The following is a 144,179-nucleotide window of genomic DNA, read 5'->3' on the forward strand; positions in this document are numbered from 1 at the left end:
CTTGTTTAAGATAGTACAATTTATTCTCCCATTCATACAAATCTCACATTCACGCAAACCTCTCAGTTTAAATCAGCAATCTTCCTAGCCAGAAGCTTGTTCATCCCTGCCTTGCAAACCTTGCGTGTTGTCTCGTCAGTGCAGGTTGTGTCCACATAGTGCCCAAAGAAGCCTGAAAGAGATAATGAATTTGCAGATGAAAATGACAGTATCCATAAGAGATAATTTGTATGAGCACCAAAACGCTATCGCAAGGTGGTCCAAGACAGAGGGACACAAACTGTTTGGGCCTCCGACTACTAAAAACAATTTAGCAGCATCCGGTAACCCTCTTTCGAACCATTTTTGGGCTAGTTTTGGAAGCTCTCTCAGGCCCCGCAATTTCCACTTCATGCACCTGAGTAATGAGTGCTGGCAAAACAACCCGAGAAGCAGCTCGCATTCGGATCACTCGACGAAAGAAACTACCGCTCGATTGGCTGACAAGCGCCGTTCGTCGTTCGGCAACGGTTCGAGTTCTGTGATATATCGCAGAAAAACTGATTATCACATTTTAATACGAAAATCGGTGGCGCAGGATTATAATGTTTAGGTTCTTGGGATGCACGACGCATGACCAAGAGTGGACTATCTCAGAAACCTCTTTAGTGCCCCCTTAAGGGAAACTAACCGTTTAGACTATTTGCAAATAATTTTAACTTAAAAAATAATTACTATTCAATTAAGATTACAAATTGAGAGCAATATTGAATCTATTATTAGAAATTTTAATTTTTGAGCATCCCTACTCAATATCAACTAATTATATTTTAGGCTGAAATAGGTAGAATTGGGCCTCCGACCACTTTACTCGTATTTCAAAGCAAATGTTTGTATGAATTATTTTCAGTTTCTTGACCATGTTACACTATTTACAGCTTGACAAAGATTTACAGGGGAAACTGCTACGGCAGGTAGTTAAGAAACCCGATACATAAAATGTTCGGGAACAGCATGCACATTTCGAAAAAAATACCTCCGGACCCTCATCCCTAAGAGAATAAACACAAACATATGTTTTTGCCATTCTTTTTGCTACCAAATCTACAGCAACCTCACAGGGCCGCTGAGAAAAAAAGCACGTCGTAACCGCGAACGGAACAGGCACTCTAGATGCTACAAATGCACCACACACTAAGATAAGAGGTATATATATAGACTAAATTTCATGCTTTGATACTTACCACACATCTTCATGATATTGGCTCGAAAATAGCCAGGTTGATTGGCGTCCTTCCACCACACGTTGTACCAACGGTTGGCGTTGAAGTCCGTAGGTCCAACTGTGCTCAAATTCTTTATATCGTTACACGGAATAACGACGTTCGCGTCGCCGTCCTAAAACCGGACGCACACATGCATGTTTCCGCACAAGTACACAAGATACGATTTTTCCGACACACGTGTTACTTTGTATTTGGGAGGGATTCGGGGGATTATTAAGTACCCCTTTTTTTTTGGAAAGTAACCTAAAAGTGCCATATTTTTTTATTTAAAAGTTTTATTCCTCTAGTAATATAGATAAAATTTCAAAAGTTTATTAAACAGAAATTAGCGGCGGCAAAAAAAAAAAAAAGCGCCAACTAAAACGAGTGCTGCTATCTATGATCAGCGCCGCAAACTACTCGGACGAGCCTAGCTCATCCGTGGAATTGAGGACTACCGAAAAAACCACTGAACGAGCTGGGCTCGTCCATGGCATTTTTAGCCAAAAAGCGGCCGACGAACTCAGCTCGTCCTAGGCGCTTAAAGGGCAACTCCGCTTCTTTTCCAGTAGTGCAAAACTATACAGTTCTCTTTGTTGTCATCTACCAAACCCCCATGGCAAATATTACGACGAAATTCCGCCTAGAAGTTCATTAAAATCGCTGTCAAAGTTTGACAAGCACGAATCCGCTGGTTTTGGTTGAGACGTGCGGGCCAGACAACACTGCCCGGCTGCATTTCCGCTTCCTCCAAATTCCTTCTCCCGGCACGTCCGCGACGTCATCAAACATGTACAGCTTCTTTTTTTCTTTTTTTCAATTTTTTTTTTTTTTTTTTTTTTTCGGGGAGAGCACGGGTGGCGCCAGCGCCGTGAAAGACGTGAGTGACGCGCTCGGCCGGCCGATCGCCTCGTTGAGCGCGGCCTGTGTTACATCGCATACTTTTGAACACCAAGTAAAAGGAGGAGAGGGAAGCTGCTTTTGTAAGACTTTTGAGTGACAGGTTAATCTTCTATAATCTTCTGGGAGGAGAATAGCGACGCCTGTGCTAATCCAGGAGGCACAAAGAAGGATCCTGATAAGAGGGGAGCTTCTTCTTCCCCTTGTATATCACGTGGGTGTACATGCTTAGTGATGCCGAATATACAATGTTGTCCGGCTTTGCCACCGTTTCGGTTTCGGTTTGTGATCATGGCTAGAGTAAAATTACACGAAAAATATTTTATTTTTCGCGAAACAAAGGATTGGGGATTGTTTTTGAGTGCTTCAAAAAGCAAAATCGGCCACTATCTCAAATTTTTTGAAATTAAGCGGAGTTGCCCTTTAAAGGGTTAAGGACTGCTGTCAATTCGAAGTTTTGAAGAACGTGCAGGATGCTGCCGCTGCGGCGCCACCAGTGCGACAACTACCACCACGTGAAAATTCATGTGTTGGTACGAAATAATCTTAAAATACAATTTTGTATTATAATGGTTATGAACAAATTTTGCTAATGTTTCAAATGCCGCCCTGCAGCCACCAATTAACTCGCAGCCGCAAGAACGAATGCCAGCAGTGCAAAGGTGACAGGGATAATAGTCAATGAAATCCATTCTGGTAGCAACTTCTATCCATAGCCATAGCCATAGATCTTCCAACGAGAAAAATGGCGGACGCAGTGTTGCCAGGTCTACTGATTTATCAGTAGATCTACTGATTTTGTTCCGGGTCTACTGATTCACTGAAAAAGAAGAAAATCTACTGACTTTTTTTTAGTAAACATATTAAAAATTTATTATTAGGCCCCTTCAGTTCACAGGGTCGCCCATGAAAGGAAACTCATATTCTCCCAGAATTAAAAACGAAGCACTGGCTAGACCAGTGGTTCTCAACCACTGATGTTCTGCAGACCCCTTGTGGACCAGTGAAGATGATGGAGGACCCTTTTTCGTGGTGAGTAGAGGGGGAATGTAAAAGTTAAATATAATCATGACATTATAAATGGGTTTAGCTAAGGGCTAGTGTGAAGTAGACTTCTCTTATTGACATACAGACGAGAAAACTAGCCCGTAAATGGAAAAATTCCTTTTTGATCGGAAGAAAAGACAACTTTTATTGCCGGGCTTGACTGCTGAGGCAGGGCTTCGCGGACCCCCAGAATGCCTTCGCGGACTCCTTAGGGTCCGCGGACCCCCATTTGAGAACCACTGGGCTAGACCACAGAGCGTACATCATAATAACTCTATGGGCTAGACGGCCCAGAAACCAAACCTATTCGAGCGTATATTCATACACACAGAGCAGGTTCGACCAACGTTGGGTTTGACGGTGATCATCCGCTCGCCGCCGTAACGTCTCCCTCCCGAGTGAGCAAATCAGCCTGCGGCAGAGAGCAATTGGCGTGAGCGCATGCGCGTGAACTCTCGGCTGCTCCCAGCTGAGCGGGGAGGGCCGCCATTTTCATTCATTCGCCCGGAGGAATGCATGGGATCGACATCCAAATTTCGGTTAACTTTTATTTGGCAGGCCTTGGCAAGAAAATAATATAATGTTATTCCTCAGTGGCTTAAAAAGCTAACTAATTAAGTTTCTCCACGTTCGAACGCAAGCTTTGAGTCAGGCGAAAAAGAAATAAGCCCGTAGCAGACGACGTGTAGCCTTGACAGTGCTCCACGCCGACAGCGTTGCGTCCAAAACCTTCCTCAACCCAGTAAGGATAGATGGCAGCTTGCGGAAGACATAAAATGAGCATGCACACGCGCACTTGCTGGAACGTCTTGTTTCGGTTTCGTTTCAATAATAACGACAGGTGGATGTCCCACTGTCTCCCTCATCTGTTGATCCCAAAAGTGGCTTAGCCTCGATTTCAACGAATAATCCTCGAAATCGCAACACTAGTCAATGCTGGTAAATAAATAAATAAATAAATAAATAAATAAATATATATGTATATATATATATATATATATATATATATATATATATATATATATATTCACGGTGCCCTTTTTCTTTGTTTTTCATAAAGAATTACTCGAGAACTGGTCTTGTTTTTTCATATTTTATTTGTGTTTATTACCATGTTATTTGTTGCTTTATAGTATTTCTTCGAAAAATGGTTTAATGAAAATGGCAAAACACAGATTTCGTAGAATCTACTGATTTTTGTGCAAATCTACTGACTTTTTGGAGATCGATCTGCTAACTTTTTTTTTTCTCCGTCTGGCAACACTGGGCGGACGATTCGGGCAATTCCGTGGCGGTTTGCTCCTCGGATGTTTCAGGTCTTCCTCGTTCACGCCAAAAGGCCCGCGTATGCAAACAAAAAAAGTACCTGGAACCTGGCGCCGAATACCGAGAACAACAGAGCTACAGCGCAGGAAAAGAGCAAGCGCTGCCGTGCCGCAGGCAAGCGCAGCGGCAGTATACCGATATCGCAAGAATGCGACGGCGAATCCGGCGTTCACGGAGCCGACAGCCACAGAGCCTACACATCTTTTTCCTTGTAATTTTTTCTCCTCGCTTTGCTGTTATTGGGCACAACTAAGTTCCAATTTCGAACTTGCCTGTTATTTCTGAAACTCGTGGTTCTCAAAATTAATCAAATCTAACAAACTTGCCCCATGACACATATTCAAAACTTTTATAGTACCATAAATGCTCCAGGTAGTGACGTTTTTAACCCATCTTGTATAGCGTTCAAGTGTTTTCTTAATTATCACTAGAATTTTTGTATCCCATTTTGCTATATGTATATTAAACTTCATTACGAAGGCAAAAGCTGTTCATGAGCACAAAAATAAATGGATGAATGAATGAATGGTCCATCTTCGTCTTTTTGAGTTGTAGATCCAATGAGGGCAATTTGTTGTGAACATTCACTCCTATGTTTGACAAAAAAATTACAAAGCAGAAACCTCTGTTTGCCAGCTAAGTATCGGTGGGGACGAGCTCACAATTAAGGGTTTCCACATCTAATAAATCTCAGTTATTTGTTCATATTTATTTGGTAGTGTCGAGTTTCAATTGTTCTAATATGCCCATTTAATATTGTAATAGAATGGCTGTGCTACAACTAGTCTAATGAGCATTCCATTTGTTTATTAGGATGTGTAAATTTGTCTAATTATTATTCTGTAAGACTAACAGAATGCTTGTATTAGTCTATGAAACTTTGTATTATTCTAATAGAAGGCATACATTAACCTAATAAATATTTCTATAGATAAATACAGTTTTGTATTAGTCTGACACACATCTCTACTCATGTGATAAAGACGTCTATTAATCTCATAGGGATTCCCATTGGTCTCATACAAGTTGCTATTAGCCTCACAGGAATTCCTATTAGTCTCATAGGAGTTGTTATTAGTCTCATAGGCATTCCTATTAGTCTCATAGAAATGTCTATTAGTCTCATAGGCATTGCTATAAGTCTTATAGGAGTTCCTATTAGTCTCATAGAGATGTCTATTAGTCTCATAGATATTCCTATTAGAATTTTTGCTAGGGAGATTTATAAATCCCCTCAATCCGGTATGGCTAGGCTTCTTTATAGGTTTAACTTTATGTAATACCTTGGTTACATGCCATCCCAATGTATGTATTGAACTATTCAGTTTAAATTAGCTTTGAACCCGATATCCATTATATGCACATGTTTAACGAAGAGTTATCGGTTTTTGTGCGAACGGTGCTCACATCGATCGTAATGAATCGCTAGCACTATTCATTGTGATTGGTTCAAGTTCATAGAGCAGCTAAGCTCCACTCAGCTGCTCTGTGAACAGTAAGCAGCGTGATACAAACCATACAAAGTCGCCAAAAACATATTTTTATGTCAAACACAGACATCTGAAAAATTAGCGCCGTATAATTGTTCAACAAATAAATAAATATCTGTAGTGGCCAGGTCCCCTGTAGGTATAACACTTTAAATAGCCTTTCAACACTCCAACAACTGCAGTTTTTTCCACAGGCTAACTTTCAGAGAGATTTTATAAAACATTTTCACATGAAAGCTGAAAATTATCTGCTCCAAAAGTGGAAACCTCTGCTCCAAAACCGCTGTTTCCCTGCTATAAGAGCTGCTCCAATTCACCACTTGTCAGTTCCACCACTGCTGATGTCATGTCATACCGACTAAATTTAACTCGAAAATTGACATGTAACCGGCCACGCTCTTTCAATTATGTCTACAGTCAATCGCTTCATTAGACAACAACATATTTGGTTCTGTCCTAACCTTTTTTAAACTGCAGGTACCTAACAGTCTACTCAGTTGTTCGCTGTATTATGCTGATATTACAATAATGTTACCAAACAACCAAGAGCAATCAATAAAGTTGGATTAACCACAAAATTGAGTCAAATAACTCCATGAAGTTCAGCGAAGTTGCTCAAACAAATTTCAACCCATCTCTTCACTCAGCGAATGACTCATTTCATGCGAGTGGCTATCTGCATTCTTTTCTTGCTATTGGCTTTTTACATTAGACACAATTAGTTTTTTAAACTAATCTAGTACTTATGAAGCATTTACCAAGACGAATAACATATATTGTTCGGTGCAGTACTGCCTCTGTCAGTTTTGCCCCATGAAGCCTTAATTATTAGTCAAGTGCTTGAAGAAATGCATCTGGTTTAGGGATCTGTGCAGTTTAGGGGTTAAAAGCGCTAAAAACGACGGACGAGTAGGAGAGACACACACCACAGAGCGCTCTGTGGTGTGTGTCTCTCCTACTCGTCCGTCGTTTTTAGCGCTTTTAACCCCTAAACATGTTCAACCAACTAGCCCACATCCAAACCCTTCTGACATCTGTGCAGTCATAACGAAAACTTTCCACTGCATGTTTAAGCACCGGCACTTAACAACCAGAGTAGTACCCACCTTTTGAAATGCAGACAGGAGGTCCCTCCTCTCGTCTCGACCAACCTGCTTACTGTTCACAGCCAACGCCACTTTGCCTGGGCGACATGGAAGTGGCACAGGAGCTGGACGGCCTCGGGCCAGGTCGTTCGCAGGGCCGCCTTCTCGGCGGAAGCGTTGTCTGTCATGAACGCCTCAGGAGCCTGCAGGTACCACATTAAAGGTGACAATGACTATTAACATGTGCACCAATGTAAAGTCGGCATGCTGCAATTTTCGGCTTCTCTAAGGCCGTGTGCAAAATTTACTTGATCTTGCTCCGAGTAAAGGTAAGGGCATTCTAAAACCTTCCGATGTCTAGTGTTCTTCAATTTTTGTTGTCACGTAACAAGACTTGCCGGAGTAACTCAGATCCATTTGGGCAAGATTGAGAACACAGCCCAAATTGCACCACTACGAGATATCTTTCTGCCACTAGAGTTGTGAGGCCCAATAACTACTAGCGAAATGACCTCTCAGACATTTCCGGCAGTTCTGAAGAAAGAATATTGAAACGGTTTTATGTGGATCGGGCTCTCACCTCTAAGTAGTCAAGTCAGCACATGCAAACATTTATTGTGCACGACATTCAGCACTCTACAAATGAAACATATATGAATTTGCTCATATTTGAAACGAAGAACTAAATTAGAATATTAAGCAATCTGCTGACTAAAACAAGTGCAAATATGAATTGGTTGAATAGAAGATGACTCGAATTGGTAATGATCTTGCAACTTAGTGTGGAAACTGTATTGCATTCGCCACTTTCTGTCTAGTTACGAGCATTGTCAGTCTCGATGTTACCTGCGTACAGCTTACTCACATGTGCTCCTCCGAAGCAGACCGGATAGGCGTCCTTCAGGAGCTGGAAGGCTCGGTTGTCTGGCAGCTGTGCAGTAGCACTGCAAGGGGGATGGCACCAGCCTTCGTGCCAGCTAGGAGTATGGTGGTGGTACTCTGAGTGCCGTCAGTCGACGAGGTGGAGTCGAGGAAGACGATCTCGCTAGCCGCAGCCAGCTGCTGGGTGCGGAGCATGATCTTGGTGACGACCAAGACAGCCCAGCAAGACCCGTCTTCTGACTGTGTGGTCCGGACGTCGACACCTGCAAAAGGTTACCAGCAGCCTTCCTAACATTGTTGATGACCTGAACTAGAAGCTGATATCCTCGGGTGGATACATGACACTCAAGTATCTCGGGGAAGCAGAGAACACCGGTCACCTCCGGATCACTATACTTGTAGGGAAGAAGAGCCACGGGCAACTGGGGGTCTCGACATCCTGAGGTGCGGGAGTTTCACGTGCCTCCAGACCATTATCGTTTATTCCTCTTGTGTGCCAGCACCTCTAAAAATTTGTGACCACTATAACCCCTTCTTCTTACCACCACAGAATCCGTTCTCTGGCAATTTAGGTACTACACAACCCATGTTTGTTCACTATTGTGCATGACAACACAGTTGAAATAAAGGTACACTTTTCAAAGTGTTTGGTTTATGGCTTTTCGTATACTAAGCTTATGATTCTTGGTTGAAATACAGGAAACTTGTCGAGCTCATCCGTTTCTTTTTGATATCTCAGTCAAAACATTTGGCGGAGACACTTAACACTGCTTACGTGTGAGAATGTGAAAGCATGACACACGCACTAGACACAGCTTTAGTCAGCTGGAACCATGGAGCCGTTGTGGCGTTGGGTAAGCGTGCTCGTCTCGCACCCCGGAGGCCCGGGTTCCATTCCACCAGACCAGATGTACAAAATTTTATTTTCAAAGCAATTCATTTACTTTGTTTAAAGGAACCTCTCTGAGAAATTATTTCGCAGCCAGGGGGAATTTAGGTGCCGTTTTTCACTGCTATAGACAGAATTCACGTGCTGTTTCGCTCAGCTATTGGGAATTTAGGTGCTGCTTATCACCGCTACAGACAACGATAATGCCGGCCACGCATTCAGATGACGCAGTTCGCTCTATAGTACTGTTAATGCTTTCGCATTAATACGGCTAGGTTGTGTTCATGTGCAGTCTTTTGAGAGAGAAGCATTATACAATCAAATATGTTGACAAAGAATGTATTATAAACCAAAAAAAAAAAAAAAATAGCGGACTCTGCCAAAGCAGATTGCAGATATAGTCGGTGCTCAATAGAAGCTCCTAAAGCACACATGAAGGCTCCCTAGAAGCTCCGCTCCTGTAGGTGTTTTTGCCTTCTGCCGGGCTTTAGCTGTGTGTACACCAAAGTGTTACCAAGGGCAGAAAGCTCGCCTTGGAGGTTGTGGGCTCCCCTCGCAGCAAAACGGATAGGGACCGGTCAGGTTGCCAGGACATGAATCGTTGTCGGCTGTCCCTCGCCAGGGGTGAAGTATGAACAGCCACACTTACAGCGCTCCGTCAGGCATAAAAGGCATGTGAATGTTTGCATGGGGTGCTGTTTGTGAGCAGTGTACGACGGGGCCAGGCAAACAAATTAGGATGCTTTGTTGAGCCAGCTCACTGTCATACTCCTCGACAGGCAGCAGCAAGGAAACATAAGTTGGAGCATGCACTGCATTTTGAACCTTTTACCGAGTTGGCTATAATAAGGGATTTATGCAACATTTAAGTTAGTGACTCGAAAAGATCCCCATTTATTCAGCGACAATCAAATGGAGGTGGTGAGTGACATATCGTGCTGTAGATACGTCGCCGCCTTTTCACCCAGTTTCTTGATGGGGTCCATAGGTTCACCATAGTGATCGACCCGCCAAGTTGAGTACCAATGGTACACTGTACGTGCATTGGGGTTCTTAGCACCACTGGCCAAGTGCTCCACAGTTGCAGTAGTAGCCGCCAGCTTTTCTTGGTGCAGGCACATTGCCTCTGCCGGGTTTGAGCCCGTTCTGAAACCAAATCATCTTCAGGCTGAGTGGGATCTGGGACAGGTGCATTTCAATTTCCCTGGGCAGCCTGAGTTTTGAGACGAGGGTTAACGTCTTGCATATAAAACAGACTATCTGCCCTAATGGGCAGATGAAAGGAGATTTGGCAAGACCAACTCGGGGATGAGGGAGAAATTAGCCTACCTTGAAGTACCCGTGAAAGAGTGCTCGGGTGTACGCCGTGCTCTTCAGTAGCCGCAGTCCGTCGGCACAGTCAGGGTTGTGGTTGTGATCCTCCCTAAGCTTGATCACCGCTGCCAGCGGGACTGGCTTCTTTAGGAAGGCATCATTCTTCTTGGTGTTATTGTTAATTTGTTTTATTTTTATGTCCACAAAAGCTGGGCAGTTGGTGGCATGGCGACCAGCTGTCTTGCCAACACTGCTGTGCTGGCAGTGCCACTTTTGGTGGAACACCGTCCTGTTGAGAAATTATATTAAGTGTATTAAATTAATCCACAGCTTTATCAATAAAGTGCTTAGTTTTGCCACATTAATTATGGGAAGAGTTAATTGCCTGAATTTTCATAGCTACGAGAATGGGCCTGAGTGTAAAATAAATAAATAAATCAATACCTGCACAGAGTGAAATTGCCTCTTCCCTTTCTTAGGGTGCGAAATGATTTCATTTCAATTCTCTATATTTTTTTTTAAATCGTGATGTTTTCAACAGTGTACACTGTACCATATTTTGTTCATATTCTGTACCGACCTTGTCTGCTATTGCAAGTAGAATAAAATAAATAATAAGCATTTTTTGGACGTGAGCGTTTTTTATTATTATTATTATTGTTTATAAGCACTACGGAGGACTTGTGGGGTTTGATGTGAAAAGTGGAAGCAAAGCAATTATTTTCTTGTAATAACCTGCAAATGGCCTAAAACAAATTTGTTTCCAAATCGTGCATTTAAAATGTGAAAAGTCAGCGTCAGTATCAAATGTTTTCAATGATTTCCTATGTATTTCAATATTGAAGCGCAGTAAATATTCCGCAACACTTATCTTTCGAGGCAAGTATGATAAACGACCTAAATTCAGTGTCGCGAGGGATGTGCCCGCGAAATATTCCTGCACCCACAATGGCAAATGGCGTGAGTAATTGAGCATGTCAGCTAGATTGGATGGCTCTTTTCTAGACTGATGGGAGACAGGTCAATCATTCGATAATCAGATGTAAATACCGTTGCGGGTCGGTAATTCTCCAGTCGAAGATCCACGAAGTATTGGTCGCATTACCGTAGCTGGTGATCCATTCGAAAGCGTCCCCATCGCTTGTTAAATTCGCGCGAAGAATAGTGACGTTGTTCTCACTGCTTTCGAACTCGCACTGGAAAAGGTCGGCCATTCTTCACAAAAAGGACATTAACAAAAGAACGGCACATCAACCTGTCAACCTGAATGACCGTTAGAGCATTGCTCCAGTTACAGCCACTGTGGTTACAGCCTCCTGAGTCGTGCCTTGCTCCTGCACCCTCGAAATCCCAAATGGAATTAAATGTGTAAATGCAAATACATACCTTTTTTATGGTTATCTTGCTTGCTTTTATTATTCGAATCATGCCTTTGTGTTTTATTAACTTTTTCTAGGAGCCTAGACTCAGTTGTCTGCTGCTGCCGTCTGCTACTTCTCTAGAGGGGGTATAGTCACTGCCGAGAAGAGCCTTAGCCCACCCTCACGTGACTGCAAGGGCGGCTGTTCCCGATGGCGGCCAGCACTCCCCGTAAAATCAAGGCGCAGATGGCGCAAATTACCATTATCAACAGCATGAAAAGAGCTTTAAAAGTAAAAGAAAGCGATTTGAAACAAAAAAAGGGCACGTAGTAGTCGTCGACAAAATTTACTTATCTGTACTTAAAAAATTCGCAGGGTCAGGAAGCCTGACGCACTGTGGCCCTAGCCTGAGCCAATGTCAGCCTGAGCCGTGGCCTGAGCCGCCTGACGCGGACGCATTCATTCCTCTATGGTTCGTTCGGTTCGTTGTTGTTTGATGTGCGAGCTGTAGTTCTAGGGTTTGTAGTGCCGTTGGAGTGACAACCGACGATGACCTACCTCAGACACGTTCAGCGTGCACAAGGTGTCTTTTGTAGAAATTACTCGGTGGTCGTCTAGTGAGCACAAGTGATTGAAAGCCTTCCAGAGGTGCCTTCGCGTGTCGGCTGTAGTGTACTGTACGTGCTCCAGGTTGTTCAGTGTTGACTCAAGTGTGCCTGCTATGTCAGACCGTCCCATACGGCCTCACCTTCGCCTAGGGTCTTCCCAATGCGCAATGGTATTTGCATCCGACTTCACTTCGTGTTTTCTTGATATCTTCCATTACTTTGCAGCATTCATTCCCAATCTTTCACTTTAGAAATAAGTCATATTCGTTTTGCTGGGATACTGAATCGCAGTGTGCGTTTCAACAATGTTTTGCGGACACAAAATTTCGTGATTGGGGATGGTATGTATTTGTTACCAGAAAATGATGAATTCGTGTAATCATATTTTTGCGACACTTTTCAAATCTACAATATCTAGCCATTCACCATTCGCCCTCTATTGATCGACAATGAACTCGCAGGTGCCATGTATAGGCTATGGGTAGCATTGGCCCTTGCACATCTTCCCTCCCGTAATAGGCATAAAATTGGCAGAACATTCTTTTTTTTTAAAGCCTTTAGAATTCCACAAAACGAGGAGTGTACGGTGCAACTCGCGCGGGAGTAAGCGAATATTTTTCATAGTTGCCTAGAGACGCCAGTATCAATATCTAGCTTTCAATATTTTAATGCAAGAACAAAATTATTATATATCTTGATTCTTCGCATGACGCTCGAGGGTGCATCGTTCGTGTCCACTTCACCTGTGTTATCATGCACAATAATGAAGAAATAAGAGTTGTGTAGCACCTAAATTGCCAGAGAACAGATTCTGTGGATGTAACACGAAGGGGTTATAGTGGTCAGGTTTTTTTAGACATGCTGGCACACAGGAGGAATCAATGACAATGGTTTGGAGGCACGTGGAACTCCCTTACCTTGGGATGCAGAGAACTGCAGTTGTCCGTGACTCTTTCCTGCAAGTAGTGATCCGGACGTGACCGGTGTTCTGTGCTTCCCCGAGGTACATGAGTGTCATGTATCCACCCGAGGACATCAGCTTCTAGTTTAGGTCATCAACAATGTTAGGAAGGCTGCTGGTAACCTTTTGCAGGTGTCGACGTCAGGACAACACAGTCGGAAGGCAGGTCTTACTGGGCAGTCTTGGTCGTCACCAGGATCATGCTCCGCACCCAGCAGCTGGATGCGAGCAGCGAGATCGTCTTCCTGGACTCCACCTCGTCGACTGACGGCACTCGGAGCACTACCACCGTGCTCCTAGTTGACAACAAGGCTGGTGCCAGCCCCCTTGCAGTACTACTGCTCAACTGCCAGATGACGGAGAGCTTGAGGAGCCTTCCAGCTCCTGAAGCTGGAAGGCTCCTCAAGTCTGCTTTGGAGGTGCACATTTGAGTAAGCTGTATGCAAGCAGCATCAAGACAGACTATGCTCGGTAACTAGACAGAAAGTGGCGAATGCAATACAGTTCCCACACTAAGTTGCAAGATCATTGCAATTCGTGTTATCTTCTGTTCAACCAATGCATATTTGTACTTGTTTCAGTCAGCAGATTGCCCAATATTCTCATTTGCTTCTTATTTTCGAATATGAGCATATCCATTTGTTTTCTCTATGGAGTGCTGAATGTTCTGCACACTTTCACTCGGTTAAAAATATTAGTTGGGAATTCGCTACAGCAGTAAAGTTCCACAGTAAATATTTGCATGTGCTGACTTGACAACTTAGAAGTGAGAGCCTGTCTTACATAGGACCATTTAAATATTTCTTAACTGCCTGGAAGTTATGAGAGGTCATGTTGCTGTTTGATGCAATTTGGAGAAGCCGAAAATTGCAGCATGCCCATGTTACATTGCTGTACATGCCTTTAGTGATTGTCACTCTTAATGTGGTACTTGCAGGCCCCTCAGGCGTTTATGACAGACAACGCTTCCGCCGCGAATGCAGGCCTGCGAACTACCTGACCTAAGGCCGTCCAGCCGTGTGCCACTTCCCTGTGGCTCAGGCACAGTGGCGCTGTGCGTTTGCTGCCACAAACCAGGTTGGTGGGGACACAATGCCGCCACGTGTCCAGTCATGGTGGGCAGAGAGTTTCTGCCATTTTGCTTTTATTTTTTATTCTCGTGTGCAATGCTCCTACGTGCCAAGTCACGGTGGACAGAGACTTTGTGCCGTTGTGCTTTAGTTTTTTTATCCTTGTGTGCAATGCCGTTACATGTCAAGTCACGGCGGGCAGACTTCCTGCCGTTTTGCTTTTTTATCCTTGTGTGCAACGCTGCTACGTGTGAAGTCAGAATGGACAGACTTTCTGCCGTTGGGCTTTTATTTTTCACCTTGCCTACAGTGTGGTCGCCCTGGTGCAAGGGTTGCTTTCAAAGAAGGCTCCTCTCGAATGCACAAAGTTATAGACCAGCCCACCAGCTGAGGCAGATGCCTGCCTCTACTGCGGAGTACATCATTCCATTGGAGGACAACATGTACGACATCTGCCGTAACATTGGGACGTGTACCTGCCCAGCTGGACAGCAGGACGCCTTCTGTAGTCGGCTGGCACTGGTCCACTACCACTACAGAGAAGCATTTTCCAATGCTCCTGTGCTTGCACCAAAGAATAGTAGCCTGTACTGCTTACGTTAAGAGGAAAATGCCCAGCCGTGTCATGCCATGAAGACTTCCTGTGGTCATCGCAGCAGCCGTCTACCAGTGCTGAAATTGTCCAAGGAGCCGCACCACCATCGGAGCCAAACAACAGCCCTTTGGTGTCGGGAGCTTCTAACTTTTCGTTATAATTTAGGGAGAAAAATAATTCTCCTCATTAAGAAAGACGAAGCCATTTGAAGGAAAAAGGTAGTCACCTATTGACACAGAAAGTACACAGAAAGACACCTGGAGAAAAGGGGCAGAAATAAGACATGCATTAGGAAACGAATATAGATGTTTGGTTGCCAATTAGGACAAGAAAGGGTGAAAATGAACTCATCAGTTTTGTTTCACTAAGGGAAGCGAAAGTTCAGAGTCTTGCCATGTCTCGAGGTGCAGTGAAATGCAGGCACCGGTTGAAAGCTCGCAGCTGGGAGATTCGCCGCTTTTGGTTTTATACCGACAAAGATGCAGCAGTTCAGTTTCTTGAGTTGGTGCGTCCCACAACGTTTACATGCCGCTCTCATGTGGAGCCGGAGTTGGAAGAGTGTAGAAGAGTCCGATTGACGTATTAGTGTGCCCTGGTCTGTTGGCCCGACTTGAGGCCCCATCGCCTTCCACGATCCAACGGTGCTCTACTTGCCCACTGTTCTACCCTCCTTTTTTCTTGCCGCTTCTCGTGCCCCTGCGCACGCATGGAGACACACAGGAAGACAGGCAAGAACAGGGCTATCTGGACCCCTGAACGACGAACAGCTCAAGATGTTGTGTTCCGGCCCCGAGTTAAGGCGACTGAACCTTTAAAAAGAGTTTCTGCTCACGACAGACGCCACCAACACTTGCGTAGCCGCTGTGCTTCTCCAAGACCACGACAGGCTTCACCCAGTATGTTACACTAGCCGACAACTTCTACTGCACAAGGTGGATACTGTGCAATCAAACGTGAGTGTTTCTTTTGTGGAATATTCTTGGTGGTCCAAACACACCACACACCAGTCATTGCAGTACCTTGAAAGGGCCAAGCACCTAAAGGGGCAATGCAACAATTTTAACATTGGAAGGATTTGCTGCTTATAATTTTTGCATTGTTGATCTTGCCAAAAATAGAGAAAACCCATCCCCTTCTTTTGAAGTAATGCGATTTCACTATGTAGTATTAAAGTATGCATTCGATTTAATGCAATAATGCAATTTTAATATATAGAAAGTGTGGTGTGACACTACGTGACACCAAATTGGGTGCATTGTAATGAGTTGGCGAAATTATACAAATTTAATACCGCCATCTGCCCAAAGTGAACAGAACCATTCCTTCTGTCTTGCTTCTATGGTCACCACGGTAATCGGGTTAGATGTGCGGAGAAGTGTCGCAGAGGAGCAACTGCCTGCACCTTCATCTTGCAGCTCGCACACTTAGTGCACCTAGCTTTGTGTCACTGTGCACGTGACCCGGAATGCGGCGTAGAGTTAAGGACGTTGAGAGCAGTGTTGTACATGGAACAAAAACTCGTTCCTTCCGACTTTCGGACTGCATTTCCATTAGAAGTTCCATCTGTAAGAGAGGAACCCATTACAGTTTGAAAAATGAAATATATCGTTACACAGCAAATACAGTACTTTTGTATTTTTGCTAATTGTCATATTTAGTTAGGGTGACCATAATCTTCAAAGTAGAAAACGGGACATCCCAGCAGAAAAGGGGGGGGGGGGGGGGGGGCATACTGAAGGTTGAGATTGGAAGAAAAAATTTAATGAAATTCTACATGCATGCTATATCTACATGATTCTACATCTGTGCTATATCCAGTAACTAAAAAAAAATATTTCTGCACAAGCGTCTTCGCGAGAGAAAATACGTCTTTGCGGGCAAGAACAGTTCTAAATCTTACTCTCTGAGTAAATATTTTAAAGTACCTACGTTTTCTTTTCTTTTTTTCTAAAATATGGGTGTAACGAATAGGCATAGTTTCGGTTTGCTTCTGCTCGCTTGGTGCCAATTTCGAAGCTATATACTCCTGCGAAAACGGGACATGATTCTAGATTACCATAAAAAGGCGGGACGGCAGAAGTGGACCTCAAAAACAGGACATCTGGTCGCCCTATGTTTAGTTGGATCCAAATTTTTATCTATCCCAACAAATGGCAACATAAGAATTTATGAGGCATTCAAACTTGCCGCGTTTGGTGCGTGTCTCTACTGGTGCGTGAGAGCAAGAGATGCAACAAAGAAAAAGCAGCTTAGAACATTGTGGTGTGCAGACCGCCAATGGATCATTGAAGGCCACAGCCACTTTCACACCAAAGCTTCAACCTGCCCCTTCTGCACTCTTCCAAAGCTGGCTTCCTCATCTAAGCTGGCATGCGACCATTATGGGATCCACCACCTCGACAGACTTGACTCTTGCGTCTTCATGCATAAAGAACTATGAGCACACTCTCCCAGCCGCAAGCTTTCGGCATGCGTCTGCGCTTAACCATGCCTCGACACCTGGCAAGGTGCTGAACATTTGCTCCCTTCACTGAAACGAAGCCAGTACAGCTGTATTACTTTCTTTCTGTTGCTTTCTTTAGGTGCATTTTATTGCTATACCTCTTTTTAAACCTCCTTCTCTATGTACTCTTTCTGTCAATAATGTGACTTGTTTTTTTTCCTTCAAATGGCTTTGGCTTTCTTAGAGATAATTACTTCTTCCTCTGGACCATAACAGAACATTAGAACCTCATAACATCTGCCAAAATCGACAATGTCAGGTTTGTGTCAAAGTAACTACCGTAAAATAATAGGCAAGCGCCCACTCAAACTTTGCAGATAATCACAAAAGAATGGGGGGTACTTCAGTGAAGCAGGCAGGCCTCAAAGTTGCAAAAGTAATTTCAAACAATCTCATTTATAAACATACAAAAGAAGCTTCTTGTATATATTGTTTTGAAAGTTTGCACATACGGTGCATACTTTACTTGCTTTTGAAAGCCACCTGCGGGCTCGGCTGTTACTTGGAAGGGTGTATAAAGGCCTGTCCGAACAGGACTTGTGAGGCGACACGACTCCGACATAAGTCGTACGGCGGTCCGCTTCCGTCCGTTCTTTTTTGCCAGGGGTAAAGTTTCCTCAGGCAAATTTCGCTGAGCATGCTCGTCACGTGGGTCCGGACAGCCACTCGCAATCACTGTTGGCTCTTAGTCAATCGCTCAAGGACTCCGCTGCTCTTCAGGCCCCAATAAAGAGAAAAGGAAGGGCCGTGGTGAAATGTTATCCAAATGGATCCGACCTAATTCGGCGGGTCGTGTCACATAATAACACAGATGGCGATGCTGGTCGCACATATGTTTTCAAACAATAGGTATGAAACCCTTACCCGGAGAAAGAGTAAATTATGGAACACGTCCGCGGATACAAGGGTCCGTCAGAACAGATGGACAGCATTGGCAGATGGCATGTGAAAGTGAAGTCTGACGAGCACAGAGGTCACCCAAAAACTGAGCAAAAACGTGATCTTGTGTCGGTGGTGTTCAAACAGACGTCGAGCTGTCGGACGCTTCTACTTTTATGATCTTTGCCCGGGTCATGTTGCCTCACGATTCCTGTGTGGACAGGCCTTAAAGGAGGACCAGCAGAAATATTCTTCCGCCTGGCGGAAAGTCCTCCTCGCCCTCTTTCTTTCTTGTATTGTAGCACGGCGAGGCGAGGGGAAAGGTCCCCTTTTGCGCCGGCTTCTTCTGAGAGGATAAGCCGAGAAAATCCCCTTTCTGAGCGACGGGTGATGGGTGCGGCAGCAGCGACCTCGTGAGTTATGGCGAATTCCACTCGCAGATCTCGAGCGCTCCAAAAGTGCTCCATTTGGAGCGCGCATATTCCGCTCGCATATCTGGCTCGAGCTGGTCATCTTCATCTCGTAGATCTCTGGCAGCGCCCGCTCCACGGAGCGCCCCAAACCCCGCCGAACTTGCTCTGCGGGATTTCACAGATCTCTCCGGAAGTTGGCAGAGCGGCCCACGTGATTTCCGTCTAAATCGGCAGTGCGCATGCGGGCCGCGCGGCGAGGTTGGAGAGGTCGGCGGGCCGGTCGGGCCGTCGAGGTAGATCTGTGCGGGTGGGTCGGTTGCTTACGCGGGATTGTGACGGCTCGAACGCTTCTACCTCGCGTAGATCAGGGACACAAAGCCGGGACTGCGGAGCGTGGTAAACCGTAAGCGCTGACATCTGTGATCGTGAGAGGAAGAACGACAGAAAAGCCGGAGGCAGACGCAAGGTTAGGCCTGTTTTCTGCAGCCATGATTGTTTACCTCTCTACACTGCATTCCGCCGGCGTTTTCCCGTGAAATAAAGCAAGAAGTGATTAGGCAACAACCGTGCAAGTGATGGTTACTTACCTCTGTGTTTATTAAAGTCGTACCAGAAATCTGAACTCCACCGATGGCAATCGCTGTCCGTGTCCCGCCACTTCAAGGCGGCCGAAAGGTATGTGACGGTGCCGAACGCGGACGTATTCGTGATTTGTGACATGGGCGCCGTGGTGCGTATAATTTCGCCCGGCCTGTGTCGCGTGTTATTTCTGCAACTAAGCAGTGACAGTCGTCACTGGTCGTCGGAAAGATCAGTCGGCTGAGGCGTTGGTGGGCTTGTCAAGTTCGAGCAGCGGCCATTTTGAACGGCGGTGGGGAGGGGTGTGGGGGAGGTCGCTCCAAAAATGCAAGTTTATCTTCCCCTCGCCGATTCGGAGCGGGTCCCACGGAGCGGAATTTTGCCTCCCTCGCGGATTTTGGGAAGTGCTCCGGATCTACGAGTGGTATTCACCATTGAGGTAGCTTCAGCTCCTATCGCGTAATCTGCCCCTTTTTTTTTGGCGCTCACGAAGCCCTAGGGTGTAGGTCTTACGGAGCTGCAAGGCTGCGCCCGCGCAGTCACCGAATTTCCGCTGTCGAAGGTCTTTGGTTTAGCCCGCGGCAAAGTAAACGCATACTTGAGAGCTGCGATGCATCCCCGCACCCATTGAAGGAACGTTTCATATATATTTTCGGTTGATCAAGGAGCTCAAAACACATGCGCGAGAAGTGGTAACTTGAATATGTAAGGATGACTCACATCTTCACAAAACATTCTATCTTCAAGAAAAAACGGCTTATCACGCTCAAACCCGCCTCAAATTGGGATCGATGGAAAAGAAAACGATGTACCAGCCGCGGGCATCTTCTAGAAGGTCTCTGTTTTCTAGCAGCGAGCACAAATTATTGAAGAACTTTAGCAGACTCTGTTTTCAGGCCATGCTATATTTAGCGGGAGCTCGCGCTGCCACTTCGATGCATTCTCTGAAGCGCGCGCCTGAAGTGGCAGCGGGCCTTTGAAAACGATTTACTAAAATGCCCTGTTGTGTGCCTAACTCGCAGAACACGATGGCCAGCAAAATGTTCGAAATTCATATTTACACATTCCCAACAACCACCTGAGGTGAGAGGGCATCAAGGGTGGATGTCAATTTTAGAAAGTTTTAGTGGCTCGCTTTTAGCCACTTAGATAACCGTATACGGTCCGTACCCCACAATGAATTGTAAGCTTGACTCGCTGTTTACATTCTTCATCGAGTGCGGCTATGGAGCGAAAAGACAATATTAAAACCCTTTTTGGCAAGTCTAGCGTGTCGTGTTATGGTTCAACGTTGCTTGTATCGGTACCATAGCACGGGCCGCCACTTCGAAGTATTTGCGGTGTCTCAAAGAAACTAAAGCAAAAGTAGACAATTTTTTTAACGTGACACAGAATTTTATTTAACATTGCAAAAAACGTTTAGGTACCCTACGCCACGCAGTTAGCACAAACTATCACCGGTGTTTCCCACTTTTTTTTTTTTTTTTTTGTTAGAAGTGAACGATGTTTAGGAAACTGTTGATGCGAGTATCCAACCTAAGCGGTAGATTTAGTGCGAGTAGATACATTGCTGGGGAAAATAGCAAAAAGCGCCGATGTCGTGTTTGCGCTAACAGTGTCGCGTAATGTACGCATACCGCTGCACAATCAACGCTAACATAGTAAATCAGTAAATTTAGTGACCCCCCAAAAAGTGCTGTTATTTTGTTTTATTTTTATGTTTGAAAAGTTGTTATTTTTAAACAAGCAATTCGGTAAAGAGAGCTTCCGTTGGGCACCAACTTACGAGACATCAATTTGTTCTTATACACTAAATTCTGCATGGCCTTTGCGTAAAAATGTCAATATTGTGTTTGTGCTAGTCGTGTCACGCACAGTAAGAAAACCAGTTCATTCCTGGAACATTTAAACAAGGCCTTTATTACGCTTTCTTACGCCAAATAGACGTTTTGCGAGTACGCTCTATTACTGGTGGTTCATAAAATAATCTACGTTGTTTATTTAGAGGAAGGAAGTGGTGGTGAGGGGAGGGGGAATTGAATACAAAAGACGACTCAGGAAACCTTGAACTTTGTAAATGTTTCGCTCAACCTATAATCCTGAGCTAATTAAATCACGTTTGCTTTGTCTGTTTTAGAACTTAACAGTCGCGCTAAAGACCAAGGTGAGCGAAAAGTCAGATGCCCCTGTTTATTTGAGCAAGAAGCTTATTTATGCGAGATAGAACTGAAAAAGCGTACGAGTGTAACTGTAGCAATCTCCGACCAAGCCTGAACCTCACTTTTTCGCCATTTCATCGAAAGCCGTTTCACCGAATAAACGGACATTTCATCGAACGCCGTTTCATCGAACGCCGTTTCATCGAACGCCGTTTTATCGAATCGCCAAGGGCCGTTTCATCGAATTTCTCTGTTATGGCTCTGTACCGAGGTTTGGGGCATAACAGTGCTTTATAGATGTTTCACCTTGCATTTGTTAAGACTAAGGTAGTCACTTGTGAAATTGTATTGAAGGTGGTGTCAAAGTACTAAAAATAAAAGCAATTGCCATAAAAAGAAATAAAACCAATTGGGTATGCGACTTACTGAAAAGCTTTAGTCATGTACATACATGACTGAAACCACGACGCTGCAAATAAAGGACAGACACTTAAAACACTTTTAAGCGTCTGTTCTTTCTGTTTTTGCCTCATTTTTAATTGCTTCATGTGACATGGAGAGGGGTCATTGTTTCATGGAGGATTTCAACTCGAAGCAGGGTATGTTCACATGGAACTTATCTCGCCACTGCACCCAGTGATATAAAAAAAGAAACAAAAGAAAAAAAAGAGAGAATGAAATGAAGTTGTGTATAAAAATTAAAGTAAATTCCAAAGTATTACAAACTGTAACATTGTTCGATGAAAAGGTGTTCGATGAAACTGCTTCTATGAAACGGCGTTCGAGGAAACGGCGTTCGATGAAACGGTGTTCGATGAAACGGCTTCGATGAAACGGCATTCGATGAAATGTCCGGACGCACTTGTAGCGGTACGCGTGCATTACGTGGCACTTTTAGCCCGAACGCGACATCGGCGCTTTTTACTATTTCTGCCCAGCAACATGTATTGTCTAGCACTGAGCTCTGCCACTTAGGTTGGATAGTTGCATTGACAGTTTTCTAAATATCATTTATTTCTAAACAACAAATTCAGAAAGACCGGCAATAGTTTGTCCGTGCTAACTAAAATGTGTTTGCACAGACAAATTACAAACGCGTATAATGTTAAAAAAAGGCTACAGTTGATTTTTTATTTTTTATTTTTAATGCCTCAGAAATACTTTAAAGTGGCAGCACGTGCTATAGCGCCGATTTAAGCAACGTTGAACTATAACACGAGACGCTTCGATAGCCGCACTTGATCAAGAATGCTCACAGAAAGGTTATAGCTTACAAATTGTTGTAGGGTGCGGTTATCCAAGAGCTAAAGACGATCCACCAGAACTTTTTAGTATCGACACACACCATTGCTGCCTTCTCACCTCATGTGGTTGCTGGGATGCGTAAATATAAATGTCACCTACATTCGTTGGCCATCATATAGTGTGAGTTACGCACACAATATTTGTGCTCGCTGCTAGAAAACAGAGGCCTTCAGAAGATGCCCGCGCCTGGTACATCGTTATCTTCTCTATCGATCCCAATTTGAGGCAGGTTTGAGCGTGATAAGCCGTTTTTTTTAAGATGGAACGTTTTGTGAAGATGCGAGTCATCCTTACATATTCAAGCCACCACTTCTCGCGCATGTGTTTTGAGCTCCTTGATCAACCGAAAATATCTATGAAACGTTCCTTCAATGGGTGCGGGGATGCATCGCAGCTCTCAAGTATGCGTTTACTTTGCCACGGGCTAAACTAAAGACCTTCGACAGCGGAAATTCGGTGACTGCGCGGGCGCAGCCTTGCAGCTCCGCAAAACCTACACCCGAGGGGCTAGGCTTGGTGAGCGCCAAAAAATGGGGCAGATTACGCGATAGGAGCTGAGGCTACCTCTAAGTCACGAGGTCGCTGCTGCCGCACCGATCGCCCGTCGCTCAGAATGGGGATTTTCTCGGCTTATCCTCTCAGAAGAAGCCGGCGCAAAAGGAGACCTTTCCCCTCGCCTCGCCGTGCTACAATACAAGAAAGAAAGAGGGCGAGGAGGACTTTCCGCCAGGCGGAAGAATATTTCTGCTGGTCCTCCTTTAAGATGAAATTGTAAGATGAAATTGAAGATAAACTGCCACAGTTTGTAGATGCATGTAAACCCACTTGGAACAATTTGATCTCTTTGCAAAGCCTCTCGATAAAAATAACCTGCAAGAACAAGTTCTGCTTGTAGCAACTGAACGGAGCTAGAATGTGTAACAATAAAACGCTGGCAAGAAATTGCACCCCCTTTTCTTTGTTTTGATGACGCAACTTGTGCATGGCATTGCGACAACCTTGTGTTGATTTCGTCGTGAGGGAGTGTGTGTGCTCGTGCGGCCACAATTATTTGTGGAGAAAAGTGAGCATACGACATGTGACCCCACAGGGCGGTAAGGTTTGACCTAGTGAGTGGTGGGAGAAACACCGTGCATGATCAACAGGGACAGTTAGTGGCCCGACAGGGCAACCGGTGGACCAAGGAAAAAAAAAGATGGAACAATCTATGGGGAAGCTACGCAAGCTGAAAGACGGCCATGCATGAGATGGAGTGCTACGCAATGTCCGGATAGTGACAAGAGACCTCTTGCAAAATCGGAAGTAATCCTAGCGGTGTAGTGCCGTGCAAAGCGGCTTGGGTACCTTTGGCTGCCGTTGCAGTTTTGATGAGCCAGGCTCAATGGCAACATGTTGTCACAGCCAAATACAGTTTTGAACATGGCCTAAATTAATGGTGTTGCCTATCAATATGGATAGAATGCTGGGCACGCTTTTCAGGGCTCCCAATGTACCAGAGTTTTTGCACAGGTAAACAAACAAAGGAAGAATTGTACTGGGCTGACCATCCTATTCCATCCTCTCAATGTTCTAGGCTTGTTAAATGATCAGTGAGGCCTCAGAAACCCATAGGCTGTGGCAGGCCCTTACGCCGCTGGAGGTTTGCGTTTTAAGGGGACTCTCGGGTGCAACGTAAGCGAGTTGAGATGCATTTTCTTGTCAATGGGGCAATGAAAGTCGAAACGGAGCCACTCCTCTTCATGGCAAAAAAAAGTATTTGGAACTGCCCAAGGGTGGAAAGTTGGTGATTCATAGTATTTAAAATGTGCAACGAGACACTGAAAAGGAAGATAGAGACATAGCACTGTGTCTTTTATCTTTGTTGTCCGTGTGTCGTTGCATACTTTTTAAATCCAGTAAAACCCTTTATTCTCGTGGCCCAATTTTTGCGAATCTATCGAAGAGGACTAATTGCAGCCACTAAATTTCGCGAATTCCAGACGCCTGCATTGAAACTAATTGCGTAAATATTTCAATTCGCGAAATTTAAGAGCTTGTGAACATGAAGGATTTTACAGTACTATGGAGGTGTCCAATTTGCCACAAACTAGCTTTCTTTTTTTTTTTTGCTTCATCTCTGTGGTTCTGGATAGTTGTCTGTCTTGTTTACTTTTCTGCATGTGCCTCGTCGTATGTGTCACTGTTTGTTTGGCAATAAATTTCATGTGCATTTTGAAGAAGTGGGCACTCTAGCTTTAATCAATTTGCCTGCACCGGTGTAGGGCGGTATGCTTCAGGTCGTATCTGGACAAGGATAACCCCACAAACCGTTGCCTCGACGTTGAAAGCTTTTATTTATTATTTTCTCTCTAACCTCAAATTTTAACATGTAACTCGGACCAATAGAAGACGTATTCGAAGAAATTCATTACTGAGCGTCTGAGCTGGCCCAAGCCAACATCGGTGCAGCCCCACTACTCCTTGCACCACAACATGGAATTGTCAAGGGGCAATGTGGGATTTTTTAGAAAGGTCTATTGGCCAAGTCATAAAATGCTGATGTCAGTGAATCGCTTTCCCACATGTAAATTAAGGGGCATGCCATAGAAACTTTTTCAAAACAACACTGGGTACCCAACATAGTCAACGTGCATGTTGAATTAACATCAATATTTGACGCTGCCTCTCGGCGCATGCCTCGCCAACTATTGAGTGCAGAGCTGTTACATGCTTACTGCATCAGATAGATCTAGTGAAAACCCTCAGCCCTGTTCAAAAATATTCAGCACTATTTATGTCCACAAATAGGAAACCAAGTACTGCGTAGCTAGCTGTCATTGTTTTCATCCAACATTTTCAATGGCATCTGAATCATTGTGTCATGTATCAGAGTTTCGCTGCTCAGTATTGGATGTTAGATGCTATATATACCAGGCGCGTAGCCAGGATTTTGTTTCGGGGGGGGGGGGGGGGGGGGCCGTTTATGACAAAATGCTGTATGAGGGGGAGGGGGGGGAGAGGAGGTCCTAGCAAAGTTAAGGATTTCGGGGGGGGGGGGGGGCAGGCTCCATGGGCCTCCCCCCTGGCTACGTGCCCGATATATACTCTTGTAGCAGGCGTGCAGCAGAATTAACACTGATGTACCGAGTGAAGGTGTGCGGGTACTGATATTTCAGCCCGAATGGAATCGTGCCAGATAGTGAGGACAAATTCAAATGATAAATTGGATATAGAACACCAAAATTTTTATTTGAAATGCACAAAAACGAAACAACTGCCAAGGAAAATAAAACACCTGCACGGGCGTATTTTGCAAAAAAGCGGCCAATGCAAACAAAAAGCGCTGACGACAAGTTGGCAACGACAAACTTGAGAAAGCTAAAGAATGTGTTCACTTATCCATGCTGCAGATATGGATACCCAGCATCTGCAGCGTGCTGGACGGATGGGCACATACGGCTGAACCTTTTGAATCTTGGCCACCTGTAGTCGCCTACATGTTCAGAATAGCAGGACAAACCCCTCCCACAAAACTATACACTCTAAGAAAAAAAGGGAGCGCGACTTAGTCCCTCGGGGGACCAAATGCGCTGCCACCACCATTAGTCCCCTAGGGGAGCAACTGTAACGGGAGCAACTCTTGCGCCCCGTCAGTTAGTCCCACGCACCAGCACCGTTGGGACTAACTGTTGCACCGTTTCAGTTGCACCTTGAGGACTAGCTGTTAGGCCCTTACACTTGGTCCTTTGGGACCAACTGTTACACCGTTTCAATTGAACCATGAAGGCGAACTGTTAGGCCCTTGCGCTTGGACCCCTGGGTCTAAACGTTGTGCCCTTGGATTTAGGCCCCTGGGACTAAAGTTTTATCCTTTACATTTGGTCCCGAGCCACAAATCTCTGAAACGAAATTGTGCAGTTCAGGTTAAACGCAGCTTTATTGCCTCGTAGATACACATCGCATTCAAGGTTGACTGAAGTCGAAGTTCCTGGGCGGTAGACTTCACGATAAGGCAAAATTCCGAAGAGTGCACTTGCGTCGACGATGGCTTGGACACTGGGACGTCTGTCCAAACCGGTCGTGGTCCCAGCACCGTTTATTGGGGCACCGGCAGCTTCTTGCCTGTTTGCGAGGAATTTGGATTATTAGTAACAGGGCAGCGTGAAATACCCAATCGCTTGACAAAAGTATGAGATATAACATACGCATAATAAAATAACAAATAGGCTCCATAAGTCCTACAATGGTTCAAATCCACCATGCGATCTGTTGACAGCAGACCAGCGCAATATTAGATTTTTAGTAGACCGTTCGCTGCGAATTACAGACCCAGCGCGCGCGTGCGTGCTCAAACTATGCTTCAAAGTGACGGCACGATCTCCCGCCATCAACGCGAAAGTCTAGTGTACAATCGAATAAATGTCTCCATTAATGCCGGTTCTCACACGCAGCGAAGCGCTGATGTAGCGCTGCTCACGTGTCATGAGCTACTTCTCGTCTGCCATGAGAGAGTTTTGACGGTGCGATACAAAGCTGGTGACAGATCCCGTCAGCACGCGCTTAGCGCAAGGTCAGCGCTAGTGCCACTAAATAAGCTACGCTTCAGAGTAACGACACTTGGCCATATTGTGTCGTAAAATCATGGTTGCCATTCATCTGAAGCTTTATCTGAAATCACAGGAAACGCCTTTCCGCCCTCCACAAATGTTTAAATAGTTCGTGACAGAGCAAAGCAATATTGCGTGACCTTTCCACAACCGAATATAATGCTGAGGAAGTCGCACTTTTGAATCATGACGATCGGCAGTTGCGTCTGCTCTGCATACGAGCCAAAATGGCGGCGCCCACAACAATGCCGGGGAACGGAGTGCCGATACTCTAAGCGCAGCTCATTTAGTGGCTCTAGTCAGTGCTATGCTTGTAGCGCTCCGCTGCATGTGTGGACAGGCGTTTATGGTCAAGCGATCCTGCCAGGGTCTGCGAAACACACACACACACACACACACACAAAAAAAAAAAGCCATAGGTAGAACTGGCGCTTCGCTCAATACGATTGAATTTGAGGTCTCTGTGCTGCATAACAAAATCAGCAACCATGGTGCCAAAAAGAATAGAGCATGGCGCGCGCTTTGCAAGCTATATATAGAGAACGCGCTCAAAATAAAACACTTTCTGAAGCCACAGTTAATGAATACACCATAAACAGAAGCACTTCGACATACCTTAATCGAGTTCCCTTGACTTGTGACTTCAGAACAGATCAAGTGCTGTGCTTCAGCACCGCGAATCAAAACCGGATCCCGCCATGATCGGAGACGACACAAGGCGACCAGCCTCCGACGAAGGCTGTATTTCGACTTTCAACTTACTAAAAACAGGTTCTTTTCAAACAAAGACCCTTCCCGTTTTCCCGACGGACCCCATCTGCCCAACCAATGCCCAACCCCCCGCGAGAGCAAGGAGCAAAGAATGCGGGGTAGGCGATTGGGGGGAGGGGGCAGTGCGCGCAGAAGATCTCTTTTCCCCCTTTTCCCCCTTTTCCCCCACGACACACGGACACCGAAGAGCTCCAAGGACGGGAGAAGGTCGCCACTTTCAGCACGCCGTTCGAGTGACGTACAAGCGAACACGTTTTTTTTTGTTTTTTTCTTTTCTCTGACCAGCAGAAATATTCTTCCACCTGGCGGAAAGTCCTCCTCGCCCTCTTTCTTTCTTGTATTGTAGCACGGCGAGGCGAGGGAAAAGGTCCCTTTTGCGCGGGCTTCTTCTGAGAGGATAAGCCGAGAAAATCCCCATTCTGAGCGACGAGCGATGGGTGCGGCAGCAGCGACCTCGTGAGGTAGCTTCAGCTCCTATCGAGTAATCTGCCCCATTTTTTTGGCACTCACCAAGCATAACCCCTCGGGTGTAGGTTTTACGGAGCTGCAAGGCTGCGCCCGCGCAGTCACCGAATTTCAGCTGTCGAAGGTTTTTGGTTTAGCCCGTGGCAAAGTAAACGCATACTTGAGAGCTGTGATGCATTCCCGCACCCATTGAAGGAACGTTTCATAGATATTTTCGGTTGATCAAGGAGCTCAAAACACATGTGCGAGAAGTGGTGACTTGAATATGTAAGGATGGACTTACATCTTCACAAAACATTCTATCTTAAAAAAAACGGCTTATCACGCTCAAACCTGCCTCAAATTGGTATCGATGGAAAAGAAAACGATGAACCAGTAGCGGGCATCTCGTAGAAGGTCTCTGTTTTCTAGCAGCGAGCACAAATTATTGGAGAACTTTAGCAGACTATGTTTTCAGGCCACGCTATATTTAGCGGGAGCTCGCGCTGCCACTTCGATACATTCTCTGAAGCGCGCGCCTGAAGTGGCAGCGGGCCTTTGAAAACGATTTACTAAAATACCCTGTTGTGTGCCTAACTCGCAGAACATGATGGCCAGCAGAATGTATGAAATTCATATTTACACATTCCCAACAACCACCTGAGGTGAGAGGGCATCAAGGGTGGATGTCAATTTTAGAAAGTTTTAGTGGGTCGCTTTTAACCACTTAGATAACCGTACGGCCCGTACCCCACAACGAAATGTAAGCTAGACTCGCTCTTTACATTCTTTATCGAGTGCGGCTATGGAGCGGAAAAGACAATATTAAAACCCTTTTTGGCGAGTCTAGCGTGTCGTGTTTTGATTGAATGTTGCTTGTATCGGTTTCATAGCACCGGCCGCCAGGCTTCGAAGTATTTGTGGTGTCTCAAAGAAACTAAAGCAAAAGCAGAACATTTTTTTCAACGTGACACAGAATTGTATTTAACATTGTAAAAACCTTTTAGGTACCCTACGCCACGCAGTTAGCACAAACAAACTATCGCCGGTGTTTCCCACTTTTTTTTCTTAGAAGTGAATGATGTTTAGGAAACTGTTAATGCGAGTATCCAACCTAAGCGGTAGATTTTAGTGCGAGTCGATACATTGCTGGGGAAAATAGCAAAAAGCGCCGATGTCGTGTTTGCGCTAACAGTGTCGCGTAATGTGCGCATACCGCTGCACAATCAACGCTAACGAAGTGAATCAGTAAATTTAGTGGCCCCCCAAAAAGTGGTGTTATTTTGTTTTATTTTTATGGTTGAAAGGTTGTTATTTTTATCCAAGCAATTCGGTAAAGAGTGCTTCCGTTGGGCACCAACTTACGAGGCATCAATTTGTTCTTATACACTAAAACACTAAATTCTGCATGGCCCTTGCGTAAAAATGTCAATATTGTGTTCGTGCTAGCTGTGTCACGCACAGTAAGAAGACCAGTTCATTGCTCGAAAATTTATGACGTTCCGGGCGCGGTTCGTTCTTCGTTGTTCATCTGGAATGTTATCGGAAACAGCGACGACAATGGCATGAAGGAGTCTGGATACTGCCCCTGAATGTGCTCTTTAAGTGGAACGTGCCGTGCATCAAGTGTGTCGTTGCGGATTTTGAGTTCGACATTGGACTACCCAGAAAGGTTTGTCACGGGGAGACGCAGAGACGAGTCTCGACTTGTTCTCAGTAACTCAGTTTTAGCGATTGAAGTGACCATTTATTCTGACTGCGGGACTCCGGTGTTAAAAGCGCTGCTTCTACAATCTGTTAAGTTTCATTTAATAGAAGAAAAAAAGCGTTAGTATTTGGAGGTGTTGCGTTTGGATAAATGCACATTTCTTTTTACGCGAAGGCAAATTACGTAAATGGGACTTGTGGAATGTCAACAGGTCATTTTGGACGATATAGTTGGGTGAAGTCGAGTCAACACATTCGTTCACTCGCATTCACACAACGCGTGAAGCTCTACCATGTAATGTCTTAACGTTCGTGGCACATTAAACAAATTCTCCAGTTTCCTCGCTATGTGCTCGTCGCTCGCCACCATGCCCTGAAAGCTCCCCTGCTGTTTCATAGTATAATCACCGCCCATGAACCTCGCAGCCTCTTCAACTCTGGCTCCTCGCGCAGTTCCTCGCACAACCAACGGACCATATTCTTGGTCAGAGGGTACTGCCTCCTAAAAGTCTCCTCCGGTAGTTCAAAGGTATAGCGGTGTTGCCGGAAGAGCCCTGGTCATGGTGCCCTCTTAAACACTTTACATGCTGACCAAACACAGCACCATACATTGTGGTTTACAAAGATTAAAATTATATGATAAATACTTACTACCTTTGATCCATGTAATAATTTAGGCAAATTAGTTTTTTCTTCAAATGAGAGTTTACGCTTTATCATGCAGGATGGGGACTAATGATTAAAAGCTAAACACGACATGAAAACAAACAGATCGAACGCTTTGTGCTCGTCGCTTTGTGCCCCGTGGCGTAAAAGCGAAGTGCGTGCAACACCTGCTGTTTCATAGTATAATCACCGTCCATGAACCTCGCAGCCTCTTCAACTCTGGCTCCTCGCGCAGTTCCTCGCACAACCAACGGACCATATTCTTGGTCAGACGGTACTGCCTCCTAAAAGTCTCCTCCGGTAGTTCAAAGGTATCGCGGTGTTGCCGGTAGAGCCCTTCCGGATAAAAAGAAAAAGTTCAACAATTGGGAAACTGTCGCTCTGTTTCCGAGACGCCGAGTTTCCCATTGCGCGACCTCGCAGAGATCATCAACGGACTTGTTCCGTCTTCAGACGAAACATCAAGGAAACGATACGTCAATGTTTTGTCACTTCCGGTGGGGGCCGTGCGCCGTCTCCACCCACTTTTTCGTAGGGAACTTTCGTCATTTGAGCCCCTAACCAACCAGACGCGATGTCGTCACTTCCGTTTCTTTTAAGAGAAACGAAACATTTGTCGAACATAGCCCCCCTGGTCACTGCCTCAAGGGTATGTTCATGAGATCATCACTTAACCATTAAAATTCTTCTTTCCCTCGTGAATATATGCGGAGCGCAAGTTTGTCTGCATCCTTTACAGGGGTTGTTGTGACGTCAGAACGCCGAGCTCTGACTGAAGGATAGTGGGTAGACCTCAAAGCACGCTGCCTGGAGGTGTTTGAGGTGCAACAGAAGCAGACGAACTTGGACACTGCTATTTGAGCCCAGGTGTGCAGCTTTGCACTGCTCACAGTTAAGGCTTGTTCACACAGTTCACACAGTGCTGTTGTTATTGCGACCCCCACGACCAGCCAATGGAAAGGCGCTTTGCAGCTTTTCCATTGCAGATTGTCATTTACGGATATTGTGGTTCATATTCAACCTATTTCTGAACACGACGCACATTTAAAATTTCGTTGAAGTATCGCTTTAAATGAGCCGTGCAACGATTTTCGTGCTTTGGCTGACTAATATGGCTGTCGGTCTTTTAAACGTCTAGACTCTAGAGCAAAGAACAGAAAACTGATTTAAAACAAAACCCCGTGACTGGGGAGAAGAAGGAGGAGAACTCAACACACAGTCTCAAAACTGATTTCGCCACTGTATTTTAGCTTCCGTTAAAAAATTCCGGTTTGATCTTTTTTTTGCCATGTCCACTCTTACACCGTTTGCCGAGTCACTTGTTCAGTGACGTCAAATGGGGGACGCCAGAGCGTGCCGGAGATGCTCGTTTGTTGTTGCTGATAACGTGCTGAGAGCCAGCCTTAACCATGCTTCAACAACACATTCTTGTGTGTATTTTTATACAGCCGGAAGTCATACCCTATTAACACGACCGTAAAGGTACCTTTAGCTAAGGGACCTTTACTCTCAGCAGCCAATCGATTCACGATCCTCCGCGCGTGGCGTGTGCTCGCGACCCAAGAGCACGGGCTGATTTGCCAATTGCAAAGGGACCTATGTTAAAGGTACCTTTATGCTGGCCATGTGAATGGGGTATTATGCCCTATTCACACGACCAGCATAAAGGTAGCTTTAACCACGGCCGTACTGGAAGCGCGCGCTGTCTTTTTCTTCTTACGGCCTTTGCAATCGCCCGGGAGTCAATGGGATTTTTTCTCCCTATGTAGTTCACTTGCTTGCCGCCAGGGGCGCAACCACCTCACCCCACTTCACCGCACTCGGAGAGTCCCTTCGAGCTGCTTTGCGCTGGTGTTTGAGCTTCGTGGGTTGTTGGTTTGGCAACGGTTCCTCAGAATACTTCTGATTAATCATGCAAAGACGGTCACGGACAGAAGCGAAAAATCAGCTGGATATGTGCACAAGCCCTCGAGGAAGCACTTTGGGCTGCAATATGCACTGTGCGGAAATTGTACAGACTAGTACACCCTCGTCTAGAGCAGTTGACCGACTTCATGTGCGGCCTATGAAGTGATGATGAAGACCACGGCAATAGATAGATTGGGCCTGCTTACGTTTCACGAGAGTGTACGAATTATTTTTAATTTAAAGTTCCTCCACGTAGAAGGGGTCCGTCTCCTCTGTTCTTGAGCTGCAGTAGAAGTCCTGGAGGTAAAGACGAGTATAATTTTTCCTCAATTTCATTCGCTGTCTCTACTTACTACTTTTTACTCCCGAATATCTCGGAGATGCGCGTGAAATATTCACCGTTTTGGGATCATCAGAAGCGCGTTAGACAGTGGCTGAGGGTCTAAACGTAAGCATCAGGTGTCAAAGGCTATAAAAATCTTGGCGGCAAGTTGCGACAGCGTTGAGATACACTGTCAGACGCGCTTTGTGCGAACGGCAAAGGGTAGCCCAGGGGTGAGGTGACAGCGCCCCCCTTGAATTGCGGCGGGAGGTAGCGATTGCCGCAATTGGAAAGGCCGTTAGAAGAGAAAGAGCGCGCGCTTCCAGTCCGGCCGTGCTTTAACATAGGTGCCTTTCCAATTGGCGAATCAACCCGCACCCTTGAGTCGCGAGCACATGCCACGCGCGTAGGATCACGAACTAATTCGCCGCCGACCAGAAAGGTCCCTTAGCTAAAGGTACCTTTATGACGGCGTGTGAATGGGGTATTAGTCTGCCTCAGTGGGCATCTGCTTGGTGTCTTGGCTATAGATAATAAATTTTTCCCCAGATCGAAATGGGGTGCCTTCATTCGTGCCCTGCTTAGGGTGATGACATCTAGCCATTTTGCTCCAAAACCTTTTTTTTTGTGGTTTAAAAGAGCGTTTTTTTTTTTTTGCATGCGCTTTTAGCGTTGAGTGTGGTACGGCGGTCTTTGTTTTCGACAATTTCTTTGTATTTTTCCCGTGAGCGCGTGCTGTCGGCATTGGGTACTACAAGGGACGTCATCACCCTAAACAGAAGAACATTGAAGCACTCTAGAGCGAAGCGGGCAGGGGTGGGGATTCAGCCCAGGATACCAGGATTCTGCAGCGCGAGCTTTCGCTCCACGTGCTCCGAGCTGGGGCCCTAATCCGGCCACTTTACGAAAAAGTTGGCGTGAAATTTGCTGGCCATGATTGTCCGACGCCGTACTTGTCCTTGGCGCCTACCAATCATAGGTGCCGGATTTCTCGCCGACTTCTTCGCCAAATGTCCAGATTTTGGCTGGGGCCAGACTACGTGTGCGCTAGTCCACTCGGCCAAATATCTTTCACACCACACTGTTTCACACCAAGCCAGTTGCATGACTTTATCTTTCTTCAAATCCCCCCAGTGACGTCACGATGAGTACGTTGTTGCCGAAAGCAAACATTGCGACAAATGCGCTAAAAAAACTAGGCACGAATGCTTATCTATGCTCATGTCTAATCATGGCCGCAAGATGCTGTAGTGATCTCAGTTGTCCTTCGATGTCGTCACGTTCTAAAAAAAAAGGGAAAGGCACATTGAAGTACCTAATAAAAGCATATTTAATCACGCTTGTCCTGTTTACTTCTTGTCCTTGTCTTTTTGCGCGATTTTATATGTTTAATTAATCACGAGCTTTTTCTATCATGAGGGGAGAAAATAAATGTAGTGGAGCCATTGGCAGCCTTAAATATGGCGCCAGCCACAAACCGAGGCACAGCCAATCCGGGAGAATCAAGGAAATGATCCCGGCCGTCCCAAGATCAAGTTGCAGAACGTGATAGTGGTGGTAGTAATATAGGGCACGTAAAATTTGTAGTGCGGCTCCGTGTGCAGGTGAAGAGGGAAAGACATTGCGCCCATGGACATCAGTTGCCCCCCTCACCGTAGAGTTATGGCTGTGTTCCAAATCTTAACCGAAATCGATCTGAGTTACTCCGGCGGGTCATGTCGCCTAACACAGCTGGAAAATCGCTGGACGCGGGTAGGTTTCCGAACGCCAAGGTACAAAACCCTCACCCTGGAGTAAGATGAACTAAATTTTGGAACACAATTACTGCCTGCCACCACCTGTCACCGACCGCGCAATGTCACTTGGTATTACCCGGTGACATCAGCAGAAGCTAACTCAAGTAAATTTCGGGACGCACCCGCTGCTGGGCTTGTATCGACCACGACAGGACCACAGCAGGGTTGCCAGATAGATCCTAGCTAATATAACCAAATGGCTAGTCAATGTAGCCCAAAAGTAGCCAAAAGCAAAATATTTGCATAGCCCAAAAGTAGCCAAAAGCGCCAACATCTCGATATTGTGTTTACAAGCTGAAGACGAAAGCTCTGTTTCTGCAGGTGAGAGGTCGCATGCGAAATCAAAAGTATTACAATATCCAGAAAACAGTTTTATTTTAAGTAATAAAACAAAACAAAAAAACTCGGTTGGACACATTTGTACAGTCTCATATGCTCTGAACACTATTATTAGGAAGCACTTGTTCCACTCGTGCTAGCTCCGTGCAGTACCTTAGACTTGAACCGAGCGAAATATTCCTCGGAAGGCCTAAAAACCTTGCAACACTCTTCCCCCCCCCCCCTCCCCCCCCCCCAAAAAAAAAAAATCACATGAGGGAGTTTTTTCAGGGTTTCTTGAGACATCCTGCCGCGGAGGTCGGTTTTTGTCAGAGGCACCTGACTGAAGACACGCTCCACAGCGACATTTGACATTGGAGGGGGCAGGAGAGAGATGACGACTTGCGACAACAGCGGAAACATTCTCGCTCCTGCACTTTTTTCGCAGCTTCAACTTTTGTTCAAAATGTCATTACGCACTCATCATAACAACTCTTTACAGTCTTCTGGAGGGGCCTGTACTCTGATTCCATGTTGGAGACAGGTGTCATTTTTATAAAAGGTGAAAACGCTTTCTGAAAAACACTGAAATCAAACTGGGAAATGCTGCTCGGCTGCAGTAGCCGCAAATCGCTCAAGAGCTGCATGTTCGACGGAAGTCGTTTCAAGACGCTTTTGTTGCATGCTATTAAAAACTTGCGGCATTTCTCGAGGAGCAGAGTCTTGCAAGTCGAAGCCGTAAACGGTGACGACGCCTCGCGGGAGGTGCGTCTGCATATCTGACCCTGAAATAAACGTCACTATGGTGTCCAATGGAATTACCATTCCTCTGGAATGCGTGCGACCTCGAGGTTTTATGACCTCAAGTGCGTACAACAAAGCCTCCCCGTGTTTCGTCTCCACGGAACCCCCCCCCCCCCCCCCCCCCCCGAAGGTCCTGCCTCACGGGGAAAAAAAAATTCACGGAAATCGCGCAAAAATTGGACATAGCCCAAAATAGCTGCACGTAACCATATAGCCAACCACCACATTTTGATGGCAAATCTATCAATAGGTAGCCCAATTTGGCTATTAATAGCCCACTCTGGTAACCCTGGACCACAGTGAAATAGTATACACCAGCTCATGTTTGGATGGATGGATGGATGAATACGGCTGAGCCCTTTGGATCGGGCGGTAGCTTACGCCACCTAGCCATTTTGTTTTACCATTTAAGCTTAGAATACTTAAATATGAAATCTATATTCACTCCGCAGTGCAAAGAAAGTGAGGCTATGAAACCCCCTTGCCATCAGTGAATAAGAAAATACCTAGTTTTCTCCCGATTTCTGCCACCATTCACTTAATCTTTGCTTGGTAATCTCTACAGTCTTGAAATCCACTCTCCCTTCGCTGTCTCTAAAACCCAATGACTTTATTAAATCTATGTTGTCTTCGGTAGGCATAGGGTGAAGCCCTTTACAGTAGAGTATCAAGTGCTCAGCCGTCTCGTCCTCCTCTCCACAAGCAGTGCACACTGTATCAATTTCCTGGTACTTCACTCTGTATGTTCTGGTTCGCAGAACACCCGTTCTTGCCTCAAACAGCAATGAGCTTCCCCTAGAATTGTCATAAATGCTTTCTTTGGCAATAACTCTTTTGTTTAATCTATAGCTTTCCAGAGCCGTCTTTGTCTGCATTCCCTCTAGCCACCGATCTCTTTCTGTGGCCTTAACTTTCTTCTTAACTGAGACTTGCTCTTCCGTATCTTCGCTATAGCCCAAAAACTTTCCTCTTAATTTCCTAGTGCGCTGTCTCCACTTGGTGTCTACACTCCTCATGTATAAATAGCTGAAAACCTTTCGTGCCCATTGCTCCCCGTCCATTAGCCTCAACCTATCCTCAAATTCTACCTTGCTCACCGCTTCCCTGCTCTCAAATGATGCCCATCCCATGTCTCCTTGTACTCCCTGGTTTGGCGTTTTGCAATGTGCCCCCAAAGCCAGTCTACCTACTCCGCGCTGTTTTATTTCTAGTTTCGCATGCACTTCGGATTTCATGCATAGCACTGCGTTTCCAAAAGTCAAGCCAGGCACCATGACCCCTTTCCAAATCTCTCTCACCACCTCATACCTGTTGTAATTCCAAAGTGCTCTATTTTTCATTACAGCTGCATTTCTGTTGCCCTTACCTATTATATACTTTTCATGGTCTCTGAGATATTCTGCACCATCACATATCCATACTCCTAGATACTTGTATTTACTAGCTCTCTCAACTGTAATATTCTGTATCTTCAGCCTCTCAACTTCATCCTCGTTAAAAATCATGACTGCCGATTTTTCGCTACTGAATTCTAAACCTAATTCCTCTCCTTCCCTACCACAGATGCTCATTAATTCCTGCAACTCTGTCCTGTTGTTAGCCATTAGTACAATATCATCCGCATACATCAATCCCGGTAAGGATTGCTGAATTTTTTGGCCTAGCTTACTGTAAGAAAGGTTGAACCCAAGCCCACTCTTCTCTAGTCTATCCTCCAATCCTCTCAGATACAACATAAACAGCAAAGGCGATAACGGGCACCCCTGCCTAAGGCCTCGTCTTATCTCTATTTTCCCTGTCGCCTTTCCTTCCCATGTTATAATCACCTTGTTATCTTTGTAAATGTTCCTTAATAGTGCTGTTAGTCCTTCATCTAGGTTTAAGTTCTCCATTATGTCCCACAGGTTTCTTTGGTTCACATTGTCATAGGCACCCTTGATATCCAGAAATGCCAGCCAGAGCTGTCTGTTTTCTCTTTGCGCTATTTCTATACACTGTGTTAGAGAAAATAAGTTGTCCTCCAACCTTCTTTGTTTTCGAAACCCGTTCTGTAACTCGCCCAGTATGCCCTCGCAATCTACCCATTCCTCCAGTCTGTTCTTTATAATCTGCATTACCAACCTGTAAATAACCGGTGTCACGGTTATAGGACGATAATTCCTAATATCAGACTTATCTCCCTTTCCCTTATATATCATACTCATCCTACTAAGCCTCCATTCATCTGGAATATTTCCTTTTGTTATCATGGTACTCACTACCTCCCTTAGTTTTGCCTTGGATTTAGGACCCAAATTCTTCACCAGCTTAATAGGGATACCATCTGTGCCTGTCGACGTGCCACTAGGGACTCTTCGTTCCGCCTTTTCCCATTCTCTTTGTCCAAAATCCGCGATGTCACAAACTGGACTGCTACTTCCTTCGGTTCTCCTATCTTCCACATGTACCCGTTCCCGAAATTTCTCCTCCATCACTGCTCCTATATATTGTATCGCATCATCTCCCTCTAATTGATCTCCCTGATGCGAGAGTATGAACCTCTGTCTAGCTTGCGTCGTTTCACCGAGTGAGTTCAAGTGCTCCCAAAACTTCTTGGCAGCGTTTCTATCTTTCTTACTTACATTACTCATCCATTCCTCACCCTTTCTCTGAATTTTCGCATTGATCAAACTGGATGCCTCTCGGCGACATGTTATAAAATTGTCCCATTTTCTTTTTACTTCCGTTTCGGACTCCCCACTACGCTTGGAATACCTGTGTTCTCTAGAGGCTTCCTGACGTTTTTGTATCGCTTGCTTCACTTCTTTGTCCCACCAACTTTTTGGTCTATGTCCTTGCTTCCCCTTTCGTTTACTCTTAACTTTGTCTAGTTCTAGAGCAAAAAGCCTAGTTAGGCTCTCATAGGTCCAATCTGTATGCCGTTGCCCTGAAACTGCTGCCTCTATTCTTTCAACAACTATTTCCAACTCTTTGTCACTGCAGAAAGTTTGCTTTGAATTATGTTGTCTAGTTTCAGCATTTACTTCTCTGGCAAAATTCAGCTTAATACGTTTGTGATCACTACCAAGACTTTTGGAACCTTCTTCATCTATTTTCATTACTTGTAACTTACCATATATTTTGTGTGACATGAGTACGTAATCTATAGTTGAATGTAGATTGCCAGTTTCCCAAGTTATGTGCCCGTCACACTTCTGACTGGTATTACATAAAACTAAATCATGCTTTTCCACCAGTTCTAGTAATATGCTTCCAGTTGAGTCCGTATACCCATCCAGACCCTCAATATGGGCATTCATGTCTCCCATAATAATTATTTCGGAGCCTTCCCCTAGTTCACTAATGTCTCTTGATATGCAATCAATCATTTTTCTGTTTTCCTCTTTAGCACCTGACCCTGTCCATAAGTAAACCACTCCAAGGACTGTTGATTCCCCAGCGACTTTTCCTTTCAGCCACAAGTGTTCGGCGCACTCCTTTCTGAACCTTTGAAAGTTCATATTCTTCTTAATAAATGCTCCAATTCCACCTCCCTTCCTCGTTCCCTCCATTCTGTTGCATTCTTCCCACACATAGTCAGGGTTGCAAGGTGGCTGCTCCATGTCTCTGAGATGTGTTTCCACAAACCCATACACCATTAAATCCTCCTTTCTTAGTTGCTCCTCTACCTCTTCCCATTTTAACCTATTTCTACCACCCTGCATGTTAATATATCCAATGTCTGATTGTGCTGTTTTTTTATACCTGTTCTTACGTTTTCTCCTCTTTTTAACCCTGGGTGCCTCTCCTGACTTTGTTGGGTTTTCAGTTACTTCAGTGCCCCCAGGGCCCTCGGTCCCCCCAAAAAAGCAGTCACCGTGCGGCCCATTCTATCCCCCACCCTGTATCCCGTGGCCTCACTGTAGTGAATGCCATCTGCAAAAGGGCGGGAGCCAGCCTCGTACACTTCTCTGTTTACTTCCATTACGTCGTACCGAAGCTGTCGACTCATACCCTTAATTACTCCGTTGGCTTCGACAACCCTCCTCTCCGTTAACCCGGACTGCCCCCGAACTTCTGGAATGGTGCACACAACCACATGCACATTCTCAGACACGTCCCTCAGCTTACGTATTCCCACGTTTAGCTGCTTTCCGAGGTTCTGGCTCCTACCCTTCAGCACATCATTAAGCCCCGCATGAACTATTACTAGGTTCCTTCCCTCCCGGTTATCCCACACCCCCTCACGTGCTGCGGTCATAGCATCCACCATACACTTCCCTGGCTGGACCTCTACGGTTACCCTCTGGTCTCCCTTCACCCTGTTATGTACACCCCTCCTAACCCGTGCTACGTTAGAGCTCCCCACTACCAGTACCCTAGAACCCCCTGGTGCCTGCGCGCCTTTGTCCTGCGACTTATCTCCTGTCACCTGACTGCCCGACGCCTGCTGCTCGAAGGCGCCATTGAGCTGAGGTTCAATCAGCTCTCCAGCGTCGTCGAGCCCGCCTGCCAACAGGCCGGACTCCCGACCACCAGGGACCCCAGCCTGCAGACTGGTGGCTCGTCCCGCTAGGACTGACACTTCCTCCTTTCTTCCCTCGCTACTCTCACTCGCTCGAATTACCCCTTCCAGGCGCTCTACCCTACTGTCACACTCCCTCTTACGCTCCTCTAAACCCGCCTTCCATACTTCCCCCAGCTCTTCCGCCTGCTTCTCGAGGCCGACCCGCTGCTCCCTCTCATGATTAAGCTGCCTAGTCAGCTCCTCTACCTGGGCCTCGAGACCCACCCGCTTCTCTCCTTTTGCCTTAAGCTGGGCCTCAATCTCCCGAACTCTACCCTCCCATTCCCCAGTTACCTGCTGAAGCTTCACACAAAGCCGACACTCGAAACTCACCTCCGCCGCCACCTCCAGGCTCCCGAAACCCGTCTCCTCCAGGTAACACCACCTCCCACACCCCTCGCACTGCACCAACTCGTCCCCACCCTTGTCATGCCGACCCAAATCTAGACCCATGTCTAGACCGGGAACAAACCGTCCCTTCCCGCCAAAAATTCAAACAGAGCCTACTTTGCGAAACTAACGTTAACTGCTGCTGTTCAAACCTAATACTGCTACCGCATAGTCACTTCCAATCAACTCTCAAAAAAAGAGAGAGAAAAGAAGAAAAACTGGCACTTAGCTTCGGATGCTCGAGGAGAACCAGGAAACACGTCCGCTCACCGCAACTCAGTCGAGAGACAAACGAACCGGAGCGCCTCTAGCGGACGCCACCGGCCCCGCGTATGCGCGATAGAGTGTGAAAAGGAGCTCGCCGTCCCCCTGCCCTCTTTCGCGTTCGAATTGTTGATTCTACGTGTTCCTGGCATTGTCTGACTACTTGAGCGGCCTCCGCAAAATTACTAAGGCTCGTTACACCGCAAAACTTCGTGTGAATAATGTGACATGCGGCGATTCATTCCGCGTGGACGCCGCAGAATGCACGCTAAAGCCCGATTCGCATGATGAGATTTCGCTCGCAATTTTCAGTTGCGACGTCGCTCGGGCTGCAAAAGTGTGAACCGTGGCTGAGATGGTCGACGTCGATACTGAAAATCGCAAGCAGAATCGGACCAAGTGAATTAGGCATAACAAGTCGGTAATGGCCACTGGTAACAATGATCAACATCTCTTCTATCCGCTGTTTACCTCGAGCCTGGTTACCAACCTTCAAACTAAAGTTCCTTGAGGCCTGCACTTACTTCTTATCGCAAGTACCGAGCCAACAGTTGGTCTACGGGCCGGTGTCGTCTAAAAGAGCAGACAACAAGCAGAAACGTTTGAAAGAACAGACGACAGTTCGAACGATCAAGCGAATCCATGAATTCAACCCAAAGTGCTTCCCGCCCAAGCAATCGTGGTCCGACGGCGTATGGTTTTCCCTTTTGACGGATCATATCCATAATCCCGGACGAACCGAGCACATAAACACTAACCTTCAAACCTTTCTCGACTCTTTTGGTGCAGCCCCAGTCGCGGCGTTTTGACGAGAAGGCAGGTTTTTGTCTGGTTCCTTTCAAAGCAACGCAGGAATACGAGTCTCACATGGGGACTTCCGCCCACAACCCTAGACCGGAAGTGCGCCCGACGCACCACCACCGCGCCGTGACATAGCACAGACGAGTTTGTGGTCACTTCCGGCAATGGGGCGCTAACAGCACCCTGAAGAAGGTATGGAGAAAAGTTTATTTTTAGAGCGCAGCTCTTAGGGGCCCGTTTCCGGCTTGAGCGGCGTCGCCGTCGGCGTCGCCGTCGGCGTAACCGCAAGGTCACGTGACTCCCCCGAGGTCACGTGACCCACCCAGGTCACGTGACACGCCTAGGTCACGTGACCCCCCGAGGTCACGTGACCCCCAGAAGTCACGTGACCCCCCTAAGGTCACGTGACCCCCTGAAGTCACGTGACTTCTGGGGGTCACGTGACCTCAGGGAGGTCACGTGACTTCAAGATGGTCACGTGAACCACCCAGGTCACGTGACCCCCTGAAGTGACGTGACCCCCTTGAGGTCACGTGACCCCCCTAAGGGCATGTGACCCCTTCAGGTCACGTGACCCCCTGAGGTCACGTGACACCCCTGAGGTCACGTGACCCCCCTGAAGTCACGTGACCCCCTGAAGGTCATGTGACCCCTTCAGGTCACGTGACCCCCTGAAGTCACGTGACCCCCGTGAAATCACGTGACCCCCTGAAGTCACGTAACCCCGTTGAGGTCACGTGATCCCCTAAGGTCATGTGCCCCCCGGGGTCACGTGACCCCCTGAGGTCACGTGACCTCAAGGAGTCACCTATTTCTCAGTACGCTTCCATCTTCCTCCTCAAGAGCTGCGCTCTAACCGGCGTTACAGGGAATTGTAAACGGCTTTTATTTTATTTTTTTAATTTCGATAGTTATTTATGTGAACTTTCACAATAAAAGAAAATGAACTACAATTAAGTTATTATTTTTAGAAAATATAATAAACCAGCATATTACCTTCGGCAACTAGTCAAATTCAAAACCTAAGTTCGTTAGCGTCCGCTGACATATGTGCATAACCAATCGGAGCAGGCGACGCGCGCGGGCGCCGAGGCTCAAGTTAATTAAAATACAAGTAACGCGTTTTTTTTTTTTTTTTTTTTTTTTTAACAGGTAAAGACAGCGTTCACATTTAAACGTCGGTACAGTTTGCGGAGATGCTGGTAAGACTGGGGTTTCGAGTGTTTCTGTTCTTTCACGAGTACTACGCTCCCCTGTATTCGTAACGAACGCGTTGGTACGCGGAGCGCAAGTTCGTCTGCTTCTTGCACAGGGGTTGCGATGATGTCAGAAGGCCGAGCTCCCATTGGCTGATTAAAAAACATGGTGGGTAGACCCCAATGCATCTAGCCATTGAGATCTACCCACAATCCTTTCCAGCAAAGTCAATCAGAACTCGGCGTCGTTCTGACGTTACGGCAACCCTTGCGCGAGAAGCAGACGACTTGCTCTCCGCATAAGTTTCTGGCAGAAACACTAAAACAGTGGGAACGTACGGCACAGACTCAGACACGACTGTCTCGTCCTCCATTTTTATTATTTGGGCTAGAAGTATTATGCTTAGTTTCACTTGAGTGCGAGCATAGCAGAAGTTACAACAGCGAGCTACAGGCTGTCAGCGTCCATAAGGCGTCATTACCAAGTACCCGTACTCCTGCAGCAAGCATCGTTAAAAGCAACATATGCGTGTGTTTGTACTTTCGGCTTCGCTCACACATAAAAGTGCCAGGTTTTACATGCTAACGCGCGTCAATTGTTAACAAGAGCTACCAAATAACAGCATATTTGTGTATGCTGTTTTGCCTCTTCGAGAAGGTACATATAATTCCGCGTCAGGTACGAAGTTGAGCTTCAAGGCGTACCTACTCCTACAGTGGATTCAGATAAACAATGAAATAACTCCGTAGTTCCACATCTCATGTCTGTGATGTTGGTTGTGGTTTCTGTTGACCCGTTGCTGGGTTACCCGGCTGAAGGGCCGGCTTCGGTTGTGGGTTGAAATATTCCGAGGGCGTGCCAGATGGCCGATCGTTGGCTCGGCACGTAAAGCTCCCAAATTTGCCTGTTTGCCTTTCCTCAAACATAGAAATATGTCAGTAAAAGACTATTACGACACCAAAAACAAATTGACGACCATGATTCCGCGCGTCGTTCATGTCTCCGACGAATAACAGCCGAGAAACGAAGCGTAGCCTGGTTTACTCTCCATTCGCTAATGGGTAGGGCCAGGGCTACCTCCACCTAAACTACGTTGAACGGCCGAAATATTGTGCGATCTTTTTCTTTTTTTTTATGTCAAATATAAGCTTTTTTTTTTAAATATTATTTCGGTAATTTCTAGACGCAGCGTGCGGATTCTACCGTTCAACAAATAGAGTTACCAGGTACATTCAAACGTAAGAATCAGTTAAAAAATAAAACAAACTCGAAATATTAAATAACAATGTACAAGATGCGGTACTCAGATCAATGGCACACTACGTCGTGACAATTGTACGGCGACATTCCCCGTAACGTCTTTAGAACCTAAATAACTAAAAAAAATCCGTATGAAATTGCTCTGTTGTCAGATTGATGCACCTATGTCGTTTTTGCTTTACCTGAGTTGTTGAACACAAGAGGAGCCAGGATGTCCGGCTCTTTTCGAGTGGATGGTGGCTCCGCGCTGAAAGAAAAGCCGATGTCTGGAGAGCTTGTATTATGTGGGCGAGTCAATAAACCAATTTATTTTGTAGCATGGGATGATGTGTGCTCAGCAGCTCAAGGGGACAAGCAACAAGAACGCAAATGAACTGGAGACAGGCAATTAGTATACCATGTGCCACGAGACCCTTCAACAGCAGGAAGGATTGGTTTGCAATGAAAGTACTAAAGCACGAGGCGGACATAGTTCAATCACCCAAGCGAATTGGGGACACCTCTGCCAATCGTGCCTGTAGCCAAACCAAACAGCCAAAATCGATATGATTGAGTTAGACTGAAGCATCTTACCGAATTGGAGCGTTCTGGCCGAACTGGAGTTTCTAGCCAAACGGAGCACCTAGCCATGTTGCAGCGTCCTGCCGAATTGTTTTTTTTTTCAGTCAAATGGACCCAATGCCGGACTGATATCAGGCTTGGCTTTCTTTGCAAGCTTCTTTATTTTAGCTGTCCTTCAACGTTGCTGAGAAAACCCCATCCTCCCGGAGAAAGGCGGTGCAACCGGTGGGGAAGCGCAAGTGAAACCGGAGCGGAGAAGCAATGTTCCCCCTTGGGGCGGAGTTGGGACCCCGTGCCTGGGGAGGGAGATGGGGAAAGTCTGGCGGGCGATGACCCGGAGGTCGGTTGCGGACGTGTGTAGTCTGGCCGTAGCGTGTAAATAAATGTAAATAGGTTAATCACCCTGGTTTGAAAGCACACAAAAGACGAGGACAGAGTAAGAAACACGTACGACGGACAAGCGCTCACTCGCAATTGATATGTTTATTTGAAACCTCAGAAAACACAAAAGAGCATCCCGCTCCGCAGATCGCTCATGCGCACTGCACCTACTTGTTGCCAAAAATACACATCTTAAAAAAAAAAAAAACAGTAAAGAAAGAAACATTAATGATTTTTTTTTTCATTCAGGCCGCAGCAATTTCGCTTTTTTTTCTGCGCTGCCGCTCTATTATTTACACCTTCTTTTAGCTGATTTCACGTGCTCGATTTGCTACCCCGATGAGCATCTAGCCTTTTTAAGAGGAAATAAACGCCGATATATTTTGATGAATGTAGCGGCCGATATGAATCCCGAAAAAATATAAATCTAACCAGACCACGGGGTGTCAGCGAAGTACAAGCTTGCTTTCTCAAGCTAAGCGACACACGAGTCGGAGGCGAACGATGACCATCAGCCGTCACACGCACTCTTATTGATAGCTTTCATTTTCGGCAACTTACTGACCTCATAGCAGCCGGCTTTCACTCTTTGGCGAAAACGCAGCTAAGTACAGGAATTCATAGGTCTACAGGTACGCACCAATACACGCGGCAATGCAATACGCCTACCGCTTACCAACACAAACCCTAGCACAGCAATAACGTCACATGATCCCCAAGATGGTTTGTTTCTTTCCGCGGTTGTTAAACGATGTTCCGAAACTCCCGGGTGCTTAGCGTAGCATTCTTGACACCCAACAACGCGGGCCAGCTTTCCCTTGAATAGTTGTGCTCTTTTCTTGGAAACACAGTTTTCGACGTACACCATCCTCAGGTCCTCTTGGTCCTTGAATTTGAAAGGATTAGCAGGTTTTTCCCTGGTAGGTTGACGGCGGTGATGAGACCTTACTCGTCCTCGGTCTCGCCGTTGAAGCGGGTGTATGCGCCGCCAGCGGCTTTCACAGCCTCGTAGTTGGACGATGCCGGCCGGTTCATGACCAATGCCTGCAACAAGTACGGAGAATCAGGGCTGGAATACGCGCCTGGTTGCGGAGTCGGGAGCCATGGCACCCCAAATCGGAAGCGGTGAGCGCCTTGTCCCATTAAAAGAAACAAAGAAAAATTACAGAAAGATTCGTTGGTGAATTCTTAAGGAATGCGTTAGCATGACCCTTCGAAACGCCATACACGTCCTCCTTTGGGAAACAATGGGAAACAATAATGCTGATCCCTTCACTTTTCACTTTATTTTTACAGCGCAGCTCTCATGTGCCCGTTTCCGGGTTGAGCGGCGTCGGCGTAACCGCGCGCGTTACATTATGGGACGTCACAGTTTCACCGCTAAATTTAGCGGGGAAAGTAAATTGGTGTTGAGGTCACGCGACATCAATTTCGCCGCTAGATTTAGCAGGGAAATTTCCGGTAAATTTAGCCGGAAAATGTTCGCTAAATTTCCCGCTAAATTTAGCGGGGAAACTTAACCCGCTAAATTTAGCGATACTTTCCCGCTAAATGGGAGCAGGAAAGGGTGCGTAAGAGGAGGAAAGGCATACCCTCCTCCTTACCCTGCCCTTCTCCTCCCCAAGAGCTGCGCTTTAATTTCACATTACAGGGGATTGTAAACGTCTTTCAATTTTTGGATTTCTCTTTTGCTTCCTTCTTTCGGCCTCGTTCGGGGTCCTTCGATAGGACTCTCACAGACGTGGTCCGTCGCCTGATTTGGCAATTCTTCCTTTGTATTATACGTCGCAAGAGGTTCAGTTGTGCATATTTCAGTGATGGAAGTGCTGCGCCTATTGCGCCAAATTGCGCCAAGGACGTGATCCTGCTACATGGAGCTCCACATTGTCATTTTACCGAAGAATTGCGCCATGCCTGCGCAGAGATGAGATGTAGCAATAAAAAATAAAAATTGAAGTCTTATCAGAGCGCGTGGCGGTACCGCGGTATTTTCCGCGCCGCAACGGTTACGCAAACCGAAACTGCGAGGGCACATTATGATCATCATCATTGAAAGGAACAACGTTAGCAACATCTCAGACCAAAGCCGCAGAGGCTAAGCAAAGAACCATCCCACTGAGCAGCCTATTTAAAAAAAAAAAAAAAAAGGCCGAGCTTGTGGATGTTTTTAATGTTGGTCCGCCCTGTTCCCGTGCGCTAGCTACCAGCGAAGTGAAAGCTAGCGCGAGCCCAATGCTCTGTGCATTCCTGACTCGCGCGTGGGCTCGTGCAGTGGGGGCACCGTTACGGGCTCCATGCGCGCGCTTGTAACTTCGGCTGCGTTCGCACCGAAGCTGAAACGAAGTATAGACGCTTTGCAGCAGCTGTGCATGGGCGCCGCCATAACTGACGTTCAGTTTTTGTTTCCTCTTATGCCGTTCGCTTCACTTCATCATTACCACAGCAGGACAAGTTATGGCCACATTAGATTCAACTGTGTCCTTTTCTAAAGCATCGGCCTTTGTAGGGGATCGTCAACTACCGTTTCAGTTGCTCGGCATCTCAGTAAGACAAGAGAAGGTCAGCAATGGCGGCTGTAATCTGGCGCGTGTGTAAAGCGTCTATAGTTGAGTTGCACCAAACTCTGGATGTAGTGCTGGTAAAGGCTCACCGTCCTTTTCGGAGCACAAAGCACTGCGCGACTCGCGCGACTGCGGTGTCTGCTCCGCGGGTGTCGCTTCTCTGCAGCGCGTCGGTGCAAGCCAAGGAGCGCACTCAATGGGTTAACTCGCCGTGATTCGATCGTGACTTCGCCAGCACATCGAAAATGAATCGGAATTTGTGAAGCGAATATCAGATACCGCAATATTGGAAGCTGCTGCCCGAAAGACAACTCTGCTCTGAACTAAAACATTCCACAACAGTGAGGGTCGTTAGATGCTGCTGCAGATACCTTAAACGAAGTGCAGGCTGATAAAACTAAATATCCTGTACCATCACAACTCAGTGTGACATATTTAATTGTATTTTTTTTATCTGACGAGCAGATAGACTTTATTTTAAAAATTGTGTTTTTTGTGTTTACTTTGTCGAATTTATATATCCTGTCTTAAAAAGGCGACAGGCGCTGTGTTCCAATGATAGAGATGGGCTTTATATAGCAATGCAGCATTATTTCATTTTCTAGTATTATGCTAACATATGCCGGACCCTGCTCCAAAAGGGCCGCTACCTGCTCCAAAACAACATTTTGCCTGCTACAAGGCCTGCTCCAAAAGGTCAAATGGCACTTCCATCACTGATATTTAGAAGCAGCAAATTTCGAGAACTTCTAGCGACAGCTTTTTTGCCCTTCATGCACCTGGGAACAAAATACTTTTTGCCGTCGGAAGATTTTTAAGTGGCGTGGCGAAATTACAAAGCAGTCGATAGAACAAGTGGCAACTAGTGTCTCTAGCGGCTCTCACTGACCGCCTAAGTACGTATGAAGGTATTTCTACGGCGCAACCTCTTTAAATCGAGAGTCTCTATTTAATAGACACGCCCAGAAAAGTCAAAGAAAGAGAGTCGCGGAAATTTTGTCTCATCCCTGATCTGCCAAGCAAGCCGCAAGCACGCCGTGCTCGAGCCTCCGTTCGGGGCCTCACGGCGCTTATCCGAACTGCGAGTGAACCTGCGCTACGCTTGCAGCACGGCGATGCGGCGCTGTTCGGACGCCTCTCTTTTTTTCACATGCGCCAGTGTGCACCTTCGTCCACAAGAGTGTTAACAGCAAATGTGAGGGTCAATGCCTCATAAACGTTTTGTGGCGGGATGCAGAAGAAACCGTGCGAGGAAACCGAAGGTTCACATTCTATTCCCCCCAAGGAACGATCGACCGTGCGACGAATGGGTTAAGGCAAAACCCCAACAAGACTTTCAAATGGCGAGCTATTCGGAAGAAGTTCGTCAAGCGGCTACGCAGGTTTTTAAAGCGATGTTATACCGATAGCTTTACGGGCGACGCTTTGCAGTGATTGAAAGTTTTTTGCAAAGTGCGAAGCAAAAACTTAGGAGTTAAATGCGCGAATCGTATTTAATGCATACATTTTAGTGTAAAATAAATGAAGATTTTGGAACTCTCTACAATACACAGCCTAAAAAAAAGTTTCTACACCGCCCACGGCCCACTTAACATTTTTTTTGTGAATTTGTTTTTAAAACGCGTTTATTTGATGTGTTCCGTATATTTTTGTGCGTGGAAGTCTTTTATTGTAATTTTGTAATTCAATTGTAATTATTTTTAAAATAAAATAAAAATAGTAATACTGTGAAAAGCTCAACCCTGGTCTTATAAACAACGGCCAAATTTGCGAAAATATCAAATCGTATTTGACGAAATCTACCAGATGAAATTTTATAATTTGTTTGTATAAACCTGTTGAGTTATGATTGTTTAAAGCGCACACTCGTCCATTTTTGGTCTTCAACATCCACATACATGTATTTGAAAACCATACCCCCCCCCCCCCCCCCCCCAAAAAAAAAAAAAAAAAAAAAAAAAGAAAGAGAAAGTTTTGTCAATTTAAAAGAAAAACAACACATACAAATTTCGGGGCGAGTCTTTATCACGATCAGGATTATTCTTAAATATAAAGGCGTCCTGAAACGGGCTGCTATTCACGAACAAAAAAATGAACGAGAGAAAGATGGTTACTTTTTTTTTTCGACGGACTCCAAAATTTTCCGTGAATAGGGAACTAGAGAAAATTATTTTCCCAAGCCCGATGCAACACTCCGGACGCGCGCTGCAAAGCATGCTTCAAAATGAAAGAAAGAGAGATTCCGATATCGATACGGTTTTACGAAAACTCAATTTTCTGAAACGCCTCATAGCGGAACAGAAAATTAACATTTTTATTCCAAACATATGATTTGACAGCGCAGTGCTCTACGATGCATAGAAGAGACTTTTCCAACATTCGCTTTCTGCGATTGTGACCCTCGTCCTGCATGGAACGCGTTCCAGATATGCGCAATATTTTGTCCAGAGTTTAGCTATCGCGTATAGTTTGCAAAGCTGCAAACATATGTATGATGCGTGCGTTCCCAATTCAAGGACAGCGCAGATTTTTTCTTGATGATAGGCACTTGGAGGTACAATACACGGGCAACACACCTGGAAGATGTGCATCAACACAGTTGTGTCATGTGACAATTCTGACTATTTCATTATTTTTATTCCTCGTTCATGAAGTAATAAAATGATTGCATTGACGCCACTGTGGCGTGCAGCTTGGATCACGAACGTGACACATTCCGGCACGCAGAGAAACTAATTATGCGAAAAGAGATTTCACTCTAAAAAAAATGTACAGTCTGACACCCTTTTCTCCTGTAAAATACACCTAAAAATTCAGTTCGACGTACATCGCACAAACGTTGAACAGACGGCCACAACTTTTACGAGGGTCGTCGTTACGGTGCGGTACAACTTATTAAACAGCTGAAGTATGTATCAAAGACTACAGCAAAAATGATTATGAGGTTTTGCAATAAAGCCAAAAAAATACAATTTTGTATTTGTGGTCAGTAACACGTGCATTAGCTATTCTATTAAGTTGTCCCACTCGTCTATCAATCCGCTCGTGAAAATTGGTACCATCGGCTCGACGTCAGAGCTCTGTACGTCGAACTGAAGTTTGAGGCGTCTTATATGGGACAAGGGGTGTAAGAATATACATTTTTTTCTGAGAATCTACGCGAGCCCGTTGGTCGATCAGCGCATTATCTGAAAATAGCCGTAATTTACCATAACAACGTGTTGTAACAATAAACGTTTTGCTTGATGCTTTTCTCTAGGCGAGGTTGGCTCGAACAGTGATCTCTGTGTGAGCTGAACCGCCTAACCAATGCTCTACTCTGTAACTGTAATGAGAAAGCTTTATAGGTGATGCCTTTTTTTCATTTTTAAAGTTTAAGATAATAAAGGATAGAGTTACCGCAGTACAAGACAAAAACAATTACTACAATTGCCATACCAGAAATAATCACACAAGCCGCTCCCTTTATTGAAGGGTTTATACCGCAACTATGTAGAACGAGAAAACAAAACTGAGATGGCAACCACGCAAATGTTGTTGTTACAGTAAATGCGAGGGTCGAACAACCGCGGATGCTGATAGCCGGCCAGAGAGTCCTGTTTACTCATTTTAATCACTCTCGACTACGGTCACATCGCAGTTTACTATATATGTGTATTGCGTGAGGACTATCCATTTTAAAGTGTCATTAAAGGCTCTTTGCAAATTCTTCTACTCACATTTTTTTCTTCCTCGAGTTGAGGGTTGCGCAGCAAGAGGAGGAGCGGGCAGTAGAGCAGGTTGAGCATGGCCACGGAGCGCATGACCCACGGAAATCCGATCGCCTTCACCAGGTAGCCCGACACGCCTGGTCCTGGACGTCGACAAACAAAGATTAAAAGACATTCATTAAAAGACGGGCATGCTTATCGACCATACTTCAATGAAGCATATGAGCCACATGCCACTTTTGAGTACCAATTTCTGATACCCTCGTGGTCACGTACGCACCGACACACAGCGGCTACCGGGAGAACATTTCTCCGCTCGACTCAATCGCCTCCTGAGAGCTTCGGACTACGTTAAAGGAGGACCAGCAGAGATATTCTTCAGCCTGGCGGAAAGTCCTCCTCGCCCTCTTTTTTTCCCTTTCTCTCCTGTCTTGCAGCACGGCGAGGCGGGGGGAAGGGTCCCTTTTTGCGCCGGCTTCTGAGAGGATAAGCCGAGAAAATCCTCATTCTGACCGACGGGCGATAGGTGTGGCAGCAGCGACTTCGTGACTTACGGGTACCTACAGCTCCTATAGCGTACTCTGACCTATTTTTTGGCGCTCGCCAAGCCTAGCCCCTCGGGGGCAGGTTTCACGGAGCTGCAAGGCTGCACCCTCCCAGTCACCGATTTTCAGCTGTCAAATTTGTTTGGCTGTAGCCCGTGTCAAAATAAACGCATACTTGGGAGCTGCGGTGCATCAACACACCCATTGAAGGTACGTTTCATAGATATTCTTGGTTGATCAAGGAGCTCAGAACACATGCGCGAGATGTGGTGCCTTCAATATGTGAGGATAACTTACATATTCACAAAACATTCCATCTTCAAAAAACCGGCTTATTACGCTCAAACCTGCCGCAAATTGCTATGTACCAGGCGCGGGCATCTTGTAGCGGATCTCTGTTTTCGTACAGCGGGCACAAATTATTGGAGAACTTTAGTATGTTTTCAGGCCACGCTATATTTAGCGGAAACTCGCGCTGCCACTTCGATGCATTCTCTGAAGCGCGCGTCTAAAGTGGTAGTGGGCCTTTGAAAACGATTTACTAGAATCTCCTGTTGTGTGTCTAACTCGCAGAACATGATGGCCTGCAAAATATATGAAATTCATATTTACACATTCTAACAACCATCTGAGGTGAGAGGGCATTTCTGGTGTGGATGTCAATATCAAAGTTTTAGTGGGTCGCTTTTAGCACTTCGATGACCGTACGGCCCGTACCCCACAACGATATGTAAGCTAGACTCACTGTGAACATCCTTTATCGAGTGCGGCTATGGAGTGGGAAACGCAATATTGGCGAGTCTAGCGTGTCGTATTATGGTTCAACTTTGCTTGTATTGGTACTATAGCACGGGCCGCGCGCCGCTTTGAAGTATTTGTTGTGTCTCAAATAAAGACTAAAGCAAAAGCAGACAATTTTTTTTAATGTGGCACAGAATTGTAATTTAACATTATAAAAACATTTTAGGCGCCTTACACCATACAGTTAGCACGAACAAACTATCGCCGGTCTTTCTCCTCCCCCCTATTTTTTTTTTTTTTTTTGTTCTTAGAAAGGAATGATGTTTAGAAAGCTGTTAATACGAGTATCCAACCTAAGCGGTAGATTTTAGTGCGAGCCAATACATTGCTGTGGAAAATAGCAAAAAGCGCCGATGTTGTTCGCGCGAACAGTGTCGCGTAATGTACGCGTACCGCTACACAATCAACGGAAACGGAGTAAATCAGCAAAGTTAGGGAAAAAAAGTGGTGTTAATTTTTTATAGTTGAAAAGTTGTTATTTTTATATAATCAATTCGGTAAGGAGTGCTTCCATTGGGCACCAACCTACGAGGCATCCGTTTGTTGTTGTATACTAAATTCTGCATGGCCCTTGAGTAGAAATGGCAATATTGTGTTCGTGCTTAGCGTGTCACGCACAGTAATAAGACCAGTTCATTGCTTGAACATTTAAACAAGGCCTTTCTTACATCAAATAGACATTTTGCGAGTACGCTCTATTACTGGTGGTTCATGAAATAATCTACGTTGTTTATTTAGAGGAAAGGAAGTGGGGTGGTGAGGGGAGGGGGAATTGAATACAAAAGGCTGCTCAGGGAACCTCAAATTTTGTAAATAGTTCGCTCAACCTATAATCTTCAGTTAATTAAATCACCTTTGCTTTGTTTGTTTCAGAACTTTAAACAGTCGCGCCAAAGGCCAAGATGAGCGAAAAGTCAGATTCCCCTGTTTACTTGATCAAGAAGCGTATGCGAGATGGAACTGAAAAAGTATACGTGCGTAACCGTAGCAATCTCCGACGAAGCCTGAACCCCACTTCTTCTGAAACCTCCGAGATGACTGCTTTTGACGACTTGATAAAGCAAGCCAAAGCCGTTAATAGGTGTGACTCGTTGTCAGCTGTGATAATCAAGGCGCTGCGACGATTTCTTGAAACACGGAATTCAGAAGAACGATCGTCGAATGCTGTGTGCAACACACCGAAGCCGCTGCATCAAGAAGCGGAATCGCGCGCGATCACGCCTGACCCTGTAGGGGATCCATGCCTAGTTGTTTGCGACAAAGCCGCGCTATGGAATGTCATTCAGACTGTAGAGAAGCATAGTTCAGAGTGCAAGGAAAGTCTTATTTTGGAGAAAGTGACCGCCTGGGGCTTCGCATCACGAATACATTGTAAGTGTATTAACCATTCACTGGTGCTCAACACAAGCACGGTTGTCGGTTCCGTCCGGGCTGTAGACTGTTTGCTGACGGTGGCGTATGCCTCCTCTGGAGTTCTGGCGACGCAGTTTGAAAAGTTTTGCAATTTTAGCAAATTGCCATACTCCCCTCGCACTGTGGAGAAATTGCTTGTAGATATCGAAGGTGCTGTAGAGTTGCTCAAGCTTGAAAGCCTGGCAGCCGCGCAAGAGGGCGAATCAAGGGCCACCGAGCAACATGACCCCACTTCGACAGCAATTAGTGTCGAGACTGATGCTCGGCACGCTTGCCGGAAGAACTCCACTCACACAGATGTCGTCGCGCTTGGCCAAATGACCCACAAAGTTGTAGGGATTGTTCACGTAAACAAAAAGGATGAACTATCTTCCCAAAAGCACGAAGCGTTCGGTACCAAAAAGCTGTACGAGTACTTCGATTCTAAAAAGATCTCCGTGCTAGATCACGCACACGACCGCAACACCACAGTCAATAAAATAATCAGAGAAAAAAACGGGCCATCCAACTCCAACGACCGCTGGCACGCTGCGAAGAGCCTCAAGAAAGGATTTCTTGCAATTTCATCTGGACCGAAGAGGAACGAGGGCAAGACATGGCACGTGGAGCTGTCCGACAAGTGCCAAGCGGTCCGTAACCACGCGTACTATGCTATGGCCGCTTGTGAGGGGAATCCAACCAAGCTAAGAGATATTTTCATAAACTGCGTAAACCATTTTGAAGGTAAACACGAGAAATGCAGCGAGGAATCAATTTGCAAAGAAAATGGACATGTCCCGACAACGCTGCTCGTGAAAGACCCGCTAGCGTCGGAACTTCTAACAAAATTTCTGAAATCAACAACCATCTACAAGAACGCGGAAGATTACGTAAAGTCGAAGGATACATTCTATGTAGAGTCATTCAATAATACTATGCTAATTTACCTCCAGAAGAGGATTCATTACCAGGACAGAAGCTACAAACTGAAGCAGAGCTTGGCACTCCTAGACTGGAATGAGCATGTTGGGCGAGGCTACACTTCACGTTACTCTATTGAGGACTGTCGTCATCCAGACCGGCAAGGCGGGAAAAGGAAGTACTTCAGGAAGACATACAGGTAGAATATTTTGAAGTGTACAGTGTTGCCATGGAATACTAATCCGCTATTCTTTTCCTCCAGCTTCGTTCAAAAGATTCGGGAGTTGGTGCTTCGGTCTGCTGCCCTGGGAGATGCCAGCACGGTGAATGACGACTCCCTTGTGAATGACGAGAGTGTATAACTTATAGGTATGCCTAATGTAAATTTAAACTAGTACCATTGACGTATAATAACAAGCAAGCTTATTTCATTAGAACAGTTGGGCAATTGTTGTGTGTACTTCTACATGTTTGTTTGTTTTTATTTCCCAGCTCGGGACATCACTGGACAAGGGACAGAAAAAGCCATTCCGCGGACTCAAAGATGTACCTGTAATTATTACGCAAATATACAATTTTCATGACAATCTTTTGTCGTTGCCAAATACAGATGACACACAAGAGAAAGTGAACGCTAACCGGTACATACGATTGCGACAGAGCTTCAACCAGGGTGTGATCTTCCGAAGTACAAATTCCGAATAAACGCCCGTCGAGGGGTTTCGGAGTATATAAAGTGCTCACCCTTTTACACTTAGCGCATAAATAGATCAGAGCTCAGCAGAATGTACATCACCTCTTGGCTGTGCCTCTCGTGAGTCTTGAACGAGATATTAATAATTTCGATAAAAAAATAGATTAGCTGAAGAGAAAAATTAATTTGATTGCAGTCGAGACTCACAAGAAAAGCACAGCCTTTTACGCACAGTATATTGCGAGTATTTTCTGACGCACCGCGCGTGTTCTGGCATTGGCAATATTTGTTTCGGTGTTATACGTATATTTATCTAAGTTAGGCTCGATATCTGTCTGCTAGTGAGTGATACACTGTTTTTCCGTTCTCGTTTTTTCCAATTTTTTTTAACAAACTAAGCTAGCAATTCCTCTGCGCACCATGCCCTATTTATTTTGAAAATAAATGTGCAATATCATTTTGCAATTTATGCACTTGCCTAAGAGGATTGAATATTTGTAGCTGGGTTCAAGACGGATCCGCACCAGAAATCGCGCTCTTGTACCGCGGTACCATAACCATGGCTTCTTCAGTTTTGGTTTTTAGCTTGCGTTGAGTTGAGCGAACACTGCAAATTGTGGGATGTACCCGCGGCTCCACAGACAGAACTAAATTGTGCGACTCATCGAATCGGAGCATTGGCGATTTTCGATTTATTAAAGATGCCTTTAATAAAAAAATAAAAATAAAAAGGGTACGGCTCCTTCTAACCAATTGTTTGCTGACATAGAAGAGAGAAGGGGGCAAGGGTGTGGCCATATAGGTACCGGGAATGCCTGCAGTTGGGTGGAGCAGCGAGTCTAAGATGTCTTCACGGTGGTGCGGTGCGTCTCTCGGATATACAATAAATGTTTGCTTTTTGCTATATTTGGTCTATTTTTGACAGGCATTTGGACCCCTATCATTTTGGCGGTTATTGGGACGTTTCTCGCATAACTTTAATAGTATTTTGACGTCCATGACTGTAATGAAAAAAGCTCACCGCTAAAAAAGTTCAGTAAAACACTCATCGAAGGAAAGCTCAGCGCATGCAGTTTTATCGGATGCAAAGCTTTCCAGTCTTTTGACGGATACAGGAAAACCTCCCCTTCAAATCTGTGAGATATAACATCAGAAAACTAATGGAGCTATATAGATCAGCTGCATTTTTTTTTTCTGCGGAAATATACGGTACAGATAATCTTTTTTTTTTTTTGCTGTCAGTTTTTTGAAACATTTCTTGGTTTGTTACACGAAAAAAATTCGTCGACTCATTTCGCAATGTCCTTGCCGAATGCCACGGCGTAAATCCCCGCCAATTTTACATAAAGCACGCGATGCCCGAAGAAGTGGTTGGGCCACTCGCGCTTGACTGGTTGTGCGCTCTCGATGTGCTCTCGAGTCGCGCGCGCTAACGTCGCAGCGCTTTCGAGTCGTGCGCTCTAACGTTGCGGCGCTCTCATGTCGCGCGAGCTAACGTCGTGGCGCTCTACTGTCGGCGGTCTAATGTCGGCGTTCTTCTAACGTGCGCTCTAGTGTTGTACAGCCCCATTGCTACCTATACCACCGGCTGTTGAAAACGCTCGAGGTCGTGCTCCCTTATTGAACTTTACGCGAGGTTATAATAATAATAGTACCTCTATTTTTTTCCAAGAAAAACAACGTTGAAAAGGTGACACGGAAAGAAAGCTGTAAAAACAGCTTGACGAAACGCGGGTCACCTAAACCAGCAGTCGCGATGCAGGCACCGACTTGTGACTCGGTGGCGAGAGCCTGCTAAGAGCTACACGAGTCAGCGTTACTCACGCGGCTCGCCCCTCACCAGAGTGGAACAAACAATATGGCGAATTTGGTGGGGCAAAACGCTTTCCCGAACCCACGCAGGGACGATGGATAGAGGGCATGCGCACTAGGTGTTTCAAGAAGAAAAGGTGGACTACAGATTTGAGACATTTAACGTGCTAACACTGCACTAATAACTAGGCACAGAAAGAAAGGCGCTGAATCCAGAGACTTTATACACAAATAGTTTACTCCCACATGTGCCCCATGTAGGGAACACCGGGTGGGTTTGGATACAGGCACCGGACGTGTGCAACTACGCACACTGGCATCAATTCACGCTTAGTATATACTCCTTGGCCGGCTTGTCTCTTCTTCTCCAAGTACCTGGGGTCACGCCAAGCGGCCAGATTTGCCAGGCAGGCCCAGTACATTCTGTAATACTTTTTGCGAACCCCAGGATTCTTGGACGACGGTGCCTGGCCCATCCCCACCCTCACGTGGCCTTGGGTCAGTATACACGGAGCGCAAAAACATTCGGTGCACTCCATCTGGCCGTCCGCTGAACGTTATACACCTACAGGGAGTATAGAGAAACCACGTTAGTTATACAGGCATATAATTCGATTGAAACAAAACTAATTGAGAAAAAAGTTTGCATTGAACGAAGTCATCTGTCTGCCTCCCTACAGCGCTCTGTTGAGCTTGATAAAAAAGGAGGTGCGACTCAATAAACATTGTACGCAAAGTTGTGGCATGCGGTTTAGAGAGGCTCGTTTTAACGAACGCCGTCTCAGCGACAACAGATTGTCGAATCGCCTCAAAACTCCGCTTAGAGAAAATGGCGACTGCCGGCATGCTGCTCTCATTGTTCCCGATTCATTAGCCCAGCTTGCCGAACCGTTGGCGGCGCCCAATAGAAGCATTCTTTTTCGAATTGCTTGTATAAGAATGGCAACCTTTCACCTATTAAAACAAATTCTGTAATAAATCCATTCCCATAATATGCTTGCGCTGATCTTGTAGCGGTATTCGTACATTACGTGGCAGTGTTAGCCCGAACGCGACATTGGCGCTTTTTACTATTTCTGCCCAGCAACATGTATTGTCTAGCACTAAGCTCTGCCACTTAGGTTGAATACTCACATTAACAGTTTTCTAAACATCATTCACTTCTAAGAAAACAAAACGAGAAAAACCAGCGATAGTTTGTCCTTGCTAACTGTGGGGCAGTATACCTAAAATCTGTTTGCAATGAAAAATTACAAACGCGTTTCATGTTAAAAAAAAATCGCCTACGTTTAGTTTATTCTTTTATTTTAATGGCTCAAAAATACTTTAAAGCGGCAGCACGTGCTATAGCACTGATTTAGCAACGTTGAACTATAACACGACACGCTTCGATAGCCGCACTCGATAAATAATGCTCACAGAAAGGGTATAGCTTATATATTGATGTAGGAAACGGTTATCCAAGAGCTAAAACGATCCACTAAAACTTTTTTTAATATCGACACACACAACTGCTGCCTTCTCACCTCATGCGGTTGTTGGGATGTGTAAATATAAATGTCATCTACATTTGTTGGCCATCATATAGTGTGAGTTACGCACACAATAATTTGTGCTCGCTGCTAGAAAACAGAGATCCGCTACAAGATGCCCGCGCCTGGTACATAGTTCTGTCTTCCAGCGATCCCAATTGAGGCAGGTTTGAGCGTAATAAGCCTGTCTCTTGAAGATGGAATGTTTTGTGAATATGTCAGTCAACCTCACATATTGAAGTCACCACATCTCGCGCATGTGTTCTAAGCTCCTTGATCAACCGAGAATATCTATGAAACGTACCTTCAATGGGTGTGGGGATGCACCGCAGCTCCGAAGTATGTTTCCTTTGCCACGGGCTACAGCCAAACAACCTCGACAGCTCAAATTCGGTGTCTGGAAGGGCGCAGCCTTGCAGCTCCGTGAACCGTACGCCCGAGGGGCTATACTCCGTTCCACCTTCAGTCCGAGCGCGGTGGACGCCACGAGCCATCCCAGCCGATCCAGCGCCGGGAGAAAGTCGCGTGACCTGCCGGTGGGGCGGGGCGACACAGGGAGCTCAAGGTCGCATGACACTCCCTCACGCCGCGTTGGCTGGGATGGCTCCTAGCGTCCGCTGTGCTTGGACGGAAGGTGAAACGGAGTATAGGCTTGGCGAGCGCCAAAAAATAGGGCAGATTACGCGATAAGAGCTGAGGCTACCCGTAAGTCACGAGGTCGCTGCTGCCAAACCTATCGCCCGTCTCTCACAATGGGGATTTTCTCGGCTTATCCTCTCAGAAGAAGCCGGCGCAAAAAGGGACCCTTCCCCCCGCCTCGCCGTGCTGCAAGACAGGAGAGAAAGGGAAAAAAAGAGGGCGAGGAGGACTTTCCGCCAGGCTGAAGAATATCTCTGCTGGTCCTCCTTTAACTCGATTCAGGTGCCGCGTCGTCGGCGGAAATCGCCGCATGCTTACATCAGTTCTGTGCTATATCCATTGCTTAACATGGCTAAACTCACTATCGGACCGCGGATGCTGCTCTTTCGTCAGGCTGCCGTATAGCCTCGCGATTGCACCACTTCATGCAACCCTTCCTTTTGGTTTTCGAGGCACTTATACCTTATAAAACCACAATCTTCTTTCCAATACATTTCAGCTATGTTTAAGACTTCAAGTTGTGTCGTCCTTCCTTCCCCCCTGTCTTGGGGTTTGTCTAAAATGTTAAACTTTCACCAGCCTGTTTGCGCCCTAACGTTTTTGTTCACAAATATTTCCACGGGTAGAGTTGGTATCGGCATGCCAAAACCCGAGATAGGGGCAAACAAAAGGAGAAAACACCACGTCTCAATCGCATGTACTACTGGATGGAGTTCAGTGTATAAAGGAAGCGTGGTTAATAAAATTTAGTAGCTGTGTTTGAGACTTCATGCTTTGTCCTTTTTTGCCTCCGTCTCGGGTGTCAGTATGTCCATTTACAACAAGCACGCCTGCCTAATAACGTTGTTTTCAATTGCAGTTGTTATGGCGAGGATGACTTATAGGGATATGAGCACAAAATCACAAGAAACAAGTAGAAAAATCGAGCTGTACTTGTTCTGTTTATTTATTATACTTGTCGTTCGTCGTGTGGTGCTGCTGCAATTTCTAGTTGAAGTGGAGCGAGGACCAAGTGCCGCATGCCCGATAAAAAATGGCAAAAGGTGTTTGTCGTGGCAGGCGCCGGAAGAAAGCTATACTCGACACCGTCTTAGCATAACTTGGCAAGCACCAGATGCTACAGGGTACGAGCACCGGCGAGGGGCATACACACGGCAGGAGAGAAGCCCAGTGTGGTGCTCTGCTGTCTTTCTCTTTTCGATGCTCGTACCGGCTCACACGTTAACAGTTAACGCGGGCGCCGTGTGCACCCTCAGCTCGCTGCTAGTGTGGTCAGATCTTTAGACGGAGTAATCCGGTCAGAAACCGAGGGAGAGGAGGAGACGAGAGTGTGTCAGATCGCCGAGCTCCGCTTGGAGTGATTAGCGGGTAGATGCAGAGGATTGTTGAAAAGAGCCGCCGCACAACTCAGAAGGAGCATTTTGTTTTTAGTGGTTTGTATTGTGTGTAGTCCACTGATCTCCATTGTAGTAGGCTGGATCGCGGACCGCGGCCTCGGCAGCAGGAGCCGAGTGTCGCCTCCGGCGGCCATTGATTGACACCACCAAAGAAAACAGAGTGTAAAAGGGTGCTTCGTTACACCCTTTGTCCCATATAATACACCTCAAAACTTCAATTCGACGTACAGCACCCTACAGTCGAACGGACGGCCCGAAATTCTACGAGGGGCTTGATAGCCGTGTGGTAAAACTTAGTAAAACGTACATTAGCTATTTTAATAAGTTGTACCACACGGCAATCAAGCCCCCCGTACTATTTCGGGCCGTCTGTTCGACTGTAGAGTGCTGTACGTCGAATTAAAGTTTTGGGGTGTATTACATGGGACAAAGGGTGTAACGATACACCCTTTTACACCCTTTTTTCTTGGGAGTGTGGGACTCTCTGGGGAAAGCACGAAAACGTGCCGTTTCCCCCGTTTCTAAGCTGTTATCGGCACTGAAACTTTTTGGCTGCTTTTCGATAAGTCCGTCAAATAGCTTGTGTGCAAAAATTTAAACTGACAACCCTCGCAGCTCTTATAAAGAAATATTTTGTGGTCGAGAGTGACTCCGCTGGGCGAAAAATGTAGTGCAGTGCAGCTCAATGAGGTGAGAGTTACTAGAGTTACCGCGGAGTCGGTGGCGATTTCGTTGAGTTGGGTTTAGCAGACGACAAGCTCGAAGGCTTCGCTAAGCGGAAGTCGCTCACTCCTGGAAAGCCGCTGTCGAGATGGAACTTCCTTGTCATTCATCAACTTCTGTACTTCCTCGAGGACGGTCTCATTGACGGCAAGTTCTTTTGTTTACTCCACCACGAGCGCAAGCTTGCGAGCTTAGCCGTAGGTGCTGCGGTACATTTGATTTGTTTAATCGGCGTTCGAACGTTTGACAAATACCAATTCGATCTCCAAACATCCGACATAAGGATCGCAGCACACCATAAAATACTCGCCTAGCTCCGAGCACAGCGTACATGCTTCAATATTCTTACTTTTGTGCGTTTCTCCCATAGACTTGTGTGTATTGCCTATTGCCTGGTGTCAAGCAATGGCCGCCGGTGTCAACACCGACGGGCTCTTAATCCGCGATCCAGCCTACTACAATAGAGATCACTGGTGTAGTTCCCGTCTTCCGTAAAAAAACTGCAACATTGAGAATAAATATGGAACAGAAAAGCCGTATAATTAAAAGTACTTGAGACTGAAAGCCGATTAGGAGAGGTGAACACATATTCGAATCCATGTTGCTGTAAGTCTCCATTGTTCATTTTGCCCCACCGACTCACAGTGGAATATCAGGGCTACTTGATACCATTTATCATGAATAACGTACCTAGCCTCGAATAAGAGAAACCCCTGCGAAGAAAGATGGTTTTAAGTTAACGCGTAATATTATTATTGGTACCCAGTAACATTCTCATGTCTATTTATTATCTGTTTTTCCCAAACCGAAAAACTCGTTTTGAGCGGTAACAGCTTAAGCGGTAACCGAAATACGATGATGATTACAAAATTTATACAGAAAGGTAGGGCTTTGATCTTCCCCTCTTCTTCGCTATTGGGTCACAAAGTATAAACCTGGGCCGCAAGAATAAAAACGGAAACAAACCCAATTGTGTAAGTATAACTGTAACCGTTACGCCTATAACGTAACCGTAACCGAACCGTTTTCATTATCGGTTTGAGTCCCTGATTTTAACTAATTTTGTATTATTATTGGCACTGACTGAAGCTTAAACTTGCATTTCGGACAAATCCGGGAAGACTACACCCCATTTACGTTGCTCCGATCAGTCTATTAGTGCTTGTCTCCCGGAGTACTTATACGGTCGTCACAGCAACATACCACACGATTGCCGCCTGGCTGGTTATTAGACTGACTACCCGTTGCTATGGTACACTTCAGATTTCATGTTCTCGCAGTTAATTTGTTAACTATAGAGTTTACTGAAGTTTGTTTGCTGAATTTTTAATTTTCCAAAATTGTTAGATCATTTTTTCTACTCTTTGTAATCTCCAAAGTGGCAAATAAAAGTAGGTAATATTTGGACACATCATAGCTTTACCAGGGACAGCCAACCATATGGTTGAAAATCGAAACATGGACGGTTCATTTTCGTGAACCTGGAGTAAAATGACGGATCTTGACAAACTTTGTCAGTCGCCCAATATTTGAGGTAACTGAAGCAGTTTCTCTTAGGAATTAATGACTACAATCTGGCCAAACTGCCTACTAATTGTTTTTTTTTAATTCTTTAGGTGTGTGTGTGTGTGTGATGCGGGGGGGGGGGGGGGGGGGAGGAACTGGCGTGGTGTTGGAAATTCGACTTTTTTCAGAAAAATTCAACAGTCAAGTTTCATATGTTATTTGAAAACACGCAATCCTGCCTTTATTTCATCATAGGGCGACCCAAAATATGAGGGTGCCAACTCTTAGTTTTAAAGATTACTTTCAGAGCACGAGCAAGCACGTTAAATCTCCATTTATTATTGTATTGACTTTGCGCACGGAGTCTAGATTGTGCATCCTGCTAGCTTAGGGATAAGCAAAACGACGTTCCTGCATTTCACCGCAACATGCATGGCGGTTGAATCTAGCGCTTTTTGTATCGTTATAGTGGTGTCTCGTTTAATTTTTTCATACTCTTAATTATGTTAGAAATAAACATTGTTTGACCACGGGTTGAAGAACTCTCCGAAATTAACTAAGAACAAACATAATTTAGGGTTGTAAATCTTCTATGTCCGAACCCTACGACGTCTCGCCCCTCGCTGCGTCCTGAAAACAGAAATTATAAGAACGCAAAAAAAAACAAAAAAAAAACGTATTTGTTAAAAAAAAAATTTTTTTTTTTTTTTTGCGTTGCGTTGCACGAAGTGTCGTGCCGTACTCATTCCCTGTTATTTGTGACAACATTGATCGGGCACTGCGACTCACCGAAACAGTAGGCGAAGCTCACGGCTGTCTCTGCAATGGCGTACACGGTACCGTATGACGCCACGTGTCTCGAATCCACCAACAGGGCGAGTAGGGGCATCATAGCAGCGTCGATGATTCCTAACAAAAAGGTGGCCATCATTGATACAAGAAGGAATCACAATCTCAAGTTCACCCATTTATCTCTCTAGTCAATGATGTTACTCTCTTTCTAAATCATTTAAACTTAGTTTTTTTTCTTCCTTTTTTCCTCGCTTTAGATATGTTCTTGTTAAGTACAAACCACTTGCACACTTCCGCCAGAACGACCTTTTCATTTACTCCTTCCGATAGCCCTGTCCTCAACCACAACCAGCAAGCTTTCCTTGAGGGGTCGTGATATAGACATGAGTGATGAAGGTTCCGGTCTATAAAAACTGTTTAGTATTTTTATGCATAAGAGTTTTTTTTGTTTTTTTTTTTTCAAAGTGTGGAGCAGACGAAACTTGAAGGATATCGGAGTTTCTTCGGGATCATAACAATGCCCACTTGAATTCATTATTTCCTTACATATTGTTCCGACAATGCAGACACATATAAAATAAAAAAAAAAAAATGTACCCGCTTAGCATAAACGTGTCGCATCTTTTCCATTCGCTTCATGAACGACCAAGCGCAGCTAAAACGTAGACGTGCAGCGGTAATTATGTTCTACTATCTTTTACTACCTGAACGGGAAGGGCGTTACCAGGCTTCAAGCAATTTGGACTGTTAAAAATGGCCCAGTGGTGCCATGACGTGGCCAATAGTGTGTTCGGACCCAGAAATGCGATCGGTGCTGGAGGACTGAGGAGTAAGCTTAAAAATCGCTCTTTGGCACGAAAACTGCCTGGCGCATATGTGTCCAGTGTGACTTCATGGATTTCCCGGCACAAAGAAAAATTCAGAATGTGGAGCACGTTTTTGGTCTCGTCATTCTTAAAGGGGCCCTCCGGAGCTTTCTGCGATCGTCTGTTTATGTTGTCATATTGCGTAGTAGGTGCAAGTTAATATGTATACAAAGTTTTAGATTACAAAACCGTTTATTAAGCAGATGGCAGTAGTTATTACTATATAATTCATTATTTTACTCGCATATAAATTATGGCCATCTTATATGGGGAACCACAACACATACCAATCTTCAAAAGATATTTATATTACAAAAAAAAAAAAGATATTAAGAAGCATTTCTCATGTTACGCTGGATCATCGAATGAACATAGTCTTCAATCAACTTAAAGTAATGAAAATGTTTGATTTATACAAATATCGTTTATGTTCGAAATGTATGGTAGAAAAAAATCTATCTCAACATTATCTCCAAGACTTAGCAAACCTAACAAAAAAGGTATATGCATATCCAACGCGAACTGTAGAACCATGGGAAGTACCATTTTTCAGAACTAATTACGGGAAATACACTACATCATACACCCTTCCGACTACGCTGAATCAGTTAAGTGGGGAAAATATAGAGCTTAACTATATGTCGGTGAACAGCTTACGGGAATTAATCCCACTCATCTCAATCCAAACCTAATAGAAGCTAAGTGTTGATATAGTCATCTTAAACCAGAACGCATAGAAGAAAAGTGTTAATTTTTTTAGGGGTGGAAGCTGTTTTTTGCCGCGTTTTGTCTACTAATGCTAGTCTGTTCAAACTGAATTCGCATTATATATTGACACTAATCACTTTTTCTTTCGTGCAAAGGTTCTCTTCATGTTTTCATTTATGTCCTAATCATATGTAAACAATTTGGTGCCCGCGTCTCAACTGCTGTTTAGGTGGCTCGGGACTAGTCAAGTTGTGTTACAGCTTTTTTTCCCTTTTCACCTTTCAACTGTAGACTCTTGGCAAAATAAAGACATTTATTATTATTATTATTATTATTATTATAAATATATCGGGACTATTTTCTCTTGGAAGACAATCTACCATTCCCTGCCCATCGCTAAAACTTGACCAATGGAAATGCTGCATCTCGCAGTGAATGCGAACGTTATTATTGCAACACTTTTTAAGCTTGTTGTAAATTAGAGTTCGAGAAAAACGTAAACTGATTGTGGTGCGGGAAACATAGTCCGCAATTATCGCTCCAAAACCAGCGGACTATGCTTTCTCCTGGCAAGCTTGTTGCTAGGGGGTGATGCGTCGGCGCTCGGCTCGTCTGCTTCCCGGGGCGCCTGCAGGCGTGCGTTTGCGGGACACGTGTTCCTTCTTCCCGTGGATTCCGACTCCGAAGCCAGCTTTGCGATCCTTCGACGTCAACGAGGCAAACTTTTCCTTGTAATCTGTGGAATGCGACTGCGTATTGCAGTAGCAGCGCGACGGTGCGGTGCGGCGAACGACGACGGACGAGCACAAAGTCCGGGCTCCTTGACGACGGTCCGCGCGTGTTCGAGAGATTCCTCCGCGGGTCGGCGGTCGGCCGCGTTGGTGGCGCGCAGTGACGCCGGAATCCTTCGCTTGCTATTGGCTGACGCGTAAAGAGATGCCCCTCCCGTTTTCCGGGGTCATCTCAGAAAGGGGGGCGTGCCGGGGACTTTGATAGCAATTTTAGTAGGGAAATCCGCCGCGCATGACCGTAATTTTATGATTTTTAGGATCCTTAGGGCCTGTAGATTGAGTTACCGACATAAATAGACCGTCGCAGAACGCTCCGGAGGGCCCCTTTAACATGTTTAGTTGGGAACTGGTCATCCGCATACGTTTCACAGAATAAAACTCGCCGAAATGTTCAGGAATGTGAAGGGCAAGGGCCGCACGTGTAGGTTCGGAATGGCCATTGACCTCACCAAAGCGGCAACTTACCGATGGCCAGGCCTAGCACGAAGTGAGGGACAACAAGGTACAGCATACTCGTAGCCTCGGGAATCTGCAAATCGGACAACGGAACGAATATGCCGCTGTACTTATTAACTCAAAACATTGTCCTCAAGTGTGCTTCTTAAAGGATTAAGAAGCTGATCACCACTATCTATATAAAAAATATATAAAAATATATAATTCTAACCCCATTCTTAAAGAAAAGCTCTTCCTCGTCCCACCTTACGTTTCTCCACGCATTGATCATCAGTACAAAGTCGGCATTCCTCATTCTCGAACCTCAGCCTATCACGATTCTTTCATTCCTAGGACATCACCAGAGTGGAACCACCTTCCGGCGTCATTAATATTATTACCCTCGTTAGATGTGTTTAAAAGTGCTGTTACTAATTATTTTTGCGAAAGTGACCCGTGACCTATTCCATGTCTTCTATTACTGCTTGTATGTTGTTTTTTTTTCCACTCACTCCCCTCTGTAACGCCCCCAGGGCCTTGAGGGTATGTAAATAAATAAATAAATAAATCTACGGTACCTACCTATTGCCAACAGCAATCAAGATGGTAATATATATTTACTCCGAAGAAATGCCCCTTCTACAAGGAAACGTAATATCGATCGAATAAATCTTGAAAGGAACGTACACACGACTGCCACTGTAACCGAAATTTTGAAGCGGTTGGAAGTACACCAAAAAACTAAAGTCTGTGGCGTCGTTGATGTTGAAGTCAAGGGGGCCATATTAGGAGGGAGATTTCTTTTCAAATCGTGCAAGAAAAAAACCTAATGTCTCAAACATTTTTGAAACAATATATATATGCTGAACCAATTCTTTTCTAGGACGAAACTGAAAACCGTTTTTGCCTCATATAATTTAGTTTTCGAGATTTTTTTTTTTTTTTTTTACTTCTAAATGACCAAAAACGTATTTTGTAATTGGGGCGATCGTCACAGATCCCGTAATTGGGAGCTTCTCCAGGCTCCGATACCTCCCGCACAACAAAGAAACTTTTTTACGTTGTTTCCTAAACTACATTACAGACGTAAGATGTTCCTAAAAGTGTTTTATTGTTTTTATTTATTTTTTGCAAAATATTCAGGGTTTCGACCCTTTGACGATAATCCAACCGATTTAGATGATGATAACCTTTGTTGCAATCAATTTTATGACAAACTATATATGGAATAGAGACACACCATAAATTGTATAAACAATTGTAATTTTTATATATTTTTGTTTGTTTTTGTACGAGGTTAAAAATTATATGTGGTATAGTGTTGGGCTTTTAAATTCGTACATTCCAAAACACGATATATTTGAAGTCCAATTTTAAGATGCAAATCTAGGTCTTAGCCATTTCTTTCTGCCAGATTGTTAAATATTTGTTGGAACTTACTCATTGTGTTGGGTGGCTTCAATTTAACAAATAATCGACACATTATGTATAATATTTCATACATACGTCCAGCTTGTTTACTTAAAAAAATCAAAGAAATCGCGAGTAAAAAGAAAACATTTCTTTGAAGGGGCCCTGCAGTCATATTTAAGCGCCATCCTTTTTTGCGGTTTCCACGTCTCTTGGGGTTCGGGCAAGCCAGCGGGCACGGAGAGAGTAACTGAATATCAGTGCGTCATATTTTAACCGGACGACGCGGAAGGCTCCTTTACCTACAGGTGGGACCCGCGGTGCCGAAAGCGCGCGATATCTGACGTCTTTGGTCCTAGGCTTACTACTGGTCAGAGCCGCTAAAAGCTTCTTTTTAGTCGAAATACAAAATATAAGCGGCGCGAACCGTTTAAATTATTTATAAAAGTAGTTCATGTTCTGCATTCTAGATCAGAAGAGACAAATGCAGTTTATAAATTACAGAAACAAGAAATGACCCGCCGACATACCCGCCACCACACGGTGGAAAAGGTGGCGCATACTAGAAAGGTTTAGTGGGATCAGGCACCGACGAGCGGCGAGCGGTGGAAGGTCCCGGATGTACGCGGCGGCGCTGCGGTCGTACACAGCCTCGAGGATCCGACCGGTTGCGGGCGTTCCGAAGGCCTTCGGCGAGAAGGTTTGGCTTTCGGTTTGGACGTTTGGCGGCATGGCAGCGCGAAGTGACTCCCGTTCTGAACTGGTCTTTACCCCGTGTTTGCTGTCGTTTGTGTCCAATGAAGTGTCATGCCGAATTAGTTTTTACTCGCGCAGCAAATGCTATGCGAGTCGCCCTGGCTGCCCGCTTCATACAGCCTATCCAAAACATGTTTTAATGGCGCCCTCTCGAGCCGTCTACAAGGAGTGCGGCAGCCGTGAAGGCTCGCTGAGCTCACTACCCCTCCTCTAGTTCACGGCCGCCCATCAAGCGACCTAGGTACAGTCGGGTGCAAAAGTTTGCGGGGCACGGGAGCGCGTGCCGAAATGCATCGCCGCGCCGTCGGACGGCGCGCCGCCGCATTAAGGAAACGCGCTTCGCGCATGCGCGTCTTTCGTGCTCGCAATTGTGTTTCTTTCGCTCGTTCCTTTTCGACGAACTCCTGATAACAGGAGTCGGCGCCAGGGGCGCGAGTTAGTGCTTCGCTGGGTGTCATGCTGTGCGTCTGCTTCAGCCGCCTCAGCCACCGCGCTTTGTCATGGAGGTCGCGTAGGGGGAAGGGGGGAGGGGGGGTAACCAGGCGCTCCGTTACCCAGCGCGGCTGCTGAGGCAGCTGAAGAGGACGCGAGGCATGACAGCCAGCGAAACGGCAACTTGCGCCGCTGGCGCCGGCTCCGGTTATCAGGAGTGAGTCGGACAGAAACGAGCGAAAGAGACATGACTGCCACCACGAAGGGCGCGCATGCGCAAAGCGCGGCTTTTTAATGCGGTGGAGCGCCGTTGCACGGCGCGGCGATGCATTTCGGCACGCGCTCCCGTGCCCCGCAAACTTTTGCTCCCGACTGTACTCTCATGGTAATAACCCCGGTACAGTGAGAGTACAAGAGTTGTGCTTGTCACGCACTTTGCTCTCACGGTATTCGTCTATAATTAGTTTTGTTTTGGTTTTGTTAATATAAATAGCTCGGCTGCTTTACCATTATTTCATAATTCTGACTGAGGCACAATTCCACATGGAACATATTCAAACGCGGATTTAAATTAGGCTTGTTTACTTTTCAAATTAAAATAACTACTTATGTTTACAGTATTTTTATGTAGTTTTAATTATTTTTTACGCATTAAAGACAGTAAGGCGAAGTTTCATGAAATAAACTTGTTTTGAATGTACCTGCTCGCTAGCGCCATTTGCAAGTAAAACGTTTTCGAACGCTTTACGTGACACGTGGCTAAGGCTCTCGTAATTTTGTGAACCACGCGGACGGGCGCGGACCGCGTGCCAAATGCGGCGGACAGTTTTGAGTGAGTCGGATTAATCGTTCCTACTTTAAATAAATATCAAAAATCAGTTTTGCATACTGCGGCACTAAGTTTCAACTTTCGAAGTAGGTGCAGCTTGTGATACACCATATTAGTGCAGAACAAGTCTTGCGTCTTTTTCAGCTTAGAAATACAAGTTAGAATCTTCTTATGGCAAGCCAGCAAGTGAAACTTTGCATGTCAAACGTGAAAAAAAAAAAAAAAAAGACGGTGTAGGCCATTTTCTCCGCTTAATTGAATAAAACTATTCAGAGGCGGCAGGGATGCCTGCACTTAGTTCTTGTAATCTGGCCAAAGCATTTGTGTGTTTTTATTGAAAAAAAAAAGGCTTAGCACAATGTCCGTTTTAGATAACCTTTTTTTTTTACTTTAACCTTCCGACGGAAATTTGTTTTCGCTAATGAAGCGCAGCATTAGGCTGCGATTACGCAGCAAACTATAGTACCGTAGCACATGAAACTGATTTCTGTTTATTTGAAGTTGAGAGAACTTCAGACGATTCACTGGCCTCAAGCACTCGGTCATTCTTATTCTCTGCAACGAACGCAGGTTCCGAGCTAACAGCGAAGTAAACACGCGTGTTCAACGCTGCTGCAAGGTATGCAGATGTTCCCATTTCTACCCATTGTACACATATGCGTGATCCTCTCGCGATTAAGAAACCACAAAGCGCACCACAACAAATGACCAGGAGACCACGTTCAAGTGGCCTAGGTATTCGCTTTCACGAGCCTGAAACACAATCTAAAAGTATTAAAAAAAAAAAGAAACTTAGAATTTTTCTTGTTACGAGGCCAAAACGTCAAAGGTCTTGTCTTCACCTTGTTATCATTTGTATGCCAGCAGTTTTCTTAAGCTTACAAATTATTTCCTAAACCTTAGTATCCTTTGTTGGGAGAAAACACTGCACTTCAGAGCCATGCAAAAAAAAAAAAAAAAAAAAAAAATGTGGGAGAGAGGACGTGCATACGAGAGAGAAGATTCGGACGGCAAACGAAAGCTTGGCGGATAGCGCCATGGTACGGCAGCAGCCATCGTCTGAAAGACAATTCACCGTTGGGAAACGTCTTAAAAAAAAAAAAAAAGATTGAATGTGGTTTAGAAAGGGTTATGGCGATCACACACACACTTTCGGGTTTTCAAACGTCTATAGAGGCGTTTTTTGGCATACCAACGCAGCCGACAGGGCAACCAGCACGATGCAAACAAAAGCCATTCGCCATCTGCAAAAAAAAGGAGATTGCACAAGTTTTATTTCTTTGTTTTTGGTGTCTTTGGACACATGTAGTCCTAGATGAATGCTGAAATCGCATAGTCAAAAAAAGAAACGAACCTTATCAGCTTCGTTTCACCACAAATTAAGACGTTATTCTAAGTTTTTGTCCGGCAGTTAAAACTCCAAAGTAATTGTCCAAGGAAAACGTTAGCTATCTATATACAACGGACGAAAGTTGCTCTCCTTTATAGCATATTTAGCGTTTTCTCCCAACAGAACAGAAAATAGTGTCATGATCAAGTTCTAATATTTTTTTCCGAAGTTGCCATTTTGCGCTTAGGTCTCAAGTTGAATCTCAGTGAGCCTTGCCTTCCCAGCGCCAAAGTCAAGCTTCCGAAGAATTTGGCTCCAATCAGGTATCCCAAGCTGTCCGGTATGAATACGGTCCCTGGGGAGGAAAGACGAGTGACATATTGATCCATTCGGATATTCCGCTGCCCGCTTTACTGGACGCTCCACTAAGCAAAACAAAACACACCAATAAGAATAAAAATCACGCGTGCGAACTATCGTATTTAAAATCTCGTTTAGAATATGCACTCTTTAGAAAGGCAAAGAATTTGCAAATGTCAGGGTCGTATAACGTCTTTATTAAGATAAATGGATGTCCGCTCATTGTTCCTTCTGAACGTATCTTCGCAGGTTCAATGCGAAACACTATGAAAAATGATGCTATACGTTACATCGATCCTCATTCGGCCTGTTTGCTTGCGCTTCGTACCCAATCCTATGGACAACATGAGATGGCCTACGACAGGGCGGTGAATGACCAAGCCTTGCGAGACATTCCCACTACCCATACGTGACGCGGCACGAGCATAAAAAATTAAAATAACAGTAATAATAATAATTATTATTATAATAATTAATGGAACCACAGAAATGTGGTCTTCAGCCGGCACTTTCTTGGCGGAGTAATTTTCAGCAGCCCGTAATGAGATGCTTCGTTAGCCTCCGTTTTACTCTTTACTCTCAGTTATTACTTTAGTGGTACGAAGGGGTCGGAAACTCTCAATCTGCCTCAGGCGAGTGGTACGCAAAAACATAGGGTGCAAAAAAACAAAAAAATTATGGCAAATATCTCAGTAATTGTGTTGTATACGTGGGACGGTCTAGTATCCTAGACGGTTAGCGATACTTCGAGTTTCCAGACGCGACACGCCTACGTTCAGGGCGCTCTTCAACATATAGTTTAACGTGTACGATGTGTAGACTTGATAAAATAAATAAATGTATAAATAAATACTACTGCTAATCGGGCTGATAAACCTGGCGATATTCCAGAGCCTGCCATACTCTCGAGCAACCCTCCCTCAGTGCCTACAGGTGGTCGCGTTCCTCCTTGCTTACCCCTGTGTTCACATGGTCGCCCTGCTAACCAGTCAGCGTCGAGCAGCTCACTCATCCTCTCCCACCCCTCAACCAATCAGTGTCGAGCATCGCGGCCACGCTTTTATCCATGCTTCGCTTTTGTGCACCCGAAAGTCCGAACACCTAACCAAAAAACGTCTAAACACTCAGCTTGCCATATACTTACCGGCGCTGATATAGCTTCGGCAATCTTTTGTTTCACCTCTAGCCTATGTATTGGGGAGGCGTGCGCTCTTTGAGACTTACTCAGGCATCATTTCTTTTGGGTTCCCTAACGTGAGTATTTATGCATTTCGAGACACGTTTCCACTCAAACTGCCTCTCGATTGATTCGAGGCATTACTCTTTGCTATTTTTTTCCCGAATCAACATACCCAGGGAGGAGAGTCCGAGGTAACGCAGTCTCAATAGCAATAAGGAGTGAACGCCTGTCTTATCGCATGCGAGTGCATTCATGTTATAAAGAGAGGTCGCTCTCCCTCTCGTGATTCGCTCAGCTTATTAAATCGACATCAATCGATGTGTTGAGTGCATCGCGCGGTAAAGTAGACCACATGAAGGGGTCTCTGAGAGTAAAAAAATATATTGTTTTGAGGCACGCTTCGTCATTCTGTTACTCGGAATGAGCGCGGGGTTGTAGCTCAGTGTCAGCCTAGCTCACCCAGTTGCCACTTGGATGGAGCAAGGGCGTCCATAAGCCAGATGGGTAGACATGGCTCCAAGATGGCGATGGCAGACGTAGACACTCCGATAGTGCCTGGACAGATGAGAACACCTTGTTTACGTGGACATTTATGCTCAGCTCTGTAAAATGCATATCCATCCGCGAACGCGCAACTGAGAAATTAGAAAAAATAATTATGAAAATGGAGCACGAAAGCGCGAGCTTGTACTAAACGGTGCATGTACTATAGGTTGCCTAGTGCTTCGTCCTAAAAACCCAGCGAAAACAATGGAGCGTTTTAGAGGCTCTTCATCGGCGTCTGGGCCGAGCGGTGTCCACGAATGTCAGCGAATGCCTGCTTCAACAATGAAGCGGTACGAAGGCGCCGATGGGACCAGCATTTTGATGAGGACGACTGCGGGCGCCCACACCGGAGCTGCATTTAGAAATGCGATCCAAAAATTTGATCTTAAAGGACCTAAAATACTCGCTCGAATGCGGTGGATGAAGCCTCGTTTGTGCCATACTCTCTGCAAACCTCTCACGATGGCGCTGTTGCCCTGAAGATAGTTAAATCCCCCAAATGGAAGAGAGCAGAGAGAGGCGTATGTACCTGCATTACTTTCTTTTTTTTCTCCATCTTGATAAGGCGAATATTACACAACGTCTGGCACCCTATGTATGGTGGAATACAGTCTCTATCACTGGAGTCAATATCTTTCAAATATGTCCCTGGATTTCCGCTGGGCCTGCATGCCATTTGAAGATGTAGGATCGCAGACCGCCATGCGAAGCTAATTGCCTGCCCGGAACGTAGTTCATACTTTGTGAGTGTCAATTTGCTCACAGCTGTGTACCAGAAAGTATGTCCGGAACTTGAGTGGTGGCCGGCCTTTGTGAAGATATGGATAATCAAAGAATTTGAACAATTCTAAGAACCCGTCAAAAGCGTGGCACGCGGCGTTTCATTCACGTCTTCACCACCTTCATTTTTGTGCAACAATTTATTGTATATGTTTTAGTGACTTGTGTTTTGCATTGTAATTCTTTGCTCACAAAAAAACAAAAACAAAAAAAAAAAACGGCATTGAAAACAGAAATTGGTGACCTTGCGTGTTAATCCACGGCTAGTCGGTGCACAACAGTGCAAACTCCAGCTTCCGAATTTCGGTTGTGATCTCAAACTTGGCCCGTTTCGAAATGGAATAGCATCTTACAAAATTGCGGTTGTGTATCCCTACCGCGCAATGCACGTAAACAAGCACAGGCTGGCAGCCCAACTGCACTGGCCAACGTTTTTTTTTTCTTTTACCTACAGCGTGTATGTAAAAATGTCGCATTATACCCTAAGTGCAGGCTGAACTCCCGCTTTAAAACGCATAAGGTTTAATCCGACTTCAGCACGAAGTCTAGTATGTCAATGAACCAGCAGCTGGCACTGAGGAAAAAGTCGCATTTTAGTTCGATGTTTTGGGAGCGTGAGGTTAGTCTCCAAAAGGTGTTTTTGAGACATTGTTTCACGTTCTATAGAGAAGAGAAATTGCCGGAAGAGTACACCAGCTGCTAGCCTGGGGTGTTCAGCGTGAGTAACACAGCAGGGATACAGATAAAAATGAACAGGGGTGGGGATTGAGCCCAGGATCCCTGAATTCAGTAGCGCTACCGATCCCCCTTCCAAGCTATTCTATATCAATCAAATTGAAACTATAGCTAAACTAATGAGAAACTGATATGATATCGATAGCGACCCGTATTCGTAGTTATGTCTGTAATGACGCCCATGGTTTTATAGCCGAAAAGTGTGACTCTTTCTTTGCTTACAAAAAACAACGATACCTTGAGGTTTGTGAAGAAAGGTAAAAAACGCAGGCGAGCTGGTGAATGATATTAGAGCGTTGTTCTGTCCGTTTTTTTATTTGATTTTACTGTCTCAGGGTTACTATGGATACCTTGAGGCTTATATTCTTTTAGAATAAACATTTTAGCTGGCATTTTACACTGGGCTACGCATGCTGACGTCAGTGTCACGCGCCATGTGTGCCCTTTAATGGTTGATGTCCTTCCCTTCTCTACCGCTAACAAGTGCGGCTCGATGCTGAGACCTAAAAAGGGCCAATAAAAGGCTCATCAAAGTTAAACCTTCACATATAATTAGCACAAAGGATACACGTATGAGCACGTAGCTTTGACCGGGGATCTTCTGTACGAGCTTGCACGAGGAAATGCAATTAACTCGGCTTGTTGCTTTTGATGTTAATCTCTGTTCATGTCAAGTGTAGCGACTTTGAGGCAACGTCGAACGTTCTGCAGGTCTGCAGACTCAACATGGATGTCGTAGTGATGGCCTCTGCTTTTCTCCAGCCCTCGCATTATTTTCGCTGCAGCTACGTGGAGGGGACCACGTTGCAGCTGTGCAGGCGTGGAAAACCAAAGTATGCGAAGACTTTCCGGAACCTCTGAGGTCTCAGACCAGTCCTGGTCTAGATAAGCCTCTTTCTATCGGGAACTTCAGAGAAGGCGACGTCACCCGGCTGCCATGACCTGACTTTATAAACAGGGAGCTCGCTCCCATTCAATTGTACATCCACAAATGTATGAGTGTGTGAAGCAGACACACGGGATTAAATAGGCACCGCAGAAGTCGCAAGTAGTCCACTACAAATGTTACGTGACGCGCTCGAAAGACATAGGAGGAAAATTGTATTCGGAACTTTCAGCGATGGTGGTACCGCGGTGTGAGAATCCCGCTCCCTAGCTCCTGGATGATCGGCTTCCGAATGAACGTGCTTACTTACACCTTCCCAAGGTGGAAGTGTGAGGTACGGCTCTTATGTCAATCGTATTTCACAAAATTAGAATTACTTACGCATCACGGACCCAACGTCGTACTGCTATTTGACGACGATCATCCAATTCACAGCCATTTTGATAAGAACTAGCGCGCCCCCTGTAGGCCGTGAAAGTTTCGAATCATCGCAGAATACTCTTTGCGTTGTGCTGCCGCTCCGCCCAAAAACTACTAAATACGGAAGAGTTGCGCCACAGTTTAGGTTTTTCATCTTATTTTACTTGAAATAGAAGCTTAAATATACCCATTCTAACTCCTTCCAGTAGGTAAGTATACGTTCTTTATGCAAATGTCTTAGCCTGAGAACCTATTTCTAGGATGTGTTAAAATATCGCCCAAAAACTACTAAATACGGAAAAGTTGCGCCAGAGTTTAGTTTTTTCATCTGATTTTACTGGAAATAGAAGCTTTAATATACCCATTCTAACTCCTTCGAGTAAGTAAGTATACGTTCTTTATGCAAATGTCTTAGCCTGAGAACGTATTTCTAGGATGTGTTAAAATATCGCCCAAAAACTACTAAATACGGAAGAGTTGCGCCAGAGTTTAGTTTTTTCATCTTATTTTACTTGAAATAGAAGCTTAAATATACCCATTCTAACTCCTTCGAGTAGGTAAGTATACATTCTTTATGCAAATGTCTTAGCCTGAGAACCTATTTCTAGGATGTGTTAAAATATCGCCCAAAATCTACTAAATATGAAAGAGTTGCGCCAGAGTTTAGGTTTTTCATCTTATTTTACTTGAAATAGAAGCTTAAATATACCCATTCTAACTCCTTCGAGTAAGTAAGTATACGTTCTTTATGCAAATGTCTTAGCCTGAGAACCTATTTCTAGGATGTGTTAAAATATCGCCCAAAAACTACTAAATACGGAAGAGTTGCGCCAGAGTTTAGGTTTTTCATCTTATTTTACTTGAAATAGAAGCTTAAATATACCCATTCTAACTCCTTCGAGTAAGTAAGTATACGTTCTTTATGCAAATGTCTTAACCTGAGAACCTATTTCTAGGATGTGTTAAAATATCGCCCAAAAACTACTAAATAAGGAAGAGTTGCGCCAGAGTTTAGTTTTTTCATCTTATTTTACTTGAAATAGAAGCTTAAATATACCCATTCTAACTCCTTCGAGTAGGTAAGTATACGTTCTTTATGCAAATGTCTTAGCCCGAGAACCTATTTCTAGGATGTGTTAAAATATCGCCCTAAAACTACTAAATATGAAAGAGTTGCGCCAGAGTTTAGGTTTTTCATCTTATTTTACTTGAAATAGAAGCTTAAATATACCCATTCTAACTCCTTCGAGTAAGTAAGTATACGTTCTTTATGCAAATGTCTTAGCCTGAGAACCTATTTCTAGGATGTGTTAAAATATCGCCCCAAAACTACTAAATACGGAAGAGTTGCGCCAGAGTTTAGTTTTTTCATCTTATTTTACTTGAAATAGAAGCTTAAATATACCCATTCTAACTCCTTCGAGTAGGTAAGTATACATTCTTTATGCAAATGTCTTAGCCTGAGAACCTATTTCTAGGATGTGTTAAAATATCGCCCAAAATCTACTAAATATGAAAGAGTTGCGCCAGAGTTTAGGTTTTTCATCTTATTTTACTTGAGATAGAAGCTTAAATATACCCATTCTAACTCCTTCGAGTAAGTAAGTATACGTTCTTTATGCAAATGTCTTAGCCTGAGAACCTATTTCTAGGATATGTTAAAATATCGCCCCAAAACTACTAAATACGGAAGAGTTGCGCCAGAGTTTAGTTTTTTCATCTTATTTTACTTGAAATAGAAGCTTAAATATACCCATTCTAACTCCTTCGAGTAGGTAAGTATACGTTCTTTATGCAAATGTCTTAGCCTGAGAACCTATTTCTAGGATGTGTTAAAATATCGCCCAAAAACTACTAAATATGAAAGAGTTGCGCCAGAGTTTAGGTTTTTCATCTTATTTTACTTGAGATAGAAGCTTAAATATACCCATTCTAACTCCTTCGAGTAAGTAAGTATATGTTCTTTATGCAAATGTCTTAGCCTGAGAACCTATTTCTAGGATGTGTTAAAATATCGCCCAAAAACTACAAAATATGAAAGAGATGCGCCAGAGTTTAGGTTTTTCATCTTATTTTACTTGAAATAGAAGCTTAAGTATACCCATTCTAACTCCTTCGAGTAAGTAAGTATATGTTCTTTATGCAAATGTCTTAGCCTGAGAACCTATTTCTAGGATGTGTTAAAATATCGCCCAAAAACTACTAAATACGGAAGAGTTGCGCCAGAGTTTAGTTTTTTCATCTTATTTTACTTGAAATAGAAGCTTAAATATACCCATTCTAACTCCTTCGAGTAGGTAAGTATACGTTCTTTATGCAAATGTCTTAGCCCGAGAACCTATTTCTAGGATGTGTTAAAATATCGCCCAAAAACTACTAAATATGAAAGAGTTGCGCCAGAGTTTAGGTTTTTCATCTTATTTTACTTGAAATAGAAGCTTAAATATACCCATTCTAACTCCTTCGAGTAAGTAAGTATACGTTCTTTATGCAAATGTTTTAGCCTGAGAACCTATTTCTAGGATGTGTTAAAATATCGCCCAAAAACTACTAAATACGGAAGAGTTGCGCCAGAGTTTAGTTTTTTCATCTTATTTTACTTGAAATAGAAGCTTAAATATACCCATTCTAACTCCTTCGAGTAGGTAAGCATACATTCTTTATGCAAATGTCTTAGCCCGAGAACCTATTTCTAGGATGTGTTAAAATATCGCCCAAAAACTACTAAATATGAAAGAGTTGCGCCAGAGTTTATGTTTTTCATCTCATTTTACTTGAAATAGAAGCTTAAATATACCCATTCTAACTCCTTCGAGTAAGTAAGTATACGTTCTTTATGCAAATGTCTTAGCCTGAGAACCTATTTCTAGGATGTGTTAAAATATCACCCAAAAACTACTAAATACGGAAGAGTTGCGCCAGAGTTTAGTTTTTTCATCTTATTTTACTTGAAATAGAAGCTTAAATATACCCATTCTAACTCCTTCGAGTAAGTAAGTATACGTTCTTTATGCAAATGTCAGCCTGAGAACCTATTTCTAGGATGTGTTAAAATATCGCCCAAAAACTACTAAATACGGAAGAGTTGCGCCAGAGTTTAGTTTTTTCATCTTATTTTACTTCAAATAGAAGCTTAAGTATACCCATTCTAACTCCTTCGAGTAGGTAAGTATACATTCTTTATGAAAATGTCTTAGCCTGAGAACCTATTTCTAGGATGTGTTAAAATATCGCCCAAAAACTACTAAATATGAAAGAGTTGCGTCAGAGTTTAGGTTTTTCATCTTATTTTACTTGAAATAGAAGCTTAAATATACCCATTCTAACTCCTTCGAGTAAGTAAGTATACGTTCTTTATGCAAATGTCTTAGCCTGAGAACCTATTTCTAGGATGTGTTAAAATATCGCCCAAAAACTACTAAATACGGAAGAGTTGCGCCAGAGTTTAGTTTTTTCATCTTATTTTACTTGAAATAGAAGCTTAAATATACCCATTCTAACTCCTTCGAGTAGGTAAGTATACATTCTTTATGCCAATGTCTTAGCCCGAGAACCTATTTCTAGGATGTGTTAAAATATCGCCCAAAAACTACTAAATATGAAAGAGTTGCGCCAGAGTTTAGGTTTTTCATCTTATTTTACTTGAAATAGAAGCTTAAATATACCCATTCTAACTCCTTCGAGTAAGTAAGTATACGTTCTTTATGCAAATGTCCTAGCCTGAGAACCTATTTCTAGGATGTGTTAAAATATCGCCCAAAAACTACTAAATACGGAAGAGTTGCGCCAGAGTTTAGTTTTTTCATCTTATTTTACTTGAAATAGAAGCTTAAATATACCCATTCTAACTCCTTCGAGTAAGTAAGTATACGTTCTTTATGCAAATGTCTTAGCCTGAGAACCTATTTCTAGGATGTGTTAAAACATCGCCCAAAAACTACTAAATACGGAAAAGTTGGGCCAGAGTTTAGTTTTTTCATCTTATTTTACTTGAAATAGAAGCTTAAATATACCCATTCTAACTCCTTCGAGTAAGTAAGTATACGTTCTTTATGCAAATGTCTTAGCCTGAGAACCTATTTCTAGGATGTGTTAAAATATCGCCCAAAAACTACTAAATACGGAAGAGTTGCGCCAGAGTTTAGTTTTTTCATCTTATTTTACTTGAAATAGAAGCTTAAGTATACCCATTCTAACTCCTTCGTGTAGGTAAGTATACGTTCTTTATGCAAATGTCTTAGCCTGAGAACCTATTTCTAGGATGTGTTAAAATATCGCCCAAAAACTACTAAATACGGAAGAGTTGCGCCAGAGTTTAGTTTTTTCATCTTATTTTACTTGAAATAGAAGCTTAAATATACCCATTCTAACTCCTTCGAGTAGGTAAGTATACGTTCTTTATGCACATGTCTTAGCCTGAGAACCTATTTCTAGGATGTGTTAAAATATCGCCCAAAAACTACTAAATACGGAAGAGGTGCGCCAGAGTTTAGTTTTTTCATCTTATTTTACTTGAAATAGAAGCTTAAATATACCCATTCTAACTCCTTCGAGTAAGTAAGTATACGTTCTTTATGCAAATGTCTTAGCCTGAGAACCTATTTCTAGGATGTGTTAAAATATCGCCCAAAAACTACTAAATACGGAAGAGTTGCGCCAGAGTTTAGTTTTTTCATCTTATTTTACTTGAAATAGAAGCTTAAATATACCCATTCTAACTCCTTCGAGTAAGTAAGTATACGTTCTTTATGCAAATGTCTTAGCCCGAGAACCTATTTCTAGGATGTGTTAAAATATCGCCCAAAAACTACTAAATACGGAAGAAATGCGCCAGAGCTTAGTTTTTTCATCTTATTTTACTTGAAATAGAAGCTTAAATATACCCATTCTAACTCCTTCGAGTAGGTAAGTATACGTTCTTTATGCAAATGTCTTAGCCTGAGATCCTATTTTTAGGATGTGTTAAAATATCGCCCAAAAACTACTAAATACGGAAGAGTTGCGCCAGAGTTTAGTTTTTTCATCTTATTTTACTTGAAATAGAAGCTTAAATATACCCATTCTAACTCCTTCGAGTAGGTAAGTATACGTTCTTTATGCAAATGTCTTAGCCTGAGAACCTATTTCTAGGATGTGTTAAAATATCGCCCAAAAACTACTAAATACGGAAGAGTTGCGCCAGAGTTTAGTTTTTTCATCTTATTTTACTTGAAATAGAAGCTTAAATATACCCATTCTAACTCCTTCGAGTAGGTAAGTACACATTCTTTATGCACAAAAATAGTTACGGTGGAAAAACACTTTTTTATATTTGTGGTCTTTAAAATGGCGTTTACGCGCAATTAAGAAACTCGTACTTTACCTCCTCTCAGGAGGTGGTGGTGGGAGTAAAGAAAAGTAATTTTGTAGAAATGAAAAGTGAATGGAATATGCATATTTTTGGAGATTCTTGTAGATAACAAAGTATGTGCAATTGATTCCTTGGAAAGAGCCATATGTGCTTTTAACGACGTACCATTTCAGGGGATGACACGTCACTGCAGACATGGGGTAGCTAATCCAGAGTAGGACAGAAAATAGTAACACAATATGGCAACGAAAACATTTTTGCGAGATCTCTGATCATGGTTGCTAGACTGTCGGCATGATCAAAAGGATTGCTGAACTTTCCCAGTATAAAATGCTCTGCCCTCTCTCAGAGCCGTATATATGGAGAGTTTGGTGAATGCAAGCAGCCATCAGGATCTGGGGCGGAGCGGCGAAGGAGGCGCCGCCGTCAGCACAGCACATCCTCCCCGTGCCGCGGCGCAAATGTTTTTTTTTAATCAGGCTGAAATTACATGAAAGTATAATTGTAAGAGTTTGATGGAAATAGAGATTTTCAAGGTGCTCAGGGCTTTTACTAAACCAGAAAAGGTGAGACTGAAGAGAAATGTTTCCTGTAACTTTAGACGAAGCTGCGAACATAGAATGCGAGTTCGGCGTTCGGGTCGAATTTCCCGCGGAGTTAAGTCCACGGTTTCAACCGTTCACTCGCTCATGGCCGCGGCTGGGTGCTTTCTAAATGTCGCCATGACGAAGACGTCACGTGCCTTTCCCCTTTAAGTTATGAAGAGTCGCAAACTTCCCACTTTAGTGTGCTGAAATGAAATACGTGAGTACATCCTCACCTACATATTGTGATTTTTTTTTTTTTTTTGGGGGGGGGGGGGGGGCATATGTTAAGCTAATTGCCTCCGCTGGGGGAATGTTCGTGACTACTGGTTGGTCAGAAAAGCTGTCAATCAAGGCGCCCATGGTTATTGAAACAATTTCGGCCAATGACGTGCCCTTACTTTTGCCCTATTCAATGCCCTATTCAATCAATGACCGCACTCTCCAAATATACGTCTCTCTCCTTTCACGACCGAGGGCGCCGTCTCGTGTCGATCTTTTGATATAAACTTTTAAGATAAAGACAGCCGCGCACGAATGTATTGTTTATGTTACTTAAAGCTAGTGTTGTAGGCGTTATCGAGAAAAACAACAACAAAATACGTTACTTGTTACTGGCAAATAAAAGGAACGCGTTACCGACCTACGCTACCTCAAAATAAAAGGAACCCGTTACCGATAAAAAGTAACGCAAATTACCTTTCCGTTACTTTTTTTATTTATAAACTGGCCGTAACAGCGTTTTTCGACACCAAGAAAGAAGGCGTAGGCGTTTTTCCTTCTTCTAAGTGGAACAGACAGGCAAAATTTCGAAGGTATGTGGAATGAGAGCAATAATTAATGACTTGGCGCCTATACTTCGTTTCAGCTGAAGTTCAGACGTAGCCGACGTTACGACCTAATGGGACTAATCAAGCAGAGTAAAAAGCGAAAGTCACTGGGCCCTTTTTTGTTTCTGATTGGTTCAGCGATATTAAATCACGTCCAAAAAATGAAAGCCGTTTACAACTCCCTGTAACGCCGAATTAGAGCGCAGCTCTTGAGGAGGAGAAGGGGAAGGTACGGAGAGGAGGCTATGCCCCTCCTCCTCTCCTGCTCGCCTCCCATTTAAGGGAAAATGTTCCGCTAAATTTGGCGGGGAAATTTTTCCACTAAATTTAGCGGGGAAATTTTTCCGCTAGATTCAGCGAGGAAATTTTTCCGCTAAATTTAGTGGGGAAAGTTTTCCGCTGGATTTAGCTCGGAAATTTTTCCCGCTAGATTTAGTGAGGAAATTTTTCCGCTAGATTTAGCAGAGAAATTTACCCATAATGCACCGCGCGGTTACGCCGACGGCGACGGCGACGCTGCTCAAGCCGGAAACGGGCGCCTAAGAGCTGTGCTTTAAAACAAGTCGAACACCATTATGACCCCTGTTTGACGCTTTCTGATTGGTCCCATCAGTTCGTAGCGTCGGCTGCGTATGGACTTCAGGTGAAAAAGCATAAAAACGTGGAGGACGCTTAAGATTCGCCTTTAAGAGCGGAACACGATAGCGTCATCCGGCCCCGTTCGCATGGGCTTCTCATTCGCTTCTCATGCTCTTGAGATCGAATCCTGCCTAAAATTCTTCACATTTTTCTTTAAGGCACACTCACTACTTTATAAAGTAAAACCATTTGAGACATGCGGCGACCTTCAATTCGCATTACATGTCATGTTTCTTAATCCCTCTCATTCTACGGGTGACGTCACGTTTCACGTGAGAGTTGTTTGAAATTCCCGCGCGAGTTCACGTGGCTGCGACGTCATGACCCTACCGACCAATCCGGATTTTCCCGTCACGCCACTGACATCGGGTTTTCAGCGACACGAGCTCCTTAACGCTGTCCCGTTAAAACACGAGAAAATTTTAAGTACTTTTCTCAGGTCTCGGAAAGATGTAACCAGTAACGTAACTATGTTACTTGAAATAAGTAACTTAGGTATGTTACCCGTTACTGTTTAGAAAAAGTAACGAGGAAGTTACTACATTACAGAGAAAAGTAACTCGTTACCAGTAACGCGCCGTGACTAGTAGCGCGTTACCGCCAGCAGTGTTCAGAGCCCATGAATAAACCACTTGCTAAATCCCCCTAGCGCTTTGCCACGTACTCGAGGAATCATGGGACCTTCAGTTCCCTAGTTATGGATAATTTGGACCAATTCGATGCTTATGCACTTTTGAGTGCAATCCGAAGTCATCCTGAATGAGCATCGTGTAGATTGCAGTGAACTGTCATGCCACTTTTAAAATTTCTAGTCAATGTCAGCGTTTTTCAAACTGTGCATACAATCCACCCTTCAAATGACATAGCTGCAGAAATTCCTTACAATATTGTCATTCTCGCGATTGTTGTGTTAGCAGAAATTGTGTTTAGCATTTTTAGCTTTTCTAATTAAATATCCGCCTCTTTGAAGTAGTACAAGAATGAGAATATTGTAAGATATTTCTGCAGCACGATCAACCAGGTTGAAGGGTAGATTGCATGTGCAATATGAAAAACGCTGACATTGACGAGAAATGACAAAAGTGATATGACTATAGGTCCCGGCATTCTACACAACGCTTATTCAGGTTGACTTCGGAATACACTCAGAAATGTGTAACCATCGAATTGGTCGAAATTTCCGGTCGCAAGGGAGTGAGTGCAGGCGTTTGGGGGATTTAGTAAATGGTCTATTGAGTTATGACCATAATTAGACAACATCAGCAAGTTGTTCAGTGCCCCTTTAAAAGTCGACAATCGTGGAAAGATGGAAGGAGGGGGGGGGGGGATTACTGAAGATAGAACCAAACGTAGTACTTCCAGTGACGCAGCTGCAAACCTCACGCGAAAGACGATGAGTTGAAGGGGACCTCGACCTTCGATTCATTTAATTTCTTTTTAAACTAACAAACGCAAAAAAAAAAAAAAAATCTGTAGGCTAGCAACTTTAGGTCCCGCAAATATTGTCGAAAATTGTTGCACCGCCCATTTAAGAATATTGGTTCACGACGAGTCTAATTTCAATTTTAAGACTGATGCCAGCTTACTAATGCATTTGAGGCAGTATACATGCACCGCTTTGGCTTAAAGTGGCACACGGCCGACGTTACCAGCCTCATTAGCTATTTTGACTGCAAAAGCGCGTCACGTGAACTTCAGTTTGAACGGTGCGATATGCGGAGCCTATGGTGACGTGACATGACACTGACGCTGGTGCGGATTATAGTGTCCACAGTGGACCAGCATAAAATAAAACGTACTGTGGTCATGGAGGTCTAGCCCGAAAATAATTGTAAAAGATGGTACCAAACGTTTCTAGGTGCTTCTCAAAAAGGAACATACGTACTGTTTTTTTCTTCAAACGCGGTGTAGGAAGTTTATATTAAGCGGTGAAAATAAATCACTTTCGTAAGAGAACAGTGACGCGAATCTGATTTGAGACTTTCCTACTTACCAGTGACAATAAGTACGTAGGGATCCATAAGGAGTGTGAGAGAAGACACTTGGCGTAACAAGGGCTGGAATAGAAGTTTCACAAATCTCAGCCTTTGCACGATGTCGACGATCTTAAAAATCCACCTCAATTGAGAGGTCGAATTAAGGAAGGGGAGCGACTTCTAAACCTGTGACAAAATAAATAATGTTTCTGTATCAAGCATTTGCGTTGTTTTTATTACAGCTGAATTGTATGTACCAATGATGCGGGTTAGATATTGTGTGTGTTCACCTCAACATTCAACATGGCCTATTTTAATTTAAACGTACGTGTATACCAAAGACCTAGAGGACGGTGATTCCGACATTGAAGAGTCCAAATAGTCTGAGATGCAAATATTCACGAGTACGAATGCTTGCAGCATATAAGTCGTCCACAGATTTCCAACTCTCAAAGCTCCGGTGGTTTGTCATTTGTCCGTGCGTGTGTATGGGAGTGTATGTGTTTGTACATGTGTATGTATGTTTGTGTGTGTGCGAGCATGTATGTGTGTGTACATCTGTGCGTGCGTCTGTGCGAGTGTATACGGGTGTGTGTGTATGTGTGTGTGTGTGTGTGTATATATATATATATATATATATATGGCGTGTGTGTGTGTGTGCCTGTTCATGCATGAGTACATCTTTATGCCTGTATGTTTGTGTCTGGTATGCGTGCGCGTCTATGTGTTTGTGCGCGCGCGCGTGTGTGTTTTAAACTATATGGCTTAGATTTCTGAAGCCTGACAATGGAAGTATATTACGGAACGGGGTAATGCCGCCCCGTGGGGAATATTGACTACTCATGCCTCTCGTTTTTCACGCTAAAAATCGGCGCCTCTCCTGCATAGCTGGCTTCCTCTCATCGAAAAAGAAAAACCCCTGCGAGACCGGACTTGTCAGTTACTCTAGAAATAGACGAGACTCCGTGTTTCTCGCAAAAGTATACATCAATCGAGACTGAAAGATTTTAAGGCAAATTCCCGGAATTTTTAAGGCATACTTTGCGCTCGCATGTCATTTAGTACATTTTGAGGGCACGTGTCTATCATAATCACCTAGACTGCTTTTAACATAATTCATTTTTTCCAGCTATCGATGATTGTAATACACTACCTTGTAGCACAACTCAGGTTAATTCACTCAACAGTTTTCTGCACGAGCTGGTCGATACAAGGTAAGCTGACGGACTACCCTCGTTTTTACTTACGCACTTTATACGAATAGTATTGAGCTGTTTCGCCTCACTGTACGCATCTGTCCAGGCAGCGAGAGAGTGTTTAACAACTGGACAATTAACTCATGTTTTTTGTTTCTCTTGGAAGGGCAGGATTGCTACTGTTCAATGACGAGATCGCATGCTCTATTTGATCAGGTAGTTACTACTTGTGGTATGTTTGAAACGCAAAAAAGAAGCGCAGCTAGGGCGCGGAATATGCGCCAACCCATGCCACGTAAACAAAGTATATAGTATTACATCTTGGCCGGACGTACCCGTTGTTTGATGCACTTTCGGATACTGAAATGCTCTAGCTATTTCATTCTGGGGGACTACTCTAGCGGTAAATTACTGGTACCATTTTTCGATCAATTAACTTGCTATTTAGAAAAATATTATGTAAAATTGAAAAAAAAAATGCTTACTATAGTGGAGTTTCCTTACTCTCCCTTATCTGTATGACGGAATAAAAAGGAAAAAGCGAAAATTGCGGGTAACTTCGCAGCACTATCACTCACCGTTTCCTCGTGGGTGGGCAGGGCAAGCAGGGCGCACAGCACTGCAGGCAGAAACATTGATCAGGACGCATGTCTACTGTTGCACGTTTATTTATGTGATCTACAAATAGCGTTTTTTTAGGACTGCTTTATTTACCGCACACGAGTTTAAGCATAGGGCAATGCTTTCAAGTGACAAAAGCTGAAAAAACGTGCGAGGCTATCAGCCGTGCGGGTGACAGTACATCGACATTAACAAGATACGCTGCAGCGATAATGAAAGAAAATCCCGCGCCATACAGTTGCATATTGCACTATGACTGTTTAATTCTTAGCCCTGCCTGATTCGGCGTGATCATCGTGCCAGCGTGCCGTCTCGCATCAGTACATCACGATGTTGGTTCAAGAGCCCGGGCTGGTAGTCGTTCAGCACTGGATGCCTTTCTCATCTCCACGCACCCAGACTAACTTCCCGCAGTCTCAATTTCCATAAAATACTGCCGTGAGTGAGCGCCGCTGTTAAACTCGGATTAGGTAGAGTAATAGATCATACACATCACTGAAATAGCCAGTCTGGCCATGATATCACAAATCATACTCGGGTCTCGATACTTGTGATCTCTCATGCTCGGCGTCCGGGCTAGTGTTGCATGCGGGCACGAACGCGTAGCGTGAGCACGAATGGTATTCACCAACATGCGGCTCTGACGTCACGCAACTGCGGTGGCGCTACCGTCGGCCCACGGCGCATGCTAAGACTCCTCACGCAAATCTGGTTTCTGCGCACTCGCAGTGCCCACACCTGTTGTGGGCAAACGCTGACTTCTTTTCTAAACAGCACGTCTGTCTACAACATTAGCAGGCTTTCATCTGCACAGGTTTTCTCACACGAGCAAAGCGATGTCGGCGGCCAAACTCCCTTGCCAACAAAGCGTTTTTTTTTTTTTTTTTTTTTTTTTGTGATTATACGTTGGTCACGAAAACGCTATCGCGTTCCTGACCGTCGTCGATCACTTCATTTGATTCGTATCCTCGACCATCTGGATGCTTCTAGCATCGATGCAGTCTAAAAATGGCTCACACGTCCTCTTCTCGACCGAGTAAATATAGATGTCAATCGCTGAGACCCGGCAAGTGAGGTCGACGTTAACGAGGCAGAGGAAATGTTTGACGGAAAAACAAGGTTTGAGATGGAACACTTAATTTGGCGTCAGCGTGCAAAGCTGCACCCAAAACATACGTTCCCAATACTTTTCTAATAATCGTTGCCTATACATTTTTTTCCCTGTCAAAGCTATTGGCACTATGTAAGAAACGTAGTATTACCGCCGGTGTGTTTCGGCAGTTCGCTCGTATGGCTTCCTATCCGTGACGTAACGACCTTGACTTGTCTCGCCGTGATGTCACGAGTTGTTATTCTGACTGCTGATCATAGTTAGGAACAAGTTTGATGGCTTATGCGTAAGCGGCACGGTGGAAGCTTGTAGTCATTCCATTCTTAAACCAACACCATCAAAACTGACAGTCTGACATCACTTATATTTCTCTCGATGTTTGACCAATCGCAAAAACCCAAGCACAGCGGCGCTTTTGGTCGCAAACATTGCGTAAATTGCAGCAATTGGCTTCCCACGTGCTGTGCTGAATAAAACACAAGCTAGCTTATCTCTTTCTTTTCTTTTAAATACGAGTGAAGACTTATGAAATTCAAGCAGCTACAGCTCTGCATGTATGATTAAACTTTAGGAGAAATTCAACCACCCCGCGGCAAATCCGGAGAGCTGGCGCCAATATGTGATTTCTTTTTATTAAATATTGATGGCCATACGCACCGCTAAGAACGATGCTAAATGAGGCCAAAACGACGAAAGGAGTCGTCTTTCCCACGAAGTCGTACAGGACTCCGCCGTAGGGGTAACCGGCTGTAACAAACGAACACGATTAACGCTTCGCCTTTTTTGTTTGTTTTTTTTGTTTGGCAACAAATTTGGTGGCTTCATCTATTAAGTAGCCCCGGCACACTTCCGGTGCACGCATATTTCCTCTTTTTTACTCATCATTCTTTTATCATAACCGTGAATAAAGTATGACAGTGCTAAAAGTCGCCATTTTCAGAAGATAGCGTGAATATTGGATTTCCCAAGTACTGCGAAACCCGCCGTCTGCTTCAGAACCGGAAGTGGTTGGAGGCTATCTGCACACTGGCGCCACCATGTTTCAGCTCACGCTAGAAAAAGCCAATATATAAACTGTATCACCAAGAGTGGCTAAATTTCTCATCTACAGCCAACAGACCGATTACCCGTCGTGGCGTATCTCCATCAAGGCTGTATAAACATGCTAAAGTTGAGGCTTGGGCGAGTTGGTACATACATCGGAATTAAAAACAGCGCGGAAAGACGAGGACCAGACAAAGAAGTGACACAGCGCTACGTCCGTGTCACTTCTTTGTCTGGTCCTCGTCTTTCCGCGCTGTTTTTAATTCCGATGTATAAACATACAGAGCAAACCAATTTTTAGTGCGCTGAGAATTAAGGGAAAGACTAACCGAGGACGCCCAAGGCAGCGCCGCCCAGCGTGAAGCCCATCACTTTGCTGCGACGACTGTCGTCTGGATAAAGACTCGCCACAGCACCGAGCCCTTCAAAATGAAATGAAGAAGAAAACACGCTAAACAGTGTATTTAGTGTTAAACATTTGACATGGACTGCTGATTTGTTGCCGCGTCTGCACAAACGCCACATGGCCGTGGAAGCAAACGCACAGAGTTACTACAATCGAAAATGGTAGCACGTGCCGCGTCCGAAAAGAACGTTACTGTTGTTTAGGAGCATTCTTCAGGAAGAGAGCATAATGTTGCTTGCCAAGCTGTCCACTACATTATTTTTTTAATTCAATTTAACAACCCATTTTGATTATTGCTTTGTTGAAGATAACGCTACCCTCAATTATAACAATTTGTTTCGCGTTCTTCGATGATTTCGCATTAAACGCATGGTCAAGAAGATCTACCTCAATTCACCAACGGAAACGTCGCAGTCCTATAGAACTAATGGCAAAACAGCGGTAAAACAGACGAAAGATTCAAGGAACAGAGCACAAACACAAGACCTTTTTTGTGTATTCTGTTCCTTGTGTCCGTCCTTCTGCTATGTTAGCGCAGTCATGTATGTTTATAATTTTTTTACCAACAAGCTCAGGTTAATGCCTTGCCGCATTCATATGCCAAATCATGTGTACAGGACGTAGAGATTTTTATTTTTTTCCTTTTTAACTGCATTCAATTAGTTAAGTTCTATCCAAAAAGAAACAATATTAATTTCTAGCTTTGAACATGATTACTGATATTATGTTTGTTCGTTACAAAAAAAAATAAAAAATCTAAGGCGACGATGGTGTTATTCTGATGGAGGCATCAGTCTCATTTAAGGCGCCTCTCACTAATATATCAGTCTCATCTACGTACCAAAATTTTGCGAGTTGTTCCCTCTGCATGCAACGGAGAGTTTCACTCATTTCTACCAAATCTAGTTCTTACAGGAGCAAACAAATGTTTTCAATGGTTATAAAGTGCCTTTGTGTGTGTGTGTGGGGGGGGGGGTGCGTGTGCGTGTGTGTGTGTGTGTGCGCGCGTGCGCGCACGCGCGCGCGGGCGCACGTGTTTTTTTATTTCTCCTTGGACCAACTACTGTTTTGCAGTTTCTTCTAAATAAAAAAAAAGTCTCCTATTAGACAGAGATTGCTGGCAACTCACCGGCAACTGTGATGCACGAAGAGCCTACTCCTTGAATGGCTCTGGCGAGGAACAACACCGGAAATGTCTCTCCGAAAGCAAATACTGAGAGAGAATGAGGGGGACAAAGGGAATGGTTGAACGTCCAGTTGTAAAGCGCGGGAAATGCGCCAAAGAGGTCTACGAGCGAACGCCTTGAATACTTACACAAGCAGGAAGCAAGTATCACAATATTTCCCAGAAATAAGGGCAATCTATAGCCGACCCTGCGAAGACAGAACAAGGTGATACAATTGGCTGAAAAGAACGCCTCCACGTCACGTGGTCCGGAAGGCACATTGTTCTAAAGGACGGAATTCTATTCAGTTCCGCGCAATTCGTTCCCTTTTAAAGCACTATAGATGCTCTATTTTGCATCGTCGAACGATTTGGTTTTTGTTTGTTTTTCGCATACATATCGTCACCCATAGAGAAACTTCTGTGAAGAACTTTATGTATGCAAAAGTTATTGTGTTTTGCCTACCAGCAGGGATGACTGTATAAGTGCGTGCGCCTCTTCGACGACGAGCAGAAGTACAGTCGCAATCAAATTTAACTGGAACTCTCGATCGCGCGTCTTTTTCTGCGGCGCGCTAGCCTGGCGGAGGCCGGTGGTACCAATTGGTCACGTGTGGGGCGGGCCCTTTTCCGAGCGCGGAGGGAGCGCCAGGAGGCTCTCAGATCTATTGGTTAAAAGAAATAACATGCACCGCTTGTCTCTTTTCGTCTTGTATTTTTATTCTGCACACATGCATTTTACAGCAGATTTTCAGAAACAAAAATAAATATATTAAAGATAAAATAAAACCGTTCTAAATATGGCGTATTCTTGATGACTTGTTTAACGTTATCTGATGCGATACCCAACCGGGCTCAGAGTCTACCGTACCCCTCCCTCCGCCCCGCCTTGCCGCCCCCCCCCCCCCCCCCCCCCGGGGCCCGCGCTCTGAAATCGGCACGCCGTCACGTGACCACGTAATACCATCGGCTTCCCCCAAGCTAACGTCTCGTAGGGAAAAATGATAAAAACGCTCGTTCCAGCGTTTCAATTAAGTTTGATTGCGACTGTACATGCGCTCGTACACTAGTATTAGTGTAAGCGATAGCCAAGGTACGAAGTTTGAAATCACGTATTGTCTGTTGAGTCTAGTCGCTCAATACGAACTATTAGAGAACCTCTTTCGAAATACCACCGTCGTGCCTTTGCAGGAGAGAACTAGTATCGACACTATCAAAATATCTGCATAAAAAAGCTTCACACGTGCTTTGGTACGACTTTCAGAAATGCGTTGCTGATATATGCCACTATACAAAATACTATAAGCATGTTGAATTAATGCGAAGTATTCCATTAGAAAAGGTTGTATAGATTAGCTGACCTCAATATGCCATTGTTCATATTATACAAAAACAGCAGAGATAAATAGCAAAAAAAAAAATATTTTACCGCAGCAGCCAGTACACAAAACCAAAAAGCGGTTTAGATAATGAACATGTGGTGAAGTGCAAACAAAGGATTTTGATTTAAAATATAATCGACTTATACCCATGCGATCACATCACTGCTTCTGCAAATGTGAATGGAGTGTACGAAGGAAAAAAAATAAAAAGATAATTTCCGTGGCTGCCGCCAGCACACTTAGAAAACAATGCCGTAGTGCTGACACTTTTGCGTCACCAGCAAAGGCAAACGCTGGACGCAGATTGGAAACGAGTCATTGCTCGGCTTCGAGGCAAGTTTGAGCCTAACGTTGACGCAATTGTCGTGCCCAGCCTATGACCGGTGCTGGCCTTCGCTGAAGACGACGTCTCTATCAGCACGGCCTGGTTATCTAGGTGTTGCTACCACGCGGATCCACGCGGAAGAACTGGGTTCGAGGCCCGGACAAACCCAGTTATTGCTTTTCTCAATCTTTCCTGGGAATGTTCTGTCATTCCCGCCTGCCATTCCTTGTTATAGCTAGGGTTCGGAGTTTTCGGTTTAAACCGATAAAAGTACGCCGAATCCATTTTATGAAATTTGGTTTTAACCGAAAAAGGTCAGTTTGTAGGTTCGGCGTTTTCGTTTTAAACCGTTAAAAACCGTTAAAAGTACGTCGACTCCATTTTCTAAAATTCGGTGTTAACCGAAAAAGGCCACTTTGACCTTCCAGTCGTACCGCAGAGCCATGGCAAAAAGGTGGAACGACAGTAGGGAGTTTTCGTAGATCGTTTCCGCTGTCCCGCAACGCTCTCCGCAACCAGCTACGCTAGCCGGAACTCTACAGTGAAGGCTTCGTTGCGGAGGGCTTAGCGGAGGGGGCAGTGCGGTCTACGAAAACTCCCTAATAGGGAGTTTTCCTAGACCGCGCTGCCCCCTCCGCTAAGCGTTCCGCAACGAAGAAGTTGCTACTGCGCCTGTGTGCCGATAGCCTTGACTGTGGAGTTCCCGCTATCGTAGCGGGTTGCGGAGGGCCTTGCGGGACTTCGAAAATCATCTACGAAAACTCCCTAATGTCTATCGAAACGTGTCCGAATAGGGAGTTTTCGTGGATGGTTTTCGCCGTCCCGCAACGCTCTCCGCAACGCTCTCCGCAACCCGCTACGATGGCCGGAACTCTACTGTCAAAGCCGTCGGCGCGCAGGTGCACTACTGGCTTTTTCGTTGCGGAGGGCTTAGCAGAGGGCGAAACGCGGTCTACGAAAACTTCCTATTGTATGGGATAAACGGATGCCATCACGACGTTATGGTTTAATGTGCGCATCATCGACCGGAACGTGAAGTCCGAAATGCCCCATGACTTCGCCATGTACGGGCGTGTTTTCAAACTCGTTGTAAGGGAGACTGACTTGATGCAAGCTCTGCAGCCAGAGTTTAGTGAGTACACGAAATATGTTGTGTTTCAAAACGTCGCACCGTGTCTTTTTTGACGGTCAAATTTGGTTGAGTGGCCGAATTTGGTTCAGGCAGCGCTTTACCTTCTCAGCCTGCTAGTGTCCAGTGTTATTCTCGAAGCTCGGGATCATATTAATTGGAAAGAAAGAGTGCGGATCAACGAAGCCCTGGGAAAGTACATGTGTGTTTACTATAATAAGATCACGTAATCCTGATGTTCAGAATGTGAAGTTCCATGTTTTTTGGGCGTAGGCTTCATATCTGACTTGTCTATACTTCTGTTGTTTTTTTCTTGTTTCTTTTACAGTTGCACACATTTGCCAAAAGTGTCCATTTCTTTTTCAATGTATCTGTGCCGTTATTCTTTGAGTGAGAACAAATATTAAAAGCACAAGGATCATCGGATCCAGTGTCCGTTGGTGTCTATTTCATATTGACTGAAAAAAAGACGGTAAACTTTTGTGGGTTTAAATGTACACCAGAAAAAACTGAAAATTGTTTTTAGAATAAACACCAAAAACAGTACGCCGAATTTTGAGAAAATAAAAAGCGAAAACGCGCAACCCTAGTTATAGTTAAGAAATTTCTTTAATGCACCGGGTGTATAAAAAGATCAACAACACGCTACGTTGGGGACAGCGGCCGTACCGTCTCCGACGCGAGATGCACGAAACCATTTCCTTTTAAGTTTCAGGCACAAATTTGCATCATTAAACATTTTTTTTAATGAAACTCTTTTTTTATTAGTGACTTCCTGCTCGAAACCCTCTTAAGGTTGAAATTCAATAACGTATCTTATCAACCCTTTTACCAGTTCACTGCTACAAGGCGTGCTCAATAATTTATCAACCTCGGTATGAAAGAAAGTTGTAATCGTGACGATAATAATCCCTAAAGAACAGGAACAAGGGAGACAAAGGACAAACACAAATATTCAAACACAGCTGGGTGACTGCTGCGCGGTGGAAAAAATCCATTTGGTCCTGGTACGAACCAGGGATTTCTCCATTTCCAGTGGAGCGCTCTACCGACTGAGCTAAGCAGGAGTTAGACGTTAGTAGAGCAAATGAGTTTTATCAGCTGCCACCAGTCTAACACCGACGAGGGCGATCGGCTTCCATTTGTAAGGTTATGATTGATTAATAAAATGTTTCAATTCAGAAACAGTGTGATTGAGCGTGTCCCCGTTAATAATTTGGGGGTCCTCGTTTCGAAAAAAAAATATTCAAAACAAATCATGTAAAAAAAAATTCTCGACAATATATTTAGATTTATTGGCATATTATAAATAAAATATACTTTTCGATTTCATATTTTATAAAAAAAAATAAAAAAAGCAGCACGCTGTATTGAAAGCCTTTAGCCCGTAAACCACCTAAGGCCGTTTTTTTTATATAATCTTTTTAGCATAACACAACTTTCCAAATGAAGCTTTCAATTCATATCTTCAATTAGATAAAACGTGACCTGTCCCCATTCTTCGACCGATTGTTTCCTGTCGTAAAATCCCGTAGGTAGGCCAACACTAAATGAAGAAATAAATGGTAAAAATATAGGGTGGGCAATGCTTGGAGATCCGACAGCATTATTTTATGCAAAATTAGTGATTAACACGAGGAGAAAAAAGGGATCCCTCACCCTCCCTCCAACTTTCGTTTACGTGGTTCCTTTTACGAACCACGTAAACAGGAACTGATACCACAGATCTCGGACAAGGCAAATTAGCGTTCAACGGTGCGAAAAACACGCGGGATTTCGCTAGGAACGCCCCTGCTCTCTCACAGGAACGTATACCGCAGATCATGGATGCAGCAGATTCCAGTTTCACAGTGCCATAAAAATGCCGAAGACCGCTACAAACTTGCCTTTCACGGAAAACAATATCGGGCGCGCAAATCGCAAAGGAACCAAAAAAAAAAAAAAAAAGAAAAGAAACGCGAGAACGAGCTGCGAATACTTATGTCCCGAGAAAGGATATCTCAGAACGCGGAGGCAGGAGATTTGCGTGGCATAGTGCGTTAAACCCGAAGGAACCCGCTGTACACGCGCTTGTTGGGATTAGCGCGGTACCGCAGATCGCGCACATGATGTTTCTGCCGGATATTGCCTGATCTATAGACCATTCCATTTAGCGCTCTCTGGGCGGCACCATTTTGTTCGACCGCAGCGCCCTCTCCACACATCCGGGAAGTTCAGCGGGTTCGGCGGGGTCAACGAGGTAGAGGGGCTTAGAGTGATAAACCGGAAGTTCGGAAGTGGCACCCCCCCGGTTGCCGCCATATTTTACGCAAATGTGACCACTCGTCACGTGGCCTCCCAAGAGCCGTGACGTCACAGGTAAGATGGCAGCGCCCAGAGCTGGCGGATGCGAGTTTGTTCGGTGCGCGGTAGCCGTGATGTGCAGCTGCTTTCCGACGACTTCGGGCTTCTTCGTGCTCGCTGACGCAGGTATAATGTGAAAATATGAAGGAATGAGACTTTATACCGTTTTTGCGCAAGATCGCTCTGGATCATCTGGATATTAACGCCTGTGAGACAGCATCAGCTCTGCATCGCCGTACCGGTGCTTGGATTCCGGGATGTGTCCGAGGATCGATAGAACTTTGAGTGCTTTTAACATGAAATTTTCGCATTCTCTTAGCTTTGTTTGAACGTTGAAATATCTGAGAATCTACGCGAAATGTATGCGTCGCGTTAGGGCCTAAGGGAAGTTGTTTCAGCCCTCCGTCACCGAACAACCATAGCAACTTTTAGCGAGGAAGCTCCTGCGATTTTAACCTTTTGTGCCAATCCACGATTCTACATTCGATCGCTTTTCTTCCTTTTTTTTGTGTGTGTGTGAGTGCGAAGTGCACCCTTATTTTCAGCTACGAGGTTGGCGTTTTATTGAGTATGGGGAAGAATAAATCGTTGCAGGCACCTGCTTCAAAGCTATTCGACTTGCTGTAAGAACAACTGTTTTGGTGCATGCATAGATTAACTGCGCATTTTTTCTGTTTTGTAGGATTTATTGCAGCTATACTCTTTTCCATCAAGAGTGCATTGTATTAGTCGGTCAATTATTTAATTGTTCTAATTACCTGGATAAGATGATTCATATTTGTGTTCATCCCTTGCCTGGAGAGCAGTCTTGTTGAAAAATGTTGACTACCATTCCTTTCGGTCTCTTCAATAGACTCTTTTTAAAAGTGTGGGCTGTCTATACTTCGCATCACCGTAACTTGGAAAAGGCCAACCGCCACAGCCCCCTCGAGCCAATCAGAGAGACGGAGCGAAGGTGTGTGACAAATCTGTGCAGACGAGCACTCTGGTGATATGCTGTCATGTGCCTCTCTCCAATGTGTGTATTGACTCACCGAGACCGTAGCCTTTGCCGTCTGCCAAATTCTAGTGAAACAAATTACAGTAGCTACTACTGTAATTACCCCAGGCTTTCATACTTTGGGTATTTGTTCGACAAGAATGTTATGTCCGCCATCCCTGTGAATTCGGCTCAGCACCTATTGGACTCGAATGCTGCATTGGCGTTCGTCGTGAACTGGGGCCCATTCGTGTGCTTTGCGCCGAAAAAAATGGTGACGGTTGTGTTGCTTGATAAGGTTCTGCAAAGGGTCTATTGTGTCATACATATAGGAAGTGTCATGCTATATAACAATGCATCAACACATACTATTAAACTATATGCTCAGAGGTGTGTTTGTTTTTCCAATTAACAAGTTACAGCAGTGTGCTTTAATGCTATTCTCATGTGTGCAGTTTTAAGTATCCTCTCTGCAGTGCCTACGAAGGCCCCTGGAAGGAATAAATTAATAAATAACATTTTCACATCACTGGAGTTGGTTTTCGGATGCACCACATGTTCAGGAAAAGTTGAACGAGTGCAGCCCCTTGCAAGAAGTCTGCCAGTCTGGTATGACCCCTTAATTAATATTGAAAGGTCAGAGAAGCGAATGTCCTCGTAAGGTCCAAAGCGTGCAATGGACACAATTCTCGGTGTGTAGACTCTCAAGGCATGAAGGCAAGCGGAAATATGTTTATCTGGTTAGTGTATCAAATATGTTTATTTCCACTTGATTACATAATTATTGATTCTTAGTAAATGGTTCCATAACGAGTTCTTTCTGCGACAGTCTCGTGTCAGGCGTTCAGTCGTAGTACCTGTGGACCTTGTTGTCGGATGACGCTCCTGGCACGTCGGTGTTCAGTTTGGTCGAGTGGCAACTTTGACCGACTGATGCTGTCTCGTAATCATACGTCATGTGCACTGAAGCTGCAGGGCTGGCTTCTAATCCGAAAATTTTCCTGGTAGTTTTCGGCATCAATGTAGCAAGCTCGGGCATGTATTGCGTACGTGGCTGTGCCTTTTGCTGTACCGTTGACTTGAAAGCTGGCAACAATTTTTGTTTGCTATCCAAGTCTGGTGATGCTTGCAGTTCACTTTTGAGAGCAACCAACCATTCTATTCCTTCAAGTCACTCAGGGGCATTCTCCCTCAAAGTTGGAAATTGTGTGCTTCGTGGAGTGGACACAGAAAATTGGTGTCAGCAAATTTTTAGGTATTGTCCTTGGACGACAACCGACACCAAATCCACCGTCACTGCATCGCCGCTCACCTGCTTTGTCGTGCTTACCTCTTGTTGAGGTGATGGACATGAGGAGCTTTGGGGTAATCAGGGATAGAGAATCTTCGATTCAGCACCTTCGGCATCAGGGACAAAGGTCGCCGAAGGTAATCCTTAATCTCCTGTGGTCGCTCCTCGAGACGTAATCGAGGGTCGTTTGGCACAAACCCTCGCCGACCAATTCATTGGTACGGGCTGCTCTGGTAGACATGGTCGGCTTCATGCAGTGGTAGCAAAGTGGTTTTCAATCGCACATTCGCATCACCTACGTTTTCCTCGGTGTACTTTGTTGAGCACAGTCTTACACACGATGTCGGGAATGCTTCGGCGTTAGAGTGTCTCATTGAATTGGCATTGAATACTAAGGGGCAGCCGGTGGCAGTCGTCGTGCCATTGTGGCGTAAGTTGCCCTTGGTTTGTCAGATGCCGCTTCGCTCGCAGAAGTCTCGGTTGAAATACCTGTCAAACTTGTTCCGAAACAATCTCGGCAATCAAAATAAAAGCCGGGCAACTGATGGCAGGAAGTAGCTTCCTGATCTCCTCCCAGACAACGTCGTGGGTGATGTCGTGGATGCCTGGGAGGCTGGCGTCGAAGTAGTAGCTGGACAACTCGAGTGTCGAGACGCCGGGAAGTTGTTCATAGTGGCAGGCTCGGGCATGCAGTGCATATTCCATGTTGGAAGCCTCAGTGATATGAACACTTCGACTGTTGTTGGGGGGTTGCGGACAAGGCTGCCGAAGGCGTTGTCCATCACGTGAGGCGCATGGGATTCTTAGGTTCTTGCCTTCTGTAGCATCAAGGTCGGCGTGGGCGTGGGCGCTCGATCAAGCGCAAAACATCCTCCACGAGTGCGGCGGCGCTCTCATTGGGGCAGTGTCCTGGACAGAATCAAGAATGCGGCTCTCTTTCGTTGATGTTGGCTGACGGATGCGCGCTTCAGCTTGATCTTGCAAACTTCCCATGACGTTAACGAGGGTCCATGGTTCTCAGACCAGCGCCGGCAGTTGCTTCCACGAGAAGTATAGGTTCTGCAGGAGCTGGTTGTCTGTCCACCCAATGTGGCGGGCGACACTGTCATATTGTTCAATCCAGTCCTTGACGTCTTCATACAGCTTGCGTGAAAAAGCGTCGGAGTGTGATTTGCGACGGGCATGCAAACAATGGTGGGAGGGGACATGGTTTGCTGCTACAGGTTTATCATTGTTGGCTTAGTCAGCTTCGGATTTTCTGACAGGAGACCGAATTCCGGTGGTTTTTCCTGGTAGCAGCAACTGGCTCGGATTTCAGGTGCTTCGTGGTGTATTTCCGAGGTTACTCCTTGTGGTACTCGGTCGTCTTGCGGTTGTTCTGCCAGGCTCGGGTCAGGACTTTGCCTACGGCTCGACAGGGGTATAAGACGCAGGATAGTCCGCCAGCCGTGTCCCATTATCGGGTAACTCGGCTAAAGAGCCGCCGGGTTCACACAGAGTGAAGGGCTACGGGTAAAGTGCCCAGCACCTCCACCTGAACATACAATTACAGCTGAGCATGACCTGCAGTGTCCCAGAATAGTGAATATTGATAGAAGATAGGACTGGAACAAGGATCCGTGAAAGTATAACAAAACTAGCAAAAGAGAATCTATCCTGACCACTGAAGAAGCTGCATTGCTTTAGTGGCATTCTGTCCGAATAAATCCTCTCCTTCGGGGTTTGGCGACTGCCGTGGACGAACTGAACTGAAATGGATGTGGGACCACTTTTCTGGTAATGAGCCACTGCAGACTGTTGCCACAAAGCGGCGTGAGCTGGGTACGTAACACGCTCGGTGAAATGTCCGGACAGCTTGCAATTCGCGTAACGAGTGTGGATGAAACGTTTGTGTTGACGAAACGTGCGACAGACCAGCGGGATCAATACCAACTGCAACACCTGTGCTCCGTGAAAGTGCACGTCTACGCCGGAACAATTTCGGAAGCAGTACAGCATCACCTAAAGCATGGCACAGGAACTACCAGCTTGAAGGCAGCTCTTCGGTGCGCCGCACACCTGTGCTCCGTGAAAGTGCACTTCTACGCCGGAACAATTTGTAAGCAGCACAGCATCATTCAGCAGGGCACGGGAACTACCAGCTTCAAGGCAGCCTTCCGGTGCGCCGCACAACCGAAGTGAGCCCTCGGTCATTTGATCGAAGCTGCACCGCGATTGCACACCGCCAAGCACGACTCACGCAATTTCCGTCGCTAAACTGTGTATCCAAATATATTGCACACGCTTCACTGCAAACCTCGAAGATTCCGATGGTCAACGAGAGCACAGAAACGTCGCCTTAAATTTTATCCTAGCGGTATCCGAATCAATCCGAGGTCCGAGCAACGTAGGTCAGATTGTCTCTTCCGTGGCAATATCCCGGTCGGTCACCAGCGAAATGCACACCGTTTCTCCGTATTTTAACGTTATACCTACGTCAAACACCACGCTGAACTCTGAACTCGCTTTCGACCGGCCTCATATGACGGCTTCCGCGTCTGAAATCAACTCGCCGAGACGAACGACAACCAACAAAGCATCCGACAAGCTCCGGCCCAGCTGGGGCCAGCCGCTTCATGGGCGCTGCCATCTTTCCTGTGACGTCACGTATTTGGTTTGGTCATGTGACGTGTGGTCAAATTTGCGTACAATGGCAGCCTCCTTATGGGGGTCACTTTCGAGTGCAGACCGGAACCCCGGTTTATCGCTCTAAGCCCCTCTACCTCGTTGGGCGGGGTAAAACGAGTGAGAGGGCACGCCGCCGACTCCGCTAGCAGACGACAAACCGGGAGGTTGCCGTTCTCCATCTTTGGGCTGTATCGGCGGGCTCTACCGAACACCGAACTCTCGCTCGTGGCTGCCGTTGTGAAGTGGTTCGCGTTCTTACAATAGTTGTGGCTACTCCAAAATCAGCCTATAGCTCTCTGTTGTTCTATTTTGCTAAATGATAAACTAGCGTATATTTTTTCCGTTACTTAAATAGCAGTTGAGTCAGCCGGCAGTACTACCCTCAACTACTGCGTGTATTACGGCAGGAGAGCACGTTTTTGTTTATTATTTCAGACTTCCACTCATGGTCGCTAAAGGCCTACACCAGTACGAACTTTTGTATAGTAAAAAAGGTACAGCAACCGGATTTTCTTTTCACCAAAGAGACCGGCCAATCTGACACAGTTTTCCCTATTTTTCGTTTTTTATTTGCACGCAGGTAACAGTGCAATTGGACCCTGTGAGTCTTTTTATCTAGCATAGTATTACACGATAACTGGCATACCAAACTCTGCGCATCTGCGCTTGAAAGTTCCAAAATGGCGCGATTTTAAACAGAGTTTGCACACCAGCCGGACGATAGCTACAGCCCACTCGGCGGAGCGGACGGCTTGCGGGGGAGAGGGGGAGTGCATTTTTTTTCTCTTTTACCCTCTCTGCTATGACCCTAATGGAACGGTCTATATCCGGCAGAAATCGGAAGGTAAGCGTTGTGTTGGAGTTTGTTAAGGATATTCAGCCAAAAAACAAAATGAGCAATCTCTCGGGCGCGGGCGTTCATACGGGATTTCGTGGTAGAAGTAGGCAATACATGCTTCGTCCTGGCTCTTATATTACATCTAGGTCAAGGAAAAACAATAAAAAAAAAAAACACGAATTGGTATATTAATACCTGACTTACCTGACACACATACAGCCGCTGTACAAATTATGCAGAGCTTTGACTTAAGGCACAGCTTGGAAAAACCGCATTGAAAAGTGAATTTTTTCGTTCCCCATGGAACAAACCAAATAACGTGTCTTCACTGCGTCTTGATTGGAGACATGTACCCCTTGCTGTATTTTTTCTATAATCCCGTACAATTGTTTTGAGTGACTATTTTACACGGTATGTCAATGCGGTTTTGCTGCGGATTGTATTTTTACTGCGTTTTCTAGCATTTTGTGTTGTTTTTACTTTGCTCTTGTTTTGCGGTTGACCACAGAGCAATGCAAACGGCAGCAGGGGCTCGCAAGGCAGAAAAAATCTGCGTTTTACCTTGCTCTGAATAAAACAAACAAACAGATGTCTCAAGGTTGTTCATGTTCAGTTGCGACTCAGAGCGAACCTAACATTGCAAAAGACAGGACGTCAAATGCATTATTCTGCGAATCAAGTGAGGAAATTCTAAATTTGTAGCAACGCTCAGCGAAAAAATATTTCTCACGAAAGAATAAACAAAGTAAAAGAAAACCTATGAACCCATGACTGCCCCATCATCCTGCGATGTAACATTTTGGAACAAGGAGTGTAAGTGGGGTAGAAATTTCATTAAATATTACCCTCACGCTGGACGGCATATACAAATAACTTTCACAGGAATGCGCAAGAAATGATTTTTTCATATTTTTGACAAAATTTATTTTGTCAGAAAGACAAGTGGTTTCCCGAATAGCTGAAAAAAAGGGCGTCTCGGCAGATTTAGTTTCGAAAATATATTCGCGAATGGTTAGGCATGTCTAAGTTCGTGGAAGATAAATTCCAAGAATCCTGACACCATGTCAGAGAAGGCCTCTAGGCTTCAGTGCAGCCAGGGGAACTTAAAAATAATCCGTGAAGACGAAGAGCGATACTCTTTTCATTTTTTGATGTCTGAAGGTGACACCTGGGTCTATCGTCGATATCCCAAATCCAAAATAGGATCAATGCAGTGAAAGGTCATGCCAGCTGTCTCCAGGGATGTCAAAGGACTCTTGTTTCTGGAAATTATTCCACACAATAAAATCATAACTGGGGAGAGCTTCGCCAACAAAAGGATTGGTTTATTGAAATCTATTAAGAAGAAAAGACAAGAAAAACTCGCAGCCTGCGTGTTCCTTTTTACGACAATGCGCCTGTCCACATGTCACACAAAATCACAGGCTGCCATCCGAAAATGCTTGTTTCAACAGCTGGACCATCTACCCTACAGACTTGACTAGGCTCCCTCGGATTATTTGCTGTTCCAAATTTCGATGAAATTTTCCTGTGGACAGCGGTTTTCAAGTGATGAATTTGTCAAGGCGGATGTGACGTTCTGGGGGTGCAGTTCAAGCCGAAGATATTTGATCATATTGGTTTTGGTTGTTGCAAAAACAGCGAATCAAGTTTATGGAGCTATAAGGTGGCTATGTTAAAAAATTAGAACAAACCTTATTTTCTAATGAAGTAGATATATTGTTGAATGGTCATTGTACCAATGGTCTGATTTTGGTATCGGGAAGAACTAGGAAGCTGCTTAAGCGAGGGTGTTGAACCAAACCAGAACCTTAACTGAAAACGGGATCAACACCCTACATTTTTGAACTACCGGAAACAAAACTAAAACTGAAACAATCACATTTTCAAGTAGCGGTTTTTTGTCTGCTGTAAAACGGTTACGCGATAACTGCTATGTTTCAAGCGTAAGGTAAATTCTATGAAGGGGTTTGCGCTAATCAGTTTTCGATGAGCCAGTTTTTGTTGGCGGCGGCGGCAGGTTAATTTTAGCCTTCGCAGCAGCGGTGTTGGCGTCGCAGTATTGTTTATTGGCTTTCCTAATAAAATACTTATAGCACTCAATTTAACACCAAGACAACTGCCTTTCCTTGATCTAAAGACGTAGACTACATCGTTACCTGTAGAACGACTCGAAAAACTAAAAGACTCACTTTTGGCGAGGAAAAAGCTAGGAGTGACTTTCTCATTCTATAATGTTAAATTTGATGCGATGAAGATATGAAACTTCGCGTTTATGATGGGTACTGAAACTATTGCTTTAAGAAAAAGTCGCAGAAAATGCGGTGGTATGATCAAGAGTAGAGTTAAGAACCGGTTTGAACCGTTTCGATCTTGGTGTACCCGGTAACCGAACCAACATTTTTTTGAGCTTGCGTGAATAACAACCAAACCGGAGCGAACTACAAAGCCACTGAATCCGAACCCGAACAGACCGAGAAAGAGGTCCGGTTCGACAAACTGGCTTGAGCACTCCATATAGTTAAATCGCTGTAGACAATAATCAAAAATTTAAAATAAAAATATTTGGCGGCACGATAATCAAACGCGCTAAGAATGACGTTTCCTGCGTAAACTAGGGTTTTCAAAACACACACACACGACTCAATGAACGCATATCAGTTACTGCCAAGGGGCCAAGTTGTTGCTGTATATAGCGTTTGGGATAAATAGGTTCATAGTTACTGGGTGACGGGGAGACGCCAGGCTCTTTAAATCGACCGCGAAATTTGGTTTCTTAACCTATCGCGCTACGACTTTGTGCAGCGTTGCCCAGAGATGGAGCATTTTGTTTGTAAAATTTGCAAAGAGCGAACTTACCTGAGGAAAAAGTAAAGAAAGAAATGCTTAGCTACCATGGAAACGCAGCGACGCCACCGGTCTGCAAACAACTCGGCGCCGTTTCGCACGGGAGACAAGAGATGGCGCAAGCGGTCGCGACGCCAACTGCCACTAACGAACGAGCATACGACGCCGAGAGCCGGTGCCTTAAGCAGACAATCTTTTCGACTCAAAAGCGGCGCGAGCTTTTCTGATATCAGTTGGCAATGCATTATTTGATCATCCTTACTAACAAAACACATTGAATGGACACATAATCGATTAAAATCGTGGGCCAGACAGCACCCGAAGCATGCGGTCACAGGCTAACAAGCTCTTGCTCGCATTCCAGATCTTTGCATCGTGGATTGTGCAGCCGGCAAGCGACAATGTGACGACAAGTCTGGCTCAGCAGTTTCTTCACAACGCAGTTCCTATCACCAACTGCGCTGAAGCCACCGGTCTGCCGCTGACAAAGAGGAGTGCTGGACTGTGCCCGTTGGCTTGGCCGGCGCTTTTGCGCGAAATACCATCGTCATCGACACTGACCGAAGCTGCCTGCGCCGCCCCTTCAGCGGTCCCGCTTAGTGGGCGAGACAGCACCCGAGGCATGCGGTCACAGGCTAACAAGCTCTTGCTCGCATTCCAGGTAGGTAAAAAACCTTCCTACTCGAAAGTAAAAAGTAACTATGTTTGCCTTGTGGTGCTGCCTCGCCCGGGAGCGTTGTGTGAATGTGTCGCTGCTTGTTTTGACTCGCTTTGCGTTCTTGTCCTTTTACTCAGCGGTGATGTAGAGGAGAACCCGGGTCCGCTAACTGAAGAGCAGTTAAAGGCGATTCTTGATGGCCAAAAAGCCCTGAACAGTAGTATGAACTCGATCAAAGAGAGACTAGAACAGCACATAACGCAAACTAATGAGAGGCTCTCATCTATTGAAAGAAAAGTTGAAAAAAATCGAAACTCAAGTTAAAGCTACCTCGGATTCAGTTCCCAAACTTGAAGCGTGCGAGAGGGTCGTTCACCACCTCAGTAACCAAGTCTTGACATTAGGTGACAGGATCACTGGACTGGAAAATTATAATAGACAAAATAACTTAATAGTGTATGGACTCGACGAGGACACGTCAGAAACAAACGATCTGCTAAAAGAAAAGGTGATAGTGGATATTTTTGAAAACAAACTTGGGGTGAAAGTGTCTTCTACAGAAAAAATACATCGGCTTGGGAAACGACATGAAACGAAAATTCGGCCAGTTATGATAAGATTTTCTTCACGCAATGAAAAAGCTGAGGTTATGAGGAACGCATACAAGCTTAAGGGTTCTGTCTTATCGTTATCTGAAGACTACACTTTTGAAGTAAGGGAAAAGCGTCGTCATCTCTGGGCATACGCGCAGGCTCAAAAGAGTGATCCAAGCAATAAGGTCAGATTAACCTATGATAAACTTATAATAAACGGTCAAACGTTTACTTGGAATGCTGAAATAGAAAAAGTCGTTGCCGTGAAGCGTGCATGACGTCCAAGTGCTGTTAGAAAAATTGCGCGAAGGAATGTTATAATGTTGCTGGTGAATTGCAGAAGCGTTAAAAATAAAGTGGAAGACTTGTATGGATTGATTAGCTCTGTAAAAGCCGATATAGTCCTGGGAACAGAGTCCTGGTTAGATAGCTCTATATCAGATCACGAGGTGTTCCCTAGCGTATTTAACGCTTATCGAAAAGATAGGTCATCACATGGGGGAGGCGTCTTTATACTGGTTCATGATTCCTTGAAAGGCTGCCAACTAGACGTGCCAGGCAATACTGTCGAATCAGTGTGGTGTAGTGTTGGGCTGCCTGATAACAAGAAATTCACTGCTGGAGTGTTCTATAGACCCCCTAACTCTGACTCAGCTGTCATAGAGGTACTTCACGACCTAGTATCCAGTGTTTCGAATGACTGTGTAGTGCTTGGAGGCGATTTTAATCTACCAGATATGATATGGGGCGTGGAACTTTGTGCATGTGGAACCATGTGCCAGTTGAATCTCGATCTCAAATGCATGGTAGACAGCTTAGCACTTAAACAACATGTTCTTGTACCTACACGGAATCAAAACACACTTGACTTGTTTCTCTGCAACTACCCTACCGTTGTTAAGCAAACTGATGTCATACCCGGTATCAGCGACCACAGTGCTGTTGTCTCAACTCTTGACTTTCGGGTTTCGCGCAAAAAAGTGAGTACGGGTAGAAAGGTGCTGTTATATGAAAAAGGTGACTATGAAGGGATCAGTTCTGAACTTTCGAACAATTTCCTTTCCTTCGAATGCCTTGCTGAGGAGATGAGTGTTCATGACATATGGGTAGTCTTTAAACAAAGAATTATCAGTTTAACTGAAAACTACGTTCCAAGTATAGACTCGTCGAAGTTAAAAAAGAGAGAAAAACCATGGATTACCGGTGGCCTACTGCGGCTGATAAAGAGGCGCAAGCGTGTGTTTGCACGGTATAAAAAAAAGAGCTCGGTGCGAAATCTAAATAAGCTAAAAGAACTTATGTCATTGTATAAAATAAAGGCGAAGGAAGCCAAAGAAAATTATCTGCAACGGCTGGAGGACGGGATGAAAGCAAACAACAAACAGTTCTGGAAGTACATGAGGCGCTGTGGTAATGATCAGATTGGGATAGGAGACGTGATGGTCAACAACGAAATAATTACCGATGACTGGCAAAAAGCTGAAGCCTTCAATCAATATTTTCAATCAGTTTTCTTGCCTCCTGAGAGCATCGACTACGATAGATGCCAGGGCACGTTCAGTGCAATGCCACCAGTTGAACTTGCTATAGGAGGTGTGTTGGAACTTCTAAAGCATATAGATGAAGCTAAGGCAGTAGGCCCAGATGGGATCTCTCCGAGAATTTTAAAACGTTGTGCAGATGCGATCGCTCCATACCTTTTTGTAATATATAACAAATCGTTGAATGATGGTTCATTGCCAGACGACTGGAAAGTGGCACACGTGGTGCCTGTGCACAAAAAAGGGCCCAAAAAAGGAAATTACGAATTACAGACCGATCTCACTGACATCTATATGTTGTAAATTACTGGAGCATGTTTTATATTGTCACATTATGAGGCATTTAAACTGTCATAATTTTTTCTTTGACTCGCAAAATGGGTTCCGAAAGGCGTACTCGTGTACTACACAACTAACTGAGCTTTATCATGATTTAATGACGGGGGTTGACGGAGGCGGACAGATTGATTGTGTTTTCTTAGATTATAAAAAATCGTTCGATACGGTGTCACACGAACTATTAATATACAAATTAGAGCGCATGAATTTTGACACGACTATCCTAAATTGGATAAAAGCATATTTGTCATCACGTCTTCAGCGTGTTGTTTTAAATGGTAAAACTTCAAATACTGTTATGGTAACATCTGGTGTACCGCAGGGGTCCGTTTCGGGTCCATTGTTGTTTCTGATATTTGTTAATGATATTAATGACGGTGTAAATTCACAGGTACGATTGTTTGCCGATGATTGTGTTGTTTATACATGCATAACAGACGAGGGGAGTTCCACGCGGCTGCAGTGTGATCTGAATCGAATAGAGCAATGGTGTAAAAAGTGGAAGATGGAGTTAAACGTTAAAAAATGTGCCCATGTTAGTTTTACCCGCAAAACCAAAACAAAAGTTGAAACATGTTACCAACTGAATAATGAAACCGTAACAAAACAGCAAACAGTTAAATATCTTGGCGTCACTCTGTCAGCTGACTGCACCTGGAACGCACACATTAACGACGTTGTTATGAGGGCCGGCAGAGCGCTTGGATTTTTAAAACGAAATTTAAGAAAATCAACTAAATCTATCAAAGAGCTCGCCTATCTATCTTATGTGCGCCCAGTGCTAGAGTACGCCTGCACCGTTTGGGATCCTTCTCAGCAAAACCACATTGTTGCTTTAGAAAGAATTCAGAGTTGTGCCGCTCGTTTCGTTTTGGTGCGGTACGGCCGCTTTGAGAGTGTAACCGACATGATAAAAGAACTGGGATGGTCTACATTGGCATTAAGACGAAGAAATTTGCGCTTGAAGTTTTTATACAACATTTATAACAATAAAACTGGCATTAATAGCTCATTTTACTTATTACCACCAAATTATATCTCAAAAAGAAAAGACCACATTCATAAGATTAGAGAATACCGCACCAGGACGGAATTGGGCAAAAATTCTTTTTTTGTTAAAACAATTAAGGAGTGGAATGCCTTGCCCAGTGCGATTGTGTGTGCCGCGAATTCAGAAATGTTTTTTCAGAGTTTATTCGCCCCCTGCGATAATGCCTGATGGCGCTGCAGGACAATGATGATGATGAATAAAAAAATGGTTTGTCGGGTTATTTTGACTCTTTTTTTTTTTTTTTTCGGGGTACAGAAGTCGTCTGATTTGCAGTTCGTCTTTACTACCGCGTCTGTCTTTGGTTCTGCGACTGTCATTCGCGCTGTTTTCTTACGTTTAACGTCGGTACGGTGCGTTTAACTCCTAGCAAACGAGCTAAGGTCGTACTTTGGTACGGGGAGTGCCATAGGACGAAAGAAGTCCGCCGACGCTTCCGAACGGAGTTCAGGCGACGGCCTCCGAGCTTCGAAGACGCTTCGAAGAGAACGGAGACGTCCGCAACAAGGAACGGACCCGTCTGTCGCCCCTGCGGACCCGCACCTATCAACACGAAGGGGGGCCAGGCTTTTCGACGTTTCTCAACCCTACGTTCACCGGGTCTTGAAGAAGAACCGCTTGTTTGCGTACAAGATGCAGATCCTGCAAGAGCTCTCAGAAAATGACAAGGCGAAGCGCCTAGCATTTTGTCAAGATTAGCTGGCTTGAATTGCAGCTGACCCAAGCCATCTCCAGTTTCTGATGTTCAGCGACGAGGCAATTTTCCACCTCGATGGCCATGTGAACAAGCAGAATTTCCGATATTGGACTGAGGAAAACCTTCACTGGCACCAGGAGGAAGCTGGCTACACGTTAAAAACTACAGTATGGTGCGGGATTTGAAAAGAAAAAATCGTCAGGCCATTTTCGTTTTGAAGCCTCTCATCGTTTTTTGTTTTGTTTGTTTTTATTGACAAGCATTCCGAAGACTGAGCTGTGCCAAATGGCCCTCATTAGGGCCAACCACATATGCATTTGGATGCATCACTTCCGTGAAGCCTCTTCCCGTGTCTCTATCTCCGCTCCACCTAAAAAAAAAAAAAATGCAGTTGCCGCTCGCACAAACGAAACAAAAAAAAAAAAAACGCATGAATACTCCAGTGAACATATTTGTGTGTTCGTGGCCACGCGTATGCTGCCATTGCCTCTTCCCGAATTCTCGCCGCCTGCGGAACGCACGCCGCTTTTGAGTCGAAAGATCGTCTGCTAAAGAGGCCGGCTTTTGGGCGGCCGTATGCTTCGTTCGTTGGCGGCGTTCGTTGCTGCATCTCTTGTCTCTCGTGCGAAACAACGCCGTGTTGTTTGCAGACCGGTGGCGTCGCTGCGTTTCCATGGGAGCTAAGCCTTTTTCTTTCTTTACTTTTTCCTCAGGTAAGTTCGCTCTTTGCAAATTTTACAAAAAAAAAAAAAAAAAAAAAAGCACCATCTGTGGGCAACGTTGCACAAAGTCGTAGCGCGATAGGTTAAGAAACCGAATTTTGCGGTCGATTTAAAGAGCCTGGCGTCTCCTTGAATCACCCTGTAGTTTTCACAAGTAGTATTTTGTTAAGTAAAATAAACTTATAGTTTTTGTTAGAAACTTGCTGAACATCGCCGAATACAACTACATCTATTCTAGAAAGACTCGAAGTGCTTAGGGAGATTGGTGGTGCGCAAAAGCTCACGCTTGTCCTACAGGCTCAAAGCTGGCAAAGCAAAAATGGGAATGACAAAAAAAAAAAAAAAAGCCGCGGAGATTTGTTGAAGGTGGTCGCCTTTTTGGAATCTAAACATACTTCTTTTTTTTTTTTGTTTTGCGTTGCCTTATTTAATGGTATGTGAGGATGTACGTCAAGTTCCTATAGTCGCTGAGACATTGTGAAATGCTGGTGTGACAATTCCTCAGCATCTTGCTATTGCTTCGCAGTTGATGAGGTTGTGGCCATAAAGGATATCCCAACAACTAATCACAAAATGTTGAACATAATAACTCTGCCATTCTTTTTTATTATAATTAAACAAGATGTTTATTTTCCCTAACTAAAATGCAAATATAATTAAATAATCAGTTATTCCAACTGAATTAATAAATAATTTCCAGTGAACTAATTATTACGGTAATATTCTTATTTCTGTGAAATGCGTAAATGTTGCCCCAAACGTTTGACCGATGTTCGATGAAACACACGGTTTCTTGGTTAACGAATGACACGAATGTTTTACTAAAAAATGTTTGTCACATGATTCTGTAATTTTATTTGTAGCTTTCTTTATTATATATCATAAACGCCTCAGACAGGTAATACATCAAACCACAGGAATCATGATATTTCCTTCGCACGAACTAGAACAACTTTTGTCTACCTGAGAAATCAGGACGTATATGGAACCAACTCTAGATGATGCAAAGGTCGGTGAAGTTGCCCCAGAAATTTCGGATCTGAATACACCGGGCCTTTAAGATGGCGTCTTAATAGGCCCATTAAAACGTCGAAAACACCAAGTATCAGTAGAGGCTATTGAGGGCTTAGTATAACCATTCCATTTCATTGATCACGGCCAAGTATGTTCTAGCAGTGCCTGCACATATGATTGTATTATTTGGGCGACAAATGAAAGGGGCTAAAATTCTAGCACTGCTTATCGCCGACGGACTGGATATCAAAGCTGTTTTTTTCTGGGACCTGATTGGATTTCGTTTTAACTGTGCCATACTTTCTTGTGTTCCAAGGGCAGTTAGGGAGTACGACCTGTCTCAAACAAAAGTTGCCATGTATGAATATAAATTATTCCGAGTCAGTGCAACCTGTTCGTAATCATGACTTTTCTCTCGTTTCTACTCTTGCTTCATTTGCCTTTGTTTTTTTGAAGAACCAGTGAAAACGCGGCAGTATGATTACCGGCAGAGTGCTGGATCGAAGTTATGCGCACGCCAGTCGTGCTTGTAGCTCGTAAGAAAAGATGACTCGCAACCTGTCCCGCTCCACTCCTCCTTCACCGCCTCAAGGCCGAAGCACCACTTGGAGTATTGATTTGGGTCCGGTTTGTCGCGGGCCTTCAGGCGTAGAATCATTTTTTATTTGCACTCTGCGAGGATATCTAGGAGCAACACGGCGCTGCCATTTTTCACACTGTTCGCTATTTGTCGTGTGGGCTGTAATATGGCAGCACCTGTGTGAAACGCTACCGCTCCTGAACCAGAATTTAGGTTTTACAGTGCTTCCGTAATGACATCTATGTTATATGTTCGACAAATTTTCGTGTCGAAAGGTATGAAGATATTTTTAATACGTAAGATTAAATAAGAATGCGTAAAAATAAGAAAATATATACAGGCAGGAAGTTGGCTGGGGCTAAATGGTAGATCCAGCAAATGAAAGTGGAGAAAAAGAAAAGAAAAAGATGGACGAGCTCAGCCTAGTCTGACAAACTATGATTAACTTGATACGAAAGAAAACTCAATTTTATTTTCGTTATTATTAAAATTTAATAGCCTCTAATGCAAAGGTTAATATGAAAAATAAGACGTTTACAATCCCCTGTAACGCCGAATTAGAGCGCAGCTCTTGAGGAGGAGGAGGGGAAGGTACGGAGAGGAGGCTGTGACCCTCCTCCTCGCGTGCCATTTAGGGGAAGATTCCCTGCTAAATTTAGCGGGGACATTTTTGGGCTAAATTTAGCGGGGAAAATTTTTCGCTAAATTTAGCGGGGAAATTTACCCGTAATGCACCACGCAATTACGCCTACGGCGACGGCGACGCCGCTCATGCCGGAAACGGGCGCCTAAGAGCTGCGCTCTGAAAAGAAAGAACGCCACCACGCAGTTGTTTTTACCTTTCGGTCTTTTCGTGATTTTGTCTTGCCTTCGGACTCATGGAAGCTCTGAATGAGCAAATCCTCTGAATAATGAAGCACGTGATCCCGTTATAGAGCTACAAGTGCAGCTTCTAGGATATAGAGGAACGCTCTAATGAAGCGGTGTGCATTCCTAAAATAGCTCAAAGCGTAGCCCTGTATACAGCAATGCATTCGGCGCACATACCTTAACATACCCTCGTGTTCATTAGCCCTCCCCCCTTCCCTGTTCCCCTTCTCGACTCCAGCGCGACACTCAAGACCAGAAAATGCTACGGGCGACACGAAACACATTAGTGTGGACTCACCGATTTGTCCATGTCCCAGTGACTGGATTCGAGAAAAGCTGCACAAGAGCTTTGGAGGCGAACATGAGGCCCACTTTGCCGTTCTCGCTCACCAAACTGCTAACGTTCCGTCGGTGTGCACTCGTCTCGTTGGCCGACCGAACGCTCTGGTTCAGACGCCCCAGGTCCGATCCTTCCCCGTGTTCCAGGTGGTATATGTAATCAGGAAGTATTGGCACTGCGAAAGACAGGAGGCATTTGAAAGGCTCATCTGCAGCCCCCGTTATATTCAGCATGTGATTAAGTTCTTGCTGTCTATATTTTCGATAACGCGCATCAAGAACATGGGTTGTACGAATGCGCCGGCAGCATGAAGTACGTCTTTCATGGATTGGAGCGAATTATATTTTTCTTCAAAGGGAACATTGGATAGTGCAATGGGTCATACTTTCATTATCTTTTCACCTGGAACATTTTAACCCAAACAAATTTCCGGTGTCGTGTAATTTTCCCCCCAGAGTACTGGAAAAGATAACCGTTGCGATAAATGTATGGATCTTGCTGAACGAATGACGAGCGGGAACAGTGCCTTGTCATATGATGACTGATGCTGAGCATCAGTCATCATCCATTGTCATTAGCCATTTTTATTTCCCAGTGTGATTTTGAAAGCACATAATGGTTTTGTGCTCATAGTAGGCCACCCCAGCGCACCAGAAGCGCGAGCACCAGTTGTTGCATTGAAATCAAGTCCCTTCGGGAGTTTTTTTGCTTTCGGTTTGTTCAAGAGGGGTGTTGAAATATTGTATACGGTAGGGCGCGCTGAAACATGGTGCGTTCAAATTAAAGCACGTAAGCACATCTCACCTGATATTGAACGCTTTCGTTTTTATTGCCTTGATTGCTTCGTGTATTAAGGTTTTTCAACTGTGCAGAATAAGCACTCGAGTTTGTAACAAGTGCGTAGTTATCACTAGTGTTTTCTATAAAAAATAACAATTTCAAGACATGTCTCTAACTTTCGGGCAATATGTGGGGCAAACCTATGCTATCTTTTAAATTTCGGTGAAAATCCCAGTTCAGACGAACTTCCTAATATTTTATGAAAACCCACTTTGTCACGTTCCATAAAAAGTATGTGGCTACAATGCGTGATGGAAGAGACTCCAGTGATGTAATTGGCCTCAGCCGTTTTGGAGCACCTTTCGGAGCAGCCAAAACAGTGTTTTGGAGCATCAAAAGTGGCCTTTGGAGCAGCCAAAACGGTGTTTTCGAGCAGTAAACGTGGCTTTTGGAGCAGCCAAAACAGTGCTTCGGAGCAGCAAAAAGTGGCTTTCGGAGCAGATATACTTTGAAAAATAAAAATATTTGTTTTAAGTGCTGGACAAAGGCAGACCACTTTGCTCGCGGCAATAAACAAATTATGGTCAAGTTAGACCACCTGGGAGTCTTTCAACATGTTAACTGAAAAGCCAATGACATGACATATTTTGCAATTCTTCAGTTAAAAGATACATATATATGTACCCGCTATAAATAAATGAGAACCAAACTGCACATATTAAATTTATTTGAACATGACCAGCTTAGTAGTTAATGCTAGAAAATGCTAGTAAATGCAATAAAATGACCAGCTTCGTAGTAATAGTAAATAAGTATATATTACTAGTTGACTAGTTATATAATATAATGATTTGAAACAGTCTCCGACTGATGAAACACGTAACTACTGCACTGCAATGCGAAACTGTACAGATGGAAAAAGGTGCAGTCCGACTAGCAGGTGCTTTTCCTTTTGCTTTTCGGAACTTTCTGCAAGGCTGCTGCAAGCCTCGCTTTGCTTTCGGCAGGTAACGAATCTCCACTTTCAATGTCTTCAAAGAGACATTGAGACATCCCACAAGTTTACAGTGCTGTAGGCGCTGCCGAGCAGTTCCAAAAAACCGCTTGCCACCGTTTTACTGGTTCCCGATGTGCCAGATGTCCAAAAAAAGCAAGCAGACGTAAAGCAATGGACTGCCAGCGTCCCGGCTGGTGCCTCTGTCGTGCAATCATGTTCGCATGCACATGAGGGCTACTTCGGTAGCTTGCAGTTGCACGCGCTTCGTCGTGGGGGCGTAGACGACTGTTCGATCGAAACCGAAACCATGCCACTCGGCTCCGTCGCCAACTGATTCCCAAAATTGTATGCAAAATGTAACGGTCCAGCATACGACAAAAAACAGTCCAGCGACGCGTGCTTGCCAGGCCGGCTGGCGAAGTACAAGCTAAACACACACACATAAAAAACGAACCTGAGCACATCGAAGAAAGACAGCGAGTCAGGGTGAAAAAGTTCTTCAAGCGCTTTGTGTGACGACTGAACTCGAGACAAACAAGCGCGCTGCGCGGGTTCAGCATGCAGACATTACCTTTTTTGCTTTAGCTAACTTGTCTTCAACTTTATTTGGCGACAGACTTTTCACGTACGGGGGTCCCTCTCAAAATAAAACCCACCGAGAGAAACCTAGGTAATCAATACTTCGACACAACCGTCTGAGTTGAAAAAAATTGTAATTGCGTATTATTTAAACAAGAACAGGAGTGTTGATTACCTTGCGGCGGCCTTCCCTACGTTTCAGTTTAAAAAGCGCCATATCTGCAGCAGTATGTGGACGGGAACACCCTACGTCATGCAACCACGGTGACTGGTACGCAGGGACCAAATGTGGTTTTGCCACGGCCGTTGCTTTCAGGAGCGAGTGCTTCAGATCACAAAGCAATTCCCGCCGCGCAAAAAAGTGCTTCGTTTCACAACGTGACGGCATGGCAAGCTAGTGTCGGAGCGTCCGCACACACTTGCATCTATCGTTACAAACATTTTAAAAGGGTGCGAGACGAGACCTACGAGAGCGCGAAATGAGAGACGGCGGGAAAAACCGTGGAAGACCGGATGGACGATTGATGCAGGGTACGTAGTTTCGGGCAGCCGCTTGCGCCACCTAGCTCACACATGCTCAATTATGGTACTCAGTTTAGTTTCGGTTTTGAAAGGCGAGCAAAACTTGTTCTTTGGCGCAGGCTTGGCGCAGATTACCCATATTTCGGCAAAATGTAGCAAGATGTAGCAGGGTCAGCCCCTTGGCGCAATTGACGCAGCAATCACATCACTGAGACTCCGACAGAAACAATTCACACCTAAAAAAAATATTAAGCGATGCATACACCTTTCGATTCAGGAAAACGTTCAAAAGCAATAAGAACAGAAACTGCTTCAGACAGCTCTCCTCTGAAATTAAATGGGCCATCTGCAGTAGATTCCGCTGCACCTTCAACGTCTAGATGACTCAGCTGGAAAACTGCAGTCCAGGTGTGTTATCAACACAGCCTGGGTAGAATTGCCGCCCAGGTAACAACCCAGCGGGAGAAACAAAGCGACCCATGAATACTTCGGGCGTTCTGACACGAGAGCACGCTTTGCTACATCATTGAACAGTCCATTTTGTACCCTATTCAGCAGCATTTCCATCAACAGCTAAAAATTACCAAAGATAAACTGCTGGATTTTTTCTCTATCTGCATTTGCATGTTAGCAATATTACTTTCCAAGAGAGGAAACTTTTACAGTAAAATATGTCACAATAATCAAGTAACAAACACCATGAACGGAAGGATCCACATTTCGCCAGCCTGCCAAAAAGCACCAGGAAGACCGTCCCTAAAGAAAAGCGCTGAAGCTCTACACCCCCCTAAACAACTGGAGGGTGGCCGGTCGCAGTGCTCCCAACAAAAATGTGTGCCAGAATAACACTGGCCATATATTAAAGAAATGAAAGGGAGAAGTTCACCCCCTGCAAGGGCATACCCTACCAAAAAACGCAGTATAACTGGATTGGTAAATTGCAAAAAAAAAAAAATAATAATAATAATTTTGGAAACCCATAAATCCAGATAGAATGCAGATAGATTTCCAGTTTCATAATCCATATAGTGGGTTTCTCGGTAGGGTAACCAACACCACAGGCTCAAAATAGGCTCAACCTTTATCAACCGAGTCCTGTAGCACCACACTTGATGTAGTAAAAATGTTTCTATGCCCCTCTCTGAAACCTTTTTGCACAAGTATACAGTGCAAGAGCTGCTATGGTGGCGTATGTATTTAGTTGACAATCAATACATCTTGTTTGAAACTTTCTGCTGTAAATTTCCGGAGTGATTTTGAAACAAAACAGCTCTTCAAAACAAAGGGGCAACGTCTCCACTCTAACTTTGATTTGGCTATCTTGAGGAGAGCAAACAGTAAACATTTAACTTTTAAGTGAAAACATGTCTTTTTCTAATTTAATTGCGCCGTTAGCATTATCTTTTTTCTTAACATTGCCGTCCTTCTATGCACTTCAAGCGCGATGGGCATTGTTTGCTAGGGACAAGCATGCAGAGTGTTTGTATAAAAATTCGGGGGCTTCTCACCGACGGCTGTGAGAAGGGCGCTGTCCAGGAACAAAGAGAAGTACACCGAAAACAGAAGCCATCCACTGGAGCTCTTCATGCGCAGTACGAGCGCTTTCAGCCAACTAGCGAGGAACTCTGGAAAGGGCAAAGAAGGAACCTAGTTTAAGATGTGAACATCACATGGAAAACGTCCCATGTACTTGGCAGCCTATCTCTAAAAAAACTGGACGAATACACACTCACATTACACACGTCTTATGTACTCTGAAAAATGTATATGAAGTGAGTGTCCATTATACACTCGAGGCATTAGTCATTAGCAATCCTTTGGTCAGCGTAGCTAGTGGGAAAAGCGAGCGGTACTGCGCTTCACGGCTCATGCAGCGAGGAGAAAGGCTTTGCCCAATAGAATGCTGGTCATTGAAGCTCGCTACCGCTTGTCCTTCTCTCTGGTTAGGTCAATAACAAAAAAGGTCGGTTAGTGGTACTTCGAGTGCTTCAGGGGTCAGAGTGCATGCATTCGTTTGTATTATGCTTCCAAATACAATTCACGGCATACTATGCTACAACGCATGAACTGAAACAGCGTGTCAATGAAACGATCTGTCGATGTAACGTCGTTCGATGAACTGATTTCCGCCGACAATGAGGGGCTTCTGCCGGTAGAATTTTGGGGAAATGTTTCCCAGGCTGCCGGAAGCATAGACACTATAACTAGAATTACCCCGGTTTTGTTTGCTTTGCTATCTTCTCAGTTTTATAAAAGCTTAGTAGTACCTCTTTATATTTAAAAGATCGCTATCACGTTTATACTTGCCTACGGAATATACTATATGTAATAAACTTATAGGTGATTTGCAAACAATAGTTTGTGTCTGCTTTCCCGCTTATTTGCAAAAACACCTGTGCGAGTGCATTTTTTTACGGGTTCCCTCCATGTTATAATAACGTTTATGAAATTCCGGACGTCTTACATAAGTTTAAGATATCATACCGTCATTTGCTGAATGGAACCACATCACAAGAATTTGTGTGGCTTCTCGGAAGAAATCGTCGTTGCTGTATACGCGTAAGACTTTTCGAGCAGTGATAGCTTTGGTACTCTCAAACTACGTTGTCGCGGACGATATATAATTCACCACTGAAATCTACGGCAGCCCCAAAGGCCACAGCACAGGTCTAACCAATGATTTGCCTGAATATCCGAAGGGCGCACTCAAATGCGTGGTCACGTGCCAGGTCGAACGGCACCCGTATCAAACGGGTACAATATCAAACGGGTACCGCATCAAACGGGTATCGTTTCAAATGAATAATGTGTCAAACGGGTACCCGTAGCCCATAATCACGTTTGATCCAAACGGGTCAGTTAAAGTTGTTAGTCCTCCCGGTGGTGTGGGCGGCAGGTTCCGGTCCGATGGTCTGGGGTGTGGTGGCACGAATGTCGCTGAATGACAGGTCGACTCACTGCTTGTGGAGAACTATGTGCATTTATTTACACTCTAGTTACAAGTCCCAACTTGGGAGACAATTCTGCCTCGTCTAAAGTCTCGACCCCCTTCCCGATTTCTCTCAATCAATTCCAAAGTTCGATCGAATCCCCTAAAATTCTCTCCGCACTATTTTTGTAGGCCCGTAGGGGCCTCCTTTCCCCTCAGGAACCGACCAATCTCTTCAAATTCCACCACTCACACGTGGTACACTGTTCTCCAATGGTCGGCGAGCTGTCATCCTGGCGCTCCAACCGCCAAACCCAAATTCCTTGTAGAGTCGTTCTCTGCATTTTTGCCAGTCTGACTGGCGCCAACCGCTAAATTATTGCATCGGGCAAAAAGCGACAATTTTACACTAAGCGGCAAAACCCTCTATATACAGGCACATTCGGTTAAAAGCCACAAGCATCTCCAAGCGCGGGCTCTCCCGGTCGCAGTCCGAGCAGACTCCCGAAACCCGAGACGTTTCTTAACGACTGCGGGGGAACCGCTCCCGCATTGCGGCCGCTCTGGCCCCGCCAACACAAACAAAGAAAGCTAAAAAAAAAAAGAAAAGAAAGAAACAATACCGACGCAACATTGGAAAGATAAACTTTCCTAACAAAAGAAAAAACCCATTAATAATCATGATTTCTAAATACTTAACTCCTCCCCACCAAGACTGTTGCGTTGACACCTGATGTAAGTGCAACATAAATTCCTCCCCCAATAGCTCACTGACAAATATTCGAACCGAAGCAACCCGTCAAAATTACGCTCAAAAAGTTCACCAAGCGCTCATCCGTAAATGTCAACAAAATCAAACGGCACCGATAAAAAATAAAAGAAAAGAAAAGGATTACCATTTTACACCCAAAAATACTAAAACGGCAAACACACTGCTTCCGCAGGCAAAACGTCTGAGCACCGACCAGAATGGGTGCACAAAAGAAATATTGTCATGATAGCGGTCATGTTCAAAATCACCCAAACTGCTATCAACGATCACACACAAGATGGAGCCACTCCTGTACATTCCAGGGTCCCGCAAAATCAGTGGTGGGAGCTCTCATAACTGTGGCATAATCATCATGCCCTAGTCATGCCTATCTAGCCTCGACAGGCTTACCAACGCTATAGCTGGGAAGCACGTTTCAAATACGTGCGGACACTCAAACTTCTTCCGCAGAGAATAAAGACTGAACACAAAAAGTATATACTTTGTAAAATATAAAACGCCGAGGGGCCAACCGAAGAGCAAAAGAAAAATTAATCAGGAGGGCAGTGAAATGAATGTAGGCTAAAGGCGAAACAAAACCCCCAGTAGCCTCGCTAGCTACCCCCTAATCGTGGCCGTCTTCTCGTCCATCTGAGGACCGCCTGGGACGGCGCGCAGTCGGTCGCTTCCACGACACTCACTGATCCCGAGCTTAAACCAGAGGTCTGCCGTCCTCGCGTGCGAGCTCTATAGCCACTGGCTGGAGTGGCTTCTTCCTGTCCTCCGTGCTCATTTGGCACTTGCCGCCCCTGCAGCACTTTGCGTCCAGACTCCCTCTTCTGGGGTAGCTCGACGCTATCTTCTTCTTGGGCGTCCCCCGAGCCCTACTATGCTCTGCCGGCTTCACCTTCGGCGACGACACGGCCTCGGTCCCGAAGTCGGTGCCTCTCCGCAGTCGGAGCTTCCGTCTCGACGCCTCGATCGGAGGGATCAAGACCCCTTTCGCAGTCCTCTCGCCGTCGTCCCCGTTCCCGCAGTGGCCGTCCGCGTCGTAGTTCGGAGCCGATGCTGGGTTGCAACCGGAGTACTTCTCGACCGTCGACTCCGACCTGTCAATCCGCCCCTTGCGCAGCTGCTTCGTTCCAGCCTGGGACGGCCCTTGCATCCCCCGTGCTGCGGTGACCGGTGCGCCGAGGTCCCCTTGATCCTTACGCTCGAGGTCGCCAATCAGGTTCGTCCCCTCGTCGCCGCCTTCACCATCACTCCCGCTCTCGCCTCCTTGCGTCACCGGATCTCCGGTGGGTGCATCTGCCTCGTCGGCGCCAGCTCTCCTATTAACGGGCTTTACCTCGCGGCCGCCGCGGTCCTCGCCATATGCGTTCTCCTTGCGGTCTTCTTCCGGATCTTCACCCGTTTGCCGCTCAAGCAAGGTTTCAGGCCAACCGTCGTCGTCGTCGTCCGTTTTCCTGGTGGGCGTGGGGTGCCCCTTGCCCGTCTGAACCGCCGGCTCGATCTCGATGTCGCCGCAGTCATCGCCGTCCGCGTCTGTCTTTTCTTCGTTCTCCGCGGTTTCGCGCTCGAGCACCTCATCCCGTGTTCCCAGGTGTGTGTCGGAGGTCCTGATTTATCTCATTTTCCATAACTTGAATTTCTGCAGCTTCCTTCTCGAGAACCGATCGAACTTGCAATAGTTCTTCGTACACCTCTGGCGTAAGTAACGCTCCCAAACTGTCCGACAGCTCGTCGGTGATCGCACACAGTGTGAGGACTTGCTGGCCCGTGCTTTCTCCCTCCACTCCTAGACTCAGTGGCACGTATGCCAAATCGGCAGTTACCACCTTGGCGAACGTGCCTTTCAAATTGATTGTTCCGTTACGCTGCTTTAAGCACGCCGCACGAACCGTTTCCAATCTCAACACCGTAATCTCTGTCCCGGAATCTAGGCTGGCCTTCAAAGGTCTGTCTGCCACTACGAGATCCACCCACCTGAGGCTCATACCGGCCCTTTCGACGCATGCTTTAGCTGTTTCCGTTGGCACAGACGCCACCTGGGCTACCAATTTTCGCGGGTCATGTTTGTTTTGGTTCCCCCGACCTTTGTCTGCTTGCCCTTGTGACTGCTGACAGTTTCTCTGAATATGTCCCGTTCGACCACAACCAAAGCAACAAATTGCCCTCATTCGGTCCGCGGCGCGTCCCTCACCGCCAGTCGTCGTCGGCACAGTCTCCTTCGACTGCCCATCTCGCCCTCGAACGGGTGCGCTGTCCGACGCTTTCTCCCTGCCTTGAGGCTTTCTCCCACGACGACTTTCGTCAAAGTTCTCTGCCAGCTCAACTACCTCCTTCGGTCTAAGCCACCCTTTCGTCTCATTTTGGAGAACGCAGGTTCTCACCTCGTCTGGCATGACTTCCTTCAACCTATCTGACACCATGAGGTGTTTCAGCTGATCCAGAGTCTGAATCTCGCGATTGTTCAGATAGCACAAAAAAAAAAAAAAAAAGTTTCCAGTTTCGTGGAAAATTGTGCCCACGACTCGCCGTCCGTTTTTTGAGATGTGAGGAATAACCTCCGGTATTCGTTGCCGGTCATATTAAGCTTTCTAAGAATTTTTTCTTTCAATTCTAGGTACGGCATTATCCGTCCGCGTCGCTGAGCATACCAGCGGAAGCACAGGGGGCCATCATTCTTCCGTTAGAAACGGAAGAATGCCCTCTGGCCCTCTGTGCTTCCGCTGGTATGCTCAGCGACGCGAACAGCGTGTCTACGTTTTTGAACCATCCTGGGACCATAAGCTCGACATCGGGCATCTGAGCAAACACCGCACGCAGCTCCTTTGCGTATTCCGACATCTTGCTTCTTTCACCCGCGTCTTTTCCACCGCGACGCGCCTTCTCCTCTGCCTGCTTCGCGTTAAATTGTGCGAGCTGGAGTTCCAGTTTTAGAGCTTCAATTTTTAGCTTGAGCTCGTTCTCGCTCTTACTCCCTCCCCCTCCGAAACGTCGTCCAGCATGGCCGGGCTCTTATCGCCGCTCTCACTCATCGCTTCCTGAGCTCCTTTGGTCATCGACCGAGTCACCACTGACATGCGAAACCCGGAGGAAACAGAAATGAGTCCCACCTGTGCCAGCGCGCTGCTCCTGAGACGATGACTCTCCATTGTCGCGGGATGTCACCCGCCGGAGTCGATTTTGGGTTCGGGCCCGGCTGGTCCGTTCTTCGGGTCGCAACACAACGCAACCTCTCACGTAGATGATGCTGCGTCGTCGCTGTATTTTGGGCCGTAGCACACGAAGCTCCTCGCGTAGATGTTGCTCCGTCCGCTTGTTCTCTTCGGGTCGTAACCCACAAGGCCTCTCACAAGGATGTCGCCTTGTTCACTTCGGGTCGAAACCCACGAGGCCTCTCACGGAGATGTCTCCTCGTCCACTCGTTCACGTCGGGTCGAAACCCCCCAAGACCTCTCACGGGGGTGTCGTCTTGGTCACTGCGGGTCGAAACCCACGAGGCTTCTCACGTGGATGTTGCCTCGTCCACTTGTTGACGTCGGGTTGAAACCCTCCCAAGACCTCTCACGGGGATGTCGTCTTGGTCTCTTCGGGCCGGAGCCCACGAGGCCTCTCACGGGGATATCGCCTCGTCCACTTCGGGTTGAAACCCACGGGGCCTCTCACGGGGATGTCGCCTCGTCAACTTCGGGTCGAAACCCACGAGGCCTCTCAGGGGGATGTCGCCTCGTCCGCCTCGGGTCGAAACCCGCAAGGCCTCTCACGGGGATGTCGCCTGGTCACTTCGGACCGGAGCCCACGAGGCTTCTCACGTGGATGTTGCTTCGTACGCCGTTGAGCTGAAGCTCACGTACTGGCCCGCAGGTCGCCGCATATATTCATCGTGTTGCAGGGATGGGGATGTAAATAAGGGTGGGTATAAATGAGGAGGTAATTATGGAAACGTAGTACTACTTACAGGATAAACTACACGTTGTATCCCTTCCTTGGCACGGAATAACCCGGAGACCAACACAAGTAGCATTTGTTCTCTACTTTTCACCCCACACACTTGGCTATTTTTATATTGTCCTCCTTGATGGCCTCTGTGTCAAACTATCTTGCGATTGATGACCCAGAAACCCTGAAACGAGCCTGTCAGCTTTTGTTTTATAATTACCTTTTTTGAAGGTGACACCCCGCCCTCATTAGTCGGAAGTCGTATGGTATGATAGTACATTCTAAAGCAATATTCTAGAAAAAGCTGCTGCCTCTAGCCGTCAACCATTTTTCTCGGCTATGATGGAGGGGATTTTAACCAGCAAGGGCAATGGGAAAATTTTATTGGACGGCAATTACTATGAAAATAAATTGTAAAAACGGATGGATTCGGTGGCAGTATCGGATGCAATGAACAAAAAAAAAAAAATGCAGCAAATGACAGCGTATCATGCTGTAAGTATAAATATTGTCGTATATCCTCTCTGCACTTTTACGATATTCGGCAGCAAGCTACTTCCACTTTGTTTATTTTTTTTCGTGTTACCAACCACAATGGAGCTGCTACCTCGAACCAACAGATGTTCTACATGGTTGAAAAAACCCCGAGACTGCGGGCAAACGAAACAAGACTAAAATATAAAGTCTCTAGCACAGCTAACATTTTTATTTTTCGAAACTTGTCTATATAGGCACTTCGAGCTCGTTTGCGCCCTTACATTTTGTTCATTAACCCTACAAGATGTTATGACCGAAGCTCAAAAGTTTATTGGAGAAAACAATATGGTTTTTGTGAGTGCGTTTCAAAACAGCTAAAATATGAGTATAATGTCTAATATTAAAAATACGTTTTTTCTTCGCTGGTGAAAGATCTATTTTATTACGCGTAGAACAGTTGTTCTGAATATTCCTATTTGCCCCCGGCCACACACACTTTCTCACTGATACCTGACAGTAACTCGAACGATATTGTCACGAACGACTATTGATGAGGCGACGCAACACTTAAAGGGCAACTCCGCTCAATTCCGAAAAATTTAGGCTTCCATGTGATTCCACTTCACAAAGCACTACTAAACAACTCTACGTCTTCCGATTCGCGAAATGTGGAATATTATTTGTGTAATCCAAGTTTAAACATCAGCAGACACCGAAACCAAAACTTCGGTTGCGTCAGGCAGCATTGGTCTCGGGTCGTCAGAGTCATGGCACGTCACGTCGAACCACGTGGTCCTGTGACGTTCGGGAGGGAGCGAGAAACAAGACACGCGACGCGGGCAGGTCTTTTTTTTTTTTTTTTTATTGGATGCGGGCAGGTCGCTTTGCATGGCGTGGACGGTGATGGCCCGGGGGAGAGGGGGAAGGGGAGAAGACGAAAGAGGAAAAGGGAGCGGAGAAACAGACCGATAAGCGCGCAGGGCAGCGCAAACTAGCGCATCCGTGTTACGGTGATCACGTGAACGCCCGGTCAGCCAACACCGGGAGGAGAAACTCATGACGTCATCGTTCAATTTCGCTCTGAGAAGTAAAAACAAGTAAAAACGTGAGAATGACGTATCATGCCTCTGACGTAGTGGCTCAACGTTGGCCGCTCCAACTCCGTCGCATTGACTGCACTGATGATTGCGCCTCGCGCCGGACGCTAGAGTTGGCAGATTTCGGCGAATTGGCTCGCTTGAAGGTTTGCTGGCCAGTTTATTAAATATATAAACGGAATTAGATCGTAATATTTGACATGGGGTCTTTCTATATGATACTGAAGAGGGCTACATAGTTTTCTAAATATCAAAAATGAAGCGGAGTTGCCCTTTAAGCAAACTAAGCGTTTAATAGGGCGAACTTGCGTCCGAACAAAATAAGATTGAGCGGATGATAACAGGCGTCCATGGCGGCGTAACGGCAAGACCGAGCGCAGGACGAAGACTGACTCAAACAACGCGGTGCAGCTACTTTTAAGCCTTCCCTGGGAGCCTAGACTATTCTGCCTCGATTCTTCTCGAACTATGCATTCGGAACATGACCAAACTAGGCGGTTTTGCAAGCTTCTTGAATCTTCGATTTACATAAAAAATGTAAAAGAGCATGCAGTGCCGGTAATCCATGCCCAGCTACCTGCATGTAAGCCCAGAGCGCTGCCGACTCGACTACGTAAGCGTGCGGCAATATTAACGGCACCAATACGATCAAGCTGCGAACCAAACTGAAACGGCCCTTACGTGAAAAAAATAAAATTACTTACACCTTAGCCACCTTCTATTCCAATGTGTGCCTTGAAGGAGCATATAGGGTCTAACAGGCAAGACATGAACTCCCAGGCACCTCACCAGCGTTGGCCCACCGACGGCAAAATATTGGTTTGATTGGGTTCCAATATTAGACCCAACAGGACCAATCTCTTGTGGAATGCGAGGTCTATGCAAGTGCCCCGCGCTGTTGTGATGGCGTTTCGCGGCGGTGCGTTCGAGTCGAAGGTCGTCGCGTAGCGTGTCGATGAACGTGGCATTGGTTTTGGCGTTCTGGTTAAAGTCTCTGAGCAGCACCAGTAGTTTCGATAATATGTCTGGTGCGACGTTTCGAAAAACAAACGAAGCCGCTTCATATTCAGATGTGTTTGGTGCCATGCAAACGCACCCGATGATGAGACCCTCGGCAACTCGACAGCGTTCATCTTTCCGATGTGGTACCACTCAGACGAGCTGAACCGTTCCAAGCTCTACGTCGGGCTTTGCGTAAATGGCTACGCCTGCCGCCGCGTTGTCCGGTCGTTTCGATAAGCAGACGAATCTGTATCCCCGGATTTCTCGACTATCTTGTAGGTCCATCCAAGTCTCGGTTAGGCAGGGTATCGACGCTTGCTTGATGTAATGCCGTGTGCTATATCTGATTTGTGCTTTGGGAAAGTCTATCCCACAATCACTTTCGTATTCTCTTTACGTGGATGACTTGCAGATCTCTTGCTGTTCGTGTAACATTTCTGTCTGCGAGAGACAACTTCAGCTGGGAGTTATTAGTCTGATGAGGTGGGCTGATGCCAATGGATTCTCGCTATGAAACTACATTCCAGAACGAGCCATCTGTCGTACCCCCTTTCATACACAGCATTAAAGCATATTCACAGGCGTAAACTCTTGACAGTTTCAGCCTAGTTGCCAAACTTCAACTGGCGGGAGCTCCTTGGGAGCGCGTAGCACCCATAATCAATTTTACTCTAATCAAGTACAATAAGCGGCAAACTCCTGTTGCTGCCCTGCAGCAGGAGTTTTCTCAGATTGCTTATACGTACAGCGACTGTAGGAGCTTCTTCACAGGTGGTACTAAGAGTTATTCTATTGTTGGTTGTGCTGTTATAAGCGAGACATTGAAGGTTGTTAGGCGTCTTGATGCCAGAGTATCAATCTTTACTGCTTAATTATATGCTTTAATTTTAGCTGTTGAATTCATTATAGAAAACTCTATCCAGTATTTTATCTACTCTGACTCTTTCAGAGCATTAAAGGCGCTTGCTTCTTTGGAAGTACCGAAGAATACCTTCGTTACTAGGCTCCGGAGCATTGTGCACACTGCAGTAAAATCACACCTACACATCAATTTCTGTTGGGTGCCTAGTCATGTCGGTATTCAGGGAAATGAGGATGCTGATAGAGCTGCCAGTACGTGCATTGAGAGGCAAGTGGGTATCAAGTGCATTCCATATACTGATTACAAACACAGTCTTAAAAGAGCAATCCAGAAAAACTGGCAGTTAGAATGGGACACAGAAATACACAACAAGCTTCACTGCGTGAAACCTACCGTACGGGAATGGGTGAATTGCCGACACAGGGAGCGCTTCTTTGAGCTTGTGCTCTGTTGTCTGAGATTGGGACACACCCATCTCACGCATGGATACCTCCTACGGGCAGAGGGAGCTCCTAAATGTGAACACTGTAACGAGTCGTTGAGTGTCATGCATATTCTTATCACATGTCCAAAGTACCATCACGAACGCGCCATTTCTTTCTCTACCTTTTTCCGCAATCACGTCCCGTTTCACCCGGCTTTATTATTGGGTGACGAACCTCATGTACCGCACCATCAAGTTTTTAAATTTCTCGATAGCATTGGCATTCTACATCGGCTATGAATTTTAGTTTGTTTTCATTTCTATTAGGTTTGCCTGAAGATTAGCGGTAGTAGAGAGCCGGCGATCTTGTATCGTCAGCACATTCTCACAAAAGTTTCTAGTGTGAATGAAATTTCTTTAGAGTGCCTCTGGTTAGCGGAGCATCGGTTAAAAATTTCTGGAGGCCTTAATAGGCCTGTATCTTGTAACGTTTTTAAACATTCATTCCCCATATTTTTAATGGAGCTACCTACTATACGTCTTTTCAGTACTGCCTTTAACCTACCCTGTGTCTGGCACACTATGACCTTAGTTGCAGCTGTGCCATTAAACACCTAATTTCCTTCTTCTTCTACCAGAAGGAGCGTGTCCGCAGAATTATGCTGACTTCGTCTATGATGACGCCTCAAACGGTGCGGAATGCATTTCTGAAGGCGTTTACGTAGGTCGCTGTTACTGAGCCCTCTATTTCGGTTACGGGTGGTCATTGTGAGTTTGAGGGCAGAGTAAACCGTGACGCCTCCGAGTGCCACTGTTGCCTTGCCCATGGTAGCATACGCGATGTACGCACTGACACTTTATCGCGATCGCCAGAGTACCCGTTGTAGAGGTCCGTGATCATTCTTAGGACAAATGTCTCGCCGCACCCTGCTGCTCCGGCGAAGATTTGCAACGACGTCGATCCCGGCGTGGTTAGACAGTGGATGACCTCTCGGGTAATTTCGAATTGCCCGTGGTTGGTGAGACTTACCGCCGAATTTAGAAACCTCACTCAAACTACACTCAAACTGAAGGGCCCCTTCACTTCCTCGAGGAAGTCGCGAGGGCCGGCGTTGGCCAATCGCGATGGCGGATCCGTCCTCGCGATTGGCCAGAGCCGGCCCTCGCGCCTTCCTCGAGGAAGTGGAGGGGCCCTTCAGTTCGAGTGTAGTTTGAGTGAGGTTTCTGAATTCGGCGGTTATCTTCTCGATGAACACTTCGGTTGGTACAATGTCCGTTCGAGTTTAGACTGCCGTGCATCTGGCCGTGATCGTTTTGGCTTGTTCTTCGAATTCGTCTGGGAGGTCCTGGAGGAAGTAGCTGACTTTCGTCTGCGCGGGAGTTCGAGTGAGCATTATGCACGGCCGCGAGACTCCTGAGCGGACAATGTTGATGTACTAATCTTCATCCCGGATGCAATGGTGGTGCGCCATTTGGGCAGTGTCGTCGTAGACCGTGTCTTCGAGCACCGCGTGGATAGTGCCGTAGAGTCGTTTCCACTCTTTGTGCTGAGCCGTCTCTTGGTCCGTCGCCGGTGGTGGGAGCGGTGTGATGATCCTCGTCTTGCGCATCGGCGAGAACGGAGCATTGAAGCGACATTTGGTGCCTGCCTCCTTGTAGCACGTCTGTGTATGGTGATGCGTCTGGCATCTCAGTCGGGAACGAGGTTGAGGTCGACCGAGGCCAGATGCTCTGCCATTTTGATGGTTTCTGGCATGTAAATATATCAGCTTGAACTTTAGAAATAACTAGAACACAAAGGCAGAAAGGCCTTTGTGTTCTAGTTATTTCTAAAGTTCAAGCTGATATATTTACAGGTATGTACCAACAAGCTCAACCCTTAACCGTTATTCAGTTTCTGGCATGTGCGGGCCGAGTTCTTCATGAGGCACCGCATTCACCCATAACAGAACGTATGCATGCGCACTGCCCCTCTGCTGGAATTCGATGCGTTTAAAGTACTCGACCACGTCGTGCGGTGCAAACGGCCATATGTTCTTATCGGCGAGTATCGACATTATGACGCGGACAATGGGATCAAGGTACAGTGCGCATACGATGGCGAGGTTGCTGAGCTCCACCAGCGTCATTCGTTCAACGTGTGTCATCACTTGATCGGTGTTGATCTTGAGGCGCTAGAGGAGCGAAGGGGGAGGCCTTCCCATTTCCAAAGCCGAGAGCGTCAAGAATGCCGACGGTTTGCCGAGTTGGAGAATCATGGCAAACACGTCTTGCTTTCGCTCGTACCAAAAAATAACCATGTTGAGAACGCCTGCCATGTAGGCCATGTCGTGGTGCACAGCGTGTTCGATGTACGCTTTGTCTTAGAGGTGAGCCTTGGTGATGTTGCTAATCATGCGGTTGTTGCGGAACATCGTACTCATTGAGTGAGCGACTCCGTAGCGCATCACCTTCAACGCCATGTAGAGTATGTGGCGAGGGCTGCATCGCGTCTGTCTTGTCGTCTGCACTCACTCTTGGACAAGGTCAAGGGCGAAGGATTGACGTCGGGATGGATTTTACGCTTTTAGCCGAGGTAGATTCGCGGGAACGCCAGTTCTTCTGCATGGGGGTCGCCCATGATGTTGAGTGGTCTTTCGCCTTCCCCTGGAGCCATGACCAAGGTTTGATTGTCAGCGATGATCATCGTCTGTTGTCCTAGCGACATTACCAAGGCCACTTTGTACGGATCGCGGATGTCATCGAGCTCCTGTTCAAAGTGGTCGCTATCATCTTCGGTTGGTTGTTTAAGGCATTCGCAAAGGGCGTCCAGGGCTCCCATGTCTACATTGATGTTGTAGAATTTGTAGAGTTCGGTGTTGAGCAGGTACTGCAGCCACAGGATGAGATCAGCCTTCTTGACCAGGCACTGCAAGTATGATGTCTTGTAAATGATTCGTTGCTTGAAGAGGACGTGGATGGCTCGGCCGTTCTCCGAGTTGTTGGGGAGCATCGAACCCGTTTCGTTAACGTCGATGGGGACGTTGACAATGCGGCCGGTGATTGCCATTTGTCCACTGACGTGCTACAGCAAGCGACGAATTTGCATGAATGGCACTCGTGGAGAAATGAGCCTATCGCTGAAGAGGTTCAGTGTTGGGCGATGAGCAGGTTTGGGGGGTAGAAGTATCCGTTCGTTGTAGAGAGGTTGGGTATCTTGTCATGATACAGCGACGCATGGCATGTGCGAGAGAGTTGGAATGCCGTGACGTTCTGGCCTGGGAAGTGTTGTTCTAGGAGGGAATGCGTGTTCTCCGGTGCCTTGGTCATATCATGGCAAACCACAATCTGTCGCGCACACTACACGCGCTTGCGAACAGGTTCTTCACGAACGCTTTGACGAACCGGTATGTGACTGCTTGGCGCGCCCGCGCTCTTGCTTCGGCTTCCTCTCTGCGTACGTGGCGCCTCCCCTCTGCCTCCTCCTGCCGCTTGCGACGCATTGCTTCCGCCTCGCGTTGTCAAAAGGCTTTGTCCTCTTGCCGATGGAGACGCTTTGATTCGCGATCCGCTTCCGCCTCACGCTTTCGAATGGCTTCGTTCTGTCTTCTGGCGTGTTGCGCCGTTGCTCGTATACCGCCCGCCAACATTGGCACAGTAATGGATTGGTTGGGTTTCACTATTGGACACAATATCAGAGGACTATGCAAATTCCGATATTGGGCCAGTTAGGATTCGGGGTTGCTTCCCTTATTATTCCAATAACATTCCGGTTTATATCATTGAATACCAATATCTCTAACCAATCTTACACCATATTATTCAATATTGGTTCCCGATAATGCTCCAGGATTTCAAACATTGGTAACCAACGACACGCCAAAATGTCTAATATTAGAATCAAACGATACGCCAGGACTTTCGATATTGATATTCAATATTTAGCTATAATTTCCGATATTTGTATTTGGTTATAAGTTATTTCATTTAACTATTGTTAACCGATTCTGGATTTTCCAAAATTGTACTTTAATCGCAAACCAATTTTCTCAATATAGTTATTTAGCCACATGCCAGTTTTCCCCAATATTGACTACCTACGTTTTATAATTTTGTTAATCATTATTAGCCCAGGCTTTCTACTTTGTAAAATATGATAAACTCAAACTGTGCCAATAATATTCAAATTTTTCAACATGGTTTGGATAATTGTTGGGAAGACACCCATTATTCATAGCTAACAGGAATAATGATGAACATTTATTTATCATATGTAGTTATTCTTAGTCCAGTTGATGTCAAATAAAAGCAAAGTCAAAATGTGATGCTTTTTGTCTCTTACGGCAATGTAAGAGACGAAAAGCATCACATCTTGCAATGATTCTAATTTATTTCATCAGTGGCATCCCCTTGTGGCAGCACTAATGAATGTCAGCCCTTTTTGTGATTTGCAAATCAGCCGAAATAATGGGGTCGAATATTTGATTTCGCTTCGAAGCATGGACCTCTAACTTAGCTACAAATTAAGACTGATTTTTAGAAGTTTTGGTGCTTTGCAAGGCTTCGTTGTAAAAAAAACGTAATGTGTTTCAGCTAGATCCGCAGGTACATGGTGGCTTCCAGGACTCGCGTTGAAAAGAGCTGGGAAACATAATTAGAAAACAATTAGACACTGCTTTTTGGGCTGCTCAAATAGGGAATTAGATATTAATTTTTGTATACATTCACCCAATATGTCATTTCAGTGTTTTCTCAATGGTAATATTAAACCAATATCGCACACACATACACAAAATGATAAATGCAACCTTATGAGATGAACATAAATATACTACGAATATAAATTATGTAATTCTTGCGTTAATTAGGATATACCTATACACTCCGTGCGACGCGACCGGCGCGCCGCCGCGCGGCCGTTACCGAAGGTAGGCAGTGAGCGCCCCACCGAAATGAAACCGCGCCGCGTACGTTGGCACGCATTGAAGTCGGAGCGTTGCGGTTGCGCTGGGTTGACAGCATGAACTGCTGTGTCGTTAAGTGCTCCAATAGTAATGCGTCGTATATCGTGGGGCGAAGTTTCAGTTTTTCACCTCGACGACGTTTTGTGGGATAGCGACCGCGATGGACCCATGCCGTTCGACGCGAGAAATTTGGTCTCCCGATCATGTCTGTCACTATGTCGGCACTGCTGACATATTCTACACTGCCGCTTTGCGCTCTGCGTTTGTCTTCGTACCAGTAACGCCAACATATCTCAGCTCGAACTGAAATGCCATTCCACACTCGTGGGTATGAGGTGCGAATTTCGTTGAAGGGATGCCCTCGAAAGAAGTTTCGTCCCCATCGTACGTGTCGATGATATTTTCGGACCAGTATGGCACGCAGTCTGTGCTTCATGAAGAAAGATTCGAACGGTACAAAAAGTGACAAATATGAATCTAAGGAAAACTACAATGAAACTTGGAATCTCTGGACAATCGATGTTTGACAATGAAAGTTTATGCGGTGTGCTTTCTTTTTCGATCAGCCTCCTTTTGGATGTGGAAACGCTGACACCCCGAGTCTTGAAGACAACATTTTTTTTTCTCTGCTTTAGAGCCACCTATCGCAAAGTTGTTCGAACTGGAAGTACCGTTCACTGGTCCCTTCCTACCTGTAAAGTGTGCACCTTCCGGCCATGATGAGTGGTATTCTCTTGGCAGCATTTGACGGTCAAATACGGTTCCCATTTAGTTACGCCGGCCAAAAATATTTCCACCTGGTTAAACTATGCCATCTCTTTTAGGTATAATAAGTGTTTTGTCAAGTTACGGTTGTCCAAGTACCTGTGTGCCGAAAATCAGCAGCTCGCACAACCAGATTACTACATAACAGCTCACCGTAAAAGCCTTTGACGGCCAAACCGTGTGTTGGCCGGCAACTTGGTTTTCTCGGTTTGGAAGCCACCTTCCGTAAAGTTGTTTCAAGTGGAAGTACAGTGCACTAGTCCCTTCCTACCTGTAAAGTCTCCATCTCCCACGACAAGTGGTATTCTCTTGACAGCCTTTTCACAGTCAAAACCGTTTCCCATTCAGTTACGCCGCCCAAACTAAATTTCCACCTGGTTTCCCTATGCCACCTATTTTTGCTATTATAACTGTTGTGTCAAGTTACGGTCATGTCCAAGAACCTGCGTGTCTAAATCTGCACTTCGCGCAGCCCGGTTATAACACAACATTTTGGGTCCATTATGGGATATTCCTGACAGCTTTATTACTTTATTCGTTCGAACCATAACTTTCACACTTGCTGTCTTAATAAAACTTGGCCCCTTAGTGCACGAATTTAGTGAACATCTCACTCGCCTCCAAATATCATCGACCCACCAACTTTACAGCGACGAGCGAAACAAATTTCCCACTGAGAGGAATTATGGTGGCGGCCATCTTGCTCTTCGGAAAATTGCCCGAACCCCTTTTTCGACCGCAACTAGAGAAATTATCCCTGTTGACGATTCAAATGAAGCGGAGAACAGCTAAATGCCCTTCCTAAATCTGCCCCAGCACTCATGCAACGTCAGCCTCAACTTATCGGCTTAAAAAGCAAAAGTTCCGCCCGTGCGCGCTTCCGCCGCCACAGCTTGGCATGCGAAAAGGCGCCGCAGGCTGCTGAGCGCGCCTCGCTGTCGAACGCCAGCTCCTCCGCTAGCGGCGCTACGCGTGTTTTTCAAAGCGCCCCCTATAGTTCCCGCACGGAGTGTATACAAAAAGAAATGATGCACAAGCACCGGCGAAAGTTGAATCACTGTTGACACTTGAAATTTACTCGAGTTGGTTATAAATTATAACAAAAAACAGCGCTAAAATACGACAAAGGACAGAGAAAAAAACACAGACTGTGTTCACCCTTCTCTGTCCTTCGTGGTTTACTAGCGCTGTTTTTTCGTTTTCGTAATGTTGAATGGCAGCATCCCCTAGATAAAAATCGCACATGGCATAGATTCATAAGAGCGGCTGTTAAGTCGCCTGCATATCCGCAGCTAGACTAAATGCGTAATGAACTGTGTCAATTTTGTCGTAAACAATAGTTTACAACGCCATTTTTTATAAACTTACTCGTTTAACAAAATATTCCGTTCAGAAATGTCTTGCGCAGTTTATAGAATTATATATAAAGAAGGACGCAGGGCCACTTGGGTGAGTAATACAAAAAAAAAAAAATGTTTAAAAAGTATTCAGACCATTGTAGCAATTCTTCATCAATTTCGTAGGTATTCGAAAAAGCCATCTGACATTTTAGCTGTCATAGTACGACCTATTTTGATAGAGAAACGCCAGCGAACTGACGGTTTCCGGCAAGAGGCAGCTTTAGTTAGCCTTAACCATATTTCCGGTTGTAGAAAATACGCCCTCCGTGTTCGCGGACGAGGCTGGGATGCACATGTACTTCATCGCGATTGCGCTAGTGCTGGAAACTTGGACTTCTGGTCCCTCCACCATTTAAGAACGTCCAAGTTGTGCCCCAGCTGTGGCTCGGACAGGTACGCTTCGAACTGTTCCGACAGGTCGCTGGAAGACAGCTGAATGTTAAACAGTCTGTCGAGCGCAGTTGCTTGCGGTTGACTCGCGCTCGCCCCGTCATCGCCGACCGGAGGTGTCGTGTCTTGCAACATGGCCCAAATGTCAGTGCGGATTTCTCGCCTGACCCTGGGCTCCTCACACTGCAGGTCTTTGTACCTGGTATCTAGAAACTAAGCCCTCTGACGCGCGGACACTGCGCGTTCCCGTGGATCCTACTCCAAGGAGTATCGGCGAATGATATCCACCCGAACGGTTCCCTTGAACTTTCCAAGCAGGGGGGTCACCTGCAATTTGGGGCTCGAGTTTCACCAAGAGTGCCCTCATTACAGGGCGGGCCATGGACACTGGGGATACGCTGTCGCTGCACAGTACTGTAGTGGCCAGGTAAAGTAGCTAGAGAACGTCACGCAGTTCGCGGATGGCGTTCCATTCTTACTCACATATGTAAAACTTCTGCGCTACTTTCGCTGTTACGACTGCACGAGCGGCAAGAACGCTCTGAATTGCTGGTCGATTTTTGATGAGTTTCATGAGCATTTGTTCTGTTGAGTTCCATCTCGTAGGGCAGCTTTGTGTTAAGCGGTCTAAGGGTAATCCAAGCCGCTCCTGCCTTCTACTAAGGTCGTCACTGGCAATCGTCGAGTGCTTGAAGTGAGTCACCAATTTCTCGCCCCTCCTACAGATGGATTCGATTTCCTGGACATTCATTCCCTTGTTCTCGCTTAGAAGAAAACTGTGCGCTTAACAAGTCAGATCCTTTGACTCCAAAAGGCCCGGAAGGCCTCCTACCGCGTTCGTATTATTTACTCCATTATCTGTGACTACAGCTGTAACCTTGCAGTCGAGGTTCCAATGCGAGATTACTTCTTGCATGCGCATCATAAGGTTTTCTGCTGTGTGTCACTGAGCCATCTCTTCTGTTGCCAATAAGAAGGTTTGCGGTTTCCAGCCACTGTTCAAGGTGTGTGCAGTCATTGTTATGTAGGAGTCCTGCGCCCTGGACGTCAAACAGTCGGAGGTGACTGCTACGGCTGATGCTGAGTTGACTTAAAGCTCACCTTCTTTTCTAGTGGATCATGCAGTCGCCTCATACGGCTTTTCAACGTAGGTATCGAAGGTGCTTTATAACTTGGCTCGACCACTTCCATAAAGTTCCTGAATCCGGAACTTGTTGTGAATGCCAAGGGCAACAGGTTGACAGCTATCATCTTTGCTAGCACCTGGTCGATCTTCTCCTGCCTCTCTGTGCAACTTGTTAGTTTTCTTCTTGGCTCATCCATAATTGATGGCTGAGATGTTGTTGCAAATCCGGTGTTGAGTTGAACTGAGAGTAACTTAACGTGATCAAACGAGTAATCATAATGTCAATAATCATCACATAAAAATTCAATTCGTTGAATATTAGCTAAAAGAAATGAGGAATCGTCACAATGGCATTTATTTCGAATTCTGTCCTTCTGTAAACCCGAGGGCCTGGGCCGGTTTGCTCATCTTGCGGCTGCGGACGCGGCTGCGGCCAGGAGGGATTTTTCTGTCACGTGACCAGCTCCATGGGGACAAGAATGTACCTAGCGTTCCTTCCTAATGGCGGAGAAATCCGTGTTGCTTCGAGTACAAAAGTCTGATTTCGCTCGCAGAAACTGACTGCACAGGCTTTCAACTGAGGTCCAATTGACCGCCCCATCATACGTTAGGAGCGGCAGGTAAAGTTACGGCCAGGGAACGGAAATATGAACCAAAATAAAGGAAAAATCACGCTGAACAAAAGCGGTGATTGTGTATTTATATATACGTGCCAGCTATGTTTGAAGCATCGGTCGCGTAGTCGAGCGGTTTGAGCGCCGGGACTTGTCGTCGCGTTGAGAAAGTTCCGGGTTCGAATCCCGGTAGATACTTTTTTTTTTTCTTCTAGTTTTGCGCGCGTTTTTTTTTTTATTATGTTTTAAGTGTAATCTTTATTACGAATCATTTACTCGGAATACTGCGCCTTACACGGTTTTTAGTGTTTGCCCCACCTGTTGGGTCGACAAATCGGAAGAAAAAAATATTACGGTAAGCCAAGTTAACGAACTACTACAATCATTTCATAAAGTTCATTGAAATGAAACCAAGATCAAGTAATGTTAAACGCGCAAATACGAACGTTTCATAATGTTCATTAAAAGGACACGAAGATTACAGCATCGGTATGACTTTCACACAAACAGGGTCGAAACAAGCATCCTTTCCCAGCAACTACAATTTTATGTGTTTTTAAATATACAACGCTCTTGCTACGACTCTTTTCAATAACAGGAGGCGCCCATTTAGTAAAAATACACACTGCAGTCGTGTGAATTAAAAAAAATATATATATTCCCCGAATTATACACATACAAAAAAAGAAATAACTGCCGTGGATGCATTGATTGAGCGAAATCCTACATGCAAGGCAGCAAGTCAAACGTCTGACAAAGTCGTAAAACCGAAATAAAAAAGATTATACTTTTACTTGCATTGAATGTGATAAAAGTTATATTTTTACTCTTTACATTAAGACGATCACAACCGAATGCAAAAATGAGTCAGGCGTCGACATCGCAAACCGTCTCTCAAACGCAAACACCTAAAATGACTTTGGATCAACAAATGGAATTGATTAGAGCAATTGGAGAACGAAAACAACAAATTCTAGAGAAATTCAGCAGCACAGTTTACCTGGCGAACGAAGACACAGGCATCGGAAGATATTGTCAATGACATAAGCATAGGCGCGCGCCGGATTTTTCATTAGGGGGGCCAGGTTTGCCCAGAGCGCTTCCGCCCCCCCCCCCCCCCCCCCCCCCGCTTTCTATCAACGCACTCCCACTGATGTCTGTACGCTCATATTGTAGTGCTGAGACGAGATATGTTTATGAAACGTTTACTTCAAAAATATTGAATTGTAACATATACAAAATATTATTAAGCTATAGGTGCTGAGGCGTTAGTGACACAACGCGCATACAAAGAATTTTTATTTTTTCTAAACCAGAGAAAGATACGACACATATGCCATCTCTAACAGCACAGAATATTTAAAAATAATGCCTCAACGTGACTTTGCTAGTATGGAAAATGTAGTATACATACAGGGCAAAAGCATGGGTGGACCTACACGTGGCGAAAGCTGTCATATGGCGTCTGCAACGTTCATGCAGAGGACGAAAAACGCCACCCAATACGCAACGTAATAGCAAAGCTTAAAAGTACGAGAATATACCGCAGATTGAAAATACGAGAAACAGCAAGTTACAATATTCAGTAATTATTGAAGATAAACGCTATGACGTCTTTTTTTTTTCTTCTGAGCATCCAAATGTACAGTTGATTATCTTACTTTCTGGAGCTTGACAGAAACATGTAATAGAAACAACAAGATAACACGCACGCATTATGTCATGCTCAACAAACATTATACAAACTAATGAATATGTTATGTGGTGGTAAAAATATTTTATGACCAGAATACTAAAAATGTGTAGCACGTGGGAGATATAGTCCTTTTCACCAATCGTGAAAAGTTTAAAGCAAAATTCTACGCGATTTTGTCGCGAACTGTTCGATGACTGACTGCGTCGCGGCGTATTTTTATGGTTGTTTTTTTCGTTGCCCGCACTAGAGGGAGAGAGCTTTGGCGTCGGTGTTTTAAGCCGTCGAAAAAGAAACCATGGGCCTCCTGCGCTGCCCAGAGTGTGCTGCGAATGGGACTTGTTAGGACTTGTTTTGGGTAGTACAATATTTAGCGTCTCAAACTGGCACGCATGCAGAAGCGTGCCTGCTCTGGTGCGGAGCGCGAGATCACGATGAAAATACAAAGACAGAACCAAAATTCGAACGCCGTCAAAGCTAAGACGCTGAGAGCGTGAGCCAAGAGATGCCGTTTCACGCGTTCCAAAGTAGACATCAAAACGAAAGAAAAAAATAAAAGCGTCGCGACACAGGTGTTGTGACGTCACCACCCAGAGGTAAGAGACGCGTGCCCTAGCGGTGGTGTCATGAATTTGGCCTTTTCGATTCTCTTGCAACGTTGAGTTTGGCCGATTTCTGGCGTCCAGCGGTGTTTTTTCGCTCTTCAGCAGCACATAGAATTGAAAAAGCTCGACCAACGTGCCATAAGTAGGGCTATGCTCAATCAGGTGAGCTTGTACTACCCAAAATGAGGGCCCTACAGTTTGTTCAAAGCTTCAGCGCAGGCGGCCTATGCCGCCGGCGCCGTCGCGCCTCGAGTCGGGCCAACTTTGCGCCCCCCCCCCCCCCCCCCCCCCTAGATGATTAGAGGGGGCGGCCGCCCCCCCTGCCCTTCCCTGTGCTCACGCCTATGGACATAAGCTTTCCGCGGAGTGCACGGCAGCTGCAGGAGGCATGGCGGAAGTTGTTAAAGAAAGCCAGAGACATGTATGCGCTCTTACGAGCGCATGAAAAACGAACTGGTGAGTCAGAACTACCCCCCCCCCCCCCCCCCCCCCCCCCAAGAATGTTATAGAGCTTATAGGGTCTTGTCTACATTCATAACGGGAGTGCAGTCAGGCAAAGTATAGAACTTGAACCTGCGATCAAGCAAATTTCACTAGAAAAAAAAAAAAAAAAGAAAGCTCGGTAATACCAACAACCGTAGGGTATAAAATCAAACAGGAGTGAGTAAGAAGCCCATGCAAATTTAATTTGCTTATTACGCTTCACCATAGGCACTTAATATAGTAAAATATGTGGAGGGCTAGTACTAGGAAAAGATGTGTTGTGTCTCCTGGCAGAAAACTATAGTCGATGACAGGTCAAGAATGAAGGGAGAGAGAAAGGAGGGGTGGGGAAAGGAATCAGGGGGCTCTGTAGGGGAGACTAGGTTTCCCCCCGGGGGCTCTCTCTAGCTTGCTTTCTCCTCCCCACCTTTCATTTTCCTCTGCTTTCGCTCTTGACCTATCATCGACTGTTGTCTTTACACTTAGAACACTCCTCTGCCTTAACTCAACAGGTGCTGGCCCCAACCCGCATGTGGTGACGCCCATCTTCCAGGCTCTGCTGGACGTCATTGGGCAGGACTCGCCGAATTTGGGTGGCCTGGATGACGTCATTGTCGGCGACACCGAGACGTATGCAACTAGCGTTGATTCAATCTTCAGGAAAATCAAGCTGCTCACTGAGGCTCAGTTGCCAATATCTCTATTTTCAGTCATCTTTTCTGGATAAGTCCTGAATTTCTGGATGCACAGTGGAGCTTATCACCTGCAAAAGTGTTGAATTGGTATTTTCTATGTAATCTTCCGTGCTTTTTTTTTTTTTTTTTCTTAACTCGAAAGGTAGCTGGAAAACAGCGGAAACAGAAAGTCATAAAATATGTACTTATCAGTTTGGGAACCTGGTGGACATAAACTTTTTAATTCAACAAATAAGAAGCCTTTTTTTTTTTCTGTGGCTGCACAGTCGATGTAGCAAACCAGGAGAATTTGAAGTTGTGGAAAGCTTGCGAAAAGGGCTGTTTGCACTTTTATAGTGTGTGAGTGCACATATATTGTAAAAAAGCAGAAAGAAGGACAGGCGATACACTCGTGAGTTATTTGAACAAAAAAATGTCTTATTTCTTACTTATACATGCTGCTAAAGAAAGAAATTACCTCCAGCCGTACATCGCCTAGTGAGGACGTGAGTATAGTAAGGTAAAGTTCAGTAATCTTTTCACACCGACCAAAATGTATTCGAGGTGAGGGTAGAGTGATGGAACCGATTATTGACAGATGTTTCTCAAATGACACTGGCTTCAGTATAAACAGGTGGCTCAAAACTGCAACCGAGATAAGTCCTTACTACTTTTCCCAATACTGCGTGAACATACCTAACACAAAAATGGGCTGCTGGAAACTGTGAATTGTTTTAACAACGCAAAATGTGTGCCTTTTGAGCACTCGGCTAAAATCAGTATCAACATGGTTCTGTACAGGCCCTGCTGGAGTTCTGCTGCCACCGGACGAACGGGCTGCAAGGCAGGAGGGGGGTCAGCCCGGAAACCTTGGCCTTAGGGCAGACGAGCCTCTACCTCCTCCAGGCATCCGACCAAGTCGCTGGTGCAGGACGGCTGCGCGTCGTTTCCAGCGGCGAAGTGAGGAACTACAAGAGTGTGAAGCAGAGAACATTGAGCTTGACAAAGCAGCCGCTAAGAGGGCACTGGATGCCGCTGAAGCAGTAATCTCAGCCGCCGCGGCGGCAAAAAAACTATTACGAGGAGGCTGCGAATGCGCAACGGATGGCTCGGGCGGAAAAGGCAGAGTTATTTAAGTTAAAAAAGCTCAAGCTCGAGCTAGAAATTAAGAAACTTGAAGCTTGAAACTTGAACATGACAACTAACAAAAAGCGTTTTTTCGTAGTGGCAGCCGTCAGGGCCGGCTATACACCCACAAGAGCTCTGGCAAACTCCGGCCATGCCCCTCATCCCCCCCCCCCCCCCCCCCCCCGGCCACACTCCACCTTTTTATATACGCCCCTATTTTAAGCTTACTTTCTGAATGGCGTCGAAGTAAAAATTCTGTTGCAAATCAGCGCTGTGTCTGTGTGTTTCCTTTTACTGGTCCTTCGTCTTTAGCGCTGTTTTAACCCATTCAATCGTTCCCTATCTACTAGGTACGACATTACGTTGTAAGTAAACATGCAGTAGTGGCCGGTGGTGGCCAAACAGGAGCGTTTTCTCAGGCGAGAACCACATTCCAAACACGAACGGCGATTGAGCATATGTGCCGAGAAAGTGAGGGAGAGAAGGAGACGAGAGGGATCGTCAGAACGCTAAGCTCCGATACGAATGATCAGTGGGTAGACTCAAAGCTATTTAGCTTTGAGTCTACCCACTGATCATTCGTATCGGAGTATTCCTTTGTCTCCACTACGCTCGTCGAACGCGTTCGAATACGAAAGCCACACGCCTGACGTCGGCGTTCCGCGTTTTTAACGCGTTCGACGAGCATAATGGAGACAAAGGCAGCTAGCTTTGAGTCTACCCACTAATCATTCGTATCAGAGCTTGACGTTCTGACGACCGCTCTCGTCTCCTTCCCTCCCTCAGTTTCTCGGCGCATACTGTCGTGTCGGGCACCGTGCTCAAATAAATCAAAAAGCAAAAAAAAAAAAAAAAAAAAAAAGCTGAAAGGAGGGGCGCGGCGGCGCCCCCCTTTTCATGGCGCCTTGACCGCCCAGGTGGCCCACCCCTAGGGCCGGCGCTGGCAGCAGTTATTACGTATATGTATAGCAATGCTACGCGACTTGCTGCCAGACATAACTGTTAAATAAAAACACTGTGATATGATTTTAGAACTTTTTTGGCAATGTGACATTCGTGTTATGTTTGATGCAGTATCTTGTAGTCTTTCAGTATGCAAATAAAAATACTGCTGTTTTTATTTATCCTCTTGTCACATTCCTACTGTTCTCTTTGAGACAACGTTAAAATACATTATGCGAAAGAGGTACAGTTAACAAGTTCAAATAACAAAGATGAATCATTCACTTTAGAACATAACGTCTGCGAGTGCCTGTCACGCAATATGGAATAAGTCTACTTACACTCACGAAAAAAACCGGGCCACAATAGCAGCTCGGGCTGCCACGCTGTCTGGCCGTATTGCTTCGATGGGATCGCTGGGAACCTCACTTGGCAGGGAAGTGCTGGGAAGGCTGCACGGAAACCATTTGGCGAGGTTGTGGAGGATGCAGCAGGCCACCACGATGTCGCAGCATCTCTTGGGTAGCATCCGGAGCTCAGCGTGCAGGCAGTTAAACCTTCTTTTCAGTTGGCCAATGGTCCTGCAAAAGTGGCCGGATGCTGCAGTATGTATAATGAACTACAGGGGCCAACATTTTAATTGGAGGGCACTTCTGATTGCTCCTCGCATCGTTGTATCAAAACAAAGGTAAATTTTGAAGAATGCACAAATGGCACCCCCTGCACTTTTGCACAAGCATAGTGATTTTTTTTTTAAACCTATGTATAATTTGTTAGATATAAACTTGTTAGGCCGATTAGATTATCTTCAGTATATGTGAAAAGAGTGTAAAAATTATAATAATTGGACGCTAAAGAATGGTTTCTCTCAATCGCATTCTGCACCATAAATAACCAAAGATAATATTCGAGCTAAAAGCTACGTTGTAAAAAAAGTACAAATGAATGTAACGTCCACTTTTTTAGTTGATATAGTTCACTTTTAGCCAATTTTAAGCGGGGAGCAAGGCAAAAGAATAAGACTAAATCATTTGAAGGTTTCATTTTTATTTAATTAGTGCCGTCATCAACTTTGTTTATGTATTTTTCACATTCATATTAGATA

At 45.1% G+C, this 144,179-nt stretch overlaps 2 protein-coding genes and 1 pseudogene across 2 annotated transcripts; 1 reads left to right on the top strand and 2 right to left on the bottom strand.

Annotated features, from left to right (window-relative positions):
- Positions 1 to 7,155, bottom strand: part of LOC8050394 — a 10,753-nt pseudogene extending 3,598 nt beyond the window's left edge.
- A 39,026-nt stretch (positions 7,156 to 46,181) lies between these two features.
- LOC8041950 (synaptic vesicular amine transporter-like) lies at positions 46,182 to 118,608 on the bottom strand. The gene is made up of 16 exons (XM_040219492.3): positions 118,578 to 118,608; positions 118,333 to 118,449; positions 113,905 to 114,121; positions 91,894 to 91,952; positions 91,708 to 91,791; positions 90,502 to 90,594; positions 89,786 to 89,875; positions 87,975 to 88,015; positions 86,218 to 86,329; positions 73,914 to 74,009; positions 72,191 to 72,269; positions 71,777 to 71,828; positions 67,188 to 67,251; positions 64,355 to 64,474; positions 51,613 to 51,746; positions 46,182 to 46,376 (listed from the first exon to the last, which is right to left on the bottom strand). Exons 1-16 carry the CDS (start codon positions 118,606 to 118,608, stop codon positions 46,278 to 46,280), a joined length of 1,488 nt encoding a protein of 495 aa, XP_040075426.3. The 3' UTR covers positions 46,182 to 46,277.
- LOC115331523 lies at positions 54,045 to 55,923 on the top strand. The gene is made up of 3 exons (XM_029993633.4): positions 54,045 to 55,461; positions 55,525 to 55,631; positions 55,755 to 55,923. The coding sequence occupies exons 1-2, from the start codon at positions 54,680 to 54,682 to the stop codon at positions 55,622 to 55,624; spliced, it is 882 nt and encodes a 293-aa protein (XP_029849493.2). The 5' UTR covers positions 54,045 to 54,679; the 3' UTR covers positions 55,625 to 55,631; positions 55,755 to 55,923.
- Positions 118,609 to 144,179: the final 25,571 nt, after the last annotated feature.

This window comes from Ixodes scapularis, unplaced genomic scaffold, assembly GCF_016920785.2.
Source record: "Ixodes scapularis isolate PalLabHiFi unplaced genomic scaffold, ASM1692078v2 PGA_scaffold2__306_contigs__length_199485367, whole genome shotgun sequence".
Classification (NCBI taxonomy): Eukaryota; Metazoa; Arthropoda; class Arachnida; order Ixodida; family Ixodidae; genus Ixodes; species Ixodes scapularis.

Bases quoted from the DNA above. Each gene is read 5' to 3' on its own strand.
- LOC115331523 (XM_029993633.4), top strand. From the start codon at position 54,680: ATGACCCACAAAGTTGTAGGGATTGTTCACGTAAACAAAAAGGATGAA. The intron at 55,462-55,524 runs GTAGAATATTTT...CTTTTCCTCCAG, and splicing joins TACTTCAGGAAGACATACAG to CTTCGTTCAAAAGATTCGGG.
- LOC8041950 (XM_040219492.3), bottom strand. From the start codon at position 118,608: ATGGACACTCACTTCATATACATTTTTCAGA. The intron at 89,876-90,501 runs GTTAGTCTTTCC...CGTTTGTTACAG, and splicing joins CGCTGCCTTGGGCGTCCTCG to CCGGTTACCCCTACGGCGGA. The intron at 71,829-72,190 runs GCAAGGCTCACT...TTTTTTTTGCAG, and splicing joins TTGACTTTGGCGCTGGGAAG to ATGGCGAATGGCTTTTGTTT.